This window comes from Homo sapiens, chromosome 11 (assembly GCF_000001405.40).
Source record: "Homo sapiens chromosome 11, GRCh38.p14 Primary Assembly".
Classification (NCBI taxonomy): Eukaryota; Metazoa; Chordata; class Mammalia; order Primates; family Hominidae; genus Homo; species Homo sapiens.
Genome location: NC_000011.10, coordinates 94,182,601 through 94,288,798, shown reverse-complemented (window position 1 = coordinate 94,288,798; position 106,198 = coordinate 94,182,601). Strand labels below are relative to the sequence as shown.

The following is a 106,198-nucleotide window of genomic DNA, read 5'->3' as shown; positions in this document are numbered from 1 at the left end:
CCTCAGGCTCCTCATTCCCAGGATTTTTGGTCTGTCTGCTGCTTGTCCCATTCTCCACCTCTTTCTCCAGGTGGCTGTCCATTGTATAATGTCCTTATGTGCTTTTGACAAATGCTGTCCAGGAGGCCTCCAGTCATGAGAGAATTCAAAGTGGGGTAAAAACAAAGGCAGTTCTCTAAGCCAGCCTCTCGAGGAACTGCCAAAAAGGTTAAAATGCATGCACAACCACAATTTATTGATAACAAGGTCTGTACTGATCTTTCTGGCACTAGCAACTAAACCACCAGGAACATGGCCACCATTCCTATTGGCCACCACCAAGCTAGGGTATAGGGGGTGATAGGTGGATAAGCAAAAATGCCACACAATTTCTTACTGAAATTTAGAAGTCTCCTCTTTATTAAGCACTCTCCTGGTTGTTGTAAGTTTTTTCTTATTAGATTCTCACATTCCAAAATAGTTTAACAGCTTTCACTAGCTTAACATTTGCTTCAGTGGAGGAACAGGTCCTTAGGGCTCCCTATTCCACCATTTTTGGTGACATCTATCCTCCAGTGTTTTTGAACCTGGATTCTATAATTTCATGAATCACCTTGGGGGTCCATGGAAAGGTCCTTAGAGTCCATAAGAAGAGTTAATGAATCATCTTGGGGGTCATTGTCCTTACTCCACCATTTTTAGTGATGTCTCTTCACTAAATTCTTTTTGAACCTAGATTCTATGGTTTCCTGAATTACCTTGGGGTACATTGTAAGAAGCTCTTAATTTTAGGCCATGTTCATATTTTCATCCTGTTTTGATTGTGTGTATTTTTCAATGTTATTTTTAATGTTACATATAAATATACCATAATGTATTCAATCATTTACCTAGAGTTGACCATTTAGTTCTTTCCAGTTTTTTATTGTAAGTAAAACCATGATAACCATTCTTGTATGCAAATATTTGCTTACAAGATAGATTTGTCTGGATTTTGAGGATTTCTAGAAGTGATATTGTCAAGTCAACTTTTTAAAAATTCTTTATGTGTTAGGAAATAATTTATATTCCTATCAGCATTGTTTAAGAATGACAACATCAAAACTCCCCAGGCAGTGAGCACTAGTATTTTAAAATCTTTGCTGATACAATATTGAAAACGTAGAAAATTTAAATAATTTTTTTATGCTTGAATTAGTAGTTCCTTCTTGGACCTACCTCATAATATGGCTTTGAGATGAAAAGTCAGCTCATAAACAGTGCCCAGAATAGCACCTGACATATCATAAGCATTATATTAGCTCTTGTTGTTTTGTTTTTGTTTTGTCATTTTGAGATGGGGCCTGGGTGACAGAGTGAGATCTTGTTATTTTTGTTGTTGTTACTTTGTAAATTGTTCACTTCTGTGACTTATTTTTAAAAATTATAGACTTTCATAGGTTTTATTTTACCTATTTATTTCTTTATCTATCTGTATGTCTATCTATCATCTAGTGTTCTTTCTATCTTTTGATTCTTTATTTTGTTTTAATGCACCTTGGTCACAAAGGTATCAAAGTATCAAGTTCTGGCACTGAATAGAGAAAGCCAGCCAACTTTCAGGAGAGGAGAGATTTCTTTCTGGAGTAGTTTCTCTAGAGTTTATTTAAAGAACTCCTGCAGCAGAATCACCTGAGACATTTGTTAAAATAAAGATTTATGTGCTCTATCCCTCAGATTCTGATTCAACAGACCTGGGGCAGACCCCAGTAATATTCTTCCTTTCAGCACTTTAAATATGTCATCCCATTGCCTCCTGGCCTCCATGGTTTCTGATGAGAAATCAGCCCAAGAATCTTCATCTTTTAACATGCTCCCCCAGGTGATTCTTAGGTTCATGAACATTTAGAGGACCACTTTTTTGAAGGAACTTCACTTCATCTTGCCATTCAGATAACAGAAAATAAGAAAGGGCTTACTTTTTCCCCTATCCTCTCTTAATGCATGCTATTATTATTGGTTTGTGTTTGAATGAAATTCTTAATACTCTGGTATGATTCATTTATATATATCCTCCCTTGGTGAAAATCCGGAAGTCCCCTCTTTGAATAATCTGTCTTCACGGGCATTGGTTTCTCAGTCTGTGAAGCAGGAGCAGGGACTAGCAGTGGGCCTTCTTTTTTTTCACTCTCAGTCTCTATCCTCACCCTGTGATTAATGCCTGTTGCTTTACCTGTCCACATGTTCCCCTGCTTTGGGAGTTGGTAATCCCCTTATTCAGGGGTCTGATTCTCTCTCAACTTCCTTTATATGGAGGGGCTGCTGTATCCTTTCAAGACCCTCCCACTGGCATAATTTTTTGGTTTATAGGGATAATGCCTGACCCAGGCTAGGCCAGTGAGATCTTTCCCTGGATTTTTCAACATGAGATTAAATATATCAGGTTAGTCTCTGCTATGGAATGAACCTTCGTGTTCCCCCAAATTCATATGCTGAAGCCTAAATCCCCAGTGTGATGGTATTTGGATGTGGTGCCTTTAGAAAGTATTTAGGTCATGAGGGTGGAGCCCTCATGAATAGGAGTAGTGCCCTTATAAAAAAAAAAAAAGACATGGCGGAGGCAGGAGAATCACTTGAACCTGGGAGGCAGAGGTTGCAGTGAGCCAAGATTGTGCCACTGCACTCCAGCCTGGGTGATGGAGTGAGACTCCATCAAGAAAAAAAAAAGAAAGAAAAAAAGACATGAGAGCTTGCTCTCTCTTTTCTGTTCTTCTTTGAAATGTGATCACAAGAGGAGATGGCCATCTGCAAATCAGGCTCTCATCAGGACCTGATCATGCTGGCACCCTGATCTTAGCCTTCTCAGCCTCTAGAACTGTGAGGAATAAATTTCTGTTGTTGGATCCCCCTCGTCTATAGTATTCTTTTATAGCAGCCCAAACTGACTGAGACAGTCTGTCTGCGATAGCTAAAACTATGCTCATATTTTCTGTCATGTAGATAAATTCAATTTCTAATGAGGGAGGATGAAATGAGAAAGAGTAGAGCTGATGTGCAGAAAAAAAAGGCACTGATATGAGACGGGAAGGAGAGGTTCTGACAGAATTTTATTCCCTGGTTTTAGTCTTCCAAAACTAGAAGTACCGTTGATTTTCCCCACTCTTTCATGGGATACTCAATACGGTCAAATACATTGCCTTTTCTACCCACTCTATTTCGAGTTGGATTTCTGCCATTTGCATGCAAGGATTCTTAACATACAAACTTTCTCTGCTTTAAAAAAAAATTTCTAGTAGTATCATCGCCTCCTTTCATGAAATTTGGAGTACAAGCTATCATTGGCAAAAATGAAATAAGAAATTGCTTTAAGTTGTATCATAAGTGGCCCAGCTTGAAGGTCACTTGGATCTCTAAGTAGCAAGACTGCCGTTGGCCAAAACATTTTGTCTCTAGAACTAAGACATCAAGAAACTTCAAATGAAGAGAAAGAGATGGAGATCATCTGTGCTCAAAATATAATAATTTCCAGCTAGAATAAGATTTCATTTAACAACAATTTATTAAGAATAGTATCATGGGGCCGGGCGCGGTGGCTCAAGCCTGTAATCCCAGCACTTTGGGAGGCCAAGGCGGACGGATCACGAGGTCAGGAGATCGAGACCACGGTGAAAGCCCGTTTCTACTAAAAATACAAAAAATTAGCCGGGTGCGGTGGCGGGCGCCTGTAGTCCCAGCTACTCAGGAGGCTGAGGCAGGAGAATGGTGTGAAGCCGGGAGGCGGAGCTTGCAGTGAGCTGAGATTGCGCCACTGCACTCCAGCCTGGGCGACAGAGTGAGACTCCGTCTCAAAAATTAAAAAAAAAAAAAAAAGAATAGTATCACGAACTCTGTCCTGGAGAAAATCCCAGGCAATCCTTCTTACTCTGCAGCATTTTTTTTTGTATCTCAACTGCTTCCTTTTGACTTGGGGTCACACTTAAGGAAACAAGAGTCTGTAATCCCAAAATGAATTAAAATAGTTTAAACTTTATGCAATATCTTGATGAAACAAATGTTTAGAAAACAAGTTATAAACTTGCCTTTTCTCTCTAACCTGTATGGCATCTTCTCTTTTACTTTCTCTCCTTCCTCATTCTGAAGTCTCCCAAACTCATAAACACAACCTGTACAGGGTTTTTAAATTTTATTTTATTTTATTTTATTTTTTGGTTGTTGTTGTTTATCCCTTTTCCTATAACTCTCTGCAAGCTTAGAGGTAAATACATTATGTCCATCCAGTTTCTCTTGTCATTCTCACTATTCATCATCCTAATCTGAATAATAATGTCCCAGGGTCAACCAGCAGAACAGAACTTTACCCAGTGGGTGGAGGTGTGGGAGAGGTGGCAAATATTCCATCACTGAAGCTCTTTCTGCATCACTTGCCACATAAGCTAGCCCAGGCAAGCTTATAAGCTGAATTCAGGTCTACTGGGAATGGGCTTCCCTGCTATATAGATAAGGGCATGACTCTTTTTTTAAACAAACCTCATTCATCAACTTTATAAACTGGACTCCCTATGCTGAATCAGGCAAAATTGCTTGAAAAGGGCAGCTTGTCAGAACCCCACAGACCTTGGGGCCTCTTCTCCTGCCCAGCCAGGTCTTTTTGGAATAAGAATGATGTAGGGTTGATTCTCTCTGACCTAAATAATTGCCTGCTAAATATTTTAGGCAAAATCGCTTGAAAAGGGTAGCTTTTCAGAGCCCCACAGACCTTGGGGCCTCCTCTCCTGCCCAGCCAGGTCTTTTTGGAATAAGAATGATGTAGGGTTGTTTCTCTCTGACCTAAAGAATTGCCTGCTAAATAACAAGCATGTTGTTTTCTTCTTATTACTGAAGAGCTATTACAGAAAAGTCAAGTGCTGCAGGGCCACTGTGCTGTGTCTTTCTTTGAGTAGCTGCCAAAACTAACAGAGATTTTTGAGGCAAACACCCAGCATTTGCCAAGTTTTTCTTCTCTCCCTCTGTCTAACTAGCCTCTCATGAGTCCTCACCTAACATTCCCTCTCTATCCAGAAGGGGGTAAAAGTTGGGGAAATGCCAATTTCAATTTTATTATGCATTTATTCATTCATTTTAAAATTGTATAAATTTTATCCATGAGCCAGGTATTGCTGTAGGCACTGAGAGTAAAAGAGGGGGATTAACAGGCAAAGTACCTGCTCCTATTGCATGTATATTCTAGTGGGAAGAGCCAGAAAATAAACAAGCAAATAAGTAAAAAGAAAAAAGATTATGATATGCTATGAGCATATAAAAGTATTGATGCCATAATTTTGGGGGTTGCAGCTACTTCCATTTGGGTGGTCAAGAAAGGACTCTCTGGGGAGGTGATATTTGAGCTTAATCATGAGAGGAACCCTGTTCTGTGATGATCTGAGGGAAGACTGTTCCAGAATCTATTATGTACAAAACGCTGTGCTGGGAACATTAAGAGGCAGAGTTAGATAAGAAGAAACTCGATGCCCACAGATACCAACGTAAGAATTGCTTGGGTTAGTAGAAGCTGTGAGATATCATTGTAAGCCAGTAGATTATGAGAAACCCTAAACTAAAAATCCTAAACCATAACTAAAACAGAAAGGCATAAATACAGCACCTGGGTTAGGGGAGGGAATGTGGCATGTACGCTACTTATCTTCCTGAAGGAATGACATGTCCCATTCTCGGAAATAGCATAGAACCACAAAAGCCTATGGAATCAGATATGTGAGTTTTGAAAAATCATTGTTCCATTTGCTTAAGATGGTCTAAAAATTGCAAATGTATTGTCTTTCTAGAAAATAGCAGAGAAAAGTGAATAGCACTTTGATAGGCTTCATTTGATAATGACATTGCTGTCATGCCATCTCTGCCTGGTGGTGTTTATGGGGGAGAGCTTTCTCTCCCTTGGCTTCTTGTGAGAGGCATCCGTCACACTTCCCCACCCTCGCATTCAAACTCCTTAGGGGGAGGAGGAGTGATCTAAATTGTGATTATGGGATGAGGGGCTGTCAAAGTGTGGTCAGTACTGGCCTCTTATTTTGGGGGGTCTACTCATCATTCCTGTTTGCTCCTTCATACTGTAAGTTTTTCAGGGGCAGGCTGCAATCAGGAGGCCTGAAGTTGCTTAGCACTGCCTGTGGCTGGGCAGGTAAGCTCTGTTTGAGGTTTAGGATTAGGAAGCCATATTTTTCATTATTAACTTTATCAGTAATAAAGCCAGTATTTGAATGCCCATCTGCTTTTTCTTCTCTATTTCTCAGTGGTTCCAAACTCAGATGGGAAAAAAGTAATGCTATTTATTTGGCCTGTCTCAAATCCCTACACAATTTTCCTCGTTTGCCAGCAGATCTTGCTTGTCCATATTGGACTGAAGTCTTCCTGGTTTTCTATTAATTAATATTCCATTTCTTAACAACTTTATTTTAATATTCTACCCACGGATGATTACGAATTATTTATTAGAAATGGCAATTATTTGAAAATGATTTTAAAAGAGAAGTTTTCCTCCTCATTAGCAATATCTCACTGTCTAAGATTACGAGAAACAGTTATACCTTAGGGCAGTGTTTTCCAAACAATAAGTCAAAACTCATTCAGCCATAATAACAGTTTAATGGGTCATGACAGCACTTTAAAACAATAAAATAGAATAGAAACTATGAGACTATATCACACACAGAGGATTATTTAATGAATTTTTTGCTCTAGTTGTATTTGTGTTGAGTGTGTGTGTGTGTCTCAGTGGGGGGGGGTATTGGGTAACAACATAAAAAATATTTTGTGGCAAAAACAAGCTAGTGATTTTCCAATGAACTCACAAATAAGCAACATCCCACTGCCTCTTTTATTCTTAGGAATGGTTGTATGCTCGAGTTTTAATTAACAGCATCCCAGTGACAGTGATGAATGTCCCTTCTAGATCTGGTTCATAAAAATCTGCCACACAGTTCTCTACTCTCCTTCTCTCCTCTGATATACCACCTGGAGTCTAAATACTGAGCCCAGAACAACTCTGGAAACTATATGTTGAAGATGGCCGTCTTCATCAATATGAATCTCTGAATGGTTGTGTGGAACAAACCCCTTTACCACCTCCCCTCCTCACCCCCAGCACCAATGGAACCCTATGAGAACAGGAAAAGACTTCTAATATGGTAAGCTACTCAGATTTGGGGGTAGAGAGGGTTACCTACTACAGCAGATAGTGTTACCTTAACAAATAAATAATTCTTAGTATTCTTGTAAAAGCCACTGTGCACTCTTTAATTATTCAGGACCCCGGACAGTGACACAATAGTACCCCATCACCCACTCCCATGGACTAGGACTGTCAGGGTAAGCCTGCAAATTCTTGTAATGTATGGCAAGCCAGACTGATATCTCTCTTCACATGTCGCCTTACTGACACCAAGGCCATCATATTTATTGAGTGGGAGGAATATAAGTACCTTTGGTTGGAGTTTTCACAGTCAGATGAAAAGTGAGAAGACCACATTAAGTTGGGAGCCAGCATAAACAAAAACGTGAGATCAAGGGAACTAAGTGCACTTGGCTATAGTGAGCCCATTCATATTACTGGAGCACAAAGTTTCCATGCTGTATAAGGTAGCTATCACATTTCATGGATGAGGAAGCTAAAGTGTGGAGAGGTCGAATCATTTACCTGAGATTTCACCAGGTCATGGCAGAGCCACAGTTGAACCTAGACAGCTTGAAGTTGTAGTCCCGGCTGCTAGCCATAATGCCCTAGATGGCTCATCTATTGTTAATGGCCTCAGCAGCATGCCGGATATTAGAAACAGTTGGCTTTCGATTACCAAGATATGGGGGCTGCTACTGGAATTCAGACACTGGTATAAATTCCAACTTTACAGTAATATATGTCTTTATTAAACTTAACTAGTTCATAATGCATACTTAGGAGGGAACACGGCATGGGGCAGGAGTAATAAACACTTTCTAGAAGAAGGCCCTCTTCTTCAAATGAAACCTCAGGCAAAAGCCCAATGTTTAACACAAACAGAAGCAGAGATGCCCTGGTTGGAGTAGAGATAGGGAGCCTGGGGCCCCATGCTGCTAGACAGCCACTCATACTAACCCTCCTCATGTTACCCAAGGCCTTTGTGGCACACAATTTAAAAACCACCAGTACAGAGGATAGAACATGAACACTTGGGTTAGACAAGCCTACCTGCTTGCTTGCTTGCTTCATCTTATTTACTCATTCATGTATTCACTGCTCAATAAATATTTATTGAAGACCATGTGCTGGGTGCACTGGTTTGAATCCTGGACCCACAGCTAATTAGCTGTATGACTTTAGCATCTTTCTTAGTCACATTGGGTTTTATTTGCTTTCTTTGAAAATATACCATACATAGTGATAACTGCCTCACAGACCTTCAGGATCACAAGAGAGAGCGGTGGCATATGTGGTATTCAGGGAGCTCCTGGCCCTTAGTGAATGCTCTCAGTGAATATTTGTTCCTTCTTCACTTCCTATGCTGATCTTCAAAGTATGATGTAATTCCGAGAAAAGTCATTTTAAAAATATATCTAGTACACACACTCACACAAACACAGAAACATTTTTAAAACAGCTCTACATGTTCCCATTCCTTGTGGTATACTTTGTTTCAAACCTGTATGCAACTTTCAAAGTCTTCTTTGTTCCCCTCTCACCTTCAGCTTAATACCATTTCTCAATTCCTGTTCTTGGACACAGCAAGAAACCGCCCTTCCTACCAATCTTCTCATTTTCTCAGTGTGAGCTTCCCCAACTCATTCTCTCAGAATCTTCTCCAGATTAGCTGATCCCAGCTTCTCTGTTAGCATCTACTGAGCCACCCTTACTTAAAACAAAAAAAGCAATTTCCAGAGATTGAAAAAAAAATTACTTTTCTTTCCAGAACATCCAGCATCTTCCAGTTATCAGAGGATTTCACCCTCATTTCTTCTGGGTAAAAATGTGTTTCTTCAGTGCTGGTAGAAGACTAAACTTGGCCTGGCTTTGCAAATGGCCATTAATGAGGGGGGTTAGTACTAAACAGACTTTCAACAGTTTCCCAAGGAATAGGAATTTTCAACTAGCAACCACTATCGGATTTTTAAACTTATATCATTCAAGTCAGCAAAGAAAACTATGCATTTCAAGTTTTCTCTAAGGTCAAACATTTCATTCATTAGACAGACCATATAATGGCCATGAATGGAGGCTCCAAATCCCAGCTCTCTCTCATATTAGCTGTGTGAAAAACTAGCATTTTAATAGTGCCTGTTTCATCATACTCTTATAAAGTATAGTTACAATCATTTTAAATGGTTATTACATTGCTTCACATACAAAAAACACTGAATATATGTTATCTATTATTGTCATTGTCATTATTTTAAAATAGTGTTCTGAAGAGTGTTTTCAGAGCTCTGGTAGTGGATGAGTAAACCTCAGGCAAATTATAAGAAATAAAACATTTTCCAGGGTCTATGTAGGAGAGAGAAAAATGAAAAAGACAAAGTCTTTACAGATTCCTTTAGCTCTCATCATGAAGCAGAAGATTGTATTCACATCCTTGGATCTTTTCCTGCCCTCTCTCTAGCGATATGGTAGGCATACAATCATGATTGTAGAATAAGTGAAAGAGAATGGATGGAGGAATGAATGAATAAATGAATGGATGGGTAAGCAAATGAACAAACAAGCAGATCACTGGTAATGGAATAAACTAAGCAGTCATGTTCCTTTCCATAATCTTTGATGTTCATAATCTTTGAAGTATGATGATGTTTATCATACTTCACCTAAATACACAGGTCTGATGTACTCCATTCTCTTTCAAATGAAGAATCCTGTTGGTCACTATATGTTGTCCCTCACCTTCCACCCACACAAACCAAAAATAGGGTTCTTGGCTTCCAGCTGTGCTTTCTGGGCTTCTTTGTGATTTTTCCTGGCATCCTCTTGGTCTGCTCCATCCTTGGCCTCTGCTTTCCAGGAAGACACAGCAGGAGCCCACGTGTCTGATATAGAAAAAAGCAGTCCTAGCACTGTCCTGGGAAGAAACAAAGACAGTGCTGTGAGAAACACATATTCACCCATCCAAACCCAAAGAATGGACTCCGAGACATGAAGAGTAGCCGAAGTGAGACTTTTGATGGGGGTCTTGCAAGATCGGGTGTCTGGTAGACAGGTACACCCTGGGCAGTTACAGCAGGTAATTTACCTCCTAGCATGCAAATCCCTCCCCCAGTTCCTCATTGGTCAAGTACTATGGGGTTACAATCTTCCTGGACGTCGCCTAAGTTTAATCATCCCCCTTATAAGGTTATACCCTGGTCCCCTTCCTGCTTAAGCTTTGATTTCCCAATAACGAAACTTTCTTCCCTTTTATGGGCTGACCCCTCCTCTACATTCTGTTTACATATCGTGACCTTCTAGATGCATGCATGCTGTTTGTTACATCTGCAGGCTGGCTGCCAGTACTTAGATTTATCATGCCTTGAAAATTGACCATTTAAAATGTTTTCTCACAGGGCCTTGTGGCTCTGCTTTTCAGAAAGACTGGAGGACACTCATAGTCACAGGAAGACTAGGATATTCATGGGTAGCAGGCCTGAATTTTCTGGCAAGAACCCTTGGACTAAGGTTTCAAAAGGGAGAGAATTTCCATGTGAGGCTGTAGAGTGTTAGCATATCTGCTGGATATTTCTCTTGTGTATTGACTCAGGTAAGCCCCATTTTTCTAACATGGCAGTGACATGATGCACAATTTTCTAGTGGGATGAGACAGTGTACAGGATATAATTTCAGAATCTATCAGAGTGACCTGATACAGGGGCTTCCTTTAAGTTTTCCTAATGCACTGGAAGTGGAAAGGGGCAATGCTTGCAATTTGGTCAGATCGAGGTAGACAGTAACAATGCAGTTGAGCATAGAACAGAGTGAATTCAAATTGTAGCAATTGTAACAACCTATGGCTATACTTAAGTATCTTATTTCTTTCAGCTGCCAAAGACGAAGTGATAACTTAGCACAAGGTGTGAAAAAAGAGGAGTTGTCAATAACTATATATCAAAGTGCTATGTCAACTGTTGAGTGCTTCACTGTTGTGTTAATTTAATGGCATTTATTTTTATTTATACAAAATTTTTCAATGATGAAAATCTAGTATGTAGAGTTACCTACGTGACTGACAAGCCCAGTCAAAGTTACTTTGACACACTGACTCCCACAGCATAAGAGGGATCAATGTAAAGTCCTATCCTTAGATCCAAAGATCAATTGCACAAATGAGGCAATAAATTACAGCTATTTGGAGAGCTGTCTTAGGCTGAATCTGGGTTTGAATATCACTTCCACCACTTATAGTATTGAGCAAACTATTAGACCTCTATGAGCCTCAGTTTCTTCATCTGTAATATTTGGTCAATTATACTAGCCTTGAAGAATTATTTAAGGATTCTGTAAATTAACTCTTATTAAGTGCCTGGAACTTTAGTAAATGGTCAATTATTTATCATCCCTCCCTCTACCCTACACTGGGCAGAGGATCCTCTAGGACATCCCAAGCAGAGGGCCTCCGGAGCTCCGAGAGAGGTCACACTCTTGTTTTTCAATCTCTATATCAAAGACAAGGTGAAGGGAAGCAGGAGCCTGTCTCATCTCCATTTCAGGATGTGTTTTGTTTCACTTCCCCCTAATAATTACCTGACGTAGGATTTTGACGCTTGGCCATTGTTCGGCCTATTTTCTGTTTCCATCCTGATTCTTTACCTCTCTCTCCACAATATTCTTCCTGATGTGACTTGGTATTTACTGGGGACAATATTCTTCCTGATATCTCCTTGGTATTTGTCTCTCCTTGGGGAGAAAGTTGAGATAAGGTAATCAGCCCTTAGGACTAACGCTAATATTGCTTTAGTGATTCCTTGCAATAAGGTTGTTAAGCTTGTTTTAATGTTACCCTTTAATAACTTCCTCTCCTGTAGCAAAAAGAAGCAAAAAATGATGCTGGTGGCAGTGGAGAGGGTGTGAGTTGTCAGGAAGAAAGAAAAAAAAGAAAATAGAATTGTAGCATAGGTATAGTAGATATGGAATTCTGTAATTTCTATAAGTGCAATGATAGAAAATATAGGCAATTTAAATCCACAAACAACTATAGCTTGAATTACATTTTTCTCTATAAAACTTTTACTCAGACCACATAAAAGGGTTCATCATAGATATGTATTCCAAAGAATGCATGTAGTGAGGCACTGTATGGCACAGGGGGAAGTATGGGGGATTGAAAATTGAAGGCTTTAGTTCCAGCTGTGGCTTTGCCATTGACTATCTGTGTGACCTCAGGTAATTTACTCTCTCTGGGCCTCAGACTTCTCATCTGTAAATTAGCAATAGTATTACCTAACTGTCAGTGTGTGAGGATTAAATGAGAGAATGTGTACAAATTTCCTGGCACTGTGAACAGACCCCTTTATGGGTCCTAGTACCTTTATTAATAAATTCAGGATAATGCAACCTGCCTTGAGGACCTCAGTGCTTCTAAAAATGAGGACTGGCTTTGAAATAGCCCTACAAATGTAAAGTGTTCTTGGGTTCAACACAGGAAGGTCAGCTGACTCATAGCCCGTAATCAGCAAATGTCTAATGAGAGTAATGATGAGATGGCAGAATCTGGAGAGCTTTTGAATTGGTATCCCTGAGAAGTGTGAGCTTTGTAAAGAGTTCCCTAGTACCTTTGCTGATGTCTGCTTCATTTGAATTTACATTTAGGTGATCGCAAAACCTCAAAGTGAAGTTGTGAGCTTGACAATAGTTTATCGTGCTATGCTTAACCAAGTTAAGAACCATCCTTTTGGTTTCTGATTTTGTGGAAAAAGAGGAAGCACCATGGATCTGCAGAGGCTTGGGCCTGAGGCTCCAGCATGAGAAACATGGGCATAAATGGCATAGAAATTAAATTTTGAGGCCTGGGGATCCCATAGTGTCAGGGAGAAGGCTAGACTTGTACCTGTGCTTACACCTGGCACAAAGTTGGTACTGAATGAATATTTGTGCCACGAAAGAAAAAAAGAAAGCAAAATCTGAGCTAACGAGGATGCAGTGCACTCTCCAAGAAATCAGTAGAGCTGAGTTTCATGAATTTTATAATTTTATAAATACTGTATTTAAAAATAACTAGATCTAGAGCATGGCCAACCAATTTGGCAATTTTATTTATAATAATGGCCACAGTTTATTAAACACTATGTAAAAGTCCAGCACTATACTAAGAACTTTACAAATATTATTAAATTTAATACTACAACCCTGTGTCAAACCAAACCCCTATTGGTTACCCACAATTTAGCCATAACCTACCTCTTACTTGGTAACAAAAGCCTGATTTTTTTTTTCTGAGCTGCAATGTTCCCAACCCAGGATATGAATTCTGGTTGGTCTAAACCAATAATGATAACAATTCCCCAATCTCCCAGCTCTTTTCTAAAGAATTGTCATATGCCCTGTTTCTGGCTAACAGGAAGTCTAGTACAGAGACCACAGAGAATCCTTCTATCTTCTTGATAAAAGGAAAGATATGGTTTCTTTGAATATAAATGTGATATCTGGAGCTACATCAGCCATTCTGCAAACATGAGGCAATAAGAATGAGGCAAAGGTCAAAAGAACTGGGAGATAGCATTGAGGTACTAATTCAACACAGTTAGCCACCATTTGCAGAGCTCTCGTTAAGTGAGAGAAACTATACTTCTTTCTGTTTAAGCCACTGAAGTCATATTGCTTTACTTGGAACCAAATGATGCAAACTCTGTGTTATAGAATACTATCATTCTCATCTTTAGATAGAAAAATAGATTTAAGTAAGTAGCCAACATTACACAAGTGGTAAATTGTGGTATTAAATTCAAGTCTAGCTTTATCCAAATTTAAAGCCTATCTTCTCAACCACTATGCTGTGTTTAAACTATCAGTATTGTTAATCTAATGTATGTTTTTGAACCCCTGTGAATTCTAAAAGATAGAAAAATGTAGGGCAGCAGAAAAAGAGGAAAAAGCAAGTTCCCACAGACTTTGCTGTGGAGTTTGGGCCTTTTCGAATCTGGAATGCTGATCTCCAGGAAGAGGCTGGAATGGTCCTGCAGACTTGGTTGGTATCACATTTGGAAGTTTCTCCAGCAGCAGAAGGAAACAGGGGGTGCCCACATGGTATCATATTTGGAAGTTCCTCCAGCAGCAGAAGGAGAGAGGGGGTGCCCACATGGGGTGAGGTCAGAGAGTCAGCAACTAGGATTGAGGTTTTGGGGTGCAGGCTTTGCTGGCTTGGTGAGGAAATATGAAGCAATGCTGGAGAGCTAGCCACGGAGCTAGATAGAGACTCAGCCTTAATAATGACTTAATGGGCATTGGCCGTGTGCCTGTGTCTCCTGCACATAGTTAGGAAGCATGGCAACTCAGAAAAGATGCAGCAGGAGCCAGGGAATGCCAGTCGCTTGTAGCATGCTTATCACGTAAGCAGAAAGAAGGGAGGATCTGCCTGAAAAACATACTCAAAGATGCATATCTAGGGGCAAGACACTTTGGGTCTGCCTAACGGTTATGGAAAACAACTGAATCTTGCACTCCCAGGATTTTCCAAAGAAGGGTAATGATACATTCACTCAACCCTAAGTCTACTGCACTGGAAAACAAAAATGAATAGGTTTCTGTACAATGTGCCAAATGTTGAATTGGACACTTTATGTATCTTATTTAATTTTTACTACAACCCAGGAAGGTAATTGTGTTAATATTCTTAAGTTGTCAATTTTTAAAAAATTGAACCACAGGGACATTAAGTAACTTTTCCAGGATGCACAGCTAGAAAATGACGCGGTTGGAATTCCAGCCTAAGTCTGTTTTGAAAGCCCAGGCTGCACCACACCAACTCCAAGGAAGCTCAGAGTAGAAGGAAACAGATGACGTATGTTTCTTCTATACTACAGAGAGAAGGCAATTAATATGTAATCCCAACACTTTGGGAGGCTGAGGCAGGAGGATCACTTAAGGCCAGGAGTTCGAGACCAGCCTAAGCAACATAGCAAGATCCCATCTCTACAAAGAATAAAAAAAATTAACTGGGCATGGTTATGTGAGCCTGTAGTCCCAGCTCCTAGGGAAGCTGAGATGAGATGATTGCTTGAGCCCAGGAGTTTGAGGCTGCAGTGAGCCATGATCATGCCATTGCCCTCCAGCTTGGGTGACAGAATGAGACCCTTTTCAAAAAAAAGAAAAAAGAATTCAGGAGCTCAGTTTGCAAATGTTGAGTGAGTGGTATCAGCAAGATATTCAGACAAAGGTATCCAAGAAACTCTTTTTATAAGAATTTGGGTATTGGCCAGGAACCACAGGCTGAAATACTAACATGGTTGTCATCAGTATAGAGAATTATTGATTCTAATAGGGTAACAGAGGTTTAAAGGTGAGAATATCTATTGAGAGGAGAAGTGGGCTGTATTAATGAGTTTACTAATGTGGATGCTATTATATCTCAGTGAACCACACTTCCCAGTATTCATGCTCTTGTGAAGTTTTTCCCTTTGCACGTGGCCTGGCCCTGTGACCTGCTTTAAGCAATAAAATGCTGAGACTGTGATACTCTGAAAGTCTAGGACTAACCCTTAACAAAGGCCAGCAGCTCTACTTCGGTGCTCAGGCTCTGAGGGAAGCCAGCTGTTATTCAAGAAATCTGAACATCCTGTGAAAAGTCCAACCCAGTCATGTGAAAAGGCCATACAGACAACTAAGGCTGTCCTTAGAGAGCCTAACATTAAGATAGACTAACATTCTATCTTTCAGTTCCTATCATTCTTAGCTCTGCTGGTCAACAGACACAGCTGTGTTCCTCGTCAACAAACAGCAACAACTGCCTGCCATGTGAGTGAGAACTTCTTGGGATTTGATCTTCCAGCCCCCATTGAGCCATGCCAGTCGATGCAATCGATGTAGGGCAGAGATGAGTTCACTCCACTAAGCTCTGCTCAAATTTCAGAATCACGAGCAGATAACTAGAATGGTGGTATTTTTTAAGCCATTAAGTTTCAGAGTTCAACATACAGGAATAAATACCCAAAACAAGTATGTACCTTGACTGATATGTATATGAGCCTGTTTATCTCCATAGATACATGCTTGCCTGAGGCTATTATTTTTTCCTTTTGAAGACTCTCTTAGAAACAGAACCAGAAGATAATTGGAGATTCAGGAAGATGAAACCTCTCAAAAGCTGTGATCAGTTTGTTTTATATTTTAAAATATAGCCTGTTATTTATAGGTCATGGTTTAGCATCCTGATGTTCCCTTTCAAAGTGCTAACATCTAAAAATATGTATTTTGTAGGAAATGAAATTATATGTATCAGTTTCATTAATGTTCACATCCTTTAGTTTCCAGGGGAATTATGAAGAATTTTTAAAAGAAGCAAAGAAATCAAAACAAGACTTTCAAAGGAGCAAGGGGCTTAACCTGCCTCCATTTACAAGATCTTTCACTGAACTTCTATGTGTGTGACTCACATTTTGTTGTATTTGACTAACATTCTATCTTTCAGTTCCTATAATTCTTTCAGTTCACCTGGCAACCTGAAATATTTATTATGTCTCATCGTATCAGTCATGTTTAATTATATAGCAGTATGGCCTCAGTGAAATGAGGCCATACTCATTTCACTGATATGTGAAATGAGTATCCTCAGACATGATACAGCCTGACTTCCAATTCTGGTTTGACCTAATCTCCTTACCACGAAACTAAGAAAATGTTCTCTGAACCGCATTGCTGTTAGATGGGGGAAAAAATATTGTCAGGCTGCACGTGGTTGCCCCTGCCTGTAAGCTATGATTGCACTACTGCACTTCAGCCTGAATGACAGAGCAAGACCTAGTTTCTTAAAAAACAAGAAAGTATTGCCTAGAGATACATTTTCAAAACCATAGCCACTATCTGTAGGCAGCTACTAAGAATGTGAAATGTGACTCCTCTGAATTGAGATGCTCTGTAAGTGTAAAATACACACTTGATTTCAAAGATTTAGTATGAAAAAGATAAAATAATAATTTTTATATTAATTATATGTTGATATAATTTGGATATATTAGATTAAATGAAATATATTAGAATTAATTTCAGTGGGGCATGGTGGCTCCTGCCTGTAATCTCAGTGAGTTGGGAGGCTGAGACAGGAGGATCACTTGAGCCCAGGAGTTTGAGGCTGCAGTGAACTATGATCACACCACTGCACTCCAGCTTGGGCAAAAGAGCAAGGCCCTATCTCTAAAACAAATAAATAAATAAAATTAATCTTATCTGTTTCTTCTTTTACTTTTTTAATGTGGCTATTAGAAAATTTAAAATTACATATGTGGTTCACCTTTGTGGCTCACATTATATTTGTACTGGATAATACTAGTCTAGAGCACTAGGCTAAAGGTACAAATAGAGATGCAGAATTATACATTCAGGCTGATACTACTACAAAAATATCAGGAGATTTCACATTAACTGACCCCCTTATTGTGGCCTGACAATCTTCGTGACTTCACTTAGAATAATGGTCTCCAACTCCATCCAGGTTGCTGTGAATTCCATTATTTCATTACTTTTTACAACTGAGTAGTATTCCATGGTATGTATGTATGGGTATATACGTACCACATTTTCCTTATCCACTTGTTAATTGATTGGCATTTAGGTTGGTTCCATATTTTTGCAGTTGTGAATTGCAGTTATGAATTTTGCAGTTGTGAAACATGCCTGGGCAAGGGTCTTCTTCATATAATGACTTCTTTTCCTCGGGGTAGATACCCAGTAGTGGGATTGCTGGATCAAATTGTAGTTCTACTTTTAGTCCTTTAAAGAATCTCCATACTGTTTTCCATAGTGGTTGTACTAGTTTACACTCCCACCAGCAGTGTAAGTGTTCCCTTTTTCACCACATGCATGCCAACATCTGTTTTTTTGTTGTTGTTTGTTTGTTTTTGTTTTTTTAATTATACTTTAAGTTCTGGGATACATGTGCAGAACGTGCAGGTTTGTTACACAGTGATACACATGCCATGGTGGTTTGCTGCACCCATCAACCCATCACCTACATTAGGTATTTCTCCTAATGCTATCCCTCCCCAGCCCCTCACCCCCTGACAGACCATGGTGTGTGATGTTCCACTCACACATGTCCATGTGTTCTTATTGTTCAACTCCTACTATGAATGAGAACGTGTGGTGTTTGGTTTTCTGTTCCTGTGTTAGTTTGCTGAGAATGATGGTTTCCAGCTTCTTCCATGTCCCTGCAAAGGACATGAACTCATCCTTTTTTATGGCTACATAATATTCTATGGTGTATATGTGCCACGTTTTCTTTATCAAGTCTATCATTGATGGGCATTTGGGTTGGTTCCAAGTCTTTGCTATTGTGAATAGTACTGCAATAAACATATGTGTGCATGTCTTTATAGTAGAATGATTTATAATCCTTAGAGTATCTACCCAGGAATGGGGTTGCTGGGTCAAATGGTATTTCTGGTTCTAGATCCTTCAGAAATTGCCACACTGTCTTCCACAATGGTTGAACTAATTTACACTCCCACCAACAGTGTAAAGCATTCCTATTTCTCCACATCCTCTCCAGCATCTGTTGTTTCCTGACTTTTGAGTGATCGCCATTCTAACTGGCGTGAGATGGTATCTCATTGTGGTTTTGATTTGCATGTCTCTAATGACCAGTAATGATGAGCTTTTTTTCATATGTTTGCTGGCTGCATAAATGTCTTCTTCTGAGATGTGTCTGTTCATATCCTTCATGTACTTTTTGATGGGGTTGTTTTTTTCTCGTACATTTGTTTAAGTTCCTTGTAGATTCTGGATATTAGCCCTTTGTAAGATGGATAGATTGCAAAAATTTTCTCCCATTCTGTAGGCTGCCTGTTCACTCTGATAATAGTTTCTTTTGCTGTGCAGAAGCTCTTTAGTTTAATTAGATCTCATTTGTCAATTTTGGCTTTTGTTGCCATTGCTTTTGGTGTTTTAGTCATGAAGCCTTTGCCCATGCCTATGTCCTGAATGGTATTGGCTAGGTTTTCTTCTAGGATTTTTATGGTTTTGAGTCTTATGTTTAAGTCTTTAATCCATCTTGAGTTAATTTTTGCATAAAGTGTAAGGAAGGGGTCCAGTTTCAGATTTCTGCATATGGCTAGCCAGTTTTCCCAACACCACTTATTAAATGGGGAATTCTTTCCCTGTTGCTTGTTTTTGTCAGGTTTGTGAAAGATCAGATGGTTGTAGATGTGTGGCATTATTTCTGAGGGCTCTGTTCTGTTCCATTGGTCTATATATCTGTTTTGGTACCAGTACCATGCTGTTTTGGTTACTGTGGCCTTGTAGCATAGTTTGAAGTCAGGTAGCGTGATGCCTCCAGATTTGTTCTTATTTGTTCTTTTTGCTTAGGATTGTCTTGGCTATGTGGGCTGTTTTTTGGTTCCATATGAAATTTAAAATAGTTTTTTCTAATTCTGTGAAGAAAGTCGGTGGTAGCTTGATAGGGATAGCATTGAATTTATAAATTCCTTTGGGCAGTATGGCCATTTTCACAATATTGATTCTTCCTATCCATGAACATGGAATGTTTTTCCATTTGTTTGTGTCCTCTCTTGTTTCCTTGAGCAGTGGTTTGTAGTTCTTGAAGTGGTCCTTCACATCCCTTGTAAGTTGTATTCCTAGGTATTTTATTATTTTTGTAGCAATTGTGAATAGGAGTTCACTCATGATTTGGCTGTTTGTCTATTATTGGTGTATAGGAATGCTTGTGATTTTGCACATTGATTTTGTATCCTGAGAGTTTATTTTTTATTTTTAAATTATGGCCATTCTTGCAGGAGTAAGTTGGTATCTCATTGTGGTTTCGATTTGCATTTGCCTGATAATTAGTGATGTTGAGCACTTTTTCATATGTTTATTGGCCATTTGTATATCTCCTTTTGAGAACTGTCTATTTACGTCTTTTGCCCATTTTTTGATAGGATTATGTTTATGTTTTTTTCTTGCTTATTTGTTTGTGTTCTTTGTAGAGTCTGGGTATTAGTCCTTTGTTGGATGCATAGTTTGTGAAAATTTTCTCCTGCTCTGTGGATTGTCTGTTTACTCTGCTGATTGTTTCCTTTACTGTGCAGAAAATCCTTTTCGTTTAATTAGGTCCCATCTATTTATTTATTTATTTATTATTATTTTTTGCATTTGCTTTTGGGTTCTTGGTCAGGAATTCTTTGCCTAAGCCAGTGTCTAGAAGAGTTTTTCCAATGTTGTCTTCTAGAATGTTTTTGGTTTTAGGTCTTAGATTTAAGTCTTTGATCCATCTTGAGTTGATTTTTGTATAGGGTGAGAGATAAATATCTTGCTTCATTCTCCAACATGTGGCTTGCCAATTATCCCAGCACCATTTGTTGAAGAGGGTTTTCTTTCCCCAATTGATGTTTTTGTTTGCTTTGTTGAAGATCAATTGGTTGTAAGCATTTGCCTTCATTTTTGGATTCTCTATTCTGTTCCACTGGGCTACATGTCTATTTTTATACCAGTACCATGCTGTTTTATACCACTACCATGCCTTGTGGCATAGTTTGAGGTCAGGTAATGTGATGCCTCCAGATTTGTTCTTTTTGCTTAGTCTTGTTTCTGTTATGTGGGCTCTTTTTTGGTTCCATATACATTTTAGGATTGTTTTTTCTAGTTCTGTGAAGAATGATGATGGTACTTTGATGGGAATTGCATTGAATTTGTAGATTGCTTTTGGCAGTATGCCCATTTTCACAATATTGATTGTACCCATCCATCAGCATGGGATGTGTTTCCATTTGTTTGTGTCATCTATGTTTTCTTTAAGCAGTGTTTGGTAGTTTTCCTTGTAGAGATCTTTCACCTCCTTGGTTAGGTATATTCCTAAAGTGGTGTGTGTGTGTGTGTGTGTGTGTGTGTGTGTATGGAGCTGTTGTAAAATGGGTTGAGATTTTGATTTGATTCTCAGCTTGGTCATTGTTGGTGTATAGCACTGCTACTGATTTGTGTACGTTGCTTTTGTATCTTGAAACTTTACCAAAATTCACTTATCAGATGTGAGCTTTTTGGATGAATCTTTAGTGTTTTCTAGGTATATGATCATGTCATTGGTAAACAGTGAGAGTTTGACTTCTTCTTTACTGATCTGGATGTGCTTTATTTCTTTCTCTTGTCTCATTGTTATGGCTAGGACTTCCAGTATAATGTGGAATAGCAGTGGTGAAAGTGGGCATCCTTGTCTTGTTCCAGTTCTCAGAAGGAATGCTTTCAACTTTTTTTCCATTCAGTGAAATGTTGGCTGTGGGTTTGTCATAGATGGGATTTATTACCTTGAGGTATGTCCCTTCTATGCCAATTTTGCGGCAGGTTTTGATCATAAAAGGATGCTGGATTTTGTCAAATGCTTTTTCTGCATCTATTGAGATCATATGATTTTTGTTTTTAATTCTGTTTACGTGCTGTGTCACATTTATTCACTTGGGTATGTTAAACCATCCCTTCATCCCTGGTATGAAATTACTCGATCATGGTGTGTTCTTTTTTTGATATGCTGTTGGATTTCATTAGCTAGAGTTTTGTTGAGGATTTTGTTCTCAAAAAATATTGAGCATCTGTGTTCCTCACTGATATTGGTCTGTAATTTTCTATTTTTATTGTCTTTTTCTGGTTTTCAAATTAGGACGATACTGGCTTCATAGAATGATTTAAGGAGGATTTCCTCTTTTTCTGTCTTTGAAATAGTTTCAGTAAGATTGGTACCAGTTCTTCTTTCAATGCCTGATAGAATTCAGTTATGAATCCATCTGGTCCTGGACTTTTTTTATTGGCAATTATTTTATTACTGTTTCAATATCTCTACTTGCTATTGGTCTGTCCAGAGTTTCTATTTCTTCTTGATTTAATCTAGGAGGGTTGTATATTTCCAGGAATTTATCCATTTCCTCTAGATTTTCTAGTTTGTGTGTGTGTAATGGTGTTCATAGTAGCCTTGAATGATCTTTTGTATTTCCGACGTATCAGCTGTAATATTTCCCATTTCATTTCTAATTGAGCTTATTTAGGTGTTCTTCTCTCTTCTTTTCTTGGTTAATCTCACTAATAGTTTATCAATTTTGTTTATATTTTCAAAGAACTAGCTTTTTGTTTCATTTGTCTTTTGTATTTTTTTAAATTTCAATTTCATATAATTCTGTTCTGATCTTTGTAATTTCTTTTCTTCTGGTGGGTTAGAGTTTGGTTTGTTCTTGTTTCTCTACTTCCTTGATGTGTGACATTAGATTGTCTATTTGTGCTCTTTCAGACTTTCTGATATAGGCATTGAACGCTATGAGCTTTCTTCTTAGCACTGCTTTTGCTTTATTCCAGAGGTTTTGATAGATTGTGTCACTATTATCATTTAGTTCAAAGAAATTTTAAATTTCCATTTGATTTCATTGTTGACCCAAAGACTACTGAGGAGCAGATTATTTAATTTCCATATATTTGTATAGTTTGGGGGGTTTCTTTTGGAGTTAATTTCCAGTTTCATTCCACTGTGGTCTGAGAGGGTACTTGATATAATTTAGATTTTCTTCAATTTATTGAGACTTGTTTTGTGGCCTATCATATGGTTTATCTTGGAGAATGTTCCATGTGCTGATGAAAAGAACGTATATTCTGCAGTTATTGGGTAGAATGCACTGTAAATATCTGTTAGGACCGTTTGTTCTAGGGTATGATTTAAGTCCATGGTTTCCTTGTTTACTTTCTGTCTTGATGACCTAGCTAGTGCTGTCAGTGGAGTATTGAAGTCCCCACTATTATTATGTTGCTGTCTATCTCATCTCTTTGGTCTAGCAGTAATTGTTTTATAAATTTGGGACCTCCAGTGTTAGGTGCATATATATTTAGAATTATGATATTTTCCTGTTGGACTGATTTTTTCATCATTATATAATGTCCCTCTTTGTCTTTTAAAATTGTTGTTGCTTTAAAGTCTGTTTTGTCTGATATAAGAATAGCTACTCCTGCTCACTTTTGGTTTCCATTTGCATGAAATATCTTTTCTCATCCATTCACCTTAAGTTTACTTGAGTTCTTATGTGTTAGGTGAGTTTCTTGATTATTTAATAAGTAACACCATTTAGCTAAAGATAATATCAATCTCTATCTCATACCCACAAAATAAACACTAGATAGACAAAAAAACCTAAATATGAAAATCAAAACTTTAAAGATTTTAAAAGAGCACATAGTAGCCAAAACCAGACAAAGACACAGCAAGAAAAAAGAAAAACCCTACAGGCCAGCATTCCTGATGAATATTAAAGCAATAATACTAAACCTAACATTAGCAAACTGAATTCAACAGCTCATTGAAAGGATCATACACCATGACGAAGTGGATTTATACCTGGAATGCAAGGACTGTTTAGTATACAAAAATCAATACATGTACTATACCTCATTAACAAAATAAGAGACAAAAACTACATGGTCATCTCAATCAATACAGAGAAAGCATTTAACAAAACTCAAACCCCTTTCATGATAAAAAAACAACAACAACAACACTCAACCAACAAGGAATAGAAAAAAATCTACCTCTGGAACAGTCATGGAGTCTCATGCATGTAATTCTAGCACTTTGGGAGGCTAAGGTGGGGGGAACACTTGAGGCCAGGAGTTCAAGACCATTCTAAGCAAGACAGTGAGATACTGTCTCTCCAAAAAAAGTTTTTAAGTAGCCAGACAACAGGGTGCATGCCTGTAGTCCCAGCTACTAAGGAGGCTAAGGCAAGAGGACAACTTGAGCCCAGGAGTTCAAGGCTGCAGTGAGCTATTATTATGGCACTGCACTCCAGCCTGGATGACAAAGTGGGACCCTATCTCTTTAGGAAAGAAGAAGACCTTAACATAATAAAAGTCATATATAAAAATTCCACAGCAAACATGATACTCAACAGAGAAAGCTTTCCTCCTAGTTAAGGAACAAGACAAATAAGTCCACTCTTGCCACTACTATTCAACATGGTACTGGATGTTCTGGTAGAGCAACTCAACAAGAAAAAAAAAAGGAATACAAATTGTAAAAGAAGACATAATCTTATATATAAAAAACCCTAAAGAGTACACACACACACACACACACACAGTAGAACTAATAAATTTAGTAAAGTTGCAGAATACAAAATCAGCACTCAAAAATTAGTTGCATTTTTATGCACAAATAATGATCAATCTGAAAAGGAAATCAAGAAAACAATCCTATTTACTATAAATCAAAAATAAAGAAATACTTAGGAATAAACTTAACTGAGGGGATGGAGAAAGACTTGTTCACTGAAAACTATAAAATGCTGCTGAAGGAAATTAAAGAAGACATAAGTAAATGGGAAAGCATCCTATGTTCATGAACTGGAAGACTTAATATTGTTAAAATAGCCATACCACCCAAAACAATCTACAGAGTCAATGCAATCCCTTTCAAAATCCCAGTGGCATTTTCAGAAATAGAAAAAAAATCCTACTGTTCATACATAATTTCAAGGAATACTGAATAGCCAAAACAAACTTGAAAAAAGTAGGACAAAGTTGAAAATTTCAAACTTCCTTATTTCAAAACATATCTCAAAGCCAATAGTAATTAAGACAATGTGGTATTGGGATAAAGATAGATATATAAATAAATGGAGCAGAATAGGTAGCTCATAAATAAACCACTGCTATATGACGAAATGATTTTTGACCAGTGTGCCAAGACTACATAATAGATAAATAACAGTCTCTTCAACAAATATTGTTGTAAAAACTGAATATTCACAAGCAAAAGAATGAAGTCAAATCCTTACCTTACATCATATACAAAATGTAACTAAGAATGGATTAAGTATTTAAATTTAATACTTAAAATTATTAAACTCCTAGGAGAAAAAAGGTAAAAACTTTCAGGATGTTGGATATGGCAATAATTTATTGGATGTAACATCAAAAGCATACATAGACAACAAATTTTTAAAAAGAGATTATGCAAAACTTTAAACTTCTCAGTGGGAAAGGAAACAATCAGCAGAGTGAAATGCCAGTGGGAAAAGGAGAGAATGGAAGAAAATAATTGCAAATCACATAGCTGACAAGGTGTTAATATTCAAACTATTTAAGGAACATCTACAACTTAATAATGATAACAAAATGCCAAATAACCCAATTAAAATATGGCAAAGGACTTGGATAGACATTTCTCTAAAGAAGATATACAAATGACCAATAAGCACATAAAAAATGCTCAGTATCACTAATAATTAGGAAAATGCAAATAAAAGACACAGTGAGATATCACTTCAAACCCATCAAGATGGCTGCTATCAAAAGAACGGAAAATAACAACTTTTGGTGAAGACGTGGAGAGATTGGAACCCATGTGAACTGTTGATGGGAATGCAAAATGGTGCAGCTATTATGAAAAACAGGAAGGGGGTTCCTTAAAAATTGAAAATAGAATTATCACATGATCCAGCAATCCCATTTTTTTAGTATATATCCATAATAATTCAAAGCCGGATCTCAAAGAGATACTTGCACACCCATGTTCATTGTAGCATTATTTGCAATAGCCAAGAGGTGCAAGGAACCCAAATGTCCACTACTGAATGCATAGATGAAGAAAATGTGGTATATATACACAATGGAATATTATCCAGCCTAAAAAATGAAGGAAATTCTATCACATACTACAACATGAGTGAATATCTAGGGCATGCTAGGAGAAAGAAGCCAGTCACAAAATAACAAACACTATATGATTTCACTTATATGAAGTATAGTAGACAAAATCAGACGAGAGAGTGACACCAGCAAGATGGCAGAGTAGAAGTTCCTTCAGCATCATTCTCCTACCAAAGTACAACTAAAAACTACTCAAAGAGAAGAATACTACCCTAAATTCACCATATATTGGGGAGGGGAGTGGAAAAGCCACCTGGACCCACAGAATCAAGAAATGCTTCAACTAGTAAGGGGAACAGTCATTTTAGACTGGACTAACCCCTACCTCAAGCTGGCACAACGCCACTCACGAAAAATTTTCCTAAACCCAAGGTTTCTGAGGTGGTAGGAGAAAACTGGAGGTGGACGTTAATATCCCCACCAGTCTGGGAATCTTCTTGGGAAGCCAACTCCAGTTCCATCTCACAGAAAACACTGAGAGTACCAAGAAGGCTGAACCACCTGGGGTGAATTGGGGACAAAAAGTAGGGGCACTGATCACAGCAACTGGCATGCAAATCTTGGTGGCTTCTCTGAGCTTAAATCAAAGGGGACACCATGCTGAGGAGACTGACTGCTGCCAGAGCACTATAAGGGAAACAATCCACAGGAAGATCGAAATCCCTGGCCAGATTCCCCACAAAGCCCAGGTGCTTTCATGAAGCCTTCTTCTGACCTGGAAACAATTAGGTTCTGGTGCTTATTTAAGTCTTCTTAAGACTAGAAAACAATGGTAGGGCAGTGATATAGTTCTGGTGCTTAAGTTCTGGTGCTCACTGGGAGTCTTCCCCAGACCAGGCAAGCAATGAGTTAGTTCCAATGCAGTGTTTTAGTTCCAGTGCTTATTGTAAGTCCTTCCTAAAATAAGGAGCAATAGCAGGTCAGCAATTAAGTTCCAATATTAAGTAGTAAAGGTCTAACACCACCAGAGAACACCTGCAAAAGCTGGAAGTGGTGGCTGTCTCCTCAAGTGCATGGGCATCAGTGTAAAGATGCAAGAATTGTGAAAACTCAAATAAATCTGACACCACCAAAAGAAACCAACAAAGCTCTTGTAATAGACAAAAAAGAACTGAAGAGCTATGAAGTGTCTAACAAAGAATTCAGAACATTGCTCTTAAAGAAGTTCAAGGACTCACAAGATAATATGAATAAAAAGCTAAATGAAATATGGAAAACAATCCAGGAAGAAAATTGACAAAAATTTTGTTTTTTATAAACAGAAATCCTATAAATAAATAATTCAATAACTGAATTTTAAAACACATTAAAAAGTTTTAACAGCAAACTGGTTCATACTGAGGAAAGAATCAGTGAGCCTGAAGACAGAACATGAAATTGCCAATCAGAGAGGCAAAGAGAAAATGAATAAAAAAGAGTGAAGAAGGCCCATAAGAATTATGGGACACCACCAAGTGAACCAACTTTTGCTTAACAGGAGTTCCTGAATGAGACAATAGAGAAAAAGGCCTAGACAGCATATTTATAGAAATAATGGCTGAAAATTTCCCAAATTTGAAGAAAGACATTATCCAAGTACAGGAATCTCAGAGGTCACCAATCAAATTCAATCCAAAAAGAAATTCTTTAAGGCACATCATAATCAAATTATCAAAAATCTGGGACAAAAAAGAAAATTGAAAGCAGCAGAAGAAAAGAAACATATCATATTAAATGAAGCCCCAATATGGCTTGCAGCTGAAAGGAAATAATGCTAATGTGCAAAAAGAAAACATTTGAAGGTATAAAAAACTCAGTGGTAAAAGTAAGAATATAGAAAAATTCAGAATAATACTTTAACTGTGATATGTAACTTACTTATATCTTAAGTATAAAGACTACAAGACAAAACTATTAAAGAAAATAATAATAATCATGACAATTGGTAAAGAGATAGGCAATACAAAAAGATGTAAATCAAAATATCAAAAAGTCAAAATTTGTGTGTGGGGGGGAATGGTGTTAAAGCATAGTTTATTTTTGTTAATTTTTTGTGATCAAAGTTAAGTTATCAGTTTAAAATAATCTGTTATAACTATAAGATGTTTTAAAATAAGCCTCATGGTACTCATAAATCAAAACCCTGTAATAGATAGAGTAAAAATAAATAGCATGAAATCAAAACATAATACTAAAGGAAAATCACTTAACCACAAAAGAAGATAATAAGAGAGGAGAAAAGAAAAAAAGGATCTACAAAACAACCAGAAAACAAGTAACAAAATGGCAGTAGTAAACCCTTACCTTTCAGTAATAAACTTGAATGTAAATGGATTAAATTCTCCAATTAAATATACACAACATACCAAAACCTAAGGGACACAGCAAAAGCAATGCTAAGAGGGAGGTTTATAGCAATAAACACCTAAATCAAAAAAATAGAAATGTCTCAAATAATCTAATGTTACACTTCAAGGAATTAGAAAAACATGAATAAATGAAATCAACGATCAGTAGAAAGAAAGAAATAACAAAGATCAGAGCAGAAATAAAATAGAGATTTAAAGAACAATACAAAAGGTTAACAAGACAAAGAGTGGGTTTTTGAAAAGATTAAAAAATCAACAAACCTTTAGGAAGACTAAGAAAAAAAGAGAGAAGACTCAAAATCAGAGGTGAAAAAGTAGGCATTACAACAGAAACTACAGAAATGCAAAGGATCATAAGACTATGATGAACAACTATACACAAACAAATTGAAAAAATCTAGAAGATATGGATATATTCCTGGACACATACAACCTCTAAGTTTGAACCATGAAGAAATACAAAACCTGAGTGGACCAATAATGAGTAACAAGATTAGAGCAGTAATAAAGACTCCTTCATCAAAGAAAAGCCCAAGACCTGATGACTTCATGGCTGAATTCTACCAAACTTTTAAAAGAAGAACTGGCTGGGTGTGGTGGCTCACACCTGTAATCCCAGCACTTTGGGAGGCTGAGGCGGGTGGATCACAAGGTCAGGAGATCGAGACCATCCTGGCTAACATGGTGAAACCCCATCTCTACTAAAAATACAAAACCAAAATTAGCCAGGCGTAGTGGTAGGCCTGTAGTCCCAGCTACTTGGGAGGCTGAGGCAGGAGAATGGCATGAACCTGGGAGGCGGAGCTTGCAGCAAGCCGAGATCGCGCCACTGCACTCCAGCCTGGGCAACAGAGCGAGACTCCGTCTCAAAAAAAAAAAAAAAAAAAAGAACTAATACCTATTCTTCTCAAACTCTTCTAAAAAATTGAAGAGGAAGAAATACTTTCAAACTCATTATACAGCACCAGCACTGTCCTGAAATCAAAACCAGACAGGCCACCACAAAAAGGAAAACAACAGGCCAATATTCCTGATGAACGTAGATGTAAATATTCTCAACAAAATACTAGCAAACAAAATCCAACAACACATTAAAAAGATCATCATAATCAAGTGGGATTCATTCCAGGAATGCAAGAATGGTTCAACATATGCAAATCTATAAACATGGTACATCATATCAACAGAATGAAGGACACAAATTATATTGCCATTTCAATAGATGCAGAGAAGAGTTCAACACTGCTTCATGATAAAAACTCTAACAAATTAGGTATAGAAATAACATATCTCAACACAATAAAGGTCATATATGACAAACCCACAGCTAACATCATACTGAATGGTGAAAAATTGAAAGCTTTTTCTCTAAGATCTGGAATAAGAATGCCCTGTTTTACCACTGTTATTCAACATAGTACCAGAAGTCTTTGGAAGAGCAATTAGAAAAGAGAAAGAAATAAAGGGCATCCAAATTGGGAAGGAGGAAATCAAATTGTTTCTTTTTGCAGAGAAAATGATCATATATATAGAAAATCCCAAAGACTTCACCAAAGACTATTAGAACTAATAAATGAATTCAGTAAAGCTACAGGATACAAAATCAACATATAATAATTAGCAGTCTATCAGCCAATAACAAACTTGAGGAAAAATAAATCAAGAAAGCAATCCTATTTACAATAGCTACAAAAAATAAAATACCTAGAAATAAGTTTAACAAAAGAGGTGAAATACATCTTCAATGGAAACTACAAAATACTGATGAAAGAAATTGAAGGAGACACACAAAAATGGAAATACATCCCATGTTCATGAATTGGAATAATTAATATCACTAAAATGTCCATACTATCCAAAGCAATCTACAGACTCAATGCAATCCCTATCAAAATTGCAATGACATTCTTCACAGAAGTAGAAAAAAAAATTCTAAAATTTATATGGAACCACAAAAGACCCAGAATAGCTAAAGCTATCCTGAGCAAAAGAACAAAGTTGGCAGAAGCAGATTATACTACAAAGCTATAGTAACTAAAATGGCAGGGTATGGGCATAACACAGACACATAGACCAATGGAATATAAGAGAAAATCCAGAAATAAATCCACACATCTACAGGGAACTCATTTTTGACAAAGGTGCCAGGAACATACACTGGGGGAAAGGACAGTATCTTCAATAAATGGTGATGGGAAAACTGGATATCCATATGCAGAAGAATGAAACTAGAACCCCATCTCATATACAAAAATAAAAATGAATAAAAGATTTAAATCTTAGACCCCAAATTATGAAACTACCATAAGAAAACATTTGGGAAACTCTCCAGGACATTAGTCTGAGCAAAGGTTTCTTGAATAATACCCTAAAAGCACAGGCAACCGAGGCTAAAATGGATGGATGGGATCACATAACTTCTGCACAGCAAAGGAAACAATCAACAGAGTGAAGAGACACCTAGAAAATGGGAGAAAATATTTGCAGACTATGCACCAGACAATAAATTAATATCCACAATATATAAGGAACTCAACTCAATAGCAAAAACAACAAAAAACAAAAACACATAATCTAATTTTTTAAATGGGCAAAAGACCTGAATAAACATTTATCAAAAAAATACATGCAGGTATATAATAAGATGCTCAATATCACTAATCATCAGAGAAATGCAAACTAAAACCACAATGAGATCTGACCTCTTACCCCAGTTAGAATGGCTATAATCAAAAAGACAAAAATTAACAAACGCTGGTAAGGATGCAAAGAAAGGGAACTCATACACTGTTGGTGGTAGTGTAGATTAGTTCAGCCATTATGAAAAACAGTATGTTCTTGCCTGGAACTACCAAAAGATCCACCAATTCAACTACTGGGTATATAGCCAAAGGAATTAAGTAAGTATATTAAAAAGATATCTGCATTCCTATGTTTATTTAAACACTATTCATAGTAGCCAAGATATGAAGTCAACCTGTGTGTACATCAACAGATAAACAAATAAAGAAAATGTAGTATAAGTACACAATGGAATACTATTCAGCTATAAAAAGGAATGCAATCCTGTCATTTGTAGCAAAATCAATGAACCTGGAGGACACAATGTTAAGTAAAATAAGCCAGGTGCAGAAAGACAAATACTGCATTCTCTCACTTATATGTGGAATCTAGGAAAGTTGAGCTCATAGAAGTATAGAGCAGAATAGTAGTTATCAGAGACTGAGGAGGTGAGGGATAAGGGGAAGAGAGGAAACTCAGCCAATGAGTACAAAATTATAGTCAGATGGGAAGAATAATTTTGGTGTTCCATTACATAGTAGGATGACTATAGTTAAGAGCAATGTATTGTATATTTTAAGATAGCTAGGAAAAAGGATCTTGAAAGTTATCACCACAAAGAAATGATAACGGTATGAGGTGAAGGACATGCTAACTATCCTAATTTGACCATTATATAATGTATCCATATATTGAAACATCACACTGTACACCATAAACCTGTACAATTATTGTATGTCAATTATAAACAAAATTTTTAAAAAATAGAGTAGTCGAAATCATAGAACCAGAAAGTAGAAAGGTGGTTACCAAGGGATGGAGAGAGGAGGAATTAGAGTTTAGTGGGTATGCAATTTTAGTGTTGCAAATGAAGAGCTTCCATAGATTTGTTGCCCAACAATAGAACTATACTTAACGCTAGTGAGTTGTGCATTTAAAAATGGTTAATAATAAGTTTAATGTTACCTGGTTTTTTAACCATATTTTAAAAAGTGAGGTCCAGGAAGGCCATGTTAAATGTTCGATTAGAGAGAAGAAATGGTCTTTTAGAAGAAGAGTGGATGGAGGAAGAGACTATGGTATAATTGTAAGACAATATTATGGAATCGTGTAGTCAGTGTTCAGGTTTAAGAGGTTACCAGTCATCATGATTGAGTTTTTCTTCAGCATTCGTCAACTCTGCATGTGAAGATACCATGGAAGCAAAAATTTTTATTTAACCAGATTTTGATTTAGCTAAGGGAGTAAGAGACAGTGAGAAGTAAGAGGTTTAAGGATTTGTGCAAGGGACAGTGAATAGCAGTAGAATTGACAACATTTTCCACCTTATAGCTATGCAAATAATGTCTTGCTATACTTAATAAAAATGGAATTTCAGAAGCAGTAATAAAAAAACATATAGGAGAACATCTTTATCACACCAGAGTATGGATAGAGTTTTGATAAGCCACAGAAGGTATACACCATAAAAGAAAGAATTGCTAAATCTGATGACATTAAAATTGAAACACCTGGGCTGGGTGCGGTGGCTCACACCTATAATCCCAGCACTTTGGGAGGCTGAGGCGGGTGGATCACGAGGTCAGGAGATCGAGACCATCCCGGCTAACATGGTGAAACCTGTCTCTACTAAAAATACAAAAAATTAGCTGGGCATGGTGGAGCATGCCTGTGGTCCTAGCTACTTGGGAGGCTGAGGCAGGAGAATCGCTTGAACCCAGGAGGCGGAGGTTGCAGTGAGTCGAGATCATGTCACTGCACTCCAGCCTGGGCTACAGAGCAAGACTCTGTCTCAGAAAAAAAAAAAAAAAAAAAAAATTGAAACACCTCTGTGGCAAAGAGCACTATAAAGAAAAGGAAATTCAAAAACCGACCTAGTAATTGTTTTCAATACATTTACTAACAAACTCTTTCAAATAAATAATAATTTTTAAAAATTCAATAGAATAGAAAATTGGGGAATTCACAAAGGAAAACCAAATGGCCACGTAAACATGAAAAGATGTTGACCTTCACTAGTTTATAATCAGAGAAATATACTTTAAAATAACCACATATTTTCACCACTCCAATTGGTAAAAAATTTTCAGTTTGATGATTGCAGGGGACTGATCCTCACTCTTGAGGTCTCAATTCAGGGAATTTTAATGCTACAAACATTTCCCAAACTCCTTTGTCTCCCTGTACTTCCCAGAGCAGAATTATTTCTTTGCTTTGTCCTTACTGTTAATACGTATTTTTTCACCATTATTTTGGTGTATCTATCTCTTTAAGTTATACGCACATAGAAAGCACATGGGACAAAGCACATGGGAGGTGTTTTGAATTAATTAAGACAAGGTCCTATGTGGCAGAGGAAATTAAAATCATAACTTTGCTGATCTGTCTTTTTTCTGCCCCTGCCCCTGGTACTGTTCATGGCTTATAGTGGGCTCACAATGAAAGCCTGCTGCATTAAATGTAAGCCACCTTTTTTCTTCCAGAAAAGTACACAGGCCAGTCACCAACAAACTATTCTGAGTTTATGTAGTTTGGGCTTATGACTTATAAAATATGGATGAGCCCAATCCAGAAATTTTTATGTCAAGGAATGCTGGGGAAGAAGCTGATGGTTAGGCATGGATGAGTGGAATATTTCTGTCACTTATCTGGATTCTTTAACATTTATTCTCAAAAGTATTTTCTCCTGGTGGGAGAGGCTAACAAGAAAAGTAATATGAGAGGCTGCTTAGGCATCAGGGGACCTTTCTATCAGGCATTAATAATTTGAATCTCATTTGGAAATTCTTTTATCATTTTAGCCGATGGGACCTGAGGCACTGACAATCAATTTTTAAAAATACAAGATGCCAATAAGGACTGGATTGTTTTGAATTAACTAAGAAAAGGTTCTATGTGGCAGAGGAAATTAAAATCATGGCTTTGCTAACCTGTCTTCCTTGTGAAGTTGTTCTGTATATCTGATTTCATTTTTAATGCAGAAGTTTTAGTGGGCCTTTGAGGAGATGGAGAGACAGGAGAGTGGGGAGCTGGACATAATGTTTCTGATCAATTGTACCCTTCAGTGGAGAAGGTAGTAGGGGAGGGACTTCTGGACCTTGTGTGTTGGGGGGTGTGGGGGGAATATAGATAGGGCAGTAGGGTACTGCTAGGGTAATTCACTGTAATTAAATTAAATTACAGTAATTTAATTATATATTTAGCTCTGCCACTTATTAGCAATGTGGTCTTGGGCAAACATCTTGAATTCTCTCCGCCTCAGTTTCCTCATCCATAAAATATGTATAATATTAACAATGAGAATTTAGAAATGTAACATATGTAAACATTTTATGTCCCTGACACACTATAAGTACAGTATGCATTAGTTTTTGTTGTTATATAAGGGTTAGCTATTCCTGTTGTAGTACAGTCATGATGTCACACAGGATGTTTAGGTCAATAATGGACTGCATATATGACAGTAGTCCCATAAGATTATAATGAGGCTGAAAAATTCCTGATGCCTAGTGACATCATAGTCATCTTAATGTTGTAGTGCAACCCATTACTTGCGTGTTTGTGGTGATGCTGGTGTAAACAAATCTGTGCTGTCACTCATATAAAAGTATAGCACATACAATTATGTACAGCACATAATACTTGATAAATGACTATGTTTCTGCTTTATGTATTTACTATATGTTACTGGTTTCTTTTTTTTAAATTATACTTTAAGTTCTAAGGTACATGTGCACAATGTGCAGGTTTGTTACATATGTATACATGTGCCATGTTGGTGTGCTGCACCCGTTAACTCGTCATTTACATTAGGTGTGTCTCCTAATGCTATCCCTCCCCCCTTCACCCACCCTATGACAGGCCCTGATGTGTGATGATCCCCACCCTGTGTCCAAGTGTTTTCACTGTTCAATTCCCACCTATGAGTGAGAACAGGCAGTGTTTGGTTTTCTGTCCTTGCTATAGTTTGCTGAGAATGATAGTTTCCAGCTTCATCCATGTCCCTACAAAGGACATGAACTCATCCTTTTTTATGGCTGCATAGTATTCCATGGTGTATATGTGCCACATTTTCTTAATCCAGTCTATCATTAATGGACATTTCAGTTGGTTTCAAGTCTTTGCTATTGTGAATAGTGCCACAATAAACATACGTGTGCATGTCTTTATAGCAGCATGATTTTAATCCTTTGGGTATATGCCCACTAATGGGATTGCTGGGTCTAATGGTGTTTCTAGTTCTAGATCCTTGAGGAATTGCCACACTGTCTACCACAATGGTCGAACTAGTTTACAGTCCCACCAACAGTGTAAAAGCGTTCCTATTTCTCCACATCCTCTCCAGCACCTGTTGTTTCCTGACTTTTTAATAATCATCATTCTAACTGGCATGAGACAGTATCTCATTGTGGTTTTGATTTGCATTTCTCTGATGACCACTGATCATGAGCATTTTCTCATGTGTCTGTTGGCTGCATAAATGTCTTCTTTTGAGAAGTGTCTGTTCATATCTTTTGCCCACTTGTTGATGGGGCTGTTTGATTTTTTCTTGCAAATTTGTTTAAGTTCTTTGTAGACTCTGGATATTAGCCCTTTGTCAGATGGGTAGATTGTAAAAATTTTCTCCCATTCTGTAGATTGCCTGTTCACTCTGATGGTAGTTTCTTTTGCTGTGCAGAAGCTCTTGAGTTTAATTAGATCCCATTTGTCAATTTTGGCTTTTGTTGCCATTGCTTTTGGTGTTTTAGTCATGAAGTCCCTGCCCATGCCTATGGCCTGAATGGTATTGCCTAGGTTTTCTTCTAGGGTTTTTATGGTTTTAGGTCTAACATTTAAGTCTTTAATCCATCTCGAATTAATTTTTGTATAAGGTGTAAGCAAGGGATCCAGTTTCAGCTTTCTACATATGGCTAGCCAGTTTTCCCAGCACCATTTATTAAATAGGGAATCCTTTCCCCATTTCTTGTTTTTGTCAGGTTTGTCAAAGATCAGATGGTTGTAGATGTGTGGTATTATTTCCTAGGGCTCTATTCTGTTCCATTGGTTTATGGAACAGTACCATGCTGTTTTGGTTACTGTACCAAAACAGCTGTTTTGGTACTGTTTTGGTTACCAGTACTATGCTGTTTTGGTTACTGTAGCCTTGTAGTGTAGTTTGAAGTCAGGTAGTGTGATGCCTCCAGCTTTGTTCTTTTCACTTAGGATTGTCTTGGCAATATGCGCTCTTTTTTGGTTCCATATGAACTTTAAAGTAGTTTTTTCCAATTCTGTGAAGAAAGTCTTTGGTAGGTTGATGGGGATGGCATTGAATCTATAAATTACCTTGGGCAGTATGACCATTTTCACGATATTGATTCTTCCTATCCATGAGCATGGAATATTCTTCCATTTGTTTGTGTCCTCTTTTATTTCGTTGAAGAGGTCCTTCACATCCCTTGTAAGTTGGATTCCTAGGTATTTTATTCTCTTTGAAGCAATTGTGAATGGGAGTTCACTCATGATTTGGCTCTCTGTTTGTCTGTTATTGGTGTATAGGAATGCTTATGATGTTTGCACATTGATTTTGTATTCTGAGACTTTGCTGAAGTTGCTTATCAGCTTAAGGAGATTTGGGGCTGAGACGATGGGGTGTTCTAGATATACAATCATGTGATCTGCAAACAGGACCATTTGACTTCTTCTTTTCCTAATTGAATACCCTTTATTTCCTCCTGCCTGAGTGCCCTGGCCAGAACTTCCAACACTATGTTGAGTAGAAGTGGAGAGAGAGGACATCCCTGTCTTGTGCCAGTTTTCAAAGGGAATGCTTCCAGTTTTTGCCCATTGAGTATGATATTGGCTGTGGGTTTGTCATAGATAGCTCTTATTATTTTGAGATATGTCTCATCAATACGTAGTTTATTGAGAGTTTTAGCATGAAGGGATGTTGAATTTTGTCAAAGGCCTTTTCTGCATCTATTGAGATAATCATGTGGTTTTTGTCTTTGGTTCTGTTTATATGTTGGATTACGTTTATTGATTTGCATATGTTGAACCAGCCTTGCATCCCTGGGATGAAGCCAACTTAATTGTGGTGGATAAGCATTTTGATGTGCTACTGGATTTGGTTTGCTAGTATTTTATTGAGGATTTTTGCTTTGATGTTCATCAGGGATATGGGTCTAAAATTCTCTTTTTTTGTTGTGTCTCTGCCAGGCTTTGGTGTCAGGATAATGTTGGCCTCATAAAATGAATTAGGGAGGATTCCCTCTTTTTCCATTGATTGGAATAGTTTCAGAAGGAATGGTACCAGCTCCTCTTTGTACCTCTGGTAGAATTTGGCAGTGAATCCATCTCGTTCTGGACTCTTTTTGGTTGGTAGGCTATTAATTCCTGCCTCAATTTCAGAACCTGTTATTGGTCTATTCAGGGATTCAATTTCTTCCTGGTTTAGTCTGGGGAGGGTGTATGTGTTGAGGAATTTATCCATTTCTTCTAGATTTTCTAGTTTATTTGTGTAGAGGTGTTTATAGTATCTGATGGTAGTTTGTATTTCTGTGGGACTGGTGGTGATATCCCCTTTATCATTTTTTATTGTGTCTATTTGATTCTTCTCTCTTTTCTTCTTTATTAGTCTTGCTAGCGGTCTGTCAATTTTGTTGATCTTTTCAAAAAACCAGCTCCTGGATTCATTGCTTTTTTGAAGGGTTTTTTATGTCTCTATCTCCATCAGTTCTGCTCTGATCTTAGTTATTTCTTGCCTTCAGCTAGCTTTGGAATGTGTTTGCTCTTGCTTCTCTAGTTGTTTTAATTGTGATGTTAGGGTGTCAATTTCAGATCTTTCTTGCTTTCCCTTGTGGGCATTTAGTGCTATAAATTTCCCTCTACACACTGCTTTAAATGTGTCCCAGAGATTCTGGTATGTTGTGTCTTTGTTCTCATTGGTTTCAAAGAACATCTTTATTTCTGCCTTCATTTCGTTATGTACCCAGTAGTCATTCAGGAGCAGGTTGTTCAGTTTCCATGTAGTTGAGCGGTTTTGAGTGAGATTCTTAATCCTGAGTTCTAGTTTGATTGCACTGTGGTCTGAGAGACAGTTTGTTATAATTTCTGTTCTTTTTTACATTTGCTGAGGAGTGCTTTACTTCCAACTATGTGGTCAGTTTTGGAATAAGTGTGATGTGGTGCTGAGAAGAATGTATATTCTGTTGATTTGGGGTGGAGAGTTCTGTAGATGTCTATTAGGTCTGCTTGGTGCAGAGCTGAGTTCAATTCCTGGGTATCCTTGTTAACTTTCTGTCTCGTTGATCTGTCTAATGTTGACAGTGTGGTGTTAAAGTCTCCCATTATTATTGTGTGGGAGTCTAAGTCTCTTTGTAGGTCTTTAAGGACTTATTGAATCTGGGTGCTCCTGTATTGGGTGCATATATATTTAGGATAGTTAGCTCTTCTTGTTGAATTGATCCATTTACCATTATGTAATGGCCTTCTTTGTCTCTTTTGATCTTTGTTGGTTTAAAGTCTGTTTTATCAGAGACTAGGATTGTAACTCCTGCCTTTTTTTGTTTTCCATTTGCTTGGTAGATCTTCCTCCATCCCTTTATTTTGAGCCTGTGTGTGTGTCTGCACGTGAGATGGGTCTCCTGAATACAGCACACTGATGGGTCTTGACTCTTTATCCAATTTGCCAGTCTGTGTCTTTTAATTGGAGCATTTAGCCCATTTACATTTAAGGTTAATATTGTTATGTGTGAATTTGATGCAGTCATTATGATGTTAGCCAGTTATTTTGCTCATTAGTTGATGTAGTTTCTTCCTAGCCTCGATGGTCTTTACAATTTGGCATGTTTTTGCATTGGCTGGTACTGGTTGTTCCTTTCCATGTTTAGTGCTTCCTTCAGGAGCTCTTTTAGGGCAGGCCTGGTGGTGACAAAATCTCTCAGCATTTGCTTGTCTGTAAAGGATTTTATTTCTCTTTCACTTATGAAGCTTAGTTTGGCTGGATATTAATTTCTGGGTTGAAAATTCTTTCCTTTAAGAATGTTGAATATTGGCCCCCACTCTCTTCTGACTTGTAGAGTTTCTGCCGAGAAATCAGCTGTCAGTCTGATGTGCTTCCCTTTGTGGGTAATCCAACCTTTCTCTCTGGCTGCCCTTAACATTTTTTTCCTTCATTTCAACTTTGGTGAATCTGACAATGATGTGTCTTGGAGTTGCTCTTCTTGAGGAGTGTCTTTGTGGCGTTCTCTGTGTTTCCTGAATTTGAATGTTGGCCTGCCTCGCTAGGTTGGGGAAGTTCTCCTGGATAATATCCTGAAGAGTGTTTTCTAGCTTGGTTCCATTCTCCCTGTCACTTTCAGGTACACCAGTCAGACGTAGGTTTGGTCTTTTCACACAGTCCCATATTTTTTGGAGGCTTTATTTGCTTCTTTTTTCTCTAAACTTCTCTTCTCCCTTCACTTCATTCATCTGATCTTCAATCGCTGATACCCTTCCTTCCAGTTGATCAAATTGGCTACTGAAGCTTGTGCATGCATCACGTAGTTCTCCTGCCATGGTTTTCAGCTCCATCAGGTCATTTAAGGACTTCTCTACACTGTTTATTCTAGTTAGCCATTCGTCTAATCTTTTTTCAAGGTTTTTAGCTTCTTTGCGATGGGTTTGAACATCCTCCTTTAGCTCGGAGAAGTTTGTTATTATTTATTGTCTCAAGGCTTCTTCTCTCAACTCGTCAAAGTCATTCTCCGTCCAGCTTTGTTCCATTGCTGGCGAGGAGTTGCGTTCCTTTGGAGGAGGAGAGGCGCTCTGATTTTTAGAATTTTCAGGTTTTCTGCTCCGGTTTCTCCCCATCTTTGTGCTTTTATCTATCTTTGGTCTTTGATGATGGTGACGTACAGATGGGGTTTTGGTGTGGATGTCCTTTCTGTTTGTTAGTTTTCCTTCTAACAGTCAGGACCCTCAGCTGCAGGTGTCTTGGTGTTTGCTGGAGGTCCACTCCAGACCCTGTTTGCCTGTGTATCACTAGCAGAGGCTGCAGAACAGCAAATATTCCAGAATGGCAAATGTTGCTGCCTGAGCCTTCCTCTGAAAGCTTCGTCTCAGAGGGGCACCCGGCTGTGTGAGGTGTCAGTCAGCCCCTACTGGGAGGTGTCTCCCAGTTAGGCTACTCGGGGGTCAGGCACCCACTTGAGGAGGCAGTCTATCGGTTCTCAGATCTCAAACTCTGTGCTGGGAGAACCACTACTCTCTTCAGAGCTGTAGACAGGGATGTTTAAGTCTGCAGAAGTTTCTGCTGCCTTTTGTTCAGCTATGCCCTGCCCCCAGAGGTGGAGTCTACAGAGGCAGGCAGGCCTCCTCTGCTGCCGTGGGCTCCACCCAGTTCAAGCTTCCTGGCCACTTTGTTTGCCTACTCAAGCCTCAGCAATGGTGGATGCCCCTCCCCCAGCCACGCTGCTGCCTTGCAGTTTGATTTCAGACTGCTGTGCTAGCAGTGAGCAAGGCTCCGTGGGTGTGGGACACTCCGAGCCAAGCGTGGGATATAATCTCCTGGTGTGCCGTTTGCTAAGACCACTGGAAAAGCACAGTATTAGGGTGGGAGTGTACCAATTTTCCAGGTACTGTCTGTCATGGCTTCTCTTTGCTAGGAAAGGGAATTCCCTGACCTCTTGTGCTTCCCAGGTGAGGTGATGCCCCACCCTGCTACGTGGGCTGCACCCACTGTCTGACAAGCCCCAGCGAGATGAATCCAGTACCTCAGTTGGAAATGCAGAAATCACCTGTCTTCTGCGTCGCTCATGCTGGGAGCTGCAGACTGGAGCTATTCCTATTTGGCCATCTTGGAACCTCCTCTTAGTGGTTTCTGTATTAACTTTTAATTGTGATTTTAGAGTATACTCCTTCTACTTGTATATATTTAAAAAGTTAACTGTAAAACAACCTCAGGCAGGTCCTTCAGGGAACATTTCAGAAGAAGGCATTGTTATCATAAGAGATGACAGCCCCATGCATGTTACTGCCTCTGAAGAACTTCCAGTGGGACAAGATGTGGAGGTGGATGACAGTGACGTGTAGGCCTAAGCTAATGTGTGTGTTTGTGGGCTAGGTTTTTTTTTTTTTTTTTTTTTTTGATGGAGTCTCGCTCTTTCGCCCAGGCTGGAGTGCAGTGGCATGATCTCAGCTCACTGCAACCTCTGCCTCCCGGGTTCATGCCATTCTCCTGCCTCAGCCTCCTGAGTAGCTGAGATTACAGGCACCCACCACCACGCCTGGCTAATGTTTTGTATGCTTAGTACAGATGGGGTTTCGCCGTGTTAGCCAGGATAGTCTCGATCTCTTGACATCGTGATCCACCTGCCTCGGCCTCCCACAGTGTTGAGATTACAGGCGTGAGCCACTGTGCCCAGCCTGTGGGCTAGTTTTTAACAAAGAAGTTTAAAAAATAAAAACAAACAAGCAAAAAACTTGAAATAGAAAACAGCTTATAGAATAAGGAAATAAAGAAAGAAAAAAAATTTTTTGAGACAGTCTTGCTCTGTTGCCCAGGCTGGAGTGCAGTGGCTCAATCTTGGTTCGCTGCAACCTCCACCTCCCAGGATCAAGCAATTCTTGAACCTCAGCCTCTCAAGTAGCTGGGATTACACACGTGTGCCACGACACGCGGCTAGTTTTCTGTATTTTTAATAGAGATGGGGTTTTACCATGTTAGCCAGGCTGGTCTTGAACTCCTGCCTCAAATTGATCCACACACCTCAGCCTCCCAAATTGTTGGGATTACAGGCATGAGCCACTGTGCTCGGCCAGAAAGAAAATATTTTTGTACAGCTATACTATGTGTTTTATTTTAAGCTAGTGTTATTATAAAAAAGCCAAAATGTTTAAAACTTAAATTTAGAAGTTTGTAATGAAGTTACAGTAAGTTAAGGTTAATATGTTATTAAAGAAAGAAATTTTTAAAAATAAATTTAGTGTAGCCTAAGTGTACCATGTTTATAAAGTCTGCAGTAGTGTACAGTAATGTCTTGGCCTTCACATTCACTCACCACTCACTCACTGACCCACTCAGAGCAACACCTAGTCATGCAAGCTTCATTCATGGTAAGCATTTTATAGACACAGCTATGCCATTTTTAATCTTTTATACTGTATTTTTTATGTTTAGATGCGTTTAGATACACAAATATTTACCATTGTGTTATGCTTGCCTACAGTATTCAGTACAGTGACATGCTGTACAGATTTGTAGCCTAGGAGCAATAGGCTATCCCATATATCCTAGGAATACATTACTTTTAATGGCAAAAACCGAAATTACTTTTGCACCAACCTAATAGTAGGCTATACCATCTAGGTTTGGTAAGTGCACACTATGATGTTCACATAATGACAAAGCCACCCAACAATGCATTTCTCAGAACACGTTCCCATCATCAAGCATGACTGTAGTTGTTTTAGAGGCTGAGCCCTGAGCTAGGTTCGGTTAATACAATAATGAATTCTGTACACCCTATTCTTAATAAGGAATCTGGTGGTGGAGACAAGTAAGCAGGCTGTTACTATAAAGTTGTCTGTGTTACCATGGAGACAAGTGCAGGGCACCCTTGGGACTGCAAAGGAGGGGTGCCATCCCAATTATGGGTGTCAGAAACTACTTCCTGATACCCGTAATTGGGTGCACATTCTTCCCTGCCATTTTTTCTTTTCTCCTACTGTGCTTTCACTGTATACTACTCATACAAGCCTCCCTGGGTTTCCTTAGCAGTCCTCAGGCCTAAATAAGTTGGGACATCTAGGCTACTCACCCATGCCCAGGCTGAGATGCCTTTGCCAGTGCTGGATGACACAAGGCTTTGCCCAAGCTTTGAAAACTCCTAAGCCTTTCATCAGACCAATCTTAGAATTTAGCCTTACCCAGCCCTTCCTTGCCCTGGTTTCATTTTCTTTTGTCCAAACTGCCTTTGTGGTTTCCATAGAAATGAAAGCTTCTGGCTGGGCCCATCCCCGTGGAAATTTTAGGGTGATTAATAGGCACCATTGCCATATTCTATTTATTTCTCATTTGCTTGCTTGATTAAAAACTCACAATTCCACCTCCTTACCTCCCTGGTGCAAGGGAGAGGGGAATACATAACTTTGTTTTGTTACAAATATACATACAAACTTTGTTTATTAGGTTACATATGACATTCACGTTTGATTCCCAGGCCACTGCTCTGCAGTTGTGCAAACATCATATTTTCTGGCTTGGAGTAAAAAAATACGTATTTTCATAGATGCTGATGGCTGATGAAAATGACTGACTCTTAAGGTTCCCTTGTTAACTGATGGGATCTTGAAGAATAGGCAGAACATTACTTTTGTTTCAATAGGTATGGATGGTCATGGTGGCTCTGAGCTGCCTGGATGCTATACTTGGTCATACCTAGCCTGGCTCCTGGGGCTGAGTCTGTTTACCCTAAAGCAACAAGTCCCCCCAGGCAGGGAGGAGTTGGCAGACAGTCTTAGAGGCTGAGGAGGGAGGGTTATGGGAAAAACAATCTTGGCTTATAAGACCCTCACTAACTCAGGGAGCTCAGAGTGTGACTAAGACCTTGACTACCTCAGCAAGCTCAGAGCTGTGACTAAGCCTGTACAGCTGTCTGTCTTGGTGAGCCAGACTGAGAGAGTTACTGAGTCTGCACCTTTTACATCCTTCCATTAATTTTAAAAGCAGGTTTATTGAGGTATAATTTACATACTGCAAAATTCAACCTTTTTAGTGTATAGTTCTGTGATTTTTGGACAAATACATACATTTCTGTAGCCATCACTGTAATCAAGATACAGAACAGTTCCATTGCCCTAAAAATTATTTTGTGGCCATTGTAGTCCACCCCTCTTCCCACCTCTCACCTGCACTGATCTGTTTTCTGTTACTATAGTTTTGCCTTTTCCAGAATGTCATGTAATGTAGCCTTTTGAGTCTGCCTTCTTTCCCTTAGTATAATGCATATTAGATTCATCCATGTTGGTGCATGTCTTTAATTCTTACAATAACTCCTCAAGGTGAGAGTTCTCTTAATTTCATAGATGAGATCCCCAAGAGCCTCAGAGAGGATTCATGATCCACTAAAGGTCACCCAGCTCATAAAAGTGAACCTGAGATTTGAACTCAGGTCCATGTGGTTCCACAGTTCACATTCTGTGCATTGTCCTTCCAGCAAAGGTGATGCTGGCCAAGGAGGCTGCATCTCTCTCTACCTTCACCAGCCGAGGGAGGTGGAGACATGAGGGAGGACTTGTGGGCAAAGACCAACCATCTGAGTGAGACCATCCATACGTCCAACAGAGCTTCCTCCCACCTCTCTCCATGCCAGGTGTCAGGATGTTTGAATTCCATTAGCAGCTCAGAGCTAGGAGTGCTCCCATAAGACAATGTGGAGAATCTCTCTTCCCATGCCTTGGAGAAGGTCTATGAGTATATCCTAGTCATTGTAATATTATAAAACTGTTATTCTGTAAGAAGGCTTTCCAGGGAAAGAATTGGGTGGGGCAACTGAGTTCCACTCATGTTGTTGCAAATGGTCAGAGAAGATCCTCTGGGCAAGGAAAAGAACAGAAGCATATGCTACTAGGCACTGTGCTTCACTTCCTTTTTAATGAGCATTGCAAATTTTAAATACAGACCAGATTTCATTGGTGCATTAGTTATGTATTGCCTTAGAATAAATTAAATTACCCTAAAATGCAGTGGCTTAAAGCAACAACTATTTATTATCTCATAGTCTCTGTGGGTTGAGAATCCAGGCATAGCCTCACTGGGTGTCTCTGGCTCAGGGTCTCATTCAAGGCTACAATCAAAATACCAGGAGGGACTGTGGTTTCCTCTCAAGGCTCAGCTGGGGGAAGAGCTGCTTTCAAACTCACTCATGTAGCTGCTGTCAGGTCTCAAGTTCTTGCTGGCTGTTGGTCAGAGTCATCAGTTCCTTGCCATGCGGGCCTCTACATACAGCAGTTCACAATAGGGAGCAAGCGAGGCAAGAAGGGCAAGAGAGCACCTGACAGCCACAGCCTTTGTAACCTCATCTCAGAAGTGACAATGCCTCACTTTTGCTGTATCTATTTGTTGAAAGGGAGTCGCTAGGTTCAGCACACAATCCAGGAGAGGGAATTCCACAAGAGTGTGAGTGCCAGGAATCAGGGATCATTGTACAGGCTGCCTGCCACAAGGTGTAATTTACGTATCATAAAATGCACAGATCTTAAGTATTCAGATCAATAAGTTTTGACAACTGTATGTGTCATGTACCCATCACTCAATAAGATCTAGAACATTTCTGACCCTCTGGAAAGCTTCCTGATGATCTTTTCCAGTCAATTCAACACATTCCTTTCTCACTCTCCACCACCCCTCCCCTCCATCACAGAGCCAACCACTTTCTTATTTCCACCAGCATAGACCTGTTGTGCCTGTTTGTGGACTTTATATAAATGGAATCCTCCAATCTGATTTTTTTTGTGTGGGTACATACATTTTGTGTGGGTATATATATTTATAGGATACATGGCATATTTTGATATAGGCATACAATGGGTAATAATTATATCAGGGTAAATGGGATATCCATCACCTCAAGCATTTATCCTTTCTTTTATGTGACAAACAATCCAATTATACTCTTTTAGTTATTTTTAAATATACAATAAATTATTGTGGACTGTAATCACCCTGTTGTGCTATCAAATAGATCTTATTCATTCTTTCTAACTAACTACATTTTTACACTCATTAACCATCCCCACTTCTCACCCCCCTGACTACCCTTCCCAGCCTCTGGTATCCATCATTCTACTCTCTATCTCCATGAGTTCAATTGTTTTAATTTTTTAGCTCTCACAAATTAGAACATGCAAAGTTTGTCTTTCTGTGTCTGGCTTGTTTCACTTAATGTCTCTCGGTTCCATTCATGTTGTTGCAAATGACAGGATCTCATTCTTTTTATGGCTGAATAGTACTCCATTGTGTATATGTACTACATTTTCTTTAACCATTTGTCTGGCGATGGACACTGATCAACTTAAAAATGGCCATTGTCCATTTTTATGTTCAGCTTTTTGGTTGTTTTCAAAGACATGAGGAAAAAGATCCTGGGTAACTCTGTCCTACTTAAAATTCAGTAGCACGAGAGAAAAAGCAGGCAGGAATGGAGACTGTATTCACTGGTAAAACCAACTTTAACAATCATCAAACATGCTGCAGGGAACCCCACAGGACAGAGGGAACATGGCCAATGCTGAAGGAAAAACTTCCAGGGCCTGGAATTAGAAGCCCTGGAATCAAAGCTGGCCATTTTGAGGCACTTAGAGACTAAAAGATGAATCTTTAGGGCCAGCTTGAAATCTACCTTCTTTATTTAATGGGGATACCCTGGGCAAAGTGGGGTGGGGTGGGGCCAGGCCTTGGTCTGGAGAGATTAGGAAGGAGGCTCCTACTGGGCCTGAAAATCCCACCAGCAGTAGCAGTCTTATTACCAGCTTGGATTTCCATGGTCCACAGCTTGCACAGCCATTCTGATCATTGAGGATAAGTCCCCAAGGATGACTTGAGAAGGGAAAGTAGGAGACTGGGCCTCCCATTTGTTTTCAGGAAAGTCAAAGAAATGAAGACCTGGAGAGAACAGGCTGCCCTGAAGGGATCCCAAAGTGAAGGTGGCAGTTCAACAGAAGGAATGTCAAATGTGCCTTTTCAAGATTCTAAGGCAGGTGTGGTATGGTGAGGAGAAGGATCTCTGGTTCTACTTCTCATTCTGCTGAGTGTAAACGCCACAGAAACTTGAAAAATTCTGACAATGTACAAGAGGACATTCTGCCTCTGTGCTATCATCCTCGGGCAGCACAGAAGGAATGAACTTCCATCTTTCTAGGCTGATTCATCTAAATCTTTGTTTTCTCAGTCTGCCAGAACTTTTCTCAGGCCTGCCTTTAGGGTTGTTTTGTTTTGTTTTTCTTTTTCTCTCCCAAAATCTGCTTGGAATTTCAATTATATTTTCAATCTCTTTCATTGGTCCTCCAAAAAAGAATTTGTCTCATAAACTCACCACTTAAAATATAGAGATGCTACTATTTTCTCAAGCAATAGATTAGGCTTCTAAAGCAATTTTTTTTCCCGAAGCAGTTTCTTTTTTATTTTTTACACAAGCAGATTTTGGGAGAGAAAAAGAAAAACAAAATGTTTTATCATGCCTCCTCCCTTAAAGGGAAGCAGGATTTCATCTGGCAGACAGGATGTGGGGGCTCCAGGTCTTTGGCTCTACTGCTTTACAGCCCTCCTGTCCTAAGAGAAACTTTAGTCCTTCAAAGGCTCCCTGGAGTCTCACCTTTTCCAGAGAGCCTGCCCTTCTTAACTCCAGGGTTCTTTGACAGTTTCCTTCTCGGAAACACACCTATAAGAGTTACCAACAACTAGTGAGTGGAGAAGCACATTTGAGATGATGCAGGAATGATAGGTAACTGTCTGGTGGTGCCTTTAAGGCAGTGGTGCTCAGTCTTGAATTCATTTTGGAATCTTCTGGGCAGCTCTGAAAAATCCCAATGCCAAGACCCAACCCCATTAAATCAGGCACACTAAATCAGAATCTTGGGGGATGAGGCTCAGGCATTCATATTTTTTTTAAAAAGCAGGAAAGATCTAAAATTGACACCCTAACATCACAATTAAAAGAACTAGAGAAGCAAGAGCAAACACATTCAAAAGCTAGCAGAAGGCAAGAAATAACTAAGATCAGAGAAGAACTGAAGGAAATAGAGACACAAAAAACCCTTCAAAAAATCAATGAATCCAGGAGCTGGTTTTTTGAAAAGATCAACAAAACTGATTGATAGACCGCTAGCAAGACTAACAAAGAAGAAAAGAGAGAAGAATCAAATAGATGCAAAAAAAAATGATAAAGGGGATATCACAACTGAACCCACAGAAATACAAACTACCATCAGAGAATACTATAAACACCTCTATGCAAATAAACTAGAAAATCTAGAAGAAATGGATAAGTTCCTGGACACATACACCCTCCCAAGACTAAACCAGGAAGCTGAATCTCTGAATAGACCAATGATAGGCTCTGAAATTGAGGCAATAATTAATAGCTTACCAACCAAAAACGGTCCAGGACCAGATGGATTCACAGCCGAATTCTACCAGAGGTACAAGGAGGAGCTGTTACCATTCCTTCTGAAACTATTCCAATCAATAGAAAAGAGGAAGTCCTCCCTAACTCATTTTGTGAGGCCAGCATCATCCTGATACCAAAGCCGGGCAGAGACACAACAAAAAAAGAGAATTTTAGACCAATATCCCTGATGAACATCGATGCAAAAATCCTCAATAAAATACTGGCAAACTGAATCCAGCAGCACATCAAAAAGCTTATCCACCATGATCAAGTGGGCTTCATCCCTGGGATGCAAGGCTGGTTCAACATACACAAATCAATAAACATAATCCAGCATATAAACAGAACCAACGACAAAAACCACATGATTATTACAATAGATGCAGAAAAGGCCTTTGACAAAATTCAAGAACACTTCATGCTAAAAACTCTCAATATATTAGGTATTCATGGGACGTATTTCAAAATAATAAGAGCTATCTATGACAAACCCACAGCCAATATCATACTGAATGGGCAAAAACCGGAAGCACTCCCTTTGAAAACTGGCACAAGACAGGGATGCCCTCTCTCACCACTCCTATTCAACATAGTGTTGGAAGTTCTGGCCAGGGCAATCAGGCAGGAGAAGGAAATAAAGGGTATTCAATTAGGAAAAGAGGAAGTCAAATTATCCCTGTTTGCAGATGACATGATTGTATATCTAGAAAACCCCACTGTCTCAGCCCAAAATCTCCTTAAGCTGATAAGCAACTTCAGCAAAGTCTCACGATACAAAATCAATGTGCAAAAATCACAAGCATTCTTATAGACCAACAACAGACAGAGAGCCAAATCATGAGTGAACTCCCATTCACAATTGCTTCAAAGAGAATAAAATACCTAGGAATCCAACTTACAAGGGATGTGAAGGACCTCTTCAAGGAGAACTACAAACCACTGCTCAAGGAAATAAAAGAGGATACAAACAAATGGAAGAACATTCCATGCTCATGGGTAGGAAGAATCAATATCGTGAAAATGGCCATACTGCCCAAGGTAATTTACAGATTCAATGCCATCCCCATCAAGCTACCAATGACTTTCTTCACAGAATTGGAAAAAACTACTTTAAAGTTCATATGGAACCAAAAAAGAGCCTGCATCGCCAAGGCAATCCCAAGCCAAAAGAACAAAGCTGGAGGCATCACACTACCTGACTTCAAACTATACTACAAGGCTACAGTAACCAAAACAGCATGGTACTGGTACCAAAACAGAGATATAGATCAATGGAACAGAACAGAGCCCTCAGAAATAACGCCGCATATCTACAACTATCTGATCTTTGACAAACCTGAGAAAAACAAGCAATGGGGAAAGGATTCCCTATTTAATAAATGGTGCTGGGAAAACTGGCTAGCCATATGTAGAAAGCTGAAACTGGATCCCTTCCTTACACCTTACACAAAAATCAATTCAAGTTGGATTAAAGACTTAAACGTTAGACCTAAAACCATAAAAACCCTAGAAGAAAACCTAGGCATTACCATTCAGGACATAGGCATGGGCAAGGACTTCATGTCCAAAACACCAAAAGCAATGGCAATAAAAGACAAAATTGACAAATGGGATCTAATTAAACTAAAGAGCTTCTGCACAGCAAAAGAAACTACCATCAGAGTGAACAGCCAACCTATAGAATGGGAGAAAATTTTTGCAATCTACTCATCTGACAAAGGGCTAATATCCAGAATCTACAATGAACTCAAACAAATTTACAAGAAAAAGACAAACAACCCCATCAACAAGTGGGCAAAGGATATGAACAGACACTTCTCAAAAGAAGACATTTATGCAGCCAACAGACACATGAAAAAATGCTCATCATCACTGGCCATCAGAGAAATGCAAATCAAAATCACAATGAGATACCATCTTACACCAGTGAGAATGCCAATCATTAAAAATCAGGAAACAACAGGTGCTAGAGAGGATGTGGAGAAACAGGAACACTTTTACACTGGTGGTGGGACTGTAAACTAGTTCAACCATTGTGGAAGTCAGTGTGGCGATTCCTCAGGGATCTAGAACTAGAAATACCATTTGACCCAGCAATCCCATTATTGGGTATATACCCAAAGGATTATAAATCATGCTGCTATAAAGACCCATGCGCACGTATGTTTATTGTGGCACTATTCACAATAGCAAAGACTTGGAACCAACCCAAATGTCCAACAACGATAGACTGGATTAAGAAAATGTGGCGAAGGAGGAGCCAAGATGGCCGAATAGGAACAGCTCCGGTCTATAGCTCCCAGCGTGAGCGACGCAGAAGATGGGTGATTTCTGCATTTCCATCTGAGGTACCGGGTTCATCTCACTAGGGAGTGCCAGACAGTGGGCGCAGGTCAGTGGGTTTGCACGAGCCGAAGCAGGGCAAGGCATTGCCTCACTTGGGAAGTGCAAGGGGTCAGGGAGTTCCCTTTCCGAGTCAAAGAAAGGGGTGACGGACTCACCTGGAAAATCGGGTCACTCCCACCCGAATATTGCGCTTTTCAGACTGGCTTAAAAAACGGTGCACCACGAGATTATATCCCGCACCTGGCTCAGAGGGTCCTATGCCCACGGAGTCTCGCTGATTGCTAGCACAGCAGTCTGAGATCAAACTGCAAGGCGGCAGCGAGGCTGGGGGAGGGGCGCCCGCCATTGCCCAGGCTTGCTTAGGTAAACAAAGCAGCCCCGATGCTCGAACTGGGTGGAGCCCACCACAGCTCAAGGAGGCCTGCCTGCCTCTGTAGGCTCCACCTCTGGGGACAGGGCACAGACAAACAAAAAGACAGCAGTAACCTCTGCATACTTAAATGTCCCTGTCTGACAGCTTTGAAGAGAGCAGTGGTTCTCCCAGCACGCAGCTGGAGATCTGAAAACGGGCAGACTGCCTCCTCAAGTGGGTCCCTGACCCCCGAGCAGCCTAACTGGCAGGCACCCGCCAGCAGGGGCACACTGACACCTCACATGGCAGGGTATTCCAACAGACCTGCAGCTGAGGATCCTCTCTGTTAGAAGGAAAACTAACAAACAGAAAGGACATCCACACCAAAAACCCATCTGTACATCACCATCATCAAAGACCAAAGGTAGATAAAACCACAAAGATGGGGAAAAAGCAGAACAGAAAAACGGGAAACTCTAAAACACAGAGCGCTTCTCCTCCTCCAAAGGAACGCCGTTCCTCACCAGCAACGGAACAGAGCTGGATGGAGAATGACTTTGACGAGCTGAGAGAAGAAGGCTTCAGACGATCAAATTACTCTGAGCTACGGGAGGACATTCAAACCAAAGGCAAAGAAGTTGAAAACTTTGAAAAAAATTTAGAAGAATGTATAACTAGAATAACCAATACAGAGAAGTGCTTAAAGGAGCTGATGGAGCTGAAAACCAAGGCTCGAGAACTACGTGAAGAATGCAGAAGCCTCAGGAGCCGATGCGATCAACTGGAAGAAAGGGTATCAGCAATGGAAGATGAAATGAATGAAATGAAGCGAGAAGGGAAGTTTAGAGAAAAAAGAATAAAAAGAAACGAGCAAAGCCTCCAAGAAATATGGGACTATGTGAAAAGACCAAATCTACGTCTGATTGGTGTACCTGAAAGTGATGGGGAGAATGGAACCAAGTTGGAAAACACTCTGCAGGATATTATCCAGGAGAACTTCCCCAATCTAGCAAGGCAGGCCAATGTTCAGATTCAGGAAATACAGAGAACGCCACAAAGATACTCCTCGAGAAGAGCAACTCCAAGACACATAATTGTCAGATTCACCAAAGTTGAAATGAAGGAAAAAATGTTAAGGGCAGCCAGAGAGAAAGGTCGGGTTACCCTCAAAGGGAAGCCCATCAGACTAACAGCAGATCTCTCAGCAGAAACCCTACAAGCCAGAAGAGAGTGGGGGCCAATATTCAACATTCTTAAAGAAAAGAATTTTCAACCCAGAATTTCATATCCAGCCAAACTAAGCTTCATAAGTGAAGGAGAAATAAAATCCTTTACAGACAAGCAAATGCTGAGAGATTTTGTCACCACCAGGCCTGCCCTAAAAGAGCTCCTGAAGGAAGCGCTGAACATGGAAAGGAACAATCAGTACCAGCCGCTGCAAAATCATGCCAAAATGTAAAGACCATCGAGACTAGGAAGAAACTACATCAACTAATGAGCAAAATAACTGACTAACATCATAATGACAGGATCAAATTCACACATAACCATATTAACTTTAAATGTAAATGGACTAAATGCTCCAATTAAAAGACACAGACTGGCAAATTGGATAAAGAGTCAAGACCCATCAGTGTGCTGTATTCAGGAGACCCATCTCACGTGCAGACACACACACAGGCTCAAAATAAAGGGATGGAGGAAGATCTACCAAGCAAATGGAAAACAAAAAAAGGCAGGAGTTACAATCCTAGTCTCTGATAAAACAGACTTTAAACCAACAAAGATCAAAAGAGACAAAGAAGGCCATTACATAATGGTAAATGGATCAATTCAACAAGAAGAGCTAACTATCCTAAATATATATGCACCCAATACAGGAGCACCCAGATTCATAAAGCAAGTCCTGAGTGACCTATAAAGAGACTTAGACTCCCACACAATAATAATGGGAGACTTTAACACCCCACTGTCAACATTAGACAGATCAATGAGACAGAAAGTCAACAAGGATACCCAGGAATTGAACTCAGCTTTGCACCAAGCGGACCTAATAGACATCTACAGAACTCTCCACCCCAAATCAACAGAATATACATTTTTTTCAGCACCACACCACACCTATTCCAAAATTGACCACATACTTGGAAGCTCTCCTCAGCAAATGTAAAAGAACAGAGATTATAACAAACTATCTCTCAGACCACAGTGCAATCAAACTAGAACTCAGAATTAAGAATCTCACTCAAAACCGCTCAACTACATGGAAACTGAACAACCTGCTCCTGAACGACTACTGGATACATAACGAAATGAAGGCAGAAATAAAGATGTTCTTTGAAACCAACGAGAACAAAGACACAACATACCAGAATCTCTGGGACACATTCAAAGCAGTGTGTAGAGGGAAATTTATAGCACTAAATGCCCACAAGAGAAAGCAGGAAAGATCCAAAATTGACACCCTAACATCACAATTAAAAGAACTAGAAAAGCAAGAGCAAACACATTCAAAAGCTAGCAGAAGGCAAGAAATAACTAAAATCACAGCAGAACTGAAGGAAATAGAGACACAAAAGACCCTTCAAAAAATTAATGAATCCAGGAGCTGGTTTTTCGAAAGGATCAACAAAATTGATAGACCACTAGCAAGACTAATAAAGAAAAAAAGAGAGAAGAATCAAATAGACACAATAAAAAATGATAAAGGGGCTATCACCACCGATCCCACAGAAATACAAACTACCATCAGAGAATACTACAAACACCTCTACGCAAATAAACTAGAAAATCTAGAAGAAATGGCTACATTCCTCGACACATACACTCTCCCAAGACTAAGCCAGGAAGAAGTTGAATCTCTGAATAGACCAATAACAGGAGCTGAAATTGTGGCAATAATCAATAGTTTACCAACCAAAAAGAGTCCAGGACCAGATGGATTCACAGCCGAATTCTACCAGAGGTACAAGGAGGAACTGGTACCATTCCTTCTGAAACTATTCCAATCAATAGAAAAAGAGGGAATCCTCCCTAACTCATTTTATGAGACCAGCATCATTCTGATACCAAAGCCGGGCAGGGACACAACAAAAAAAGAGAATTTTAGACCAATATCCTTGATGAACATTGATGCAAAAATCCTCAATAAAATACTGGCAAACCGAATCCAGCAGCACATCAAAAAGCTTATCCACCATGATCAAGTGGGCTTCATCCCTGGGATGCAAGGCTGGTTCAATATACGCAAATCAATAAATGTAATCCAGCATATAAACAGAGCCAAAGACAAAAACCACAGGATTATCTCAATAGATGCAGAAAAGGCCTTTGACAAAATTCAAGAACCCTTCATGCTAAAAACTCTCAATAAATTAGGTATTAATGGGACGTATTTCAAAATAATAAGAGCTATCTATGACAAACCCACAGCCAATATCATACTAAATGGGCAAAAACCGGAAGCACTCCCTTTGAAAACTGGCACAAGACAGGGATGCCCTCTCTCACCACTCCTATTCAACATAGTGTTGGTAGTTCTGGCCAGGGCAATCAGGCAGGAGAAGGAAATAAAGGGTATTCAATTAGGAAAAGAGGAAGTCAAATTGTCCCTGTTTGCAGATGACATGATTGTATATCTAGAAAACCCCATTGTCTCAGCCCAAAATCTCCTTAAGCTGATAAGCAACTTCAGCAAACTCTCAGGATACAAAATCAATGTACAAAAATCACAAGCATTCTTATAGACCAACAACAGACAGAGAGCCAAATCATGAGTGAACTCCCATTCACAATTGCTTCAAAGAGAATAAAATACCTAGGAATCCAACTTACAAGGGATGTGAAGGACCTCTTCAAGGAGAACTACAAACCACTGCTCAAGGAAATAAAAGAGGATACAAACAAATGGAAGAACATTCCATGCTCATGGGTAGGAAGAATCAATATCGTGAAAATGGCCATACTGCCCAAGGTAATTTACAGATTCAATGCCATCCCCATCAAGCTACCAGTGACTTTCTTCACAGAATTGGAAAAAACTACTTTAAAGTTCATATGGAACCAAAAAAGAGCCTGCATCGCCAAGGCAATCCCAAGCCAAAAGAACAAAGCTGGAGGCATCACACTACCTGACTTCAAACTATACTACAAGGCTACAGTAACCAAAACAGCATGGTACTGGTACCAAAACAGAGATATAGATCAATGGAACAGAACAGAGCCCTCAGAAATAACGCCGCATATCTACAACTATCTGATCTTTGACAAACCTGAGAAAAACAAGCAATGGGGAAAGGATTCCCTATTTAATAAATGGTGCTGGGAAAACTGGCTAGCCATATGTAGAAAGCTGAAACTGGATCCCTTCCTTACACCTTACACAAAAATCAATTCAAGTTGGATTAAAGACTTAAACGTTAGACCTAAAACCATAAAAACCCTAGAAGAAAACCTAGGCATTACCATTCAGGACATAGGCATGGGCAAGGACTTCATGTCCAAAACACCAAAAGCAATGGCAATAAAAGACAAAATTGACAAATGGGATCTAATTAAACTAAAGAGCTTCTGCACAGCAAAAGAAACTACCATCAGAGTGAATAGGCAACCTACGGAATCAGAGAAAATTTTCACCACCTACTCATCTGACAAAGGGCTAATATCCAGAATCTACAATGAACTCAAACAAATTTACAAGAAAAAAACAAACAACCCCATCAAAAAGTGGGCGAAGGACATGAACAGACACTTCTCAAAAGAAGACATTTATGCAGCCAAAAAACACATGAAAAAATGCTCATCATCACTGGCCATCAGAGAAATGCAAATCAAAACCACAATGAGATACCATCTCACACCAGTTAGAATGGCAATCATTAAAAAGTCAGGAAACAACAGGTGCTGGAGAGGATGTGGAGAAATAGGAACACTTTTACACTGTTGGTGGGACTGTAAACTAGTTCAACCATTGTGGAAGTCAGTGTGGCGATTCCTCAGGGATCTAGAACTAGAAATACCATTTGACCCAGCCATCCCATTACTGGGTATATACCCAAAGGACTATAAATCATGTTGCTATAAAGACACATGCACACGTATGTTTATTGCGGCATTATTCACAATAGCAAAGACTTGGAACCAACCCAAATGTCCAACAACGATAGACTGGATTAAGAAAATGTGGCACATATACACCATGGAATACTATGCAGCCATACAAAATGATGAGTTCATGTCCTTTGTAGGGACATGGATGAAACTGGAAATCATCATTCTCAGTAAACTATCGCAAGAACAAAAATCCAAACACCGCATATTCTCACTCATAGGTGGGAATTGAACAATGAGATCACATGGACACAGGAAGGGGAATATCACACTCTGGGGACTGTTGTGGGGTGGGGGCAGGGGGGAGGGATAGCATTGGGAGATATACGTAATGCCAGATGACGAGTTAGTGGGTGCAGTGCACCAGCATGGCACATGTATACATATGTAACTAACCTGCACAACGTGCACATGTACCCTAAAACTTAAAGTATAATAAAAAAAAAAAAGAAAATATGGCACATATACACCATGGAGTACTATGCAGCCATAAAAAATGATGAGTTCATATCCTTTGTAGGGACATGGATGAAGCTGGAAACCATCATTCTGAGCAAACTATTGCAAGGACAAAAAAGCAAACACTGCATGTTCTCACTCATAGGTGGGAATTGAACAATGAGAACACGTGGACACAGAAAGGGGAACATCACACACTGGGGCCTGTTGTTGTGTGGGGGGTTGGGGGAGGGATAGCATTAGGAGATATACCTAAAGTTAAATGATGAGTTAATGGGTGCAGTACGCCAACATGGCACATGTATACATATGTAACAAACCTGCACGTTGTGCCCATGTACCGTAAAACTTAAAGTATAATTTAAAAAAAAATTTCCTTAGCATCTTTTATGTCTTGCCAAGGTTAAGAATTACTGCTCTAAGACAGTCCTGGTCCAGCTGCCAAACAGAATAAAAACAGGCCATCCTGAGCTTACTCCAAATATCCTGTCTCCCGTCTCCCAGACTGGTTTCAACTATGCCTCCCCATATACACCTCAAGGCTGGCTGTACTCCCACTTAGCTCCTGGTGTCTGTCCATCCCGACCCCTGGTACCTGGCAATCCAGGCCTCTCAGGCTGGGTGTGACTCTCACTCCCACTCTCTGCAGCCGGGACACTCCATCTCCATCTAACTTTGTATGCTATTGGGTGTGATTCCCCGATTGCTTCAGGAAAGTCTCACTTCCTTAAGGAGATTTTAAACTCATCCAAGTCAGAGTCTTAATCTATTTCCGGGAGGGACTAGCATACTATTGAGCATATAGCAGTCAGAGCCTCAATGTCTTTATCTGTAAAATGGAGATATCTGTAAAATTGCCTGTAAAATAGAAATATATATAAAATTTATAGGCACAGAAATTCATATCTTATTCCAAAAGAGATACTTGACATGATGTATAAAAAGTGCCCAGGAAGATCTAAAACACAGCAAGGACCCCATAAGTGGTAGCTATTATTGGATCCATTGAAACCCAGGCATTATGACTTCTGGACCAGTGTTTCTTCTAGATCTCAAGTCAACATGACCTACCAGAAAATAACAGTATCTGAGTCATTCAGAGTACTAATGATGTGGCATCAGGAGCCCATCAGCCATGTCAGCCTGCCTGTGTACCTTATGCTAGGCCAATGCTTAACTCATTCTATGAAAGATGCAACTGGCTGGCATTGGCCTTCCTTTTTCTCTTCATTCGGCCTGGATTTTCTGAGAAGACTGTGAGGACCTGCTGTTCTGGACAGTGTGTAGGATGGGCATCTTGTTTTGCCACTCAGCAGGAGGAAGGACACATGCTTTCTGTTTTGTCGTCAAAGGAAATAACAACTCTCAGATGTTGCAGTGTTGCCAATAGAGAGAGAATGCAGAACTGCCCCAATCCTGCCTCAGTTTGTCTCTTCTCTTAAGAATCAATAGTTGTCAGACTGGAAAAAGCAGGGTCATACTAGCTAGACCCTATAGAGATCCAAGAGCAAAAAAGACCATAAGAGAGTTCAGAATTCATCTAAGTGACCTTGAGGCTCCCCTGATAGAATAATTCTCACTGTGCTGGGAGAAGTTGCAGATGTAATTGCGGATCTTTTGTTAGTACTTTGGGGGAAGTAGTGGAAGAGAAGATCAAGACAAGGGAGACCACTGTTACCCTGTTTTAGTTAAAGTGACTCTAGCTGCTGTATGCTAAACCTTGCAGTCTCTGTGACTTAGCACAATATGGGTACGTCTCCCTAGGACACAGTCCGGTGTGGTGGCATGGCCCAGCAGCCTTCAACATCAACATTCAGGTGCCCAGTCTCTTTCCAACTGTGGCTCGGCCTTCCTTATGGTGGTCCCATTCAACTGGTAAATGAGGAGAGAGACAAAGAAAAAGGTACACCCACCTGCTTCTGTCCAGAAATGATACCTACTACTTCTGGCCATGTTTCATTGGCCAGAGCTCAGTCATATGGCCACAGCTGATTGCAAGAGACATGGAAAATGTGGTCTAGTTGTGTGCCCAGGAGGAAAGGGAAATGGGCTGGATACGACAAAGCAGCAAGCCAAAACATAAAGCTAACTGAAATACAAATGCATTAGTATAAATTAAGTATTCAGAATTTTAATGTTGATGTCCCAATTTATTTCAAGCTGGTAAAGACAACCCTTGAGTATTTTGTTCCACTCAAGATGCTACACGAACAGAGACATTGAAATACTGGAGTGTATCAAAAAATGAGTGCAATAATCTGAACACTTGAGTCCCCCCAAAATTCAAATATTGAAATCTAAATCCCAATGGCATGATATTGGAGGTGAAGCCCTTGGGAGGTAATTAGATCATGAGAGTAGAGCTTTTATCAATGGGATTAGTGTCCTTATTAAAGAGACCCCAGAAAACTAGCTAACCCCTTCCACCATGTGAAGACACAGAAATAAGGCACCATCTATGAACCAGTTAACAGTTCCTCACCAGTCCCTAAATCTGCCAGTGCCTTGATGTTGGACTTCCCAATCTCCAGAACTGTAAGAAATAAATTTCTGTGGTTTATAAATTAGCCAGTATATTAGTCTGTTCTCACACTGCCAATAAAGACATATCCAAGACTAGGTAATTTATAAAGGAAAGAGGTTTGACTGACAGTTCAGCATAACTGGGGAGGTCTCAGGAAACTTACAATCATGGTGGAAGGGGAAGCAAACACATCCTTCTTCACATGGCAGCAGCAAGAGGTGCAGAGGGAATTGGGGGGAAAGTCCCTGATAAAACCATCAGATCTCTTGCGAACTCACTCACTATCAGAGTAACAGCATGGAGGTAACCACCCCCATGATTCAATTACCTCCCACTGGGTCCCTCCCATGACATGTGAGGATTATGGGAACTACAGATGAACTACATTTGGAACTACAGATCGCAAATGTCCCCTCCTTTGTGAGCCTTCTCTGTGGCCCCCAGGTAGTCAGAAAATCCCATTCTCTGTATTGTTGTGTCACCTTGTTTGTATATATAAGGATCCAACTCCATCGCTCTTCTCTTGACTTGAGCCATGATGGCTCGTGACCTGGGACCATACTTTATTCTCCTGGAATCTCCAGCAGCTAGAACAGAGTAGGCTCTTAATCACTGATTATTGAATAAAAGATTTCTGGCAGGGAATCATCTGAATTAATGACACAGCCCTGGCTTGCCCTGCCATGGAGATGTACCACAGTTTCTACATTCCAACCTGGTGAGAAGCTGATCAAATATACATTTTAAGCATAATTAATATAGAAAAAGAAAGAAAATGCCAAGTGTTGATGAGTATGTGAAGGAACTGCAACTTTCATCGACTGCTGGTGGGCTGTATAAATTGGTACAATCTCTTTGGAAAACAGCTCAGCCATATCTCCTAAAGCTGAACATATGTATACCCTATGACCCAGCATTTCACTCCTAGGTGTGTAGCCAATAAAAATGCGTATATCTACTCACCAAATGACATGTTCTGGAATGTTGAAAGCAATACTATTTATAATAGTCACAGACTAGTCACTGCCCAAAAGCCCATCAAGAGTAGAACGAATAAATTATAGTATAGGCTACAGCAATAAAAATGAACTATGACTACACACAACAATGTGGATGGACCTCACAACTATAATGTTGAGTGAAAGAAGTTAGACAGGAAAGTGTCTATATTGTTTTATTCTATCTATATAAACTACAAAACAGTCAAGTTGGAGTCAGAATAGTGACTTCCCTTGGAGGTGAATAATGCCAAAATAGGATAAAAGAGTTTTCCTGAGTGCAGATAATGTTTCTTCATCTGACAGTTGGCTGTAAGAATGCATTTGTTTGTGAAAATATATTAAGTCGGAATTTTGACTTATGTTTCTTTTGCTGTGTGTATATTTTGATAAGAAATTGTTTTAAATATTAGTATCCTCAAACCACAAAAGTCTCAAAGAACTTGAGACTTCACTGTGCCTAGATAGGTCTTGCATATGGTAAGTTCCAGAAAAAAATAATTTGGAAAATGTTTATTTAGCCATTGTTATGTTTAAGACCCAAGCAATCCAAAGATGAATAGGACAAAATCCCTGACCTCAAGCAACTGATAATATTGTTTAGAATAAAGCAAGATCTCCGATTATAACATGGCTAGAATGCTGTCAGTGGGATATGGGAAAGGATGATAACAGCTAGCACAAAGTACACAGGTACTATGTGCTTTATGCATATTAATATTTCATTTTCATAGTATCCCTAAATATAGATATTACTATTATTCCCATTATATAGATGAAGATATTGGGGCATGGAGAGATTGAGTGCTTTGCATCATCTTCTCTGTTCCTCTCCAACTTACTATCCTCTAATATTCAAGCTCCTCTTTGCTCTGTTTTCATCACAGTAGTCTCAGTTTCTCTAGGTGGGTCCCCTACCTCCTGCCCAGGACTTTGCAGACACTATTTCCTCTGCTGGAACCATTCTCCCTCCTCTAAGCCCTGTTATCGTCCACTCATTTATTAGCTCTCTACAAAAACATCACTTCCTCAGGGACTTCCAGATAGGTACAATCTGACTGTTATAGGTTCTCAAACACCATATGCTTACTACCTTCACAGCATGTCTCAGCTGAAAATTTACATATTTTTAGTGAGATGATTTTATTAAGACTTTCTTTATCCCTAGACTATAAGCCTCATGAGAGCAGGAACCATGCATGTTTACCACTGTTATCTCAGTAGCTAGCATAGTAGATACATAATAAATATGTGCTGAGTAAACGAGTTAAGTATCCACCATGGCCAATCACTATATTTTTAAGTGATACAAAATTTAGAGCAAGAATTAAATATAAATGACATGATATCATCTGGTACAATTTTCATTAATTAAGTGTAATCACTGCTTATTCTTCAAAGCCAAGCAGAACATGTTCTTCTAACTTACTCTGAGCCTTTTCATTAGAATAATAAATTTTTAGAAATATTTAGAAACACATTCAGAGGTCTGTCTACAGCCTGTTTTCCACTTTCCTGTGGTTTTCTTTCTTGCTCTGGTAGGAAAGAGAGTCTTTGAGTTGCCTGCTTAAATGTTCTCAAGGGAAAGGCCTTAGTTGTCCTGCCAACCCCTTTGATCTTTCCTCAAGGCAGAAGCAGAGAGATAAGACTGTGGGGAAAAAGATTGAAAGCATAGCATATGCCTATATATCAGCAGTGTGCATCCCAATAATTGTGTTTTTCCAGTTATTGGTTTTCCCAACAGTAGACTGGGCTACCATTCTAGAAACTTTTTCTCCCATAAGATGGCTTAAAATTCCCAGAGAAATAGTATCTTCAGTAAACTCTTGGGTTTCCAGAGGTTATAACTGGGTCTCTGACTCTGCTTTCTTGATTTTAAATGTAAGTTTTTTGCTGCAATCAAACAGAATATAATAACATTCTCAAAGAGAGACAAAAAAGCAGTTGTCCACTGTAACTGTGCTATGTTAGGAATTTTATCTGATCTAAGAGTCAAAGGCTATTCCTGGTGTCAACCAAAGTGTCTTCTGCTACATCATCAAAGCTTTTTATGATGGGTTTCAAGTTTGTAGGGTACTGATGCTACAAGTTCATCACCTTTTCCACATGTGAATACACCTTCCTGTAATCACCCAATCTTCCAGGGAAGCAAAAAATAAAAATAAATAAATAAATAAAAAATTCCATTAGAACATTCCTTCGCCCTGTGCAGTACCTGAAATGTGAATTTCCAACTAGAAGCAAAAAGTTAAGATCTATAGTTTTATCCCAGCATCCTTCCAAAGGGCTCAATATTTGGGAAACCAACACGAAAAACAGTGCAAAGGTGCCACCAGTCCAAGTGAGCATAAATGCTTCCCTAAGGGATTCTTGGAAGATCCTTCCAGTCATCAAGGCTGTGCAGATAAGATGCCCACCTCAGCCCCAGTGATCACTCAAGTATCTGCCTGGTAGGGGCTTAATACAAAATCTGTCCTCCAATTCCAAACGCCTGCTTCATAGGCAGGGGCCTAGGAGATTTAGCAGCTTTTGTAGGGGGGAACTTGAGGCCAGATAATAATCGATATCCAGTCACCTTATAGGGAGCCAATACATTTTTGAGAGAGAAAAATGTAATAGTATCTTACTAGGGAACCTCCTAAGGCCCTCCTTCTTAGCAATCATACTAGAACAGTAAAACAAGAACAAACAAAAATTCATAAGATTAAAACAAATCTCCCCAACTACTCCCAGAGAACAAACACTGACATTTATCCCAAGTAGGCCTTTTTTTGCCCTACTCTTTGAGAACATAATGGGATCTTTGAGTGGTGGTTTCTTTCTTTGAGGAGAGTCCTCACTCACATAAATTGCTGTTAAGTTAAGCGCTCTGCCAATCTCTGAATCTGTGGCTCAGCATTAGGACAGATGAAGAGAATCTAACTCTTTAAGAATACTTGCTATCTGTCCAGTGTTCACATCTGCAGTTTTACTTTTACCTCACAACTACCTGAATTAGAATGGAAGCCATGAGGCACATATTTCTGTCTAGTTTTTCCACTGCCATATCCCTGGCACCTACAATAGTATCTGGCAAGTAGAAGATGCTCAATAGAAACATGAATAAATGCAAGCATATTATTATGGATACCATTATTCCTGATTTTCAGTTAAAAAACTGAATCTCAAAGAAATTATGAAACATATTCAAAGTCACAGGTTTTGTGAGTAGCAGAGGCCTTTCTGATGCCAACTTTTATGCTCCTTCAACTCTGCCTTTCAAGGCTCATTCTTCAATTTCCCTATCCAAGAAAGCTTCTTTTCTCAATGTTTGTCTTCCTTATCTTTCTCCTCCTTTTTCCCCTCCTTCTTACAAGCTACACCACACTTATAGCCAGTTTATTCTTTTCTTTCTCCTGTGCTTGTTCATCTGCGCAAAGAGGGGAATAACCTCCACTCTTATGGAGAAAGAAACCTCCTTATGACAATAAGGAAGAGAGAGGTCTGAGCTGTAAAGGTGCTGTACCTACTGCTGAAAACATGGACTGCTCCTAAATGTGTGATTTTTTGTGTGTGTAGTCACCCATCCAGAGAAACGCTTGTTAGACCTCAATGCCAGACCAAGGTTTCTCCTCTTGAACTACTGGTTTGGTTTCCTTTTGAAGATAGTCTGATTCTTCTTGCTGATTCTTTTTCTGTCGTCATTTGCTCACTACAAACCTCAACGGTGGGAACTTTACAATGTGTGCTTCTCCTCACCAAAATTGGTAGCCTTTCCTTCAAAATTCACATCCACTTGGATTCTCAGAATGTGACCTTACTAAGAAATAGGGTCTTTGCAAAATGTAATTAAACTAAGAAGAGGTCATACATGATTAGAGTGGGCTCTAAATCAATGGCTGGTGTCCTTACAAGAAGAAAAACAGAAACAGACAGAAATACAGGAAAGAAGGCTGTATGACGATAGAGGCGGAGACTGGGATGATGCAGCTGCAAGCCAAGGAATGCCTGGGATTGCCAGTGACCACCAGAAGTTAGGAAGAGGCATAGCAGGATTCTTCCCTAGAGCCCTCAGAGGAAGCATGGCTTGCCTGGTACCTTGATTTTGGACTTCTAGCCTCCAGAACTGTGACAGAATAAATTTAAGCCACTCCATTTGTGGTACTTTGATATGGCAGTCCTATAAAATTAATACAGGGAGTCTGAAACATCTTGTTATGCCAGAAAGCAAGGAATCTATCAAAAACCAGTAGGACCTTTTCAAAAAAACTCAGGAACTAAGTTGAGGAGCCTCCCACTGGCCAAAGATGAAACAGCTTGAACAACAATAAGGATAAAAACTAAAATGAATTTAAACATGTTAAGTATGTTTAAATTCATGATTTATAATAATACAGAATTGGTCATTGATCATCTTTGGAGGGTGCTCTAAACCCTACATATTATTTGAAAACTGGCAAATAAAAGGAAATAAGCATATTTCCTTTTTTCTTCTGGGTAACAAATAGTTAATGAAATGAAGCTTCTCTATATAAAAACAAAGAAGGAACGATAGAATAAGAGCATCAACATTTGTAACCCCTAAGGAATTAACAGATCTAAGTCATGATCAGCAACAGCTGCTGGCATCACAGAAAGAGAAACGGTCGGAACTTATGTGCTTCCTGAAGGAAATACTCACCACCACTTATGAAATGGTCTGCACACACACACACACACACACACACACAAATGTGAATCTGATTAAGTCTCTAGATTTACCTACCTATTTGCAAAAAACATAGAGAACAGTGAAACATGTTCACCATGACAAATGAAAAATGGCATCATGAAGATGAGTCAGCAACATCAAGGCTGTGGGAAATCCTATAGGAATAACAACTTGTTTTCTTCAACAAATAATTGCAAGGAGAGGAAAACAGATGAAGGGTGTATTACTAGATAAAAAAGACATATTATTCATAGAAATGAAAAACAATGAATGGCTCTTAATTGAACCTGATTCAAACAAGCTCTATCTATCTATCTATCTATCTATCTATCTATCTATCTATCTAGCTAGCTAGCTAGCTAGCTATCTATCTATCTTCTATCTATCTATCATTTATCTATCATCTATCTATATAAAGAAAAAATTCATGGACAGAATATTTTAAATTTAAAAATTATGATTAACATTTAGGTAAAATAAATTCATTATAGCTTTTTTGTATTTCTTTCAGAAAGACATACTGAAATACCTATGGATGAAATTACGTCTGAAATTTTCTTCACAATAATCCATGGGGTGGGAGGCAGTATAAATGAAACAAGACTGGCCATGAGATGAGAACTGTTGAATCTGGGGGGTGGTTACATAGGGGTTCATCATACCATTCTCTCTATTTCTCTACATGTTTTAAATTTTTGTCATAAACAGTTAAAACTTATATTTGTACCACAGTCAGGATTGGCTTAGGAAAATAGGGTACACCAGAGGCTGCAGGAGGGTAGGCATTGGTGAGGTCAACTATGAGAAGTCGTGAGCCTGGAGAAAGAGCCAGGCTGACATGGGAGTTGGGACTCAAGTATAGAACTTGCATCCTGGGGTCACTTGCCTAATCTTTTCCTCCTATGCTCACACATTTTTTCCTGCACATCCACTTGCCAAACCACCCTTACTCCCAAGCTTTATCTTCCCAAGCTATGTACCCAATAACCTTCTAGTGGCACTCACCAATCCCCCATTCACTAACTCTGTTTCCTTCTCTTTCTCAATGTTTGAGTACAGAGACATGAGGCAGTGGGTAGGCCTATATCTGCTCAAGAATGAACAAGTGGTCTTTGTTGTGTTTAAATACTGTTGAGTTTCTAGAAGTCAGTAAACCTCTTACTGGCAGGTAGAGACTTCTAAATTCCCTCACAGTTCCTATCCCAGCTATAAACATTCAGTTAATATTTCATCTGTAATATTTTCAAATCTGACTTTCATAGTATGAAATAAATCTCTGGTACATTTAGAGAATTGATGTTTTCCAACTTGATGGCAAAACATTTCTGGTTGCTTCACTTTTTCCATCGAGTAAGGAGTAGCCCTTGTTCTTCTCTGCTTCATATGGACTATTTCCATAAATCCTCAAACAGAAGGTACTATGGAATTCCAAGACAATCTAATGTTGGTTTAATGCAAACCTGGAGACAAGAGTGAGTGAACTAAACTAATTGTGTTGTAATCCCATAGCTTGGCTCCTTTAAGTCACATACACAGTCTAAACCATTATTTACAATAAATTTGCCTTAAGATAGCTTATTCAGAAATATTATAGAGGCAAAGGAAAGGAAAAGTCAGAATTAGCTCTTACTAAGCACCTTCAATGTGCCAGGCATGATGGTGTTTATCATTACTCATATGCATTATGTCATTTAGTACTACAAGGGTTTAAAGAAGAGTAAATGAGTTGTAAAGCAATAAGCACAGAAGCTGGTTCACAGAAAATATCAAAAAAGTAGTGCTCTAAAACAAAATAAGAATAGTTTTTATTATTAACTGTGGAATAGGTATTGTTACCCTAATTTTATAGATAAGAAAGCAGGGGCTCAGAGCCACTCACTAGCTTTCCTAAGATCACACAGCTAATAAGTAGTAGAGCCAGGGCTTGAACCAAGTATAAGGCATATACTTGAATCAAAGTATGAAGCTTATGTGGGTCAGAGCTCAACCAAAGGGAGATATATAGAGAGATGTTAATGAAAGCAATTGGGTTATGCAATTATGGGGACTGGTAAGACAAGCTGGAAATCTGTAGGTCAGGAATGAACTCTTGGGCACAGGCCGATGCTGCTATCCACAGGCAGAATGTCCTCTTCTTCAAGGAATCCTCAGCTCTGCTCTTAAGAATATTTAGCTGAATCAGGCTCACCCAGGTTATCTAGGATAATCAACTGATTATGGATCTTAATCACATCTATACAATATGTTCACAGCAATACCTAGATTAGTGTTTGATGGAATAACTGGGGCTGTAGACTAGCCAAGTTAACATATCAGAAAACCATCACAAAGTTCTTCCCACTTTGCTTTCTAAATATAAATTTAGAGCAGGAAGTTACCCTTAGGCCTTATCAACTCTAACTTCCAGTTTAGAGGAGAGAGAAATGAGGCTCAGAGTGGTGGAATGGCTTGGCCAAGCTGGTACCAATGACAGAGCTGGTACCAATGCCCAGGCCTCCTGGCCCTCAGCACAGTGCTCTTCCCATAATAGCAAATGCATGAGCTCACTCAACAAGGATTTGCAGTGTCCATGCTGCACCTTGTGGGGCACAAGAGATATGATGTAGTGTATGATCAATGCTGTAATAGGTGTGTGTAGTGCACAGTAGAGGCAGAAAGCAGGCCAATTCTACCTTGCAGAGGAGTAGGGTCAGAAAGGGCCTCAGGATAGAAGAAAAGCTGCGATTTGGAAAATGTGCTGATATTGGCCAAGCAGTCAGCGAGCAGACAGCCATCACTGAAAGAGGAAACAATGGGAGCAGAGGCCTTAAACAGGATTTGTTTGAGGTAAGAAGAGAAAGGTCTGGCCACAAGGAAAGCACAGACCTTTTCACATTACAGTATAAGCAATAAACTAGCTGAGGCTCACCCAGGCATGCTGTTCTGGGCCCTGCTGGGCCCTGACTTTATCTTGACAACCACTGCTGCGCACTAACATATAAAAAAAGAGGTAAACATGTATCTCAGTTGTTAAATATAGAGGACAATTGGGAACTCTGGCAACTCAGCTAGACTCATCCAGCTCTGAAGCAAAATCTCACCATTCTCCAGTGTTCATGATTAGGAAGAGCCAAACCTTCACCATAACAGGACGTGTCAGCACTGTGTCTCCGGGGATTTTTCTCTGCCTCAGGCATTGTCTGGGCCTCTAGCTGGAGTGGTCTAAGGATTGAAGGATCACTGTTCTGTTGGATGGAATCCTTTTATCTGGTGGATAAGACTTCCTCTGTGATGTGGTGGAGTGACATTTACTACCCTCTGACAAAGGGGGACAGTGAGGGCAGTCCTGCTGCAGCCAAAATGTGCAGGGAACAGTTCTCTGAAGCAACTAAACATCTTGAATAAATTTAAGCTGGCTCTAATACTGCTTCTACGTAAAAGACTGGAGGGCAACAGGACCTTTGAGAGTTTGGAGAGGTATACTCCCAGGGGTAGGACAAAGGGCATATGGGGCTCCTGCATGGGAAAGAACTCAGCATTTAAGTCCATCATATACTAGCAGTGGGATCTCTCTGAGCCTGCAAGGAAAATGAAACAATATAAAACCCTGACTCCAGGGTTGCTGCAAGGGCATTGGGAGGTAATGCAAGGACAAATGTCCAAATGGTATGTGGAAAATGTTTGTGGAATTTCAAAATCATGAAAAATCTATACTACACGTCAGACCCTAACTGTTGCAGGAAGTCAGGGACCTTGAACAGAAGGACCGGCTGAAGCCATGGCAGAAGAACATAAATTGTGAAGATTTCATGGACATTTATTAGTTCCCCAAATTAATATTTTTATAATTTCTTATGCCTGTCTTTACTGAAATCTCTGAACATAAATTGTGAAGATTTCATGGACATTTATCACTTCCCCAATCAATACTCTTATAATTTCCTATTCCTGTCTTTACTTAAATCTCTTAGTCCCATCATCTTTGTAAGCTGAGGATGTATGTCGCCTCAGGATCCTGTGATGATTGCGTTATCTGCACAAATTGTTTGTAAAGCATGTGTGTTTGAACAATAAGAAATCTGGGCACCTTGAAAAGAACAGGATAACAGTGATTTTCGGGGAACAAGGGAGATAACCATAAGGTCTGACTGCCTGTGGGGCCGGGCAGAACAGAGTCACATTTCTCTTCTTACAGAAAGCGAATAGGAGAAATATCGCTGAATTCTTTTTATCAGCAAGGAATAGCCTTGGGAAAAGAATGCACTCCCAGGGGGAGGTCTCTAAATGGCCACTCTGGGAGTGTCTGTCTTATGCAGTTGAAGATAAGGGATGAAATATGCTCTGGTCTCCTGCAGCACCCTCAGGCTTGCTAGGATTAGGAAATTCCAGCCTGGCAAATTCTAGTCAGACCGGTTGTATGCTCTCCAACCCCGTTTCCTGTTAAGATGTTTATCAATGACAATGTGTGCCCAGAGATACATGGACCTTCATCAGTAATTCTAGTTTCACCCTGGTCTTGTGATCTCACTCTGCCTCTCTGCCCTTGTGACCTTTTATTGCCCTCTGAAGCATATGATCTCTGTGACCCACTCCCTATTCATACCCCCCTCCCCTTTTAAAATCCCTAATAAAAACTTGCTGGTTTTGCAGTTTAGGGGGCATCATGGAACCTGCTGACATGTGATGTCACCCCCAGAGACCCAGCTGTAAAATTTCTCTCTTTTGTACTCTCTCTCTTTATTTCTCAGACCAGCCAACACTTAGGGAAAATAGAAAAGAACCTATGTTGAAATATTGGGGGCTGGTTCTTCTGATACCTAACTCCCCACAGTTAAACTTAGTTAGACATACAGTAAGAGAATGTTCAAAAGGGGATTAAAGCTACCAAAAGTCTTCTCTGAACCCATCCCCCATTTCCCATACCAAATAAATTAGTTTCTCCAGCTAGGTAATCCCATAGCATCCCAGTACATCATCAACATAACACTGACCAGACTTTTTAATACTTGCTGGCTAATTGTTGGGCTTCCTTGATGGACTGTGAGTTCCATGAGTGCAGGGTCCATATTTGTCTTGTTCCCTACTGCATTCCCAGGGGCTAGGATAGGTTTAGCCCATGGTAAGTGCTCAATATTTGTCAAATGACAGATGGTAGGAGGGAGTGGGCACCCCCAGTTGCTTTGCCTTCATCTTCTGCACCCTTGGCCTGGCTTCCAGCATAAGATTTGGGAAGAGCATCCAAGGGAGCCAAAATCAAGTTATGGAAGACCTAGACCCAGCTTTGCCTCCAAGTCACCCAATAAGACCTATGGTCTGACTTCTATATGATCTGGTCATTTACGGTCTGACTGGGGCAGAGGGTAAGGAAGAGATGACTGGAACACAGCTTCTCATGAGCAAGTTATAAATGTGTGGTATATTGATTACCTAAGCCCATCAGGCAGAGCCTAGGATAGCTGGAGCTCACAGGTTTGTCACCTCCAGCCAGAAGTGGCTTCAAGTATTTATCCCAGGAGGCCAGGTAAATATTCTCATGCATAACATAATATAGAGAGAAATAAGTTGGGAAGCACTGTATTGGATGAATACAGATATGGTCCCCGGCCTACAGCACTACTAGTCCTCGCTTAGGAGGAACTGGGCATTTGGAGGCTGAAAAGGACTCTCTAACAGCAAAGCTAACCTGAGAAAATTGAGCTGCCCAGAAAAAAAACATTAGAGGAGAGGGCCCATGGGATCTGTCTGTGGTGCTGAATCAGCTCCCAGCAAGTTGAGCCCATCTCCTCTCTTACTTGGCCCTGACTTCTGCTATTTTGATCTTTTCTATTTTTACTGGTCTTGGAACAATGATGTTGATGTCATCTCATTAGGCCACTACAAGCAATCACAGCAAATTCATTTGTGACCCAGCCCAAATATCCACTGTGCCAATAACATTCATCACATCTGAGGTTCTCTCTACCCTCAGCCAGTCAGGAATCTGCCCCTTCCCAGCTGTCCTCCTCTGGACTGTATGTCCTGCAGATTAACAGTTTAAAATTTGGTTACTAAAGATTCAAGGGAAAAACAGCCAAGGAGATTGCTGAATTGTGTGAGGGAAGATAAGTTGTGCATGACAAAATATGCCTCTCTGAACACTAGCCTGAGCTCTAAGGGAGAGAGACCCAGTCATGTATGGAGTCTGCCAGTATTATTTAGGGTAGGCTAGGTTATGCTGTGGCAACCAACAATCCCAAAATCTTCTTGGCTGACCACAGTGAAAGTTAAGTTCTGGCTCAAGCAAAGTCTTCTGCAGGACCAGATAGCTTCCTAGAGAAAATTTCCTCCGTATGTTGACTCATGATTCTAGGCTATTTTTGTCTTACAGCATCTTCATATCAAAAAGTGCTTCTGGAAGTTCTAGCCAGAGAAATCTGGCAAGAGAAAGAAATAAAAGGCATTCAAATAGCAAAAGAAGAAGTGAAACTATCTCTCTTCACTAATGATATGATTATATGCCTAGAAAACCCTAAAGACTCTGCTAAAAGGCTTTTGGAACTCATAAAGGACTTCAGTAAAGTTTCAGGATACAAAACCAATGTTCAAAACTCAGGAACATTTCTATACACCAATAACATTTACGCTGAGAGCCAAATCAAGAACACAATCCCATTTATAATAGCCACACAAAAAATAAAATACCCAGGAATACCTCTAACCAAGGAAGTGAAAGATCTCTACAAGAAAAAACTATAAAACAATGCTAAAAGAAATCACAGATGACACAAACAAATGGAAAAACATTCCATGCTCATAGATTGGAAGAATTAATGTGGCCATACCACTCAAAGCAATCTACAGATTTAATGTTATTCCTATCACACTACAAATGTCATTTTCTCACAAAACTAGAAAAAACTATTCTAAAATTCATAAGGACCCAAAATAGTGACCAAATAACCAAAGCAATCCTAAGCAAAGAGAACAAAGCCCTAGGCATCACATTATCCAACTTCAAACTAACTATAAAGCTACTGGTACAAAAACAGACACATAAACAACTGGAACAAAATAGAGAACCCAGAAATAAAGCTGTGTACTTACAGCCATCTTATCTTCAACAAAGTTGACAAAAATAGGCAGTGGGGAAATGACTCCCTATTTAATAAATGGTTCTGTGATAGCTGTCTAGCCATATGCAGAAGAGTGAAATTGGATCCCTTTCACTTATACAAAAATTAACTCAGGATGAATTAAAGATTTAAGTGTTAGACTGTAAACTGTAAGAATCCTAAAAGAAAACCCACGAAACACCAATCTAGACTTTGGCCTTGAGAAATAATTTATGACTAAGTCCTCAAAAGCAATTGCAACAACAAAAAATTGACAGGTGAGACCCAATTAAACAAAAGAGCTTCTGCACAGCAAAAGAAACTATTAACAGAGTAATCTGTGACCTATGGAATGGGAGAAAATATTTGCAAAATATGCATCCAACAAAGGTCTAATATCCAGAATGTATAATGAACTTAAACAATTGAACAAGCAAAAAAACAAATTACCCCATTAAAAAATGGGCAAAACACATGACCAGACACTTCTCAAACAAGATATACAAGTGGCCAACAAACCTATGCAAAAAAGTTCATCATCACTAATCATCAGAGAAATGCAAATCAAGACCGCAATGAGATAACATCTCACACCATTCAGAATGATTATTATTTTAAAAATAAAAAATAGCAGATTCTGTCAAGGCTGCAGAGAAAAGGGAATGCCTATACGTTGTTGGTGGGAATGTAAATTAGTTCAGCCACTGTGGATAGCAGGTTGGCGATTTCTCAAAGAACTTAAAACAGAACTACCATTTGACCCTGCAATCCCATACTGGGTATATACTCAAAGAAAAACAAAACATTCTACCAAAAAGATACATGCAAATGTATACGCATTGCAGCACTATGCCCAATAGCAAAGACATGGAATAAATCCTGGTGCCCATCAATGGTGGATTGGATAAAGAAAACATGCTACATATACACCAAGGAATACTACGCAGCCATAAAAGAGAATGAAATAATGTATTTTGCAACATGGATGCAGATGGAGGCCATTATCCTAAGTGAATTAACGCAGGAACAGAAAACCAAATACCACATGTTCTCACTTATAAGTGGGAGCTAAATATTAGGTACTCATAGACAAAAAGATGAAAACAACAGACACTGGGGACAATTAGAGGGGGAAGGGAAAGGGGAGGGAACCATTGAAAAACTAACTATTGGGTACTATGCTCAGTACTTGGGTGATGGGATTAATTGTACTCCAAACCTCAGCATCACACAATGCAAACTTGCACAGGTACCACCAAATCTAAAATAAAAGTTGAATTTTTTTAAAGTGCTTCCATGTGTTAAAAGCTGTAGCAAGGGAAGAGGGAAAACTGGTGAGTTGACCACTAAGACTTAAGCACTTGGTCCAAAAGCAACACACATCCCTTTTGTTCTCATTTTATTGGCTATATCTGGTAACACAAACATAGCCAACTTTAAGAGGGCAAGGAAGCACAGTCTTACTTATCTGGACATAGAGGAGAACCACACATTGGCACCCATTGGCAGCGTCTACCACATTGGCACTGGGACTTGGCGTGATGTATTTAAGTCAGATATACCCTGTTCGAGTCCCAGCTCTGCCACTTGCAGGGACAAATAACTCAATCTTGCTGAGTTATTTTTTCTTTTTGTGTAAAATGGAGACGACACCTGTTCCTGTTGAGACTCAAATGAGCTAATGTAATTGCAAGTGTTTTGAGAACTGTAAGCACTAGCTATTAATTGTTAAGATTATCAGAAGCCCTTGCAAAATTTAATAGAAGAGGGAGCTGAGGTTTCTAAATAGAGAAATGACAAAGTACAAAAATACCCTCAGGGGAAACATTTCTAGCAGTTAGGACTAGAGAAGGAATTCATTTTTCATCCGTTCTTAGTCCTCACTGTCTTATATAGCTATTTTTTGTTCTTCTTTTATTTATGAATTGTTGATCGACTCATCATGTACATGTTTAAGGTTTCAGGGACAATGAATTGCATCTCTCTTTTCTATCTAAGTTTGGAATCAATTGAAAAATAGAAGTCAAGCAGAGGGAAAATAAAATGTAAATTTTGTTAGTAATAAAGCTGATATTGGAAAACATAGCATTAGTGTATGCAACGGTGGGTTTCTTAATACTAAGTACTAGAATTAAACAGATCCTCTCAAATCATTTCAATATAATGCAAGTGTGTTTAAAGAAATGTGTGCAAAGAGCTATGGAAACAGGGCAAATTACTCCTCAGCTCTGTGGTGCCAACCACAAAATAAGGATGGATTAGAATGTCAGTCCACCATCCATGGCTGTGCAATTGTGTACTGCACAACTCTAGAGGATATTATAGCCTATGTGCTATTCCCCCTTCCCTCCAACAACAAGTTGAGTAAAACACAGCTTGAATGACTGCACATAGAATAACTGCATGAGAAGAATAGACAACCTTTAGGGCGTGTAAACCACTTTGAAGATCTAATGAAATACAGGGATAACACTATCTGTAGAAAGATTCACAAACTCAGTGTAGAATTTCACAAATAATTTCAGGGGTGACACAAACTGTCAAAAGCTCATCTTTGAAGAGCCAATTAAGAATTGCTTCAGAAAATGATCTCCAAAACCCTTTATAGCTCTGATAGTCCATAATTCTGGATTGCATGGTTTACCTGGCAACAATCTGGGGAAAATGTATGAATGATAAGGTTAAAAAAAAGATAAACTTCAAAACACAATGCACGCATCAGCACAGAGCACAAATGGCCCAAGCCTAAAAAGCTCAGGCAAAAATCTACAGTAGTTACTAGGATAGGCTTTTGAAATTATGGATAGCTTCATTTCTCTCTCTTTTGACATTTAGAAATTGCTGTGTTATTTTTATAATGTTTAAAAAGAAAAAAGAAAGAGATAAACAACCCCTGTGGTTTCTGTGCCATTGGCATTTCTTTGAGAGTAGACGTTGTTACTGCAGGGGAGGTAAGATTTCCATGACTTCCTGGCTTACCATTTCAGTTGACTCTCCAGAGGTCACGGTCAGTGAGACTCACCTGAGTCCCAGCCCCTGGCCTGGTTTTACTTCTGAAATCACATTCAGAAGAAAGTTAGACCAGCAGGGCTATGTGAGAGGCTGACTTTAAATGAGCTTTGAAGTTTCCTTCCAAGATGCGGCGGACCCTGTAAAGACACAGTTCGGTGTATATTAAGCTTTTCAATTACTTTACTCTGAACGAAGGTGCCTCTTCCCTCTCCATTCCCTTCAGTTAACATATTATGGGATGATAACACAATATCTCAAATGAGGCTTTTAAAAGACTTCACTTTTACTCTGAAGAACATTCTCATCTTTTCGTGGGAAGCAACTACTTTTTATTTCCCAGGGACGTAGGAACACCGAGGAGGTAGAACAGAGGGCACACAATCAGAGGCATGGGAAAATGGGAGGGATGAGAACATGGACAAGGAGACCGATATTCTCTCCTCTGAAGGACTTCCCTGTTCTGAGAGCTTCCAAAAAGTGAGAAGGCAGGATAAAAGCCACAGTAACCTGCTGGGAGACCTCCCAAGGAAATTAAAGTCTTCCAATCCTTGGTAGTTTAGACTAGGCTAAGCAGACATTTTATATGTGTTTAATTGGTGCCTTCCATCATGTGAAATGGTTTAAATCTGTTGTTCTTGGTGCAGTGTGGTGGCTCATGCCTATAATCCCAGCACTTTGGGAAACTAAGGCAGGAGGATTTCTTGAGTCCAGGAGTTCGAGACCAGCCTGGGCAAAATACTGAGACTCTGCCTTCACAAGAAAAGTTAGCAAGGCATGGTGGTGCATGCCTGTAGGTCTAGCTACTTGGGAGGCTTAGGTGGGAGGATCGCTTAAGCCCAGGAGTTGAGGCTGCAGTGAGTTGTGATCACACCAGTGCATGCCAGCCTGGGAGACAGAGCAAGCCCCTGCCCCCATCACACATAAAAATTAATTGTTCTCAAGCTTCAGGATCATCTGGATGATTAAAATAGTTGGTTAAGATAGTGGCCTCACCTCCAGAGTTTCTAATTCAGTAGATGTGGGATAAAGACCAAGGGTTTGCACTTCTCACAAGCACCCAGGGAATGCTGTGGCTACTGGCCCACAGACTACACTTTGAGAACTACTGGTTTGACTGCATTTCCTATTTTCAGAATGAGAAAAACAGAATATGAACAGTGTGTTCAGGGCAATAGAGGATGCCGGAGAGATAAGGAGAATCCAGTTTTCCTGGAATGTCAAGCAAAAAAGTCTGTATTTATTCTAAAGTAATAAGAAGTTACTGAATGATCTTAAAAGAGTGAGTCAGACGGCCTAAATTAAAATTTAAGAGATTATTCAGGAGGCATTCAACTCCCCTCTTCCCTTAGAAAGACACCAGAAAGATGTTAAGGGTTAGGCTTACGCCAGGAACTCCAGGTGAAAAATGGATTGAAGATAATATACAGTCAAGAAAGGTGATGCCCATTAAGACATGGGTAGAGGGCTGACGTGGAGGAGGTAGTCAAAGGAGCAGCATGTTTCTAATACCGGTTTAAAGGGTGTAATGAGGATCCATTGTCTGGGCTCTGGGAACAGGCTATTGATTATATTCTGCAGGCAGCATCACCAAACTTTCAAATTTAAATCTCTGGCTTTTTCTCCATATAATACTCATTATACATACATCACGTAGAAGAAAATATAGATGTAAAAGAAAACACATAGTGCATCACACAGATCATGGACATTGTTAAATTATACCACAATGCTTATCATGAGAAAATTTTCTGGGCAAAAGGAGAAGGAATTACAAAGAGTGAAAGAGGAAGCTGTCCCATATGGGATGGGAGCTGGGGTTATGACATTTCAAGATGGAAGGCATGTAGTGGCAATATATATTTGCTGAGAAGTGAATGGATACATGAATGCATAATTTAACAGTGTCAAATTAAAATCTATTGAAAAGACTTAGAATGGAGCAAACCCAGTGGCTTTAAATGCTATGCACTCAATGGTTTTCAGATCATGAGAATTAACCCCACTGGATCTCTGCCCTTTCACACTACAAATGGGGACTGTGCTCAATTCATAACAGGACGTTTTGAGAGGGCAGTCACATGTTTTTGTGAACTGAGAGAAAAGATAATGGCTCTAGGAAAATGGCTCTATGTGAGAAGTTGCCTGTGTCATCTTGTGTGGATGCTTGATTCTGATTGCCCTTGGAGAGCTTGGGTCCTCCTCATTATCTTATACATGTCTCATGCAGATTCTCAGCTTTCCTTCAACTTTCAAATGATAGTCACTTCTGGGTTGAGGTTGGCACTAGAGTACACAGAGTTCCCCTCTACCATCAGTCTCCACCTGCCCCGCTCCTGCCATGATGAGGCCTGGGACCTGCCCTAGGGCAACACAGTGATTTTGAGAACCAGGAGATTTCAAATGTCTTTGCTTGTTCAAACAATGCCCAGTTATTTTCCTTTGCCAATAATTCACAACTTCTGGCAAGATTGTTTCTGGATGTTATGTTCATTTTATGGCTACATATGTCTTCAAAGCTGAGACACAGCTTCCGACACAGTCTCCTCTGGCTCTGGTTCAGAACTGCCTGAATTTTCTCTTCATCACATCCTTTTGATGGATCACATTTGGGTCACAAAAAGTGATTCCTATGGTCAGTTTGGGCTTTAGAGTCCTATAAAATTCTGGATGAAGCACAGAGGACCTTTGCACTAGATTTTAATGTTTCACTGTTTGAGTGGGCTCTGTTAACTGTGCACATGGGGTGCCTGACTGCAATACATGTCTCTTTCTGAAGCCAAGCAGTTCATCCAAATTAAACTGCTAGAATCTGCAATGAGCTTCGAGGCAAATACTCTGTCTTCCTAGTGGTTTCAACTGTGTAGACAGAAAAAATTGTACATAGAGCTAACTACACACACAAAAATCTGGTTTTGGCCACTGGTTTGGGCACACTCAAATCCAAAGTTGGTTTCTTGCTTTCCTCAGCTTTACTGAGGTGTAGCTAACAAAAAAGTATACATTTATTATGTAACAACATATTTTGAAATATGTACATTGTGAAATGGCTACATTGAGCTAATTAACATATGCATTACCTCACCTACTTATAATTTTTGTGGTGAGAAAGAACATTAAAAATCTACTCTTAGTGATTTTCTGGTTTTCTTCCTTCAACTTTTATTTTAAGGTCTGGGGTACATGTGCAGAATGTGCAGTTTTGTTACATAGGTAAACACGTGCCGTGGTGGTTTACTGCACAGATCATCATATCACATAGGTAGTAAGCCCAGCATCCCTTAGCTATTCTTCCTGACGCTCTCCCTCCCCCCGACCCCTACCCCCCACAGGCCCCAATGTGTGTTGTTCCCCTGCCATGTGTCCATGTGTTCTCACCATTCAGCTCCCACTTATAAGTAAGAACATGCAGTGTTTGGTTTTCTGTTCCTGCATTAGTTTGCTGAGGATAATGGCTTCCAGCTCCATCCATGTTCCTGCAAAGGACATGATCTCATTCCTTTTTATGGCTGCATAGTATTCCATGGTGTATATGTACCACATTTTCTTTATCCAGTCTATCATTGATGGGCATTTGGGTTGATTCCATGTTTTTGCTATTGTGAATTGTGCTGCAATGAACATACACGTGCATGTATTTTTATAACGAATGATTTATATTCCTTTGGGTATATACCCAGTAATGAGATTGCTGGGTCAAATAGTATTTCTGCCTCTACATCTCTAAGGAATGCCACACTGTCTTCCACAATGGTTGAACTAATTTACACTCCCACCAACAGTGTAAAAGCATTCCTTTTCCTCCGCAGCCTCACCAGCATCTGTTGTTTCTGGACTTTTTAATTATCACCATTCTGACTGGCATGAGATGGTATCTCATTATGGTTTTCATTTGCATTTCTCTAATGATCAGTGATGTTGAGCTCCTTTTCATATGTTTGTTGGCTGCATGAATGTCTTCTTTTGAGAAGTGTCTGTTTATGTCTTTGCCCACTTTTTAATGGGGTTGTTTTTTTCTTATAAATTTGTTTAAGTTCCTTATAGACTCTGGATAGTAGATCTTCAACAGATGGGTAGATCACAAAAATGTTCTCCCATTCTGTAGGCTGTCTGTTCACTCCGATGATAGTTTCTTTTGCTGTGCAGAACCTCTTCAGTTTAAAATGATCCCATTTGTCAATTTTAGCTTTTGTTCTAGTTGCCTTTGGCATTTCATCATATAATCTTTACCCATGCCTATGTCCTGAATGGTATTGCCTACATTTTCTTCTAGGGCTTTTATTGTTTGGGATTTTACATTTAAGTCTTTAATCCATCTTGAGTTAATTTTTGTATAAGATATAAGGAAGGGGTCCAGTTTCAATTTTCTGCATATGGCTAGCCAGTTCTCCCAGCACCATTTATTAAATAGAGAATCTTTCCCCCATTGCTTGTTTTTGTCAGCTTTGTCAAAGATCAGATGGTTGTAGGTGTGCAGTCTTATTTCTGAGTTCTCTATTTGATTCCACTGGTCTATGTGTCTGTTTTTGTACCATTACATAATGTTTTGGTTACTGTAGCCTGTAGTATAGTTTGAAGTTGGGCACCATGATGCCTCCTGTTTTGTTCTTTTTGCTTAGGATTTTCTTGGCTATATGGACTCTTTCTTGATTCCGTATGAATTTTAAAATAGTTTATTCTAGTTCTGTGAAGAATGTCAATGGCAGTTTAATGGGAATAGCATTGAGTCTATAAATTACTTTTGATAGTATGGCCATTTTCACGATATTGATTCTTCCTATCCATGAGCATGGAACATTTTTCCATTTGTTTGTGTCCTCTCTGATTTCCTTGAGCAATTTTCAAGAATATAATACACTGTTATTAATTGTAGTCACCATATTTTACAATAGATTTCTGGAACTTATTCCTCCTATCTAACTGAAATTTTTCATCCTTTGATCAACATCTCCCCAACTCTCACCTGCTCTTAGCCCCACCATTCTACTTTCTGCCTAAGTATGTCTTTTAAAAATTACACATATAAGTGGGATCATATGGTATTTATATTTCCGTACCTAGCTTATTTCACTTAGCGTAATGTCTTCCAGATTCATCCATATTGTAACCAATGTTAGGATTTCCTTATTTTTGTAAGGCTCAGTAGTATTCCATTGTGTGTGTGTGTGTATGTGTGTGTGTGTGTGTATATATATATATATAATTTTCTTTATTGATCCATTAAGGGACAATGAATTCCATATTTGTTAATTCCATACCTTGGCTATTGTGAATAATGTTGCAATTAACATGGAGTACAAATATCTCTTTGACAAACTGATTTTTTTAATATATACCCAGTAGTAGGATTGCTGGATCATAGAGTAGTTCTATTTTTATTTTTTTCAGAAACTTCCAGACTGTTTTCCATAATGGCAGTATTAATTTACATTACCACCAACAGTGTGCAAGTGTTCCCTTTTCTTCACATCCTCACCAACACTTATCTTTTGTCTTTTTGATAAAAAGTAGCCGTTCTAAGTGGTGTGAGGTAATATCTCATTGTGGTTTTAATTTGCATTTCCCTGATGATTAGTGATGCCCATTTTTCATATACCTGTCAGCCATTTGCATGTCTTCTTTCATGAATGTCCATTCAGGTTGTTGGCTCATTTTAAAAATCAGGTTATTGGTTTTCTTGCTCTTGAGTTGAGTTCCTTATATATTTTGGATATTAGCCCCTTGTCAGATATATGGTTTGCAAATATTTTTTCCCATTCTGTATGTTGTCTCTTCACTCTGTTGATTTTTTTCCTTTGCTGTTCAGAAGCTTTTTAGTTTGATACCATCCTATTTTCACTTTTGTGCCTATGCTTTCGGAGTTATATCCGAAAAATAAGACAAATGTCATGCAAGTTTCCTTTATGTTTTTCTCCAGCAGTTTTATAGTTACAAGTCTTATGTTTAAGTCTTTAATCCATTCTTACTGACTTTTTATGTGGTGTGAGATGAGGGTCTACTTTTCTTCTGCAGCATATGGATATCCAGTTTTACCAACACCATTTATTTGAAGAGACTGTCTTTTCCCCATTGTGTGTTCTTGCACTTTTAGCAAAAATTAGCTGACCATAAATGCATAGGTTTATTTCTGGGCTTTCTACTCTGTTCCATTGGTCTATGTGTCTGTCTTCACACCAGTACCATGCTGTGCTAATCACCATAACTTTGTGATATATTTTGAAGTCAGATAGTGTAATGCCTCCAGCTTTGTTCTTTTTACCTTGGCTATGCAGGGTCTTTTGTATTTCCATATGAATTTTCTGTGAAAAATGCCATTGGAATTTTTGATAAGGATTATATTGAATCTATAAATTACTTAGGGTAGTAAGGACACTTGACAATATTCTTCTAATTCATGAACATAGGGTATCTTTCCATTTATTTGAGTCATCTTCAATTTCTTTAATCAATGTTTTATAGTTTATAGGTCTTTCACTTCCTTGGTTAAATATATTCCTAAGTATTTCATTCTTTTTGATGCTTTTTAAAATAGGATTGTTTTCTTAATTTCTTTTTTGAGTAGTTTTAGCATATAGAAACTAATTTTTGTATATTGATCTTATAACCTGCAACTATACTGAATATGCTTATTAATTCTAACTGAGATTTTATGGAATCTTTAGTGTTTCTATTTATGATTATGTCATCTGCAGAGACAATTTTACTTCTTACTTTAGGATTTGGATGCCTTTTATTTCTTTGTCTTGCCTAATTGCTCTGGCTAGGACTTTCAGTGCTAGGTTAAATAGAAATGGCAAGATTGGGCATGCTTGTTTTGTTACAGATCTTGGATGAAAAGCTTTCAGCTTTTCACCATTGAGTATGATGTTAACTGTGGAATTGTCATCTATGGCCTTTATTGTGTTGAAGTGCATTTCTTCCGTATCTAATTTGTTGAGGTTTTTTTTTTTTTTTTAATCATAAAAGGACGTTAAGGGCCAGGTGCAGTGGCTCATGCCTATAATCCCAGCACTTTGGGAGGCTGAGGCGGGTGGATCACCTGACATCAGGAGTTCGAGACCAGCCTGGCCAACATGGCGAAACCCCATCTCTACTAAAAATACAAAAATAAGCTGGGCATCATGGTGGGTGTCTGTAATCCCAGCTACTCTGGAAGCTGAGGCAGGAAAATCGCTTGAACCTGGGAGGCAGAGGTTGCAATGAGCGAAGTTTATGCCATTGCACTCCAGCCTGGGTGACAAGAGTGAAACTCCGCCTCAAAAAAATAAAAATAAAAGGACATTAAAAAAGGAAATTGAATTTTGCCAAAGGCCTTTTCTGCATCTATTGAGATGATTATATGGTTTAAATCCCTTATTCTGTTAATGTGATATATCACATTTATTGATTTGCATATGTTAAATCATCCTTGCACCCTTGGGATGAATTCCACTTAATCATGGTGTGCAGTCCTTTTAATGTGTGGTTGAATTTGGTTTGCTAGTATTTGGTTGAGAACTTCTGAATCTATGTTCATCGGAGATATTGGCCTATAATTCAGTTTTCTTGTCTGGTTTTGGTATTAGGGTAATGTTGCCCTTGCAAAATGAGTTTGAAAGTGTTCCCTCTATTGAATTTTTTGGAAGAGTTTGAGAATGATTTGTATTAGTTCCTTAAATATTTGGTAGAATTCTGTAGTGAAGTCATCAGGTGCTGAACTTTTCTTTGATGGGAGGCTTTTTATTACTTGTTCAATATCCATACTCATTATTGGTCTGTTCAGATTTTCTCTTTCTTTGTGATTCAGTCTGGTAGACTATATGTTTCAGGAACTTACTTATTTCTTCTAGGTTATCTAATTTGTTGGTATATAATTGTTAATAATAGTCTCTTATGCTCCTTTGTATTTCTGTGGTATCAGTTGTAATGTCTCCTTTTTTCTGATTTTGAGTCCTCTCTCTTTTCTTCTTAGTCCAGCTAAAAGGTTATCAATTTTGTTTATCATTTCAAAAATCCAAGTCTTAGTTTTGTTCATCTTTTGTTTCTCTCTTTTTTATTTATTTCTGCTCTGATTTTCATTATTTTCTTTCTTCTATTAACTTTAGGATGTTAGTTTTTATTTTTCTAGTTCCTTGATGTGTAAAGTTAGGTTGTTTATGTGAGACTTATTTTAACTTCCTGTTGACATTTTACCACTATAAACTTCTCCCATAGAACTGCTTTTGTTGCATCCTATACAAATTATTATAGCTATTGCTATTTTTAATACTTTCATCTTTTAACCTTTATACTATACTTATAAGTGATTTACAAAGAACCACTACAGTATTATTCTATTTGACTTAGCTTTACCACTGAGTTTCAGACTTTCAAATGTTTTCATGTTACTGATTATCATCTTTTCATTTCAGCTTAAAGAACACCCTTTATCATTTCTTGTAAGATAGGTCTAGTGGGAATGGACTCCATCAGCTTTTCTTTGTCTAGGAAAGCTTTTCTTTCTTCTTCATTGCTGAAGGACAGCTTTGATGGGTGAAGTATTGTTGGTTGAAAATTTTTTTCTTTCAGCATTTTGAATGTATCATCCCACTCTCTCCTGGCCTGTAAGGTTTCTGCCAAAAGCCTGCGGATAATGTTAGAGATTACTTTGTATGTGACAAGACTCTTTTCTGTTGCTGCTATCAAAATTCTCTTTAATTTTTGATAGTTCAGTTATAATGTGTCTGTGAAGTCTTCCTTGAGTTGAACCTATTTGGGATCCTTTGAGTCTCGTGTACTGGATATCCACATATCTCCCTAGGTTGAGAAAATTTTCAGCCACTATTTCTTCATATAAGTTTTCTGCAACCTTTTCTCTCTCTTTTCCTTCTGATACTTTCATAACATGAATGTTAGCTCTTTCTTGATGGTATCCCATAAATCTTCTAGGCTTTTGTCTTCTTTTTTTAATTCTTTTTTCCCTTTTCCTCCTCTGACTCAACATTTTCAAGTAACCTGTCTTTGATTTCATAGTTTCTTTCTTCTGTTTGACCAAGTCTGCTGTTAACTCTATTGCATTTTTAAATTTTATTCCTTATATTCTGTATCTCTGGAATTTTGTCTGGTTCTTTTTAAGTGACTCCTATCTCTTTATTGAACTTTAGTTCAGGTATTGTTTTCTTGATATCATTTAGTTTTTTATTTGTGTTCTCTTGTAGCTTTCTGAGCTACAATGGTTAAAACAATTACTTTGAATTCTTTGTCAGGCAATCTGTAGATGACCGTTTTTTGGCATCAGTTACTGAAATATTATTGTGTTATTTTCGTATTGTCATGTTTCCTTAATTTTTCCTGTTCCTTGAGGTCTTGTATTGCTGTCTGTACACTTGAAAAAACAATCACTTTTTTCAGTCTTTACTGACTGGCTTCAGGAAAAGGAAAGAAATGCCTATACCAGTTATCCTGCCTATGGATTCTGAGGCTCACTCAAAACTTTTTTATGAATGTGCCTGTTTCATACTTCTTGTTCCCTTTTGGCAGGGAATTCTTGAGATTGTATTGCCTCTCTCAATCCCACAAAGCCAGATCAGATGTTGAAAGCCTCTCATTTGTTTTCCACAGGGTAGTGCCCTGAAACGCTCAACTTTGTATGCCTTCTCCTAATCCTGTACAGTCAAGTCAGCTATCTGCATGGGATGAACTTACCATCCACGGGGACAGGCTTGAGGAGGAGCTGGCCTGGGGAGGGAAGATGAGGTGCACAGAGCATTTGGGATGCTGGTGGATCAGGTGTGGAGGGGGTCCATAGATGAGGTGTCCCAAACAGCTCATGGGCAATCTTCCTGATGGAATCTATGGAGCAGTTAGTAGGGTACACAACATCTCTTCCTTGCTCCCAGACTCTCCCAGCCTGTCAGCTTTGCTGATCACCTCACTAATACAGGTGAGGTAAGAAAGAGGTGGGCCTCGTTGGCAGCACCTTGCATGACTGGGAGAGATGGATGGTCACTCACTATGCTCTTACTTTCCCCTATGGGAGAAATGGGACTGGGTGGGGGTGTCTCTTGGCACCAAGCTATGCCACCATAGAGGAGAGGTGATGTGCGTAATGTGAAACTCTTTTTGTATATTTTATGTTTTAAGAGACAGGGTCTTGCTCTATCTCCCAGGCCGGAGTATAGTGGTGTGATCATAGCTCACTGTAACCTGGAACTCTTGGGCTCGAGTGATCCTCCTGCTCTAGCCTCCTGAGTAGCTGGGACTGTAGGCACATGCCACTATTCCTGGCTAAGTTTTGTTTTGTTTTGTTTTTAACATTTTTTGTAGAGACAGAGTTTCACTGTGTTTCCCAGGCTGGTCTTAAGCTCCTGAGACCTCAAGTGCTCCTCCCACCTTGACCTTCCAAAGTGCTGGGATTATAGGCATGAGCCACTGCACCTGGCCAAAACTGTTCTTCTTACTCTTTTCATGCATCTATTCTCAGATTTTTTTCTCCAACAGTGTGCTGGAACTTCTCCACTGGTATCGTGCCACCGCACTCCAGCCTGGGTGACAGAGCAAGACTCCATCTCAAAAACAACAAAAACAAAAACTTCTCCACTGGACTCCCAGACTCCCACTATTCATGAGTACTTGTCAAAACTGATGCCTCTGCAAAAGAATAACAGTAGAAAGCTTCTATTCTGTCAACTTGCTGACATCCCAAAGCTGGTTTATTAAGAATGTCATGCTTTGTATATAATATTGATAATAAAAACAATAAATAATTTGTTTTGAGCACCCTCTGGCCTGATAACTTTGTATATGTTATCTTATTTAACGATGACATTGGGAACAATAACATTTGCCATATAGTGTGGATTTTCATAGGCTAGCCTCTGTGCTTTATGTAAATTATTCAATGGCGCTTATCAACAAACTTACATTGTTATCTGCATTTAACAGATGGGGAAATTCAGTACGCTCATATTTAAGTGGCTGACTCAGCATTTGAACCCAAATCTGTCCAGGACAAGGGCCATACTCCTCTATCCACTAGGACACTCTGGCTTCCTCACAGGGAACAAGGTCATGGCCTATGCAGCTTAACCAAGCCCTGAAAACCTCTCCCACCCCAACACACATAGGTGCAGCTGGTACATCCACATGCATTCTGGCCCTGTGACAGTCAGGGCTCCTATTAGCTGATACACAAACAGAGAGAACACAACCCCCCGGGAGTGTTTCATTAGACCTGCATGTGGTCTGTTAATAGATGTTGCTCTAGCATATTCAATGGTACCAATTTGGCCCCTGACTTTTTTTTTTCCACAAAAAACCCTCAGTGGTGTATCATGGAAGCGGATCTGGAAAGCCAGACTGACAAACTTAGGCTGAGAGCTAGTCCTAACTGCTTGTCTTTCTTGGGTTAGGTCAGACCCTCATGATTCTCAAGCACCCTAAGCCACCTAGCAGAGTTCTAAGCAAAAGGTTGCTTCCCTGACCCAGCAAATCCTCAGTTTCTTTGTCTGAAAAACAAGATGATTAGACTAGGGAAGTATTTTTCAAACTTGAAAGGTTTTGTTCATAAAAACAACTTAGACTTAGCATTGACAACCATTTTTTGTTATATAATGCATTTTTCACATCTGTTTGCTTGTCTTTTTTTCCCTTTAGTCTGTTCATGTTGCCGTAATGAAAATACCAGAGACTGGGTGGTTTAAGCAACAAACTTACTTTCTCACAGGTCTGAAAAAGGCTGGGAAGTCCAAAATCAAGGCACCAGGAGGTCCAGAGCTTGGTATCTGTTGGGGGGCCACTTCTTGGCTTGTAGAAAGCACTCTGCTTTCTACCTTACTTGTATCATTTCATTCATTTCTCCTAGCAACCTAAAGGCACAGATATTATTCCAATTTTACAATTGAGGACACAGAAAGTAAAAGACTTAACTAAAGTTAAGCCTAATCAGTGAAATAACTGAGATTTGAACCCAGGTCTAGATTGAGCCTAAAGTACCAATACCCATAATCACTGTGTAGGCTGCTTCTAATGGAATTTTCCACATCACAGGTGCCCTCATCTCCCGTCTCCATTGCTTTTTTTCATCCAGATTTACCACCATTTCCACCTTTGTTTTGGAGCTTCTTGCTGTCCCTTCACAGGGAAGGGAAGATGGAGAGGAGAGAGAGATAAATACATTTTATGCATATCCATATTCCCAGCCTATTGCACAGTCCCTGGCACACAGTGGACATTCAGACAATATTTGATGAATAAATGAACATATGTATAAATGAGTAAAGGAATGGATGGAAGACTGGATGGATGGATGGATGAATGGATGTCTGAAACAATCAGGAGAGTTGCTGAAGATGTGGGAATAACCCATGATGTCGTGGTAGACGACCTCTTATACCACAGGACGAGAAGTGATAAAGAAATGGAATATGAAGACCTTATTCCAAAAAAGCATAGATGTGGCAATGGCATGAAGCCATCAATGAATGTAGTGATATCTCAAACAGACCGCACTTAAAGTTTACTTGTCTAGCCAACACATATTAATAAGCATCCATTATGTATATATGAGTGCATGTTGGCACTGTGCTGGAAGCTCCAGAATCAGAAATGAGTAAGACACAGCTTGTACCCTTAAAAAATTCTTGGTTATGAGGACAGACAAACATATAAACAGAATTTTTACAATACAGTCAGTCTAAAACAGAATGTATCAATCAGTATAGGTCAGTTAATACTACAGTAACAATCGACAACTTTCAGTGTTTTTAATCAACAAACCTTGTCCTAAATGTTCATGGCCTCCACTCATATAATTCTCACTCTAGGGCCCAGGCTGACATAGCAGCTGTTGCTGGTTGCTGTGGCAGAGGGAAAGGAACCCTAGTACACTGTGCCTTAGCTCGTAAGGAGCATGTCACTTTCACTCATGTTTGCTTCATCAAATTCATGTGGCCATATTTAACTCCAAAAGGGCTGGGAAGAATTTAACTCCAAGGGGGCAAAGGGAACACTGGAAGCATCTGGTAATTATTAAACAGATGTATAAATAAACTGCACTGGGAGTACACAAAAGGGCATTACTATGAGTGAGCAGCCAGGGTCCTGTTCAAAGAGGAGCTGCCGTTTGAACTGAGTCATGAAATGCATGCACTCGTCACACTGATGCACAGGGTCTAGGAGGTTAGTCTACAGGGAGGTCAGTCACCTTCATGCTGTCTGGAGGTGCCCCAGGGGTCCCTATCATTGTGCAGTGTACAGTGACAAAACTCCATCTGCAGTATGTGTGGTGGTTTCAGCTTCACTGGAGACATTATGATGATGCTGAAAATTACTAATTTTTTTTTCTTTTTTCTTTTTTTTTAGACAGAGTTTCATTCTTGTTGCCCAGGCTGGAGTGCAATGGCTTGATTTTGGCTCGCTGCAACTTCTGCCTCCCAGGTTCAAGTGATTCTCCTACCTCAGCCTGCTGAGTAGCTGGGATTACAGGTGCCCGCCACCACACTCAGCTAATTTTTTTTGTATTTTTAGTAAAGACAGGGTTTCACCATGTTAGCCAGGCTTGTCTCGAACTCCTGATGTCAGGTGATGCACTCACTTTAGCCTCCCAAAGTGCTGGGATGACAGGTGTGGCCATCACTAAATGAACACTTACCCTGTCCAGGGAGGTTTATTGAGGCAGAATGCTGGGCAGCTCAGTCACAAAGGACCACAAGTTTCGACTATGACATCATGTTCAAACAATTTATAAATAAAATCACAAAGATTTCCTGAGAAGAAGATATTTATCATTCAGACTTTGTGTCTAATTTCTAGACACAGAGTCATGAGGAACCTTGAATTAATATTTTCTAGAATTCCTATAATCTTGCATTGTATTTTTGTACTAAAAAAGTGATAATTCAAAAAAATGTATACATAAAGCTCTTCCTCAATTTATGTAATATTGTTGCTATTCACTTTCTATCTAAGAGCCTTAAAAAATGGGAGGTCTGCATCCCTCTTGGCCTGGGCAAGGCTCCCGTAGGTACCAGGCACTCTGCTTTCTAACTTCCTTGTATCATTTCGTAATTTCTCCAGGCAACCTAAAGGCACAGTATTATCTCAATTAAAACAAATGAGAAAATGAAGGCTGAAAGGCTTAATTAACCTTAAGCCTAATAAGTGGAGGAAGTGAGATTTGAACCCAGGTATAGCTTGATCTAAAAGCCCTGACACTTATAATCACTGTGTAGGCTGCTTCTGATGGAAATTTCCACATTGCAGGGCCACTTACCCTCCTTGTTGCTTTTTTTCACCTGGGTTTACCAACATTCCCACCTTTCTCTTGGAGCTTCTGCTTCCAATTGCTCCTCCTGACCCAGATGGAGGTGGCAAGCTGGGAGAAGCAAGCACAGAGAGTCAGCATTTTGTCAAGCATAAAGTCAGGAAGGAATCCCACTGTTGTACTAGAATCTGATGGTTTCCATAGCAACAGAATCAATCAATCAGTTAATCAACAATAAATTGTTGAGCATCATCCATAAACTCAGTTCAGTGTTGCAACTTGAAGGGCAAGGAAGAGGGAAGAGGGTGGGAGCAGAATTATGAAGATGAAGGAGGCACGGGGCGAGCTGTGGGTGTGGGCGTGGGTATGGCTAGTTTCCTGCACCAAATCTGTGCAGAGAGGCCAGAAGTTGGCTGTGATTCAGAAAGGCAGATGGATATCATTCTGAGCTGCTGCTCAAAACTCTAAACCCCAGAGCCACTGTTGGTTGATCCACTGTGTTCAGGTACTTTTACAGAAACCCTGGCAGCTCCTGAATGTCAATAGAGGAGGAATTAGGGGCAGCCATATAGTTGCTTGAGTGTGGGCTAAAGGTTGTGTTGTGAAACTGCATTTATTTAGAAAGCATACTGACTTTTACTTAAATTTAAATTTCAGATGGCCGGGAAGTAGGCGGGTCTAATCAGGAGGAATTAAACTACCCCCTCCCTGTTCTTGACCAAAGTATTTATTAAAGACCTCTTAAGCACATGTCACTTTGCCTTTTCAATGTGGATTTTAAAAGCAGAACAAAGACTGAGGATAATTAAACATACTCTAAGGAATGGTGAATACATTCATAACAAATATAAATTGTAAAAATTGAAATCTACCAGCATTACTACGATGCAGCTCTGATGGCATCTCCAGTTCCTTCTCACTAGGCAATGGGTAAAGTTCTCAGCAGGGAAGGCTAGGACCTGGTCTTCTGTTGCTCTCACTGGCCCACAGCAGTTCTTGGTGGCCCTGTCACTTCCTTTGTTCACAGATGTCATGCCAGTCATGGAGTTAGCTCTCTCCCTGTTAGTTTTAAGGGAGAGAGCTTTTGCCAACTGTATTTCCAGAGCGCTGCCTACTTCTGCTGCCTGCTGCTGTGCAGATCCCTGTTTAAAGACTGGAAATGAGGAGGCAGGAGAGCCAATTCTCAAGCCCCAACACACATAAGAATCACCTTCAGAGCTTGTGAAGAATTCATATTTTGGGGCCTCACTGTCAAGATTTACTGAGTCGGAGGAGGGGTCAGGAATCACTCTCCAAACACCTCACAAGATTCTGAAGCCTGCAGGACCACCTCTGGGAAACACTAGTGTGCATGGTGGTTGGGAGAATGAATTCTAGTCAGGGAGGTCTGTATTTTCACCTCTCATATCTTGTCCTCTCAATTGTAAAATGGGGAAAAGAGCACCTTCCCTTGGGAGGCCAAGTGCCACCCCAGGCCCTGCAGCTAGTAAGTGGCAGAATAAGGCTTGTACTTGCTGGCCCTAAAGTTGCATTTAACCTCGATGTCAGAGTGGGTCTAAAAGCTGTGATATGACTCCTCCCCAGGTCTCCAGCCACCGCAGGCCAAGTGGGGTGTCATGTCCATGAGGATGATAAAGAACATATGAGTAGTGCTCACCACAGAGGATGTACTCAGAAAATGTGTGATGAATAGATGATCAGACAATAATTACAGCGGCATCATTTGTGGAGTCCCTTCTCTGGACTGGACCCTCCACTAGTGCTTCTGAGTCCTGCCCTGGAAGTGGGCCCCACTATTTGTCTATATAGTGACCACTCATGTGACAGCTACCAGCTCTCCCCCTCCCTACCTCAGGACAAATTAGGGGATATGACGCCCTTCATCTAGCTTCTTTCCCCCTCTACTCTACCTCCGTACCCTGTCTCAGAACTCATCTTCCTCATCTATAAAGTGGGGATAATTGACCCTCTTTTTCCTGCTATTGGACTACAAAATGAGACGACGTCAGTGCTATGGACCAAATGTATGTGTCTCACCAAAATTTATATTTTGAAGCTGTAATCCCCAATGTGATAGTGTCTAGAGGTGGAACCTTTGGGGGGTAATTAGATCATGAGGGTAGAGCCCTCATGAATGGGATGAGTGTCTTTTAAGGAGCAGCCAGGGAGTGAGCTAGCTTTCCCTCAGTCACGTGAGGATACTGTGAGAAGGCATCCCTCCACAAACCAGGAAGTGAGCTCTCACCAACAACCAAATCAGCCAGCACTTTGATCTTAGACTTCCCAGACTTCATACTGTGAGGAATACATTTCTGTTAAGTCACCCAGTCTGTGGTGTTCATGTTCTAGCAGCCCAAACTCACTTAGACAACCAACATAAAGTGCCCCCTCCACCATAAAGGATGTTTCTGACCCCTCTGGCTCCCTTCCAACTAAGGATGTGTATTAGTCCGTTTTCACGCTGCTGATACATACCCAAGACTGGGAAGAAAAGGAGGTTTAATTTTACTTACAGTCCATCATAGCTGGGAGGTCTCACAATCATGGCAGAGGGCAAAAGGCAGTTCTTACATGGCAGTGGCAAGAGACGATAAGGAAGAAGCAAAAGCGAAAACCCCTGATAAACCCACCAGTTCTCGTGAGACTTACTCACTATCACGAGAATAGCACAGGAAAGACCAGCCCCCATGATTCAATTATCTCTGCTGGGTCCCTCTCACAACACCTGGGAATTCTGGGAGATACAATTCAAGTTGAGATTTGGGTAGGGACACAGCCAAACCCTATCAGAGGGCCAACCACATTGGCAGCACTCAGCCCCAGTTCAGGGTGGGCTACACTCATGGGGGTGGGGTGCACAGGGCCATCAGGGATGCCCAGCCCTTGAGTCAGGGTGGGAAGCCAAGATAGTCCAGTGGGCCACAGCTGGTGCTGCCTTGTTGCTTCTGTGAATGTACGTGCCCTCTCAGAACACTGTCTTTTCTTGGAACTGGTGAAAGGAGCTAGAAATGTGTGCAGGGCACCAGGCCTCTAGCATGGCCTATAGTGGGGGTGTCCTCAGGGACCTTCATTGTTCCTTTGGTTCCCAAAAACGCCACTAGATCTTCCTAATAAACAGGTGTTGACAGATTCTGATCCTTCTGGAACAACTTCCCCTTCTCCTAGCTGTCTTCTGCTGGGTCCCCCTGGTTCAGTGCACAGGCAGGCAGTACAGCACAGGGCAGGGATTCTCAGATGTTGGTATGTTTCAGAGTCACCAGGAAGGTGTGATAAATGCACATCCCCAGGCCCTGCCCCAGAGGTCCTGACTCAGTGGGTCTGTGGAGAGGCCCAGGAATCTGCCTTTTTAACAAGCATGTCCACATATTCTGATGCAAGCAGTCCTCTGGTCACAGTTAGCACTGACATGACTCGGGTTTTCGAGTCAGGCTGGCCCAGGATTAGATCCTGGCCGTGTGGTTTGGGCAGGTCATGGAGCTCCCAGGCTTCTGTTTACTCTTCTGGGGAGGGTGCCAACCTACTCATTATTACATAGTAAGGGGTAAACTAGTTCATTTAGACTGTGTGCTTTAGCAAAGCACCTACCACAGCAGGTGCTTTGTGAAGGAAACTTTTCCTAGGGCCAGGAGACTTCCCGCCTGCCCCCTAAGCCTGTGCACCACCACCTGAGTGCATGTCTCTTCTGATGACATGATGGGGAGTTATCTGAGGGCAGGTTGGTTGTCGGCTTGTTCTGGGGGCTGCAGGAAGAAAGAGGGGACCCCAGGGTGGAGGTGAGCTAAGAAGAGAGAACTTGTGAGGTGGAGGTTGCAGTGAGTCGAGATCACGCCACTGCACTTTGGCCTGGACGACAAGAGCGAAACTCCATCTCAAAAATAAAAAAATAAAAAAATAAAACATGAAAATACGGTAAAAAATTACTGAGAGTTCTACTGTAAGGCCAACAACAGATTCTAATAAAATAACCAGAACTAATATTAGGCTTCACCTGTGCCAGGCATTGTAGTTGCTGACATCTGTTCCCTCTTTTAACCCTCACAAGAGTCTTCTGGAGTAAGTGATATTATCATTATTTCTTGGTTGAATATTGTGTTGTTAGAAGATCAAGGAAGTTCTTTAAGTTGTGCAGCAAAACTGCATCTGCTGGCCTTCAGAGCCTCTTTAAATCCAGTTGAAAAAGAATTCCTCAAACTAGTGGCACTTGACCAAAATGTTACATGTTGATAGAAAAATATGCTTAAATATGTGTCAGAAAATTATGATGCTCTTTCCCTTCTGAAACAATTCAGTCCTAAAATCATTAAACAGGTGACCAAGGCAGCTTGGTGCAAAGTATAAGACCTCAAGACGAGCAAGGAGGTGGACACTCTGGTGATAACCGTGACTCTGCTGGGCAGTCCAGACTGGGCTTATGAAAGGCAGCAATGCATGGAGGACCCTCACTCCATAGACAGTCAAGCATTGCATAGTGATAACATTTCGGTTGAGGACAGACTGCACATACAACATACCTTATTTTTAAGGTATTACTGCACCTTTTCTACGTTTAGAGTTGATAGATACACACATACTTAATGCTGTGTTACAGAATTCAGTACAGTAACATGCCGTACAGGTATGTAGCCCAGGAGCAATAGGCTGCATCATATGGTTATACGATCTAGGTTATAGTAGCTAGGTTTGGGTAAGTTCTCCACGATGTTCACATGACAGAATCACATAAAGAAGCATTTCTCAGACTGTATCTACATTGTTAAGTGATGCATGACTATATTTCTATATTATCCGATTTTCTTTTGCAATAAATGTATACTCATCAATAGCTTGCATCATCTTTGAAAATTAAAACTAAAACTAATAAATGACAAAAGAGAAAGGAGTAGAAAATGAGAGGAGCCAGTGGCCTGTTTTGGGATTCACCTTCTGCCACCCCAGCCAGGCAGGGCAGGATGAGCTGGCAGCCCTGGCCCGGGGAGAGGAGCGCTGAAGCAGGCAGAGTGTGTGTCTCCGGCAGTGCCCACGCGGGTTTGCACAATGGCCCTGGGGGCTGGGGTTCCCTGGGTAGCTTCTCCAGCCTCCGCTCCAAATGCTCGGGAGGTTCACACCCACAAGGTCCATCTGGCTGTTGCCCGTGCTGAGTCAAAGATGTTCTTGAGTCATTCCAAAAATGCCCACGGCACCTTCACAACTCTGCCATCTTTGCTGCCACTCACACAGGGCCCAGTGACAAAACCTGGGGGTTGAGGGTAGGGTGTCTCGCTGCTCTTGGATGAGGTCGAGTTTTTCTGTCTTAGCAATAGCCTTTCCAGTATCCTTTCCCAGCTGAATTCGCCTCCATTGGGTTCTGAGCAGCAGCTCGAAATGATGTCCTTTTCACTTAACTATTGTAAATGGGTTTCTATTTGAGGTAAGATAAATAGCTATTGTTGAGCTCCTGTAGAGTGCCAGGTACATCATTCTCATTGAATCCTCACAACAACCCTGAGGAGTAGACACTGGTACAGGGAAAACATTTTAAGTGACTCACTGGGTCACCTCTTGGAAGTATTAGAGCTAAGACTCCAAACCAGATTTTCTGATATCAAAACTCAAATTGGGCTTTCTCAATATGCTAAATCGCCTGTCTGTAATGCTCCAATAGTTTGGGATTTTCTCGTTTTTCAAACATGGCTTACGATGTGAATAAAGAAAATGCTGCTAGACTTAAAAAAGACTGAGGGATTGAGTGTTTATTATGTGCCGGCATTACGTTTACTGCCTTTGTTTAATCGACTTCAGCCCTCGTCAAAATCCATGACTTTCTGTCATACAGGAGGGAACTAAGGCCCAGAGGAGTCAAGAACTCAGGTCACGCAGGTCAGCGGGCAGCCTCAGGCCAGAACTCAGGCAGCTTGTCTTGAGAACCCATTCCCTTAATGTCCCTCACCCCAAAACTAAAGGAACATCCTCACTGGATTGTGAAGATTTAATGAGCTAATATGCACTGTTTAATGCCTGGCATGTAGGCACTCAACAAATACTAATTTCCTTCCTTCTTTCCATCTGGATTCCCAGGGATCTAGTGTGGGACACGATGAAAGAAGACATAGACCACAGAGACACAGACCAATAGATTCTAGAGGTTGTTTAGTCCAAGCCCCTCACTGGGCAAATGGCTCAGAGAGGCGAAATTATAGATGGAAACAAAGCTTTAGGCTTTCTTGGTCTTCCTTTTCCTTTTTGCCACCATAATTCCCAGCAAACTCCATGACCCCAGAGGCTTGCTGGATTTTTCACCTTAATATGCCCAATACCAGATAGCAGGTGTTTGAAAAACCCTTTGTTGAATGAATGAATACCAACTTCACTCTGCAACTGAGTCTGAAGTCATGAAGGCTATTTCCTCATGAGTTTCCTATCTAGGGAAAAGCCCACCAACCCTTGGTTCCCTGCCCCAACCTGATCAATGCTCAGGGATGACTCACTGGCTTGAATACGAGCCCAGCTTCTCAGTTGATGTGCTGCACAAAGGCCATCCTTGGGCCAAGTGGGAGATGAATCACCTGGCACAGATTGCAGGCTTGGAGGAAGGCACAGGATAGTGAAGGGAGCACTAGGCTGGGAGAAAATAGGGTATGAATTTTTCTCCACTTAGGCAGTGGGAGTCTATGACTTAGAAAGCTCATCTGATGGGAAAACTTTTGGAGGGACTCTACCATGTGCTCTTATTACATTGCTTTCTCCACTTCACAGGTTAAAGAATGAGCACCTGTAGTTTGCTCTCAGAGGGGTGAAACACTACATCACCCACACACTGACTTTCAGCTTCCATCCATCTCCCCTCAGCTTGCTGTGTGCTCAGCATGTTGCTAGACTGAGGTTGGGGTGGGGAGGTTGACAGATTATTTGCTCCTACTGTTAGGTTGAGTTGGCGACAATCTCCTTAACTTCTGATGGTTCCTCTTAGTAATTTTCCATCCAATGACCCCCATCCTGCTTCTTGGTTATAAATTTCCACTTGCCCATGCTGTATTCGAAGTTGAGCCCAATCTCTCCCACTGTGAAATCCCATTGCAGTGGTCCTGATACCTGTTGTGATGGTCCTGAATAAAGTTTGCTGTCCCATGCTTTAACAAGTGCATCGAACAACTTTTCTTTAACAAAGACTACTAAAAAGGCACTAAGATGCCTGAATTTAACAGACTTGTAGCCTTTATGAGAAGGACTAGCAGCAAAACAAAACAAAATAAACATCAATAATGACAATTAAGGCAAGACAGTGTGGGCACTGGGGAAGCAGCCCAGTTCTTACTCGTTTATTTCAGATAAAAAAGCCTCAAAGGGAGGAGGTAGTTAGTTTGCATCACTGTGAGCAGGCGAGAATATGCATCCAGTTAACCAATTCTGCTTAGAGGGCAACTTAATCTTGCAGAAAGGAGACCGATCTCTAAGGGAAGAGAATTCCAGGCCAAAAGAAAGACACTGACAAGGACACAGGGACAGTGAAGCACTTCATTAGGTGGGAACAGATGTGCATAAAATAGTCTGGCCAACCTATTCCGTCCAATATGGTAGCCACTAGCTACATGCGACTATTGAGCTGTTTAAATGAGGCCAGTGTGAAATGAGATGTGCTCTAAGTAAAACATACACACTGAAATTAAAAAACTTAGAATGAAAAGTAAAATATCTCAATATTTTGTATCCTGAGACTTTGTTGAAGTTGCTTATCAGCTTAAGGAGATTCTGGGCTGAGACGATGGGGTTTTCTAAATATACAATCATGTCATCTGTAAACAGGGACAATTTGACTTCCTCTTTTCCTAATTGAATACCCTTTATTTCTTTCTCCTGCCTGATTGCCCTGGCCAGAACTTCCAACATTATGTTGAATAGGAGTGGTGAGACATGGCATCCCTGTCTTGTGCCAGTTTTCAAAGGGAATGCTTCCAGTTTTTGCCCATTCAGTATTATATTGGCTGTGGGTTTGTCATAAATAGCTCTTATTATTTTGAGATATGTCCCATCAATACCTAGTTTGAGAGTTTTTAGCATGAAAGGCTGCTGAATTTTGTCAAAAGCCTTTTCTGCATCTATTGAGATGTGGTTTTTGTCTTTGGTTCTGTTTATGTGATGGATTACGTTTATTGATTTGCCTTACATTGAAACAGCCTTGCATCCCAGGGATGAAGTCCACGTGATCATGGTGGATAAGCTTTTTGGTGTGCTGCTGGATTCGGTTTGCCAGTATTTTATTGAGGATTTTTGCATCAATGTTCATCAGGGATACTGGTATAAAATTCTCTTTTTTTTGTTGTGTCTCTGCCAGGCTTTGGTATCAGGACGATGCTGGCCTCATAAAATGAGTTAGGGAGGATTCCCTCTTTTTCTATTGATTGGAATAGTTTCAGAAGGAATGGTACTAGCTCATCCTTGTACCTCTGGTAGAATTTGGCTCTGAATCCTTCTAGTCCTGGACTTTCTTTGGTTGATAGGCTATTAATTATTGCCTCAATTTCAGAGCCTGTTATTGGTCTAAAAATCACAAGCATTCTTATACACCAATAACAGACAAACAGAGAGCCAAATCATGAGTGAACTCCCATTCACAATTGCTTCAAAGACAATAAAATACCTAGGAATCCAACTTACAAGGGATGTGAAGGACCTCTTCAAGGAGAACTACAAACCACTGCTCAACAAAATAAAAGAGGACACAAATGGAAGAACATTCCATGCTCATGGATAGGAAGAATCAATATCATGAAAATGGCCATACTGCCCAAGGTAATTTATAGATTCAATGCCATCCCCATCAAGCTACTAATGACTCTCTTCACAGAATTGGAAAAAACTACTTTAAAGTTCATATGGAACCAAAAAAGAGCCCACATTGCTAAGTCAATCCTAAGCCAAAAGAACAAAGCTGGAGGCAGCACACTACCTGACTTCAAACTATACTACAAGGCTACAGTAACCAAAACAGCATGGTACTGGTACCAAACAGAGATATAGACCAATGGAACAGAACAGAGCCCTCAGAAATAATACCACACATCTACAACTATCTGATCTTTGACAAACCTGACAAAAACAAGAAATGGAGAAAGGATTCCCTATTTAATAAATGTGCTGGGAAAAGTGGCCAGCCATATGTAGAAAGCTGAAACTGGATCCCTTCCTTACACCTTATACAAAAATTAATTCAAGATAGATTAAAGACTTAAATATTAGACCTCAAACTATAAAAACCCTAGAAGAAAACCTAGGCAATACCATTCAGGACATAGGCATGGACAAGGACTTCATGTCCAGAACACCAAAAGCAACGGCAACAAAAGCCAAAATTGACAAATAAGATCTAATTAAACTAAAGAGCTTCTGCACAGCAAAAGAAACTACCATCAGAGTGAACAGGCAACCTACAGAATGGGAGAAAATTTTTGCAATCTACCCATCTGACAAAGGGCTACTATCCAGAATCTACAAAGAACTCAAACAAATTTACAAGAAAAAGAAACCCCATCAAAAAGTGGGTGAAGGATATGAACAGAAACTTCTCAAAAGAAGACATTTATGCAGCCAACAGACACGTGAAAAAATGCTCATCATCACTGGCCATCAGAGAAATGCAAATCAAAACCACAGTGAGATACCATCTCACACCAGTTAGAATGGCGATCATTACAAAGTCAGGAAACAACAGGTGCGGGAGAGGATGTGGAGAAATAGGAACAGTTTTACACTGTTGGTGGGACTGTAAACTAGTTCAACCACTGTGGAGACAATGTGGCGATTCCTCAAGGATCTAGAACTAGAAATACCATTTGACCCAGCCATCCCATTACTGGGTATATACCCAAAGGATTATAAATCATGCTGCTACAAAGACACATGAACACGTATGTTTACTGTGGCACTATTCACAACAGCAAAGACTTGGAACCAACCCAAATGTCCAACAATGATAGACTGGATTAAGAAAATGTGGCACATATACACCATGGAATACTATGCAGCCATAAAAAAGGATGAGTTCATGTCCTTTGTAGGGACATGGATGAAGCTGGAAACCATCATTCTCAGCAAACTATTGCAAGGACAAAAAACCAAACACTGCATGTTCTCACTCATAGGTGGGAATTGAACAATGAGAACACCTGGACACAGGAAGGGGAACATCACACACCAGGGCATGTTGTGGGGTGGGGGTAGGCGGGAGGGATAGCATTAGGAAATATATCTGATGTAAATGACGAGTTGATGGGTGCAGCACACCAACATGGCACATGTATACATATGTAACAAACCTGCACGTTGTGCACGTGTACCCTAGAACTTAAAGTATAATAAAAGAAACTCAATATTTTTATATTGATTACACGTTGAAGTCTTTTGGATATATTAGGTTAAAATAACCATTAATTTCACTCATTTATGTGGCTATTAGAAAATTTAAAATTACTTACATACGTCTCTCATATTCAACTGGACAGAGTGTCTAGACCACCCTTTTTTTATTATTATTTTTATTTTTTTGAGACGGAGTCTTGCTCTGTCTCCTAGGCTGCAGTGCAGTGGCGTGATCTCTGCTCACTGCAACCTCTGCCTCCTGGGTTCAAGCGATTCTCCTGCCTCAGCCTCCCAAGTAGCTGGGATTACAGGCACGTGACACCAAGCCTGGCTAATTTTTTTTGTATTTTTAGTAGAGACGGGGTTTCACCTTGTTACCCAGGATGGTCTCGATCTCCTAACCTCATGACCCACCTGCCTCAGCCTCCCAAAGTGCTGGGATTACAGGCATGAGCCACTGGGCCCGGCCCCTTATTCTTTTTTTAATGTTTACTCTTTTTTTTTTCTTTCTGCTCTCTTTGCCACAGCCATAGTTTTGGGTAATTTCTTTTAAATGAAGCTTCCCTTATCTCATGGGTTACTTACAAAGATGATAAGGAACTCCAAAGACCTCTGTACTTAACAATGCTTCCGATCCTGCTCCTCTGGGTTGAAACCCGGGCGCCGCCAAGATGCTGGCTTACCACTCTTCTCTCATGGATCCTGACATCAAACTCATCGGAAACAAGGCACTGTTGCCTATCAGAAGTCAATTCAAACGACCTGCCCCCAGAGAGACAAAAGATACAGATATTGTGGATGAAGCATCTATTACTTCAAGGCCAATATCTTCTTCAAAAACTATGAAATTAAGAATGAAGCTGATAGGACCTTGATAATATATAATGATATATATAACTCTCTACATTTCTGAATGTCTGAAGAAACTCCAAAAGTGCAATTCCAAAAGCCAAGGTGAGAAAGAAATGTATACACTGGGAATCACTAATTTTCCCATTCCTGGAAAGCCTGGTTTTCTACTTAACGCAATTTATGCCAAACCTGCAAACAAACAGGAAGATGAAGTGATGAGAGCCTATTTACAACAGCTAAGGCAAGAGACTGGACTGAGACTTTGTGAGAAAGTTTTCGACCCTCAGAATGATAAACCCAGCAAGTGGTGGACTTGCTTTGTGAAGAGACAGTTCATGAATAAGAGTCTTTCAGGACCTGGGCAGTGAAGGGAGCCCGGGCAGCCACCGTCTCCAGAGCCCTGGGCAGCATTTTCCATCAAGATGTACACAATCTTTTGCCTTTATTTCGTAAAGTTTTATACAGAAGAGAGAAGAGCATGTCTTTACTTGAAAAACTCTTGATCAAGAATTTGGGTGGGAGAAAAGAAAGTGGGTTATCAAGGGTAATTTGAAATTTTCTGCAGCATTAAGCTGGCGCTTAATAAGTAATAATAAAGAAATTTCTAACATTCAAAAAAAAACAAGCTTCCTTTGTAACAGTTCTGATATTCAAAATGAACAAATGAGACAAATCTCTTTAGGAGTCTCTACCTATGAAATTACCTTGAGAACATTGCCTTTTACGTTCCTGAATCTTCCATGAAAGCTTGGGTTTTATTATTGGATTCTTTGCTTCCTGAGGTAATGTGAATTTCATTTCTGGGAATTTGGAAGTGATTTTTTGGTAACACTTTAGTTGTTTCCATTTCCTTGTGTCTGAGAAAAGGTACATTGCAATAATGGAACAGGGCTCTTGGGAAGATTTATTTTGACTTTTCCTCATTCATGGGCTTGGTGTGCTTCTCCTTCCCCTGAGGGGTCTCCACAGTCTCTGGTGTACCACAGAGGAGCATTTGGGCCTTTCCTTTCCACTCCTCTTTCAAAGAGGGGAATTCAGAACACTGGCATTATATGAGGGGAGAAGAGGTAGGATCTGATCAGCAAATTGTCTCATGTGCAGTTTAGTTACTGTAATTTGGTTTTATCAAGGGGGACACAGGTCGGTAGCCTCCACCTTGGCTTCTCTCCTTCCTCCTCTGCTCTCAGCACTGGGTGATGGTAGGAGGGGGATGTGGGGTGGGGGAAAACTTCATAAACATCTTCCCTGGGTGGACACAAATTATGAACAGAAAAGCCATCATTATTCTTACCACAATGGCATTAAGTATCTCAGATCAATAGCACACCCAACTGTGGAGTTCAAATAAGCTGGTCAATGTTAGAACTCTTAGAAAAGTGAGGCCACTCAGATGTAAATTAGCATGGGTGCAGAGGGGAGAAACCACCACCATGAGAAGTTTCTTAGAAGTGCTTCAGCAAGCCTTCAGGTTAAGCCCTCAATTACTAAAATAGGAGAAGGAAATACAGGATGAGCTGTACTTGGCCACTTCAAATTGGGCAAAGTAGGAGTCGTCGTGATAGAGATGGATAAGGCCTGGGGGAAGAATTCACTTCTAACCTGATGCTGTCACCCACTCTGGACATGTTCAGAAGGCATTCATGGCGGCAGATGGGGGTCTAAATAATCCCTCAGCACATGGGCATCAGGCTGTGTGCCAGGTGCTGGGAGCACAGGGATGTGGAAGGCACCATCCAGCCTCAAGGGGCCTCCAAGACAGGGGGAGACAGACAAAGCCATCAACGTAGTGCAGAGTGCTAAGCACTGAGGCAAGGAGCAATAGCAAGCACAGAGGGCATCTAAGTCAGGACAAAGGGAGTGGCAGGTCACGAATACTTCCTGCTGGGGAGGCTGGAGGTGACTTCTGAATAGAATGTATGAGGCGGATGAGGACAGACAGCATCCGAGAAAGCAGAGAGGCTTTTAAGAAACAGTGCACGAGGCTGTGTAAGAGATGAGAGGGAGAGTAGTGGCTATGTGATGATCTTCAAGAGGTGGGGCCTTGTATGGTCTAAGAAACAAGGTTGTTCTTTGTCCTGAAAGCCACGAAGAGTCCCAAGGGATTTAAAAGTGCTGATGGTGGAATGGTAGGGAGAGTTTGCATGATCACTGCTGCATTCTAGAAAGTCCACAGACAGAAAATGTGTTAGCTGGGTTAGATACAGTAAGACTATCAGAGGAATTCAGGAGAGACAAGGGCCTGAATGACACCACTGGGAACAGAGGCCGGCCTCAGAAGACTGTTAAGGGGGTAAAGCTACAGGTCTCTGAGACAGACTGGGTAGGATTTAGGTTATCTGTGCTGACAGAGTGTAGTGTAGCCCCATGACTCCCACTTAAGAGTGTGGGCAGGACCTGTGACTTGATTCTAGCCAAGATAATATGGCAAAGGTGGAGGGTTTTAGCAGATGTGATTAAGGTCCCAAATCAGTTGATTCTGAGTTAGGCAAAATGAATTCTGCCAACAACCTGAGGCAGCTTTGAAGCAGCTCTTTCCCCAGTTGACCTTCCAGATGAGAATACAACCTTCCACAACTAGGCTGTAGCACTGTGAATCCCTGAGCACAGGACCTAGCTGAGCTGTGTCCAGATTCCTGACCCAGGAAACTGCAAGATGATATATGTGTATTGCTTTAAGCTGCTAAGTTTGCATTAATTTGTTATGGAGCAATAGAAAACTAATACAACATCCAAGGGTCCTGGGGTTGCCACCCTGGGAATAGCTGGTGAGCAAGATAGTCAAAGCTAGCACTTAGAGAGAATTTACTATATTTGTGATATGCCAGGAATGGCACTAAAATTTCACATGGCTCTGATTACCCACAATAGTAAGCTGTACTAACCATTGTACAAAGGAGTCCTCCTCTTGAGAGAGGTGAGCAGGAGAACCCATGTTTAGTAGCACATGGTTGCTGATCTTTTTTTCCCAAGCCCAGGCAAACAATCCTCAATCAGAAAGCAAGTGATTTGTGCTTTAGAAATTCCAGAATCTGTGGGCCCTTAATCAAGGACTCTCTTTCTTTAGTCACTGCCAGCTGGATTTTAGCAAGCAGCATGAAGCCTATGGAATTTTATGTTTCCAGCAGACAGCAATGAGCCTCAAGACATTTTGGAATGCATCTCCCATTACATCTTCCATGAAATGACTCTCCCTAAAGGGAAGGCAAGAAATATTAAGACATTTTTCATTACTTACTCAGTTTTATTTAGGTGGACACAACAGTGAAGAACTCAAACATGGTTTGACCTTTATCTACAGACACAGCAGCCTGGATTTTCAGCCTTTCATTCCTTTTAAATGAAAGTCAGCAGGCTCAAAATGCAGAGCTTGGCTAAGTCACTTCTGTGGAAATATGAAATATAGTAGTGATAACCACCAAGGGCTTTCAAATTCTTGTGTTCTTCTAAGGATCCTTTCCTAACACCATGATTTGTTCTCATCTTTGTGGAAATGAAACCAAGATGGTCTTAATTTGTAAAGTCCTTTTTCCTCTGTTGGCAGTCTTCTTACAAAGGATGCAGCAAAAAGAACACATTTTTCTTTCAAAGTTTTGAAGAAATATAGTCATTAAAAAGAATTTAAATTATGCCTAAAGCACCACTTTACAGAATACCATTAAATTGTAATTACGTGCTTTTAAAAAGCCAACTTGTTAAAGAGGAGCTGATGGTTTCAGTTTTTGTAGGGAACACTTGTAACACTGCAGAATTCTACAAGGGCTTTCTCCTCTGGTGGGCAGGGAAAAAACCACTCAAGTCATGAGAAACTTTTATAGCTTTCAGGAACTTGAAGAACAACTGCTGATTAAATTTCATGCTTTAGTGACGAAGTATTTTTACAGCTAAAAAAGGAACCCAGAAACATAATACATTTCATTTAAAGCAGGCAGAAAAACCAACCACAAATTAATATCTATTGTATTCCACATGGCACTATATAATCGTTGTCAATCGTTTTAAATGGTTTCACTTTATTTGTGAAAAATAAAGCCAAAATGCCAACAACTTCCAAGAAGGAACCATTTCATCATCTCCATCCCCTCAGATAAAACCTCAATTACTGGTAATTGTACATTTCCATCAATATCCCTTTTAAAGAGGTTTATTCTGAGGAATTACTGAGACCAGGAGCTTTAAAAGCTTCAATTTCCCTAATCACTGAGAGGCAATCTTGAACTTCTATTGAACTTGGAAAGCGGTCAAGACTCACTCCATAATAAGAAGTTAAGGACTGTCACTACTTAAGGTGGAAACCTATTCATTTGCAGAAATAGTCCTCTTTCTACCAAGAGGCTAATGAGCCTCCCCTCCCCTTCCCCTCTCTAAAATAAAATCAGTTTGCCTTCTAAAATCAAATAACAGTTGCCAACAAATTAGGATTTATCCTAAGAGTTTGTCCATTCATTTCAACAAACATTTGAAGAATGCCTCATCTGGGCCAGTCTCTGTTTTAAGCACTTGCGATATAGCAGTGCATAAAAATTCTCACCCTTACAAACCTTTGATTGACCCAGGACTGACAGTAAGCAAAACAAACCAAACACGAGCACATTTTAAAAAGGTGTCTAAAAACCTGCCTGATAGCTGAGCTAATTCTCATAGGCACAAACTGCCCTGACCTGAGCTCACTCTTGGACAAGCAGTTCCCACAAATGAAACTAAACATGCAAACCAGACCCACTGTACAGGTGGAAGTTTCCAGCTTTCTCACAGTACAAGTTTAAGGTAGGACGCAGCATTTTATAGTGTTACGTCCTTCCTCCCCACATTCCTGTGAGGCGGAACAAGAACAATTACTTGACCCTGGAGGAAGACGACGCCTTGTGGTCAGGGAGAGAACAGCAGTTCATGCTGGCTGCCTCGTCTTTCCAGGCCTGCTGCTGCCCAGGCTTCTACTGACCTTGTTAGGTCTGATTCTAGAAAATGAAGGCAGGTACTCAAAAGGTACAGTTCACCCAGAAGAATGTAAATGTGACTGAGCTAAGCAAACGTACAGCTGAGTCTTAGTGTTGGGGGAAGTAGCTTTCATGAAGGCAAAGGGAGCCCCATTCTCGGCCGTATGGCTTGCTCTTCAGCCGTTGGAGTGCAGCTTTTTCAGAGGCGTGGACTAAAATGACCTCCTAAGGTGCACTGAAAATGTTGGCTGTAGATCTGAGGAGAGGGTCCATAGCTATAAAAATATTTGCAAGGGGATTGTAACCCCTCGAAGTTTAAGAACCTCTATGTTGGAAGTCTCTGCCTATCCCTTTGTAAAAGTGAAGATGTGTTGGAACGCTGCTTTCACAGTACTCTATGTCCCTCCCAGTTGCAACAATGTTGTTTCCAGCCTGGTTCAGCAGCTTGCTGGTGGTTTACTAGGCAGACATGAGCCAGAAACAAAATCAGCAACCCTGGAGTGGTCATTTAGGATCAGTTTTGTCTCCTTTTACAAAGCAATGAGTGCTTTATAAAAGCATTTCTCCTCAGGAAACTGGCTCCTCAAAAGTCGTTCTCCAAGCCAGCAGCTCACAGTAGATGGATGAGTTTACCTGTCCTAATAATACTTTTTATTATAATACTTTTATTACTGATACTTTATTATAATACTTTTATTACTGATACTGATACCTAGTAATACTTTTATTAGATGAAATGTATCCCCAGGCCTCCACATCAGCCTTCTGGGGCCCTGACAGTTGTTTACCAGTAGCTCCACAACCTCCACAGGCTTGTTCTCTCATCCCTGTGAGGGAAGGTTCAAAAGGCAACTGGATTCCTTACTATTCAAAATCACTGTGACTATTTCACACAAACTTCAACCTAGAGGATTTGCAGCTAAAGAACCTTAAGGTGGTCATCTGCCTCTGGGAAAAATGATTACTATATTCTCAAAACCAGCAGTTACAGGAACTATAGGAGAGAAAACAAAAACAATGTGCCCTCTCCCAAGAACACAGAGCATTTGCTAGGAGTTTTCTGGCATAGCCTTTACTGTGGCTACGCTTTCTCCTCTTAGGCACCAGCCCATGTTTCTGCTGCCTTTTACTGGACTCTGAAGTCCTCAAGGATGGGACCTGCCTATGCATATCTGCACATCCAACTTGGTACTGGTGCCTGGGACATCACAGACCCTACTGGAGTTCAGAGAGTGGGAATGGCTTGGAGACTTCCTGGTGTCCTAAAATATCAATTTTTACC

At 39.9% G+C, this 106,198-nt stretch overlaps 1 long non-coding RNA gene and 1 pseudogene across 2 annotated transcripts, besides 6 other annotated features; one reads left to right on the top strand and one right to left on the bottom strand.

Moving 5' to 3' along the window:
• Positions 1 to 6,577: 6,577 nt before the first annotated feature.
• On the bottom strand, positions 6,578 to 91,390 carry LOC105369435 (uncharacterized). 2 transcript variants are annotated; one of them, XR_947901.3, is made up of 5 exons: positions 88,808 to 91,390; positions 86,251 to 86,402; positions 74,548 to 74,717; positions 11,690 to 11,842; positions 6,578 to 10,034 (listed from the first exon to the last, which is right to left on the bottom strand). It is a non-coding gene; the product is annotated as an uncharacterized LOC105369435 (long non-coding RNA). The 2 variants fall into 2 exon arrangements; XR_947903.3 differs by lacking the exon at positions 88,808 to 91,390 and adding an exon at positions 87,992 to 88,026.
• Positions 9,733 to 10,932: an enhancer, noted in NCBI's record as "CDK7 strongly-dependent group 2 enhancer chr11:94011033-94012232 (GRCh37/hg19 assembly coordinates)". NCBI's record gives its function as "activates an origin of replication core promoter dependent on BRD2, BRD4, P300/CBP, MED14 and CDK7 cofactors, with strong dependence on CDK7, by STARR-seq in HCT116 cells {active_cell/tissue: HCT116}" and the evidence as "EXISTENCE:reporter gene assay evidence [ECO:0000049][PMID:35650434]".
• Positions 26,128 to 26,629: an enhancer, noted in NCBI's record as "NANOG hESC enhancer chr11:93995336-93995837 (GRCh37/hg19 assembly coordinates)". NCBI's record gives its function as "activates a minimal SCP1, AML or CMV promoter by ChIP-STARR-seq in primed H9 embryonic stem cells {active_cell/tissue: H9 hESC(primed)}" and the evidence as "EXISTENCE:reporter gene assay evidence [ECO:0000049][PMID:30033119]".
• Positions 49,905 to 51,104: an enhancer, noted in NCBI's record as "MED14-independent group 3 enhancer chr11:93970861-93972060 (GRCh37/hg19 assembly coordinates)". NCBI's record gives its function as "activates an origin of replication core promoter dependent on BRD2, BRD4, P300/CBP and CDK7 cofactors, and independent of MED14, by STARR-seq in HCT116 cells {active_cell/tissue: HCT116}" and the evidence as "EXISTENCE:reporter gene assay evidence [ECO:0000049][PMID:35650434]".
• Positions 49,905 to 51,205: a biological region, named in NCBI's record as "MED14-independent group 3 enhancer GRCh37_chr11:93970861-93972060".
• Positions 50,115 to 50,659: an enhancer, noted in NCBI's record as "NANOG-H3K27ac-H3K4me1 hESC enhancer chr11:93971306-93971850 (GRCh37/hg19 assembly coordinates)". NCBI's record gives its function as "activates a minimal SCP1, AML or CMV promoter by ChIP-STARR-seq in naive H9 embryonic stem cells {active_cell/tissue: H9 hESC(naive)}" and the evidence as "EXISTENCE:reporter gene assay evidence [ECO:0000049][PMID:30033119]".
• Positions 50,660 to 51,205: an enhancer, noted in NCBI's record as "NANOG-H3K27ac-H3K4me1 hESC enhancer chr11:93970760-93971305 (GRCh37/hg19 assembly coordinates)". NCBI's record gives its function as "activates a minimal SCP1, AML or CMV promoter by ChIP-STARR-seq in naive H9 embryonic stem cells {active_cell/tissue: H9 hESC(naive)}" and the evidence as "EXISTENCE:reporter gene assay evidence [ECO:0000049][PMID:30033119]".
• ARPC3P3 (actin related protein 2/3 complex subunit 3 pseudogene 3) lies at positions 99,763 to 100,635 on the top strand (annotated as a pseudogene).